Source organism: Phoenix dactylifera, unplaced genomic scaffold (assembly GCF_009389715.1).
Source record: "Phoenix dactylifera cultivar Barhee BC4 unplaced genomic scaffold, palm_55x_up_171113_PBpolish2nd_filt_p 000076F, whole genome shotgun sequence".
Classification (NCBI taxonomy): Eukaryota; Viridiplantae; Streptophyta; class Magnoliopsida; order Arecales; family Arecaceae; genus Phoenix; species Phoenix dactylifera.
The window spans coordinates 1251638-1395816 of NW_024067675.1; the positions used below are offsets into that span (position 1 = coordinate 1251638).

The following is a 144179-nucleotide window of genomic DNA, read 5'->3' on the forward strand; positions in this document are numbered from 1 at the left end:
TTCGATCCTCAAGTTTTTTCCCCAGTTTCGGTGTCAATCCTGATCCTCACTAGCCCGCACTTCTAGCCACCCGAACCCCGCTGGTCCTTTCCCTCGGTTTCTTCGACCTCCTCCAGCGTACTTTGATCCCCCTGTTGCTGCTTTCCATCTTGTTACCCCGATCTTGGATGGACTCAATTCCCTCTACTGGATTCTGATGAGAGAACCAAGACTGGGTTGCTCAAACCACACAACCCCTTCTCCAACAGGTAATAGTAACCCAATATCGCCTGCATGCTGAAGACTGATCATCATCAAAAAGAGTTGAGACAGGAGAAATAGATATTCACAACAAGAAACAAACCACTCCAAGCAAAAATTTCATTCAAATCAAGCTATTCAAGCTACGCAACAACAGTGATAAGAGGGCAAATGAAAGCTCCATACACCATAATTCACTATCACCAAATACTGGCTTGAGAAGAAGATTACAGGAGGAATGATTACAGGAAGATACCCAAGCTACTTTCTCCTCCAACAGAACTCCAATGGACAAACTTGTAGGATGACATCTTCTTCTTGGCTTTGTTCTTTAAGAGAGACCACCTAAGAAATATCAGTTCCTCTCCTTTCGCTACATAAATACCCTCCCTTATGCGGACTTAGACACGAGTTATTTACAATAAGTTTGAGTCCTAGCACAATATAACTAACTACTATCTACCAAGAGGACAAAGCAGAACCATATGCACGTCCTTGCACCGCACACCCATTACATAAATAAAAGAGTTTTTTCGGCATGTATAGCCTTATAAATATTTAAAATTACATATATACCCTCACATTTTCTACTTACAAGCATGCCCTTATAAATTCTAAAAAATTCTTTTTACACTAAAAAAATTCTGTTATTGTATAATACAGACACTGTGCTACTATGGCATCGGTATGGATCTGGTACTAAAACGGCGAATCTTGCTTATAAATTATTCTTTTTACATGTCTATCTATGTAAGTATATAAAATTACATGTATACCCTTATAAATTCATTATTTTCATGTAGACCCTTACAAATTATTACTATTTATGTATATATATATCCTCATAAATTTACTTGCAAGTATATCTTTATAAATTATTTTTTTTTGCACATTTATTTTTATTGAGTTAAGGGTACACACATAAAAAGAAATAATTTATATGAACATATACAAAAATGAGATAATTTATACGGGTATACATATAGAAATAAAGTTTTATAAGAGTATACATATAAGTAGCTGAATTGTCAGGATGTACATGCAATTTTAGATTTATTATAATGATATAAATTCAAAAAGAATACATGTTCATAAGTATACACATAATTTTAAAAATTTATAAAGACATACATGTAAAAAAATTCTAAACAAAATAGTATGATAAAAGAGAGCATTGTATGGCACTAATTTTTAACTGTCTCGACTTCTCCAATCCCCTCCTTCCCCATTTGTGACTCACCGACTTTGGCTATCACCTGTCCGCTATTCTACTAACCATTAAGTATTAACACGGCCACCACCACCAATGTACAACCTCCATGACCATCTTCATCTCTTTAAACTACAATCACCTTCGTCGCTCCATCCATTCATCACCACCTTTACCACTACTTTCACCACTACCTACTACTATACTGCTGCCAAAAAACAGTCAATGACACCATCACGCTAACTCCTCCCAAATTTTGATGACATTGATTTAAAAAAACTTGCAAACATGCAACCTATTGAATAACAATTGAGAAATTCATATTGAAAATATGATTTAAATTGCTTGCACAGTTTATAGCACTGATTGCTTTATATACACATTGAACCTCCAGATATAGTAAAATACAATAATAAAATCTTATGATTTATGGAAAAGATAGAGACTGGATACAATTTAATACAATAACAAAATCTTATGATTTGGTACAAATATTAAATTTAAATATGATAATTAAATTTCATGATTTTTGGAGATTGATCTGAGCTGATATACTAAAATTATACATACAATATATAGCAATTGTGATATCCAATATTATATATATTATAATAGACGAGATTATGCATGCTTCTGAGCTGTAATAGCAATAACTCCAAAGTATTTTTTCATTGGGCATTTCCCAGGAGTATCATTCGATTACTTAAGTTAATTAATTCTTTAGTTATTCTCCATGCTGGACTTTATATTGCACAAAGATATCTTTGTTGGTCATAAAAACTGGGGACCAAGGAATTGTGCTTGACAGCCATACCAAGCTTGGTGAGCAAAGGCTTGCGCAAAGCGATGCCCGGAAAATCCTCAAATTTTTGATGAATCTAATATAAATACTGGACGATATACCTAAAATACTGAATACTGGGACAGTATGTAGAGATCATGCTACAGTGGTCACATCCCCCGTCGAAAGGCATGGCTTCCAAATGCGAGATCTTGGATATCTCGGTCATACATCGCTCCATGAAATCTTGTGAGTTTTGCCGCCTGGAAAATTGAACTGCCGTTATGTCTTATCTAGTCACACTTTTTCGTTTCTAAACCCTGTTTAGCACCACTTTTTTTTTTTTTAATTTTTAAAAATAAAAACACAAAATCTGATGCAAGTAAGATATTTGCTTCCCATATTTTTATTTTTAATTTTAAAATAACTTTCATAATTTATAAAAAAATAAGAGTGAAAATTTTATACTTTCAATATTTTTTAAAAAATAACATTTTGAGCCATGAAATCAAATTTGAATCTCAACTTGTATGATTTATTTTTACCCTCGGCGACCCCCACCAACTTCGCCGAGTAGTTCGTCTTTCCTCTTTCCCCCCCATCATTCGCCCAATCAACAATGGCTTCTCTACCAATGATGAAAATAACAATGTCATCAACAACATCATCCCACATTGCAGTGGTGAGAGACCATGACGTAAATATCAAGGGTAATGCTATCCTCACCAATGTTCATTTGGGCCTGCGGTGGCAAACCAAAATTTCCACGCTTCAGCTTGTACTGCCAAACCAAAATATATCCACACTTTGGCCCATGGTGGTAAATCAATATGTCAAGTTCCATCCATGACCGGCAATCTACAATATGGCTAGTCCAAATCCATTTACACAACCATCAAGTTATTCAATTTTATCTCTACCAAAGAAACTATAATTTTATAATATATTTTTGGCCAAATCCAAAACAACCAGCATCATATTTGAAGAAACCAAAATCATCAATATCGGATACCTGTAGAAAATAAAGAACCATATGTTTATATATTCATATCAATAATCAATCAACAATCATACTGCAAACAATGCCACACCCAAAATCATCGTATATGTTACAAAAATATGTCGATTCATATAGATGACCAAATGAAAATTCTTACCTCTACTTGTCTCAGGCTCAAGTACAAGAACACTAATCCGCGCCTCGATTTATGAACTCAGGGGTACCATGATGGCTGCTTCCCTCGACTCCGGTGAGATCTTGTGGTTGGATCAACTAAAAATCTCCAAAAAATCCTTCTCAGAAGAGCTTGATTCACTACTCTAACTAAAGGATCCTCAAAGATGGATGCTAAAGAGGAGGTAGGGAGTTGTTTTTACAGGTGCAATAGGGTTTAGAGAAGGAAAGCATGGTCCTCAGCCCGACAACATTGGAGAAGAAGATGGACTCCTACCAGAAGTCTGCTTCCCCCAGCGAGCTGCATGAAGATTTTTTTTTCTTTCTCCCCTGCCTCATATGCTCCTTCCAAAAATATTTCTATCCTCAAAATTAATGTAGCTAAAAGGGCTGAAGATATTCAATCCTTATCTCAATTCTCAAGCTCTTAAACAATCCCTTTAATTGGAAAAACCAAATCAAGCCCTCTAAGACAACTTCCAACTTAGAGCTAATATTTTTGACGAAATTCGAAATGACTTAACCTAACACATTTTTGCTACGCAACTCTGAAAAAATCTACCAAAATTATCTAAGTTCACTAAATAATTTTTGAATCAATAAGACCCCAAAATTTGTCAAACCCTATAAATTGTAACCTAAAACACAAATGGTCCATCAAATTCCGAATATTATGGATCACCTTTGGCATAATCCTTAGTGATCATAAACCTAAATTTTGATACAACTTATATTACAGTCCCTAGTGATCTTAAATTTTGAAAGAAGTATGAGAGCCTAGAGTTAAGGTCACTAAGGACTGTGACATAAGTGCTATTAAAAATCACTAAGGATTGTGGCAGAAGTTGTTGGAAATTGTATCATAAATCCAATCAATTGTTGATTGTAAATGTATTTGAATCAATTATAAATAACATGGTATTTATTCATCACCAGAACATCTTCACAAACTCCAATGTGATGAAGTCCTTAGGACTGCTTTGTGTAATGAAATATGATTTTGTCACACAGGTTCTTAAATATTCATAACCGTATAATATACTATTAATAGGACGATAGTATTATCGGGCGTAGGTCATTGTATATCATATTTGTTGGTTGTCTTCCAAACCAAAGAGTATAGAGATACTAGTATGGTATACAGGTGAATGGTAGTGTACGTTCACTGAACGTGACCAATTGACGGACTCTCTCTTGTCAAGAGTTATTCCGAGTGGATATGGGTATATGTATCCTTTAGACCTGAGATTGCAACCGGTCGCTTGCAAGCAACTCACTGTACTTTAGTGCCGGACTACCTGAATTTCTAAACCAGCGACGGAAGATTTCTAGGTCCAGTTAAGTACTTGTAGTAGCCAGTTGCAGATCAAGATGTGATTGACCTCCCTTAGAAATAAGGGTGAATGCCTTGTGTTTTCAATTAAATAGTACCATGGCCAGGGAAAGTCAAATCACTATCACTTGATTTATGGAACTGAAACATATTTCTGGATAGATAGTTTTAGAGTTGACAGACTCTTAACCCGTCTTGGGCATTTGTGGTCAAGAGGATTAATTATGCGGTAACCATAGTCCATAGGTTATAGAATGTTGCTTTGCATCTATTCGGCCTATCTGGTCGTCGGATCCCATTGCTAAATGGTTACTTCGATTAGTGCAGGAAGTGTTCTTGTACTACCGGCTTAGGTTCGAACCTGTGAGGTCACACGCTTAGAAGTTTCTGGATTGATCAAATGACTGATTGACGATTGAGAATCGTCTAGAGGTAAATAGTCAATGTGATTGACTGATTGCCCTAAGTAATTGTTGCTTGGAGAAGTTAATTAGTGATTGGATCACTGATTAGACTCAATTTGATTGAGTAATAGAGATTAGGCTTGACCAAATTCAAATATGATTTGAAATTGGTAAAACCGTAATTGACACCAAAATTGGTTTGATGAAAATGTCTAATTTGCCCCCAACCAAATCAGATTTGGCTCGAGTCAAATTGGATTAAAATCAATTATGATCCTAGTATGACTAGGACTTCTTTCTCTTTGTGGGACTCACGTCCTGCCTAGGTGGGACCCACATACTATATGTTGGACCCACGTCCTGCATTTATGGGACCCACATACTATATGTGGGATCCACATCCCGGCCACCTCACCCTTTTGCATGCGTGACACGTGGCGGAGTAGGACACCTCTTTTTCTTGCATGTGTGACATGTGGCGGGCCTGAACACCTCACACTCCTCCTGATGTCATCCATGACCTCATCTGCCTTATGAGGTCATCCATGACATCGCCCTCCAGGCCACCTCACCCCTTTACATGTGTGACATGTGTCCTGGCAGGACACCTCATTGGACACCTCATAGGGACACCTCACCTTCTTTTTGGCCTATAAATAGGCCACCCCTCTTCCTTCTTCTTTAGATGAAGAGCACTAGAGAAAGAGAGAGAGGAGAGAGAAGCTCTAAAGGTGAAAGCCCAAGGAGTTCTTGAGCTGTGAAGATCTATCTTCTTCCTTCTTCTCCCTTTCAGCCAACCTTTTGCCTCCCTACGAGCTAGCACTCCCCAAAAAGCTGATCATTCCGGAGCTTCGCGTGGACGAGTCATCGAGGTCGGACGCTTGTGCGGCTGCGAAGCATCCTTGAAGGAACCCCCCTTCTAAAGGTAAGAGATCTGATCTCTTTTACGGTTGAAATATGATCTCAATCTTCAAATCATAAGAAGTTGTGATTTATGTATATTTATTTGAATCACACAATCCTCGAAATCTGAGGGCTTTGTGATTTTTGGTGTCAAAGCAAAGGATTAGTGGAGACTATCCGATTTTCGGGAACTCTTACGCGTGATCGTGTGACGAAGCATGGCTCTCCACCCGAGGGCTCATATGATGAGTGCTTTGATAGGCACGCACAGGTGTCACCCTATGTATTGGGACTGAGCCCGCGCCACATGTGATGTGCAGTTGAAGACTGTATTGACTGGTACCAGAGTCAAAATATCTAAAATATCAAGCATGTTTTGGGTTAAAATGTTTAACCCGTTCTTTCCGCATAAAATTTTCTGAAATTCATGCTTAGCCCTCTGCACGCACACCATCAGTGGTATCAATATTGGATTACCCCGCAGCGGCATGACGATCGTGGCGGAATCCGCATGCCGGGCCCGGTGCATCGCATACGCCGGAACAAGATCGGGTGGATTTCAAAAATTTTCTGAATCAGTGATTCAGAACCTTTTTGAAATTTAGATGGGGACTAAACTAAGATCTAACAATTAATTATGAATTGTTAAACTTCCACCAAATCAGAAATCTAAAAATTCAAATGAAGATCTCATCTTCACCTTTGTGCAGGTAGAAGAACACCGCAACTGATGATCGTGGTTTGGTTCCTTGTAGCTGCACAAACGTCCGGCCTCTACAAGTATCCACACGAGGTTGCTGAAGATCAGAGATGGGGCTTCACCGGGGTGCTAACTCCTTGCAAAAGCCTCTCTTAGATGTCGAAGAAGAAGGAAAAAGAAATCATAAGGATTCCACCTTGTGCAGCCTTCAAAGGAAGAAGAAAACCCTTCACTGTTTTTATTCTTTTCTCCCCTTTTCTTTGCTGATTTAAAATCCCCAAAAATTAGCCTTGCTGCCCCACGCCTGGGAGAAGAATTCTCTCGAACGCTTGGGGTGTGGGGCTTCATTAATAGGGCTCCCCAAAAAACTAGGCGCCAGGATTCCTAGTCTTTTTAGGTTTCCTGGTGCCCTTCACTTTATGGCGGGCCCCTTGATTCTTGGAAAGAATCAAGGGGCGCTGGCTCATCGCAAAGAAGGAGAGGGGGCCACGCCCCTCCTTGCCCTCTTGGCTGCCCCCTCTTTCCTATTTTGACCTCTCAGGCATCAAGAGGGAGGTTCTATTTAGGAAAAATGGCTGAATTTAGGTAGGATTTTGGGGACTCGATCTAGCCAACCCTTGACTAGGATTTGAGTCAAATTTCTTTGGGTCAGACCCAACATAATTTGACTCAATTAATCAGCAATAAAAGACTTAATTATAATCTAATTATAATAATTTAATTCTTCCATTTAACTCACTAACTCTTAGTGGGTTATTTCGAACATCAATCTTATTGACAATTGATATTGTGATTCCAAATCACAATTGACATTGTGATTCCAAATCACAATTCGACAATCTTAATAATCAGAACCTCTAATGTGTGTGACCTCATAGGTTCTAATTTGACTGGTAATGAGACATATTGAGATCTCCATCTCAATATCACTGAAACACCTTTCAGTGGACTGAAACACTTTCAGTTCTACTCGTCAGGGTTTACCGATCATCAGGTAAATGCCCGTGAGTTCCGACATCCACAAGTGACACCTAGCAGTATGTAGTGGCAACCCAGTAGAATAGAATAATGAACCTCTAGGTGCAGTTATCGTATGATACAGTCATTCTATCGTGGATCCCTACAGGACGGAGGTCATGGACAACTCGTCGAACCCCATCGTCTGTCATATGTCAAGATTTATTCGACTTAAGTTCGAGAGTGGAAAACTCTTTCTCCACTATTTTTACTGCCCCGGCCGAGGTCTTACAAACTCAGTCTTATAAATCACATAGGATCTCTCCTTATCTACCAAGGTCGATAGATTCCATATAGATGCATACCCTACTCCTACAGTAAACCTACTGCAGCCAATCTACACTGTATGGACAGAGACCATGTATATGTGCAGTCAAACTACAATAACCTCACTGTGAGTAGCCGAAGCACCGCAGGTCAAAGGACCAGTCATACTACTGCAACATCAAGTAAGTCACTGACGAGTGGATAGACATCCAAGTGACTTCTTGTCTTGGTCACGCTCAGTACCCTTGTTCTCTAACAAGCACCTGCACTATCACTTCCGTGTCCCTACACTGTGGACTCGAGTCTCGTCCATCCATAAGGAAAGCGATCTGTGCACTGATCTCATCGGATTGATCACCGTCCTCGTGATGATCCATTATTCAGGAGCATTTAGAAATCAATCACTAATGACACATGACTCAAATTTTCAACTCTTGAGAATATGTGTCATCATCTTATTAATTCCTTGGACGATTCATAGACACATAAGAACATGAATGAAAAGAATGCCCAACTTAATAAATTTATAATAAGGTCAAGTACAAATTTATGTCCCAGAATAAAATAATGCATCAGCCAAATTGGCTTCTAGGGCATACTTCTAACAATCAAAGCCCGTCCAGGTTCTTTGTGATATCAAATATCTATGCAAGATGTGATCTTTTACATATGATGTAAACTGATTATATTATTTCATTATGTTATTCATATGATGAATGAACATGTTTGTTTGCATGATTAACTTGAATCTTAAAAGTGTTTTAAGGATTTAAAGTTATGAAGCATGCAAAACAAAGATAAGACATGAATAATGCAATATACTTAATTATGAATTGAGTAATGATATAGATCCTAGACTTTAAATGTGATTTGAATGTCTAAGACATTGCATAATTCATGGGGTAATGGGTTAGCTAAATCAAACTTCGTAGAGTACTTGATCTAATCTAATTAAAGTTGTTTCTTAGATTGGATCAAGATTACTCTTGATCTTTGCAATAGTTGTAGTTGATCAAGTCCATGTCTTTGATTAGACCAAATGGATGTTGATTTAGGCTTCGTGGTTGAGCTTGAGTTATGAGGATGATAGTGTTATTTTGATGATTAACAAGCAATTATCTAGAGTATGTTATAAGTTAAATTGATACTTCATTTATAAGACTATTACTCTCAGGATATTTGTATAAATTGATATAGATACATTTCATTGTTTATTTGAATGAATCTAACTTTGAGATGCAGCAAAGTGTGGATTGAGTCGACCCAAAGGATGATTGGGTCGACCCCGGCACATCAAGAAATCATTTGGCACACTTCTGCAAAAATGGCACAGATGAACAGTGAGTTGGGTCGACCCAAGGAAAGCATGAGTCGACCCAAACATCAAGATCCTCAAAACAAGACAGAACAATGGTTCTCTGGATTCACTGAGAGGGTCGACCCAAGAAGTAGTTGAGTCGACCCAAGCTTGAGTCGATTCAAACCCTGAGAGGGTCGACCCAAAGGCAAGACAGAAAAGAAGACAGAAAATGGTTCTCTGGAATTACTGAGAGGGTCGACCCAAGAAGAAGTTGAGTCGACCCAAGTGAACTTTGAGTCGACCCAAAGAATGGTTGGGTCGACCCAAGGGAAGGAAGGCTGAATTTCAAGTTTCTGTGTTTTCTGAGAGAGTCGACCCAAGGAATGTTTGAGTCGACCCAAGTGAAAGTTGGGTCGACCCAAGGACAGGTTGAGCCAACCCAAACACGGGCTGAAGCATAACGGCTAGTTCTGCAGATGTACTTTTTGTCCTTCCCAAAGTCAGTAACGGCTAGTTTTTGAATTCTAACCATTGGGGCTTGTTCAATGGATGTAGGAGACTATTTAAAGTGGCACTATTCATCAGATAGAACAATCTTTTGAAAGCAATATCAAAGAGTACACAAGAAAACAAAAGTGCCCTAATCTTCTTCATCCAAGTGCTTCATTCAAGAATCAAAGAAAGGGGTTGAGCAGATTCAAAGAGTCATCAAGAGCTCCATCCTCCCTTGTAGAGTGAAGCATCCTTGACAAAGAAGAGAGAAGCCACTTCAAAGCGATAAATATTTTCTATACTCTTCTTTGTAGTTTATATTGTTTCATTTGCTCATTTAGGAGTTTAAATCCTCTTTCTTTATTTGTTAAACAAAGTGTAAAGGTTGGTTGGTGAGCCCGGAAAACCAACGGAGTAGGTTGATTGGTGAACCCGGAAAACCAATTGTAAAGGTTCGTTGGTGAGCCCGTAAAACCAACAAAGGTTTTTGGTGAACCCGGAAAACCAAAGTGTAAAGGTTCGTTGGTGAGCCCGTAAAACCAACAAAGGTTTTTGGATTGTGAGCCCGGAAAACAATCCAACTGTAATCCGCGAGATTATAGTGAATTCCCAAGGGGTCGCTTGGGGAGTGGACGTAGGTGCTAAGGAGAGCACCGAACCACTATACTTTGTGTTGTTTGTGTTGTGATTTGCTTTAGCTTACTAACCATCCATTTGACTTGAGTAAGATAGTTTAAATTTAAAAGAAACCAATTCACCTTACTTGGCTTGTCACCTTGGGCAACAAGTGGTATCAGAGCGAGGTGCTCTAATAGTACTCATTGATCTCACAATCAAGAGTTAAAGATCATGACAATCCAAGTGGGATGTTCTATGAGTGAAGGGCAATCCACAAATAGACCACCTCTATTTAATGGCACAAACTACACATATTGGAAAGCTAGAATGAGGATATTCATTCAAGCTTCAGACTATGAACTATGGCAAATCATCACTAGAGGACCTCACACACCCACACTTAACATAGAGGGCACTATCATACCCAAACCAGAAATGGATTGGAATGAAAGTGATAGAAGATTAGCACAGTTAAATGCAAAAGCCATAAATATACTTTACTGCTCATTAGATGTAAATGAATTTAATAGAATATCTACTTGCACTACTGCCAAAGAAATTTGGGACAGACTTGAGGTCACACATGAAGGGACCAATCAAGTTAAGGAGTCAAAGATAAACATATTAGTACACAAGTATGAATTGTTTAAAATGAAATCTACTGAGTCCATAACTGATATGTTTACTCGTTTTACTGATATTATAAATGGGCTTAAGAGTTTAGGAAAGTCTTACTCTAACTCTGATTTGGTGCGAAAAATTCTCAGGTCTCTACCAAGGAATTGGGAGGCCAAGGTAACCGCTATTCAAGAAGCAAAGGACCTCAACACACTGCAGTTAGAGGAGCTTCTAGGATCACTCATAACCCATGAGTTGACAATGAGGCAAAATTCAGAAGATGAGGTCAAGAGAAGAAAGCCCATTGCCCTAAAGACTACCACCCCTAAACAACTAACTGAATCAGAAGATTCAGATGATGATGAAGAAATCGATGAAGAAGGAATGGCTGTGCTTGGGAGAAAATTCAGAAAATTTATGAGAGGTAAGAATAGGTTCCATAAAAAGAAACCCTTCCTTAAAGGTAACTCAAGCAAAGAAAAGGGTAAGGACAAAAAAAAGAAAAAAGAAACTCCCATTTGCTATGAGTGTAACAAACCCGGGCATTATAAGATAGATTGCCCAGATTTGAAGTGGATGGCAAGAAAGTTGAAAAAGAAGAATTTCATGGCTGAATGGAGTGAAAGTGAGGAATCAAGTTCGGAGGAGGAAGATCATCAAGAGACGGCCCAAATGTGTCATATGGCCAATGACGATAAGGTAGATTCTGAACTTGACTGTGATTTTACTGTTGATGAATTACATGATGCATTCTTAGAACTCATGGAAGAACATAAGAAACTAATTAATAGAAATAAAGTTCTAAAAGAAGAAAATCAATCTCTTATTAAGGACAAGTTAAAACTGTCTCATACCTGTGAAACTTTGAGTAGGAAACTTACAAATGAAGCCAAGGATCTAATTGCTGAAAATATCAAGCTAAAAGAAGATGCTGAAAAATATAAATTCTTGGTAGATAAATTTACACTTAGTTCTACCAAATTAAATATGATTCTTGATAGCCAAAAAGCTGTATATGATAAGGCTGGTTTAGGATATAGAACAAATAGGAAACAAAAATTCTTAAAGAACATTTTTGTAAAAGCTAAAAGTAAAAATATTACTTATTATTGCTGCAATAAGTTAGGACATAGAGCATATGAATGTAACTTTAGAAAGTCCAGTCAAAACAAATCAAGTTATAATCAAAAGATTAACTTCAAGAAAGTTTGGGTTCCAAAAGGAACATGGAGTACTAACCCTAAAGGACCCAACTTAGTTTGGGTACCTAAAGTTTCTTCTTGATCTTGATTGCAGGTGTGTCTTACAGCTGATAAAGTGGAAAAACGATGGTATCTAGATAGCGGCTGTTCAAGACACATGACCGGTGACGTAGATCAATTTGTCACCTTGGAATCAAAGAAAGGTGGAGTAGTAACCTATGGAGACAATGGTAAAGGGCATATCATTGTAAAGGGTAAAATTTTCATTGCTCCATCTATTTTTATAGAAAATGTCTTATTAGTTAAGGGTTTGAAACATAACCTTCTTAGTATAAGTCAATTTTGTGATAAAGGGTTTAAAGTTACATTTGAAGCATCTGTATGCATAATCACTAATCCTAAAGATAATAGCATTGTACTTGTAGGACAAAGGCAAAGAAATATTTACTTAGTAGATCTTCATGAGTTAGGCAGGAAAAATGGTTTATGCTTAATTACTAATGAAGAAAAGAAAAATGAAACTAGTTGGCTTTGGCATCGAAGATTAGGACATGCTAGTATGGAATTAATATCAAAACTAGTTAAGAAGGAATTAATAAAAGATGTGCCAAAATTGATCTTTGAAAAGGACAAAATATGTGGACCATGTTCATTGGGAAAACAAACTAAATCATCTTTCAAATCGAAGAATGTAGTATCAACAACTAGACCATTTGAACTCATACACATGGATTTATTTGGACCTACTAGAACTGCAAGTCTAGGAGGGAAGAAATATGGACTAGTTATTGTTGATGATTTTTCAAGGTATACATGGGTTTCATTTTTGGCACATAAGAATGAAGCATTTTCAGAATTTTTGAAACTATATAATAATATCATAAATGAAAAGAAACTCACCTTAGTAGCAATTCAAAGTGATCATGGTACGGAATTTGAAAATCAACACTTTGAAGAATTTTGCACTAAAAATAGAATATCACATCAATTTTCAGCACCTAGAACGCCTCAACAAAATGGGGTTGTTGAAAGGAAAAATAGGACATTGGCAGAAATGGCACGCACAATGTTGTGTGAGTCAAATCTTCCAAAGTACTTTTGGGCTGAAGCTATAAACACTGCTTGCCATATTCTAAATCGAGTTTTAATACGACCTATAACCAAGAAAACTCCTTATGAACTCTGGAAGAATAAGAAACCAACTGCTAAATATCTTAAAGTTTTTGGATGTAGATGTTTCATCTTAAACAATGGCAAGGAGGATCTAAGTAAATTTGATGCCAAGTCAGATGAAGGTATCTTCTTAGGATACTCCACATCTAGCAGGGCATACAGAGTATTCAATAAAAGAACCTTAGTAGTGGAATAGTCAGTCAATATTATATTTGATGAGTCTGATAGTGAGTCTACTAGGAAAGAAAATATTGTTGATGATGATACAGGAATTATCGACTTTGAAAAGTTGAATATTGATGACGTGCCAAATCAAGATAAGGGAGATGATAGCGTGCCACCACAATCCCAAAACTTGCCAAAGGAATGGAGGTATGCATATGGACATCCTAAAGACTTAATCATTGGTGATCCATCTCAAGGGGTAAGAACTCGATCATCTCTTAGAAATTTAAATGATTATCTTGCTTTCGTTTCACAATTAGAACCTAAGACTTATGAAGAAGCTGAAAAAGATACTAACTGGATAAATGCCATGCAAGAAGAATTAAATCAATTCAAAAGAAGTAATGTATGGACATTAACTGAAAGACCAAAGCATAATTCAGTAATTAGAACAAAATGGATATTTAGAAATAAATTAGATGAAAATGGATTAGTTATAAGAAATAAGGCTAGACTTGTAGCTAAGGGATACAATCAAGAAGAAGGAATAGATTTTGATGAGACATTTGCTCCTGTAGCTAGATTAGAGGCTATTAGATTACTTCTAGCATTTGCATGTTTCATGGATTTCAAATTATATCAAATGGATGTGAAGAGTGCATTCTTAAATAGTTTTATTGAGGAGGAGGTATATGTAGAACAACCTCCAGGTTTGAGAATCATGAATTGCCAAATCATGTCTTTAAACTACATAAGGCATTATATGGATTAAAGCAAGCACCTAGGGCTTGGTATGATCGACTAAGCAAATTTCTGCTTAATAATGACTTTAGTAGAGGAAATGTAGATAAAACTCTATTTCTCAAAAGAAAGGACAAAAATCTATTAGTGGTACAAATATATGTAGATGACATAATCTTTGGTGCCACAAATGATACTCTTTGCAAAGAATTTGCTGATTTAATGCATGGAGAATTTGAAATGAATTTGATGGGAGAACTAAGCTTCTTTCTAGGATTACAAATCAAACAAACTAAAGTGAGAATGATAGTGTTATTTTGATGATTAACAAGCATTTAACAAGAGTATGTTATAAGTTAAATCGATACTTCATTTATAAGTTCATTACTCTCAGTATATTTGTATAAATTGATATAGATACATTTCATTGTTTATATGAATGAATCTAACCTTGAGATGCAGCAAAGTGTGGATTGAGTCGACCCAAAGGATGATTAGGTCGACCCCGGCACATCAAGAAATCATTCGGCACACTTCTGCAAAAATGGCACAGATGAACAGTGAGTTGGGTCGACCCAAGGAAAGCATGAGTCGACCCAAACATCAAGATCCTCAAACAACTCAGAAAATGGTTCTCTGGATTTACTGAGAGGGTCGACCCAAGAAGAAGTTGAGTCGACCCAAGTAAACCTTGAGTCGACCCAAAGAAAGGTTGAGTCGACCCAAGTGAAGAAAGGCTGAAATTCAAGATTCTGAATTTTCTGAAAGTTGGGTCGACCCAAGAAAAGTTTGAGCTGACCCAAGGTTGAGTCGACCCAAGAAAAGTTTGAGCTGACCCAAGGTTGAGTCGACCCAAAGAAAGGTTGGGTCGACCCAAGGAAAGGAAGGCTGAATTTCAAGTTTCTGTGTTTTCTGAGAGGGTCGACCCAAGAAATGTTTGAGTCGACCCAAGTGAAGGTTGGGTCGACCCAAGGACAGGTTGAGCCGACCCAAACACGGGCTGAACATAACGGCTAGTTGTGCAGAAATGCTTTTTGGACTCCCAACGGCTATAAACGGCTAGTTTCTTCAATCCAACGGTCAGAAAGGACTATTTAGAGGTTGGAGAAGTATTTAAGAGGGAGTATTCATCAGAGGAAGCAAGCTTTGGGAAAATACATCAAGTGCATTCAAGAGAGAACCCTAGCAAGGCAAGCTTCATCCAAGTGCTTCATTCAAGAATCAAAAGAAAGTGGTTGAGCAGATTCAAAGAGTCATCAAGAGCTCCATCCACCCTTGAAGAGTGAAGCATCCTTGACAAAGAAGAGAGAAGTCACATCAAGCGATACATATTCTCTAAACTCTTCTTTGTAGATTATATTGTTATATTTGCTCATCTAGGAGTTTAAATCTTCTTCCTTTGTTTATTAAACTACTTGTAAAGGTGGGTTGGTTAGCCCGCAAAACCAACGGAATAGGTTGATTGGTGAACCCGGAAAACCAATTGTAAAGGTTCGTTGGTAAGCCCGTAAAACCAACATAGGTTGTTGGTAAGCCCGTAAAACCAACGTAGGTTGTTGGTGAACCCGTAAAACCAATTGTATAGGTTCGTTGGTGAGCCCGTAAAACCAACATAGGTTTTTGGTGAACCCGGAAAACCAAAGTGTATAGGTTCGTTGGTGAGCCCGTAAAACCAACATAGGTTTTTGGATTGTGAGCCCAGAAAACAATCCAACTGTAATCCGCGGGATTATAGTGAATTCCCAAGGGGACGCTTGGGGAGTGGACGTAGGTGCTAAGGAGAGCACCGAACCACTATATATTGTTGTGTTTGTGTTGTGCTTGTGCTTACGTTTATTCTTGCATCATCTTCTATCTTTGCACTAGTTTAAATCATTCAAATAGTTTAAGGAAGCATCCACCGCACTTAATTAAGAAAACGTTTAAAGCACCAAAATTTAGAAGAAACCAATTCACCCCCCCTCTTGGCTTGTCACCTTGGGCAACAAGTGGTATCAGAGCTAGGTGCTCTAATAGTACTTATTGATCTCACAATCAAGAGTTAAAGATCATGACAACCCAAGTGGGATGTTCTATGAGTGAGGGACAATTAATTGATAGACCTCCACTATTTGATGGTATAAACTACATATATTGGAAAGCACGCATGCGCATTTTCATTCAAGCACATGACTACGATTTATGGAGTATCATAGTCAATGGGCTACATACAAGTACTAATCATGATAAGGAAATGGCTCAACAAAATTCAAAAGCCATGAAGCTGTTATATTGTGCATTAGATGAGAATGAGTTTAATTGCATATCCTCTTGCATAACTGCTAAAGACATATGGAATATGCTAGAGGCTAAATATGAAAGTACTAACATTTTTAGTGAATCTGAAATTAGCTCTGAAGAAGATGAGAGGCAAGCTGAAATTGAGAACCTAAGTCTTGTGGCACACAAGGACGAGGTATGTATTGAAACACAAAGTGTCTCCTCTTCTGAATATGAAGTATATGATAAAATTGAAAATGATTTTATACGTGATAAGTTACATGATGCATTTCTTGATCTAATGAAAGAACATAAGAAACTCATTTGTAAAAATAAGAACCTGACGAATGAAAAAAAAATCCTAGTAAATGAAAAACTGAAATTGTCTAATTATTATGAAACATTAATTAAGAAACATACTAATGAAACTAAAATCTTAATTGAGAAAAATAAAGAACTAAATCAGAAAAACCAACTTCTCACTGAAAGCTATGATAAACTTAAGAAAAATAATGAATTGCTTTCAGAAGATAATAGAAGATTAACTAAAGAAGTTGACAAATTGAAACCTGTTGTTGAAAGATTTACTTTCAGCTCTGAAAAATTAAACCTAATGATAAATAATCAAATAGCTGAATTTGATAAAGTTGGATTGGGATATCAACCTTGGTACACCCAAAAATCTTTCAAGAATATATTTGTTAAAACAGTTTCTAATTATTTTAAAACAGATTCTTATAATGTTGATAAACAGGAACAAAAGCTAAGCAAAATCTCTTCTGTTGTTTCTAAATCTATACATTACAAATTTGATGAACCTAATAGGCAAAAACAGAAAATTGTAAGTTTATCTACTACTGATGTTAAATTTAACAAGAGTATGCAGAAATACATTCCTTATAATCCTAAAATCTGCAAGTCTATGGACAAAATAGCCATTAAGAAAATATGGGTTCCAAAAGGAACAATAATAGCTAACCTACAAGGACCCAAAAGAGCTTGGGTTCCTAAGTTGAAAATCTGAATATTTTCTGTAGGTGTGTCTAGCACTCAAGGCTCCAACAAAAGATGCTAATTTAGAAATTGGGTGTTCTAGACACGTGTTAAAGAATAGAACTTAAAATATAATTAAGAAGAGTGACCAAAATGGAAGAAATAATGAAATTAGTAATCCTTGCATCCTCTCATATTGAAATTGTAGCTAGTATTAATCATTTCTGTGATATAGGTGATACTTTTGGTATGAAATGAAAATATATCCAAATCACTCCATCTTCCTATATTATGCTTCAGTTATTGATGGATAATTTGCTTAATCAATACTCTTAGAATAACTCTTTGAATTATCTATATGCTTGATTGAGAGTTCTTATCCATGGCATTATCCTTTATTGATCATAAACATAAGAATGTCTACTTGGTATATCTTTTTTTTAAATATATGTATTAAGAATACCAAGATTAAAGAGTCTAGTTTTGGCATATAAAATCAACTCATACTAGTATGGACTTAATCTCAAAAGACCTTGTCATTGGTTCACTTAGATTAATTTTTGCAAGGTCAAAGTTTGCTATGTATGTCATCTAGAAAAATAAACTAGAATCATTTCTAAATTTGAAAACATTGTTTCCACCTTTTAGCCGTTGGAAATTCTCCATAAGAACTTATTTGGATCTCTAGGATTGTGAACCTAGGAGATAAGCTCTCTAATTTTGTAATTATGGATGATTTCTCAAAGCTAATGTTGGTTTTATTCTTGGCACTTAAATTGAAATATTTTCTGCTTTGGCACAAACTTACAAAAGGTTTCAAATGAAAAAGGTTTGCAAACTGTGAAAATTCATGGCACAGCTTTGAAAACCAATTTGTTGATAAGTTTTGTACAGAAAATGGTATTGAATACAATTGTGCTTGCACCAAGAACACTATTGCATATAGGGGTTATAAAAATATAAAAATAGAACCTTTGTTGTGTAAGGACAATGCTTTGTAATTGCAGTTGATTAATACTATCATCACAGCTTGTCATATTATAAGGTTTCTATTAAATCTATTTTTAAAGAAAACCCCATGTGAACTCATGAAAAACAGAAAATCAAATGTTGCATACCTTCATGTTTTTCAGTTATACATATTATGTTCTCAAGAATGAAATATATGCCAAATCTGATAAAACAAGTATTTCTTTGGATATTACTCTTTAAGCAATGCATATAGAATATTCAATGAAAAGATACTAGTTGTAGAAAGATCAATTTATATTATTCTTATTAAAACTAGATCTTTTATTGAGAATATAGTTTATCACTTTGATTCTATGTAAAAAAATCTGAATTTTGATAGAAACAATTGTTTAAGATAATTTGATTAAAACTCAACTTGTATATCTTATTGATAATTATCTTAAGCAAATAGAATCTAAGCTAAATTAATTCTGAAAATAAAAAAATTTTTTGACCTTGATGAATCCTTCTATTGCCTCACATGCTTGTCCTTGAACCATTTTACTTAATGAAGTTATCTCTTTAGTTCAAGTGACTTGTGCTTGCTTATATTTAGACAATCTCTTGAGTAAAGTGACTTAATATTCAATTATTGTCATATCTTATGTTGAGTCATCTAGCTAAGAAATATATTGTATGAATGTTTTGTATCTTGAAGAAACTAATGACTTTCCTTCAAGAAAGAAAAAGATTTTATTAATGATACAGGATTTATGAGCAAGAAATTTCAACTTGAAGGCACCTCGATGAAAGATACAATAAACATTCCCTTGCAAACAAAAAAAAAGAAAGATTTTCTTCAGCCAAGGGTATAAAGAATCTAAAAGGTATTTGGCTTGAAGAATGCTAAATGCACTGGTAATCTAAACTCTTCTCTTGTAAGTTAGTTGAGCAAAATCAATAGTTTGAAATTATATGGTAGCATGATTAAACCTTTAATTGCTGATCATCTTGATATCATGCTTCATTCTCATGCTAGTGATGATTGTTTCATGGTGTGATTAAATTGAAGTTTATTTTTTTATATAATGCATAACCATGAAATACACAAGTTTATGCCTCAAATCTCTAATTCAAAATAACTTGTGATAAGCTATGAATCATTGGGCATAATGAAAATGATGTTTGCATGATATTCATTTATATGCAGCATATAAGATTATTTCTTTATTCTGCTCTTTCATGTAAATTACTTGAGAATAACAAAAAGAGAGAGAGATAAAGAAAAGAAAATGGATATTATTCAAGAGAAGTAAAATCTAAGTAAAGGCAAATACTTCAATCTTAAGGAAAAGCAAAACAAGCATAATAAATTCGGCACATTTGTGAAACTAGTGAAAGAGATAAAATCCGTAATTAATTACACTTAACCAAGGAGAGTTTGAAGTGAACATTTTAACATTTCTATATTGCTCATCATAGGGATGGTGCCAATGGGGAGGCTAGTGGTAGTACCCAGCACTATTTGACCCAACTATTCGGTGTAGGGTATATTAGGGACGGCACAAGAGGGAGGCTAGTGGTAGTACCTCGTGCCCCTTCCAACTCCACCGGATAGGGAGCAAATAGAGTATAGAGCATAAGAAGGTAAAAATGGAAGTATATAAGAAGAATCAAGTCAAATTTTTAATCACTTGAAAACACACTTTAAGGATGAAATCAGTGCAAGATTATATTTAAATAGGAGGAGTTTATTTGAAAAGAATTGATTTTGATCATTGACATGCTTGCTCTTAATATTTTAATGCATAACTTAACACATAATATATTTTGCATATGGCATGATGTCTTGAATTATGGGTTCTCAATATTTTGTAATGCTCCAATCATCTTTAAAATCTGAAAGTTGAATAAACTTGTAAAAAGGAGAAGAGAAGGATATCTCTATTTAGGCAAAATGAATTGATTTTGTTTTATCCTTCAACTTGCCTAACTTTGGTATATAATTCATACCAAAACTCAACATAAATACAAATATTCTGAATATGCTCTTATATGTTTGAAATATGTGTTTTCAATCTTAATAGTTTAAGATGAGCAACAAATGAGAAGATACATATCTCAAATTACAACCTTGAAAGTCTCCTTGAGAATCTTTATAAAATTCAGAATCTAATTTTGTATAAAAGCTTAAACTCAATATGAATTTCTAGATAAAACTACAGCTTAAGAAAAATAGAATAATTCTGATGCGTTGATTGCTTGCCCCGATACGCATCTGAAACATATCATTTCTTATCTTCAAAGTGTACTAATATTGGTCTGAATGATGTGTCTTTCGATGATCTTGATTGCAAACAAATATTTTTTTTTTTGATATTGAAAAGATTTATTGTGCTTCATATATATATTATTAAAAGAGTGAATGATCTTAAGTCTAGAAATATTTCAGCTCACTCAAACGATTCTTAAAAGAAAGAAAATGTAAATGCTTTTGAAAGAATTTGAGCTTTAAATGAATCATTTTCTGATTAATATTTCAGTACATTTTCTCAAAGATTAAGAGAAAGAAAATTTCAGAGGGAGAGATCATATAGAACTTAATCGTATAAATTCGCATCTAAAGATGAGACAAAGAATACTAAATGTAAAGTGGTATTAAACTTTGTGCTTCATTGAATATCTTTTGAAAGTTGGATTTCCATCTGTATTCATCGGTAAATCATTTATTTCTGAAAATTAATTGACAAGGATTCCGTCTGTCTTAGTATCGAAAATTTATCTTGCAATCTACTTATGAGTTCTTATTGGCTTGCACCTTAGTGTTTCAATCCTGAGCCAATTCATTTTAATTGATTTTGATGTTATGATCTTTAAAGGAGTAAAAGAAAGTCCTTAAGAGAGCTCTAAAAGAACTTTCAAAGCCTTGAATTTTATGTATCCTACACTGCATAGATTCATGTTTTGGTATCTATGCCCCAATACTTTTTTATCATGAAAGAACTTTAAAGTCATTAAGAATTAAGGATTCAACATAATCTTATGTTTTTCAAGTATATAAGGTTTGATCTTTATTTGATCTTATACTATACTCTGAAAATTAATTAGATTGCTCTCATCTTGTTATATACTTAATATATATATATATATATAGAGATGTTGAGTTTTCATTCGTGCCTTCTTTGAATATTATTCTTGATACTCCTTGAAATAACTTGAAAAAGATTCCATCTACACTTGATTTGAAAAATATCTTTGGAATTTACATTTAGAGATCACTTCTGGCTTACATCCTTAATATCTCATTCCTAAAGCCAAACACATAGAAATAAGATATCATTTTATTAGGGATCGTGTGCAAAATGGAAACATATGTATTGCGCATATATGTACTGAAAAACAATTAGCCGACATATTCACAAAACCCTTGAGTGAAGATAGATTCTGCACGCTAAGGAGAGAATTAGGTATATGTGATCCTTTTTATTGAAGAAATATAAAAGGGAGCCAGTAGTCTCATGATACATTCCTCCAATTTTTAAAAATCCATGAAACATGAGTCAAACTTGTTATCTATAGATTCCTTACTCATGTATCATTGTCCCAGAAAGAATTTATAAGGATTGGAAGCAAGGAAAATTTTTAGAAGCAAAAAGGAAGAGAAAAGAAAAATACTGCACTTGGGTCAACCCAACCTAGAATAGGGTCGACCCAACGTTGAGTCGACCCAAGAAAAATCTTGAGTCGACCCAACGTCGGGACCCCACTGTTAAAAGGGGACCTGAGAGCATATCTAGGGCACTGTTTACCCTTTGTCCTCTTCCGAAAACCCTATTCCCCACTCTCAAATCTTCTCCAATCATCTCCAAATAGTAGAATACTTCAAGATCTTGGAGAAATGGGACCCAAGAGAGCCGTAGTCAAGCTATCCAGGAGAGTCTCACGATCTTTCTTTAAAGCCTAGGATATGTATCTAGTTCTCATATTTATTTTGTGTTTATCATGTATCTTAAACTTTGATTAAGGAACATTGTGCTTTTGTTTTTGGCATGAATGTACTAAAATGTTCCTATTTTGATCAATGAAGTTTGAAGTTTGTTATTTTTTTTTGCATCTTTTCCCATGTATCTTTTTGATGATAACAAAAAGGGGGAGAAGTAAGGAAAGAGTATTAGGGGAGAAGTAAAGATATCTTTAGGGGAGAAGTAAAGATATCTTTAGAGTAAATAAATTAGAGTAAATAAAGTAACAAAAAGGGAAGAAGTAAAGAAAGGAGAAGTAAAGAAAGAGAAATAAGGGGAGAAGTAAAGAAAGAGTAATAGGGGGAGAAGTAAAGGGAGAAGTAAAGATATCTTTAGAGTAAATAGAATAACAAAAAGGGGGAGAAGTAAAGAAAGAGTAATAAGAGGAGAAGTAAAGAAAGAAAGAGAAATAATTTGTAAAACAAATTGAAAATCATATAGGAAAGCATATACATCCAAGGGGGAGCAATTTGCAACAATGAAAATGATCAACTCAAAAATTTATATCAAATTTCAGAATTTGGCACACATAATTTCAGAATTTGGCACGCACCTTTCACACCTCGATACATAATCTGAAACTCATGTTTTATCTCAAATTTTTGGAGTTTCATCTTTAATGAATTATAAATGAAAGGGGGAGTAACTCAAAAAGTCAAATTGGCAACATTTAAATGATATAGGGGGAGACTTCACTCTTATATATGAAAAGCTGAAATTCAGCAAGTTAAGCCCTTTTCAAAAACTGATTTTAAGATAAGTATCAATAGGCTCATACTCTTTATTTTGTAATCATCAAAAAGGGAGAGATTGAGAATGATAGTGTTATTTTGATGATTAACAAGCATTTAACAAGAGTATGTTATAAGTTAAATCGATACTTCATTTATAAGTTCATTACTCTCAGTATATTTGTATAAATTGATATAGATACATTTCATTGTTTATATGAATGAATCTAACCTTGAGATGCAGCAAAGTGTGGATTGAGTCGACCCAAAGGATGATTAGGTCGACCCCGGCACATCAAGAAATCATTTGGCACACTTCTGCAAAAATGGCACAGATGAACAGTGAGTTGGGTCGACCCAAGGAAAGCATGAGTCGACCCAAACATCAAGATCCTCAAACAACTCAGAAAATGGTTCTCTGGATTTACTGAGAGGGTCGACCCAAGAAGAAGTTGAGTCGACCCAAGTAAACCTTGAGTCGACCCAAAGAAAGGTTGAGTCGACCCAAGTGAAGAAAGGCTGAAATTCAAGATTCTGAATTTTCTGAAAGTTGGGTCGACCCAAGAAAAGTTTGAGCTGACCCAAGGTTGAGTCGACCCAAGAAAAGTTTGAGCTGACCCAAGGTTGAGTCGACCCAAAGAAAGGTTGGGTCGACCCAAGGAAAGGAAGGCTGAATTTCAAGTTTCTGTGTTTTCTGAGAGGGTCGACCCAAGAAATGTTTGAGTCGACCCAAGTGAAGGTTGGGTCGACCCAAGGACAGGTTGAGCCGACCCAAACACGGGCTGAACATAACGGCTAGTTGTGCAGAAATGCTTTTTGGACTCCCAACGGCTATAAACGGCTAGTTTCTTCAATCCAACGGTCAGAAAGGACTATTTGGAGGTTGGAGAAGTATTTAAGAGGGAGTATTCATCAGAGGAAGCAAGCTTTGGGAAAATACATCAAGTGCATTCAAGAGAGAACCCTAGCAAGGCAAGCTTCATCCAAGTGCTTCATTCAAGAATCAAAAGAAAGTGGTTGAGCAGATTCAAAGAGTCATCAAGAGCTCCATCCACCCTTGAAGAGTGAAGCATCCTTGATAAAGAAGAGAGAAGTCACATCAAGCGATAAATATTCTCTAAACTCTTCTTTGTAGATTATATTGTTATATTTGCTCATCTAGGAGTTTAAATCTTCTTCCTTTGTTTATTAAACTACTTGTAAAGGTTGGTTGGTTAGCCCGCAAAACCAACGGAATAGGTTGATTGGTGAACCCGGAAAACCAATTGTAAAGGTTCGTTGGTAAGCCCGTAAAACCAACATAGGTTGTTGGTAAGCCCGTAAAACCAACGTAGGTTGTTGGTGAACCCGTAAAACCAATTGTATAGGTTCGTTGGTGAGCCCGTAAAACCAACATAGGTTTTTGGTGAACCCGGAAAACCAAAGTGTATAGGTTCGTTGGTGAGCCCGTAAAACCAACATAGGTTTTTGGATTGTGAGCCCGGAAAACAATCCAACTGTAATCCGCGGGATTATAGTGAATTCCCAAGGGGACGCTTGGGGAGTGGACGTAGGTGCTAAGGAGAGCACCGAACCACTATATATTGTTGTGTTTGTGTTGTGCTTGTGCTTACGTTTATTCTTGCATCATCTTCTATCTTTGCACTAGTTTAAATCATTCAAATAGTTTAAGGAAGCATCCACCGCACTTAATTAAGAAAACGTTTAAAGCACCAAAATTTAGAAGAAACTAATTCACCCCCCCTCTTGGCTTGTCACCTTGGGCAACATAAAGAAGGCATTTTCATTCATCAAACTAAGTATACAAAGGAAATACTAAAGAAGTTTGGGAATGAAAATCATAAGGGAGTAGGCACTCCAATGAATCCCACTAGCAAGCTAGACAAGGATGAAAAAGGGAAGAGTATTGATATCAAGCTCTATAGAGGACTAATTGGATCCTTGCTCTATCTTACTGCTAGTAGACCCGACATCGTATTTAGTGTAGGAATATGTGCTAGATACCAATCGGATCCTAAGGAGTCACATTTAAGTGCTGTTAAGAGAATCCTTAGATATTTAAGAGGAACTACCAATATAGGGCTATGGTACTCAAGGGACTCCTGTCTAAATTTGCTTGCGTATTCAGATGCTGATTTTGCCGGATGCAAATTAGATAGGAAGAGCATAAGTGGCACATGTCAATTCTTAGGAAATAACTTAGTATCATGGTTTAGCAAAAAGCAGAATTCAGTGGCACTGTCCACAGCTGAAGCTGAATATATAGCTGCTGGTAGTTGTTGTGCTCAAGTATTATGGCTTAAGCAACAACTAGAGGACTATGGAGTTAAACTAGATAATATTCCTATTAAGTGTGATAATACTAGTGCCATCAATCTTACTAAAAATCCAGTTCAGCACTCTAAAGCCAAACACATAGAAATAAGGTACCATTTTATTAGGAATCATGTGCAAAATGGAAATATATATATTGAGCATATATGCACTGAAAAACAATTAGCCGACATATTTACGAAACCATTGAGTGAAGATAGATTCTGCATGCTAAGGAGGGAATTAGGCATATGTGATCCTTTTTATTGAAGAAATATAAAAGGGAGCTAGTAGTCTCATGATACATTCTTCCAATTTCTAAAATCCCATGAAACATGAGTCAAATTTGTTATCTAGAGATTCTTTACTCATGTATCATTATCCCATAAAGAGTTTATAAGGATTGGAAGCAAGGAAAATTCTTAGAAGCAAAAAGGAAGAGAAAAGAAAAAATTCTGCACTTGGGTCGACCCAACCCTGAATAGGGTCAACCCAAGAAAAATCTTGAGTCGACCCAACGTCGGGACCCCACTGTTAAAAGGGGACCCGAGAGCATTGTTAGGGCACTGTTTGCCCTTGTCCTCTTCTGAATACTCTAATCCCCACTCTCCAAACTCCTCCAAACTCCTCCAAACAGTAGATTACCTTGAGATCTTAGAGAAATGGGACCCAAAAGAGCCGTAGCCAAGAGATCCGGAAGAGTCACACGGATCCAACGGGAGGAAAGACAACCTACGGAGCCATCTACCGTGTCTCCACGACGTGAGGCACGTGCGGAGGCCCCTCCTCCTCCTTCCCCCTCAGTGATACTTGCAAGATTTGCGGGGAGACCGGTTACAACGGGGAGAAGGATCCATTCCGAGTTCTTTGATCAAGAAGGGTTTCGGTTGAGGGAATGGATCCAAAGGCAAGGTTGGGAGTATCTTTGCTCCCTAGACGTGATGATCTACCCCGGATTGGTTCAGGAGTTCTATGCCTTCCTCAAAACTGGTATGGGAGGGCTTGTTTCGGTAGTTCGAGGGGTTCGAGTTCGAGTTTCCGAGGAGAGCTTGAGTGAGCTACTTCATCTACCCTGCGTAGGAGCCACTCCGGAAAAGCCTGAAAACAAAATGAGAGCTCTACAGTTGATCATGAAAAATAAGAACTTTGACTTTTCCGCGAAGGTAATAGCTAGTTCTCTTACTGCTGAAATAAGATTACTGCTCAGTATAATAAATAGAATCTTATTTCCAAAGACCGGGAGATTCGATCTCATCACAGAGCGAGATCTAGCAGTGATGGAGTGTATGATTCAGGGGATTCCCCTAAATCTTCCGGCCATGATACTGAGACAGATGAGGAAGGTGATGTGCAACTCCAGGGTATCACTACCTTATGGTATGATACTCACCTTGATTTTTCGACAGCACGGTTTAGCTCTCGAGGAGGAGGCATCCAAGAGTCTGCATCATACTGACACATACACTGCACGGACACTTATACGCATGGGATATGAGAAAGTGAACGGGCAGTGGATTCACACTGGAGCAGGCATTCAGGGTGAGGCACCAGAGGGAGATGCACCAGAGGATGAGGATGAGGAGCATATGGATCATCCTACTGCACCTTCAGAGGCTGGACCATCATCATCCGTTCCTCCGAGAGATACGGATGAGTTCTGGAGCAGGATGACTGAGCTCATGTCAGCTCAGGCGAGGACTATCACTGACGGGCTGACGAGCCGATTGGACGCCCGATTGGACGTCATGTCTGCTGAGATCAGTGATCTGAGGCAGCAGATAGGAGCATTCCGGAGAGAGAGAGACCCATGGACCATCTGTGCCACAGGCTGCTGAGTCAGAGATTTCGGCACAGAGTCATCCAGCTCGTCGTGCTCCACGCCAGACACAGTCTCACCAGGCTCGACCTCCCCTCGCCACGTACACTAGGAGGATGAGGACTAGATCCCAGCCGTTAGAGTCTCCCTAGGCTGATCTTAGCATCTATGTTTAGAGCCTAGGCTAGATATCTAGTTCTCGTATGTATTTTGCTTTTATCATGTATCTTTAAACTTTGATTCAGGAACATTGTATCTGTTTTTGTTTTTGGCATGAATGTATGAAAATGTTCCCATTTTGATCAATGAAATTTGAAGTTTGGTATTTATTGCATCTTTCCCATGTATCTTTTTGATGATAACAAAAAGGGGGAGAAGTAAAGAAAGAGTATTTATTTTAGAAGAAGTAAAGATCTTAGGGGAGAAGTAAAGATATTGTTTAGAGTAAATAAAGTAACAAAAAGGGGAGAACTAAAGATATCTTTAGAGTAAGTAAAGAAAGATTAATAAGAGCAAAAGTAAAGAAAGTTAAAGAAAGGAGATGTAAAGAAAGAGAAATAAGAACTTATGCAAGAAAAGAGAAATAATTGGGCAAACAAATTGAAAATCATATAAGAAAGCTTATACATCCAAGGGGGAGCAATTTGTAACAATGAAAATCATCAAATCAAAAATTTCTATCAAATTTCAGAATTTGGCACATATAATTTCAGAATTTGGCACGCACCTCTCGCACCCCGATACATAACCTGAAACTCATATTTTATTTTTTAAAGTTTCATCGTTAATGAATTATAAATGAAAGGGGGAGCAATTCAAAAAGTCAAATTGGCAACATTTAAATGAAATAGGGGGAGATTTCACTCTTATATATGAAAAGCTGAAATTCAGCAAGTTAAGCCCTTTTAAAAACTGATCTTAAAGACAAGTATCAATAGGCTCATACTCTTTATTTTGTAATCATCAAAAAGGGGGAGACTGAGGATGATAGTGTTATTTTGATGATTAACAAGCAATTATCTAGAGTATGTTATAAGTTAAATTGATACTTCATTTATAAGACTATTACTCTCAGGATATTTGTATAAATTGATATAGATACATTTCATTGTTTATTTGAATGAATCTAACCTTAAGATGCAGCAAAGTGTGGATTGAGTCGACCCAAAGGATGATTGGGTCGACCCCGGCACATCAAAAAATCATTTGGCACACTTCTGCAAAAATGGCACAGATGAACAGTGAGTTGGGTCGACCCAAGGAAAGCATGAATCGACCCAAACATCAAGATCCTCAAAACAAGACAGAACAATGGTTCTCTGGATTCACTGAGAGGGTCGACCCAAGAAGTAGTTGAGTCGACCCAAGCTTGAGTCGACCCAAACCCTGAGAGGGTCGACCCAAAGGCAAGACAGAAAAGAAGACAGAAAATGGTTCTCTGGAATTACTGAGAGGGTCGACCCAAGAAGAAGTTGAGTCGACCCAAGTGAACTTTGAGTCGACCCAAAGAATGGTTGGGTCGACCCAAGGGAAGGAAGGCTGAATTTCAAGTTTCTGTGTTTTCTGAGAGAGTCGACCCAAGGAATGTTTGAGTCGACCCAAGTGAAAGTTGGGTCGACCCAAGGACAGGTTGAGCCGACCCAAACACGGGCTGAAGCATAACGGCTAGTTCTGCAGATGTACTTTTTGTCCTTCCCAAAGTCAGTAACGGCTAGTTTTTGAATTCTAACCATTGGGGCTTGTTCAATGGATGTAGGAGACTATTTAAAGTGGCACTATTCATCAGATAGAACAATTTTTTGAAAGCAATATCAAAGAGTACACAAGAAAACAAAAGTGCCCTAATCTTCTTCATCCAAGTGCTTTATTCAAGAATCAAAGAAAGGGGTTGAGCAGATTCAAAGAGTCATCAAGAGCTCCATCCTCCCTTGTAGAGTGAAGCATCCTTGACAAAGAAGAGAGAAGCCACTTCAAAGCGATAAATATTTTCTATACTCTTCTTTGTAGTTTATATTGTTTCATTTGTTCATTTAGGAGTTTAAATCTTCTTTCTTTATTTGTTAAACAAAGTGTAAAGGTTGGTTGGTGAGCCCGGAAAACCAACGGAGTAGGTTGATTGGTGAACCCGAAAAACCAATTGTAAAGGTTCGTTGGTGAGCCCGTAAAACCAACAAAGGTTTTTGGTGAACCCGGAAAACCAAAGTGTAAAGGTTCGTTGGTGAGCCCGTAAAACCAACAAAGATTTTTGGATTGTGAGCCCGGAAAACAATCCAACTGTAATCCGCGAGATTATAGTGAATTCCCAAGGGGTCGCTTGGGGAGTGGACGTAGGTGCTAAGGAGAGCACCGAACCACTATACTTTGTGTTGTTTGTGTTGTGATTTGCTTTAGCTTACTAACCATCCATTTGACTTGAGTAAGATAGTTTAAATTTAAAAGAAACTAATTCACCCCCCCCTCTTGGCTTGTCACCTTGGGCAACAAGTTATGATATTGATCGAATTGAAATTGATAAACCAGTTGGTGCCAAAGGCAACTATAATCAGTAGGTTTTTAATTGAGAGCTACTTGCTGGGTTTCGGTCCAGTCAAGTTAATGGCATACCCTTCCGCTGATCTCACTTACCTGGCCATCCTGATGAATCTCTTTTGATCAGATCTCTGATTGACTCTAATTAACCCATGCCTGTAAGAAAATCAGTTGGACTGATTTAGGTGCACTAACTTGAATCTATTTCCTATGATACTTGACTTATGAAGTCAGTGGGAGGATTTGGATTGAGTCAGCTTTTTTATTATAAAAATCCTTTAAATTATTAGGTCCATAAAATGATATGGTTAATGGAGATGACCACGTCATAGCCTCCCATTAGTTGTGTGATAATGAGTCCAATGCGTCTATATACATTGGAGGCGCATGCGCGCACTAGTGCGTTTCAGCCATTGGAATTGTCATACAATAATGATGAGTCAGTTGTAACTATTGGAATGGGTGGTTCGGTTGGATACCGGCCAAAGTCGGGCTTGACCATCTATTAGATAGTTTGCATTGATTGCTACATGTTAATGGTTGGACCTAACCGGGACTTTCAGTAGTGTCGATATACGCCTGCTGAAGTAATTCATGGGGCAAAATGATCACTAGAAGTTGTTTAGTTGAAACAATTTGTTTTGAACCTATCTTTAGGTGTATTTGGGTTGATACCGACCAAAGCCGGGCCCAGGTATAGCCCATTGGATTCTAGTGCCCACTAAAGAATTAAGACTAATTCTTCGAATTAGAGGTAGAGGCTCCTGATTCGTATAAAATAGCGGAAGAATCTTTAGACTAAAATCCATGTCTTTAGATTAATTGATTCATTTACTAATAAGACCTTGGTTTTGTCCTTTATGTAGAAATGTCCTCTTATAAGTTTTTCCTATCACTATTGGATAGTGATGAGCCGACTAGACCTTTGATTAAGAATCAGGCTAACTCGAGTGCTAATGAGAGAAGTCAACAAAGAGTTGCTGGTCAAGGTGGTTATATGATAACACCTTATAATTTCTCTATATGTGATATTATGACTTGGGTATTGGATATCGGGAGTCCTTTTAATATCTGTAATACGTTGAAAGGATTGCAAGTCATTGAGAATTTCGGTAATAATGAGAAATTCCTAAATATTGGAGATGGAAGAACTGTTCCAGTTCTAGCATTAGGTAATATTCAAATTATTTCAAATTCTCACATAATTGCCCTTGGTGAATGTCACTATTGTCCTAGTTTCTTAATGAATGTCATTTCCGTTGGTCATTTGGCCTTAAACGGTTATGAAATTTGTATAAAGAAGGATTATTGTGATATCATTATGAATGGTGTTACAGTAATCAATGGACGATTAAACAATGACATTTATGTATTGTCACAACCTGTTAGTATAATGTACACTACAAGTAAACGCCCTAGATCTGATGATGTCTCTGATATCTACCTTTGGCATTTTAGGCTAGGTCATATTAATAAGAATAGGATCAACAGGTTGGCCTCACTGGATATTTTAAATATTAATGATTGTGAATCATTACCTACCTGTGAGTCTTGTCTTCTTGAAAAGATGACCAAGTCGCCTTTTACTAAAAAAGGTATACGAGCCGGTGCTGTATTAGGTCTTGTACATTCGGATGTATGTGGACCTATGAGCACTAGTGCAAGAGGTGGATACAGCTATTTCATTACATTTACCGACGACCTATCTCGGTATGGGTATGTGTTTCTTATGAAACACAAGTATGAATCATTTGAAATGTTCAAATTATACCGTAATGAAGTAGAGAAACAAACTGGACAGTGAATTAAGATACTTCGATCTGATCGAGGTGGTGAATACCTCTGTAGTGATTTCTTGACATATCTGGAGAAGAATGGGATTCTCTCTCAGTGGACCCCTCCCGGAACACCGCAGCATAATGGCGTGTCTGAAAGGAGGAATCGGACTCTGTTGGACATGGTCCGGTCCATGATGGGGTTCACAGTTTTGCCCTTATCATTTTGGGGTTATGCACTTGAGACCGCTTGTTATATTCTTAATAGAGTTCCCAGTAAATCTATGACTAAAACTCCATATGAGATATGAACCAGTCAAAAGCCTATGCTCTCTCACCTTAAAGTTTGGGGGTCTCCAGCCTACGTCCGTCGTTTGAAAGCAGACAAACTGGAAGCTAGGTCGGAAGAATGTCTTTTTGTCGGCTACCCAAAAGAAACCAAAGGGTATTATTTCTACCAGGCTAATGAACAAAGGTTGTTCATCAGCAATAGAGCCGTCTTCTTGGAGAAGAAATTCCTTGATGAAGGAACGAACAGCTCTAAGGCTGAGCTTGATGAAGTTCAATAGGTAGAGGATCAGACAACTAGAACTGAACCGTTAGAGTCTGATTTGATTGGATCAAACTCAGAACCCATTGAGGTTGCACCCGTTAGGCGATCCGGTAGAGTACCGCATCGACCGGATAGATACTACAGTTTTCTGGTTCGGAATGATGATCCCATTGGGCTTGATCAGAACGATGAGGATCCCGTCACCTATATGGATGCTATACAAAGGTCTGACTCTGATAAATGGCTTAGAGCCATGGAATCTGAAATGGAGTCCATGAAGGTCAATGATGTATGGACATTGGTTGACCCACCCGAAGGATTTAAACCCATAGGGTGTAAGTGGATTTTCAAACGGAAAAGAGGCGCAGACGGAAAGGTGGAAACCTATAAAGCCCGTCTGGTTGCCCAGGGATTTCGTCAGCGTTATGGTATTGACTATGACGAAACGTTTTCGCCTATGGCAATGCTGAAATCCATTCGGATCATGCTTGCGATTGCGGCCCATCTGGACTTTGAGATCTGGCAGATGGATGTTAAAACCGCTTTTCTAAATGGAGATTTAAAGGAACAGATGTATATGATACAGCCTGAAAGTTTTATTTCTGCAGATGAGTCTAAGATGTGTAGGCTGCAAAAGTACATATATGGACTAAAGCAGGCATCTTGGAGTTGGAACATTCGTTTTGATAGGGTTATCAAAACTTATGGCTTCGTTAAGAACGAAGAGGAACCTTGCATATACAAATGGGCTAATGGTACGGTAGTTTTATTTCTTGTACTGTATGTGGATGATATTCTCCTAATAGGGAATGACAATGCTGCACTACAGGAAGTAAAAATATGGCTTTCATCACAATTCTCCATGAAGAATTTGGGAGAAGCATCCTACATCCTTGGGATGAAGATCTATAGAGATAGATCTAGGAGGTTGCTCGGTCTGTCCCAATCCATGTACATTGAAACCGTGCTCAAAAGGTTCAGCATGACAAATTTCAAGAAGGGTTATCTTTCGATAGCTTTTGGAATTTTCCTCTCTAAAAGAGATTGTCCGACAACTCCGCTAGAGAGAGACTATATGCATCGGATTCCCTATGCTTCGGCTGTGGGGTCCATCATGTATACCATGATATGTACACGACCGGACGTGGCACACTCGCTAGGAGTAGTGAGTAGGTACCAGTCTGACCTAGGAGAGAACCACTGGACCGTTGTAAAATCTATCCTCAAGTATTTGAGAAATACTAAGGATAAGTGGCTGGTCTATGGAGATTCTGACTTGAAACTTGTGGGATATACTGATTCCAGTTTTCAATCAGATCGTGATGACAGCAAGAGTGTGTCTGGATTTATTTTTACCCTGTATGGTGGGGCTGTCTGTTGGAAGAGTTCCAAGCAGACTACTATAGCGGACTCTGTGTGTGAGGCGGAGTACATTGCGGCATCGGATGCGGCAAAGGAAGCTGTGTGGCTGCGGAAGTTCATTGTTGAGCTCGGAGTTGCACCGTCCCTTAGTGGACCAGTCTTTGTCTATTCGGATAGTACTGGGGCCATCGCTCAAGCTAAGGAACTAAAGGCACACCAGCGCACCAAGCACATTCTGCGCCGGTATCACCTTGTTCGTGAGATAGTAGAACGAGATGACGTTGATCTTCAAAAGATTGACGGGAAGGATAACTTAGCCGACCCCTTCACTAAGGCCCCCAGTGTAAAGGAGTTTGACCATCATTACTTGAAGATGGGTATACGATACTATACTGATTGGCTTTAGGTTAAGTGGAAGTTGTTGGAAATTATATCCTAAATCCAATCAATTGTTGATTGTAAATATATTTGAATCAATTATAAATAACATGGTATTTATTCATCATCAGAATATCTTCACAAACTCCGATGTGATGAAGTCCTTAGGACTGCTTTGTGTAATGAAATATGATTTTGTTACACAAGTCCTTAAATGTTCATGACCGTATGATATACTATTAGTAGGACGATAGTATTATCGGGCGTAGGTCATTGTATATCATATTTGTTGGTTGTCTTCCAAACCAAAGAGTATAGAGATACTAGTATGGTATACAGGTGAATGGTAGTGTACGTTCATTGAACGTGACCAATTGACGGACTCTCTCTTGTCAAGAGTTGTTCCGAGTGGATATGGGTATATGTATTCTTTAGACTTGAGATTGCAACCGGTGCCTTGCAATCAACTCACTGTACTTTGGTGCCGGACTACCTGAATTTCTAATCCAGCGACGGAAGGTTTCTGGGTCCAGTCAAGTACTTGTGGTAGTCAGTTGCAAATCAAGATGGGATTGACCTCCCTTAGAAATAAGGGTGAATGCTTTGTGTTTTCAATTAAGTAGTACCCTGGCTAGAAAAAGTCAAATCACTATCAGTTGACTTATTGAATTGAAACATATTTCTAGATGGATAGTTTTAGAGTTGACAGACTTTTAACCCGTCTTGGGCATTTGTGGTCAAGAGGATGAATTATGCGGTAACCATAGTCCATAGGTACTAGAATGTTGCTTTATATCTATTCGGCCTATCCAGTCGTCGGGTCCCATTGCTAGATGGTTATTTCGATTAGTGCAGGAAGTGTTCTTGTACTACCGGCTTAGGTTCGAACCTATGAGGTCACACACTTAGAAGTTTCTGAATTGATCAAATGGCTGATTGACGATTGAGAATCGTCTAGAGGTAAATAGTGAATGTGATTGATTGATTGCCCTAAGCAATTGTTGCTTGAAGAAGTTACTTGATGATTGGATCACTGATTAGACTCAATTTGATTGAGTAATAGAGATTGAGCTTGACCAAATTCAAATATGATTTGAAATTGGTAAAACCGTAATTGACACCAAAATTGATTTGGTAAAAATGTCTAATTTGCCCCCAACCAAATCAGATTTGGCTTGAGTCAAATTGGATTAAAATCAATTATGATCCTAGTATGACTAGGACTCCCTTCTCTTTGTGGGATCCACGTCCTGCCTAGGTGGGACCCACATACTATATGTGGGACCTGCGTCCTGCATTTATAGGACCCACATACTGTATGTGGGACCCACATCCCGGCCACCTCATCCTTTTGCATGCGTGACACGTGGCGGAGCAGGACACCTCTTTTGCTTGCATGTGTGACATGTGGTGGGCCTGGACACCTCACACTCCTCTTGATGTCATCCATGACGAGGTCATCCATGACATCGCCCTCCAGGCCACCTCACCCCTTTGCATGTGTGACATGTGCTCTGGCAGGATACCTCATAGGGATACCTCACCTTCTTCTTGGCCTATAAATAGGCCACCCCTCTTCCTTCTTCTTTAGATGAAGAGTACTAGCGAAAGAGAGTGAGAGGAGAGAGAAGCTCTAAAGGTGAAAGCCCAAGAATGAGTTCTTGAGCTGTGAAGGTCCATCTTCTTCCTTCTTCTCCCTTTCAGCCAACCTTCTGTCTCCCTGCGAGCTAGCACTCCCCGAAAAGTTGATCATTCCGGAGCTCCGCGTGGACGAGTCATCGAGGCCGGACGCTTGTGCGGCTGTGAAGCATCCTTGAAGGAACCCCCTTCTAAAGGTAAAAGATCTGGTCTCTTTTACGGTTAGGTTATGATCTCAATCTTCAAATCACAAGAAGTTATGATTTATGCATATTTATTTGAATCACACAATCCTCGAAATCTGAGGGCTTTGTGATTTTTGGTGTCAAAGCAAAGGATTAGTGGAGACTATCCGATTTCTGGAAACTCTCACGCGTGATCGTGTGATGAAGCGTGGCTCTCCACCCGGGAGCTCATTTGATGAGTGCTTTGATAGGCACGCACGGGTGTCACCCTATGTATTGGGACTGAGCCCGCGCCACATGTGATGTACAGTTGAAGACTGTCTTCGACTGGTACCAGAGTCAAAATATCTAAAATATCAAGCATATTTTGGGTTAAAATGTTTAACCCGTTCTTTCCGCATAAAATTTTCTGAAATTCATGCTTAGCCCTCTGCATGCACACCATCAGAAGTGATCCATGGGATTTAGCTTCTGATTGACAATTTGTCTCTCAAGTTATAATCAGTGGGGTTTGACAAATTTTGAGCCTTATCAAATCTAGTATAGAATAAAGATTTTTGAGTGGAACTTATATAAAGAACTCAATGTATTTTGGTGCGTTTAAATTAGAGTGCAGAACGAAAGAGTTGTTGTTTAAGTCATTTTGAATTGGTTGAAAATATTAGTTCTAATTCGAAAGGTATGATAGAGGACTTGAATTTCTTTTCCCAGGAGGCTATTTAGGAGCTCGAGGATAAGATAAGAATTAAGTATCCTCACCCTTTGAAATTTTAGATACGTTATTTTCGAGAACAAAATTATTTTAAGAGGGAGAGAATGTAATGACCCAACCTGAAATAGGTGGACCCGCACATGCCTTGCATGTGAGGTGAGAGAGAAAGGATAAAAAAATTCTCATGTAGTTCGCTTGGGAAAGTAGACTCAAGATAGAAGTCCATCTTTCCAAATCGTGTTGGATGAAGGACTCTAGGGCCATGCTTTTCTTCTCTAAACTCTCTCTCTTTTGTCTATAAAAGTAGCTCCCTAACTCCTCTCTAGCATCCATCTTCAAGGATCCTTTAATTTGAGTGGTGTATTGAGCCCTTGGGGAGGATTTTTTAGAGATTTTTTAGAGAGAGTTTAGAGATTTTTAGAGATTTTTTAGAGATTTTTTAGAGATTTTTAGGACTCTAGGGCCATGCTTTTCTTCTCTAAACTCTCTCTCTCTTTTGTCTATAAAAGTAGCTCCCTAACTCCTCTCTAGCATCCATCTTCAAGGATCCTTTAATTTGAGTGGTGTATTGAGCCCTTCGGGGAGGATTTTACTGGTCTCACTAGAGTTGAGGGGAGTAACCATCTTGGCGAGGTATTGAATAAGACACCCTACCGCTGAGTTCATAAATCAAAGAGTGGATCAATGTTCCTGTACTTGAGTTCGGGATCAGTAAAGATAAAAATTTCTATACACAATCACCTAAATAGATAATATATATTTTGTAACACGTATCGATGATTTTGGGTTTTGCATCATATGCGCATGATTGCTAATATATGATTTTGATTGCTTGGATTATGATTTTGGCTATTTGGAATATCATGCTAGTTATGTTGAAACTTGGCAAGAAATATAATATGAAATTATATTTTTCTCTGGCATGGATCAGATTGAATAATTTGATTGATGAACAAAAAAATTTGGACTAGATATGTTATGAATTGCCAATCATGGGCCAAATTGTGACAAATTGATTTTCCTCCATAGGCTGAAGCACAGATGTTTTGATTTACTACTACGAGCTGAAACGTGGATATTTTTGTTTTGTCACCGCGGGCTAAAGTACAATTATTTTGATTTGCTACCGTAGGCCGAAGCATGAAAATTAGGGTTTGCCAGTCATAGGCCGAAGCATGACCTTAGATAGTCCAAATTAAAAAAAAAAAAAAAATATTGATCAAAAATCTGAATAATAATGAAAAGTAAGACATGAAATCACTATTGAACAAAAGCTTTAAATTGATGATATATCTGGTATATTTTCTTAAATGAGATATATATTTGATGATGTGCATTTATATATATAAATTTATATGAATTTATTTAAGCTATATTGAATAATCAAATTTTATTTTACCTGCATTTTAATATGTTTATGGTTAATTTTTATTTTAAATTTATTTATCTATATTGATGTACATATGAAAATTCTCATTAGGCTGTAAAACTCGCACTATTATTTTTCCTTTTAGAGAGACGCTTAGTCTTAAATGGGTTGGTTGTAGAATTATAGCATCAGAGTTACTAATTAATTTATTTTCTAATACTGATAAACATTTAAAATTTTAAAATCGAACAAATTGGTTATTTGATTATAGTAGATTTATTTAGTTGAATTAATTGGTTACAAACTGTTGATTTAATTTCTAAAATTATTTAAAAATTATTTATTTTAGGCTTTACATGATCTCTAAAGAATCATCCAGATTCATAGTTGTATCATGTGTTCGACCCAGATGATGAGTTCTAGTAATTTTAAATCTATACAAATAACCATGAAATAGACGACATGGATGAAAGGATCCCTTTTGCATGCATTTATTTTCAAAAATTACAGCGGAAGTATTTTAAAATTAAACTATTTAATTTTCATGCATGCTAGATATCAGATCTTAACAACAAAAATAAGAACCATGATTTAAATACTTAAGTAATGCATGAAACAATGATTGTATGTCTAACATACAATTCTGAAATTTCAGCAACCCTGAAATTTCAGCAACCATGTTTAAGATCTAATCTTAACTTTAATGAGATCAAATCTCATACCTGATTCCTTGGAGGTCTTGGATGACTCCTTGATCACACTTTGCAGCCGCACACGTGTCCGGCCTCTATAGATTGTCCACGCGAAGCCCTAAGTAGATCGTTTTCCGCAGGAGTGTTAGCTCGCGCAGGAACACTGCAGTGGCTCAAGCTTTCTCCTTCTAAACACTCAACCTTTGATTGTTCTTCAAGGAGATGGAGGATGGACGTGAGGAAGAAGGAGAAGAAGGGATGGAGGTCCTCAGAAATTTTTTCAGAATTTTTTGAAACCTCTAAATGTTGTATATTCTGAACCCTAGGCGTGAGGGTCTTTTATAGCCAAAAGACCACCCCCCCCCCCCCCGCCTCACACCTAATTTAGCCAATTAATTTGGCTGATAAAATCCCCAAAAAATTATGGTGATTTGGCAGCTAAGAGGAGATAAACATATCCAAATTTCGTGCATTTTGGATCCCTAAAAGATAGAAATTCATGCGTCCAAAGTTCAGCCGCAGACCACCCTATTTCATGCGCCATGCAATCCCTATAAATTAGGAAATTCATTTAAATCTTTTTAGGAAGATTTGAGGCACCATTTTTATAGAAAATATAGCACCACGCCTCCTCTCTTCTCATGCCAATTTTTTGGCCAAAAATAAAGAGGATAGGCATGAAAAATTTTGGGGATAAATCAATGTGTCATTTTTCTCCAAGAAGGATAAGGATGGGTTCCTAAAATTTAGAGATTCTTCTCCTTATCCAATTCTGATTATTTGGACTCATAATCCTCATCAAATAAGATTTTCTAATTGATTTGGATCAAGCCCAATCCAATTGGGTCAAGTCCCATCAATTGGGTCAAGCTCAATCTACTTGGGTTGAACCCAATCCAATTAGGTCAAACCCTGATGCAGCCCAAATTGAATCCTATTCAATTTGGCTCAACCTAAGCCCAATTACTCAATCAAATTGAGTTCATTAGCAATCTAATTGCTAATTAATCCTCCAATAATTCAATAATTATTTTAATGCAACTTTTGCTTAGGATAATTTGTCAATCAAATTGACCAAATTATCCCTGGATGATTCTTAATCATCAATCAGCCATTTGATCAACCTAGAAACTTCTATTCATGTGACCCCATAGGTTCGAACCTAAGCCGGTAGCACAAGAACAACTTCTTGTACTAATCGAAATGACCATCTAGCAATGGTACCCGACGTCCGGATAGGCCGAATGATTGCAAAGCAACATTCAAGAACCCTTAAACTATGGTTACTGTATAATTCATCCCTATGACTCCAAATGCTCAGGACGACTTCAGAGTTCACTGTCAACTTTGTAATAAGTACATTCTCTATGGGATCAACTTTAGAAATCCTGTGACTCTTCACAAGGATTACCTTGACCAAAGTTTTGCTAAATTGAACACAAAGCATTATCTCCTATTTCCGAAAGGGGTCAATTCCATCTTGACTCACACACTGATTTTGCAAGTACTTGACTGCACTCAGTAATCTTCTATTCCAGAATTAGAAATTCTGCTAGTCCGGTACCAAAGTACAGTGAGTTGCTTGCTAATCACTATGATGATCTCAGATCTGAAGAATACTTATATCCATATCCACTCGGAACATATCTTGACAGTAGAGCATTCCGAAATTGGTCACGTTCAGTAAAATATACCCCTACACTTCATCTGTGTAACATATCAATGTCTCCACTCCTTGGTTAAGAGGACAACCAACGTATATGTCACACAACGACCTAATCTCGATTATGTTGTCATCCTAAGTAACAACATATCATTTGGTCGCGAACATGTTTAAGGACTTGAAGATAAATCCTCCTTTAACATAAAATAAGTCCTAAGGACTTCATCATAGAAGAGATCATTTGAAGATGTACAATGAAATGATGAATAATGCCAAATAACACTTTATTAATTTATCAATTCATTTACAAAATTCAATCATCAACATACTCACGATTGATCCTTAGGATACAATTCCTAACAATGGAATCAATACTGCAATTTATACTACCTCACATATCCTCCACTTGATAATCACAGGCAACTACATGCCCAGCATCCACTGTGAGAAAACACTACAATTGGATATTCTATTTTGACTTACCAAATATGTTTTTCTATTTTTGTCGTAAAAGACAAAATTAATAGTGAATACGAAAAAGATTTTTATTATAAAAAATTTAGAAAATTTGAAATATACTTCATCCTCTTAATTATCTTTTTAAAAAAATGATAACAATGCCAAATGCTGCCTCTACTTATCAATTATTAGATATCTCTTATACATGTCACATAATTAAAATGGCAAATTGATATTTTCACTTTTTTATTTTGCATCCTCCCTTGGTGAACGTTTCCTCTATCTAGAACTCAAGTAGAAAGAGATTATCACCACAGACAGAATCCCTTGAGGAGTTCCTCTAGACTTCTATAGGAGATATTTTCTATCCCTTGTACTTTTTACTTTCTGTTAACCTGACAGGTAGTACTCACATTAGAGCTATATAAACTACCGTTTTTACCAAAAAAAAAAAAAAAGAAAAGAAAAAAAAGAGATTATCACAGAATCCTTTCCACGGGCAGGGTTGTTAATTTTTTAAAACTATTCTGCATTATTAATGGTTCAATGAAACGTGAGAAAGTCTCTAAAATAATCTAGAACCAATCAAAAGAATGAGTTCTCGAGATGAGAGCATTGCAGGCTGTTGACATGGAATCACAGCCCGTCCATACTGAAATATCAACACTAATTTTACATTTAAAACTTCATCAACAATTAAAGCAGGAAGTCTTGTTAAGGAAAAAAAAACAGATAATCAGATGCTAATAATTTTATAACTGCATTTTTACATTTTTTCTGAAAACACATGAAAAGATCAGACAGCAGCAGAAGAGACCTAGCCATGACCACATATGCTAATAAGCCCCTGTGCACATATTGCCGCACACATGAACCTGCAAAATCATACGGTTGCAATTGTATGTGACGTGCATACAAGTAGTTGCAACTCCAGAGGTCAGAAACTTCGATGTCTATTTATCTAACCAGGCCTCAAAAATAGATAAATTAGAATGCAAAAACGAATCCTGCATTTACAACTGACATATTCAGAACCAGCAAGGCCAGCAAGGTATGAAAAGTGATCAAATTTTTCTAGCTCAGATAGGGTAGAATATATTCTGGAAGAACAAAAAGTATTATGAAGGGGTTGAAGCATGAAAGGGATAACATCTGATGAGGCCCTTACCAACTTCTGGAAGAATTAATCATTTAGTGGATAGAATGGCAAAAAAGATTGATACGAAAAGGAGGACCACCATCACCTGCATCATTGTGACAAGAAAAATTAGATGCAGTTCTAGATTTGAAGCAACAGCGCATTGAAACAAGTGTCTGGAACAAGAATTTACCAGCACCGAATTGTACGACTTGCTCTCATACATGTGACGTCCCCTGAAGAAGCGCATATGTGATCATTTTGCAATAAACAAAAATCAACACCGAAAAGGAATAATAGTGACAAACCTTTTATTTAGCAATCCTGAGGATATGCACGCCTTATGTATTGCTTCCACACGATGACGAGTAAGACTGGCATTTGGATCATTATCATCAATCTGCATGGCCATTTTACATGTTCCATCAATTTTTTAATAGTACAATTTCTTTCATATAAAATCCATAGGAGTTGGAACAATAATGTCAAAGCTGGATTGGAATTTATTTGGAAAGAGCAAAAAATGTGGAGAGCGAAATCCAATATATATATATATATATATATAACATCTGGGTTAATAAATTCAAAACAAATCAATATACTTAATGAATCTAGACAAATTAAAATTTTTGGGTCGATTTGTTTACAAGAGTTCTTGAATATGGATAGGCAGCCAATAGGCTTTTATTATTGGTCATTGGTTATATTGGAGGTACGCCACATCTGCTTTGTATAGGGGTCCTTTTGGTTGCTGGTCAGTGAGTGTTGGAGAAGTCGAGTACAAGTAAAATTGGGCACTTCTAGCACGTGGGTTTGGAGAGACCTGAAAAATTGTTTACTGAGCCCCAAGTGTTAAAGTTTTTGACTTTCACTTGACTGGCATGGAAGTGGCACTTCCAAGTACTTTCACCTCACTAATAATTTAATACCACATAACATACACCAAAAGAAATGTTGAAAGCATGGTCTGTTGTGCTGGTACCAAGCACCGGACCGGTTGTCCAGCGGCATAGGTTAGTACGGGCCCACATCGTACCATACCGGGCTTGTACCGACATAGTAGAGAAGGCGGAAGAGAGGGCAAACGAGAGAGAAAAAAAGAGAGAGAAGGGGGAGACGAGGGCCGTCGGAGGCCGGCGGAGGCTGGAGGCTGGCGCCCGGGCAAGAGGCGGAGGCTGCAGCTAAGTCCCCCATTTCATTTGAAATAGAGGTCCGACTGCTTTTTAATTTCGAAATTTTTAAGTGATCGCGAAATTAAAAAGCGGCCGGATCCCTATTTCGAACGAAATAGGGAACCCGACCGTGGCCTCCACCTCCTGCCCGGGCGTCAGCCTTCGCCACCCTCCTTTCTCCTCCTCCCTCCCTCCCCAGTTCACTCTCTTTTTCTCTTTTTCCTTCTCCTTCTTCGGCACTGCGTTTCGTTTCCGTTGCCAGAACCGCCTCAGTCCGCCGCTGGAATGGCTTGGTACGACTGGAACCGCTCGGATTGGGACGGTTCCACCAACCCTGGTTGAAAGTCTAAATAAGTAGAGTTCTATTCACACAAACAAACAGTTGAAGTGGTCTCCAGTTCCCTGATAAGCCACTTCTCTGTACTGCACCTTTAAACTGGTTTTCACTTACCTCTAATCAAACAGGCCTTACATGAAACATATTTACACCCAAATGAAGAGTCTCTTTTCATAAGCCCAACATGGCGTATGGGACAATTCATATCAAGTGAGACATGCTACATTTGAATAAACTATTAGTTTTGTTTTTCCTTTTTCCTTTGGTCATGTAATGTAATCTTCACACGCAGTTACACATTGTATTGATAGGACCGGTAGTAAAAGAAATCTGAAAAACCTGAATCTTTTCTCCATAACTTTGAAGATTTTGATATTATTATTTATTACTCAAATGGATTTCTCATACTAAAGTTTGACTGCAACCCAATATCAGACCCCCAACACAAGAAAACTGTTCATCATTTCGAGATTGCCAATGCAATGCTACAAGGCTGTTTGGTTGCCTATGAATACGTTTGCATGCAGGAGGATCTGCATTTTGAAATAGAAATGCTATTTCATTTGCAGTTGCAAAAGCCTTTTTTGTTTTGTTGAACTGAGAATTGCAAATGTATTTGCTGCTATTTTGTTACACAATGTTGAAAGGTATAATAACCTAATAGCCAATTTTAGCTGCATAAGTATATCATATAATTTTTAATACGATAAAATAAATTATAAGAGGATTTTCCTCCGGTCAAGAGGCGAGTGCATCTACTCTTCTCGACTTCAAAATCAATAATAGGACATCCAAATCAAAGATCCACACTGTTAATTAAGATCTACACCACTAAAAATGTCTAGAAACCTTCTCTAAAAATGAAGGGGCCTAGAAACTAAAAAATACATGTTGTCTTCATCTCTAACCTATGCATCATGTGAACACAAAAATAAATGGTTAAAATGACATAAGATCATGTTTTCCTATAATCTAAGCATTACAATCTACTGATTTCAATTTATATTTTTTAATATATGTAGATCATAATCAATAAGGTAGATTCTCATTTTAAATGCTTTAGCATATATTTTAGCATGCTAGTGCAATGCAAACCATCTATTTATGTTCACATGATGCAAATGTTAGAGATAGTAAACAAATGTGATTTTATTTTATTTTTAGATATTTTTAGTAGCATAAATCATGATCAAAAATGTGGATATTCTATTCGAATGCCCATTATTGATTTTGGAGTCGAGAGAAATAGATACTTTCTCTCTCCAGAGGAGCAAAGGTCATGTCATAATATCATATATTTTAACATATGAAATATTATATATTATATATATTATAAATAGTATGATATATTTTTAATCATGTACTTCATAGAATCGTTTTTTTAGAAAGAGAGAAACCTAACCCACTTTTTTTTAAAAAAAGACTCAAACAGTAATATATTAATAACATATATATAACTATTTTATGTGATATACATTATTCTAATAATTATCTAATATATCATTAGATTGTAAGTATGTTATATATTTTATGATATATATTACTACAGTAATTAACTGATATGTAATATATTAGTATTATATAATATCAATATTTACACAACAAAAAATAGATACAATATTATATTATTTTCATACAATGAATATTATATATTCTAATAATCTATTTTAATATTATGCTATAAGATTTTAAGTAGGTAGGCACCTCTTCAACAGCCCATAGACTGGAGGCGAGGAGATTTGATGGGCTGGGTTGCTTACCTACAGCATAAGTGGCAAACTCATTTTCAGTTAATTTTAGTTGCGATGAGTTTTGCAACTTTTTGGGTACTTTTTTGCCAAACCAATTGCAGCTTGCAAATAAGTTGCAGTTAACCAAACAGTTGCAAATAGCCATCAGCAACTCATTTTCTGCATTTAGTTTTGCAGCCTATCTCTTTGCAAAAGAGCCCCTAAACAATTTGGTTTTACAATAAGGCAATTTCAAGTAAAAGATACTCTTCGAGGCTCTAATCAGATGATATTTTCTTTTTTTCCATACATTATGGGCGTCACATTTAAGTGATTGATGTGGGTATAACATACTTAATATGCGTAGGAATTGTGTATAAATCCCAGTTGCTAGGGCAATCAAGGGGGAACCAAGATACCAATTTCTTATTTCATCAAGCAATTACAACTAGGTATATGTTTTGGTGGCTCTCTAACAACTGTACATAATGACAACAAGATAGTTGCAACCTTTCACAATTGAGTGTTGAATCCATATCAATATTGGATTTGTCATTATATACTGCTGGACCTGAGCATGTCTAGTTGAAAGCACACTTCTAAGATAGACTATGTGCACACTATGAAATCTCTACATTTACCTTACCTTAGGAACCCATGTCTACTACAATTGATAACATCATTTTGATGATCAGATACATAAAACAAGCCAAGGATTTATCTTCAGAGATCTATTGGATTTAGTTGGTTGTAGCCAAGGATGCATGACAAGTAGCTAATTTGGGTAGGCAGAACTGATGAGACTATTCTTAAACACTAGAAAGTTGTGAAACGTTTATATTATGTAATGTGTTTGCTTGGAGGAAAGTCTTCCTCCAATGTTTTAGCAAATCTTTTTAGAGATCTACTGGTAGTTAATTGTGGCCAAGGATGCTTGAGAAGTAACTAGTTGGGTAGGTAGAATTGATGAGACTAAGATAAACACTAGTAATTTTTGTGAAATTTATATTCTGTAATGTGTATTCTTGGAGAAAAAAAAGTGTTCCTCCAATGTTTCAGCAAATCCTAAAATCCAATGGTGAATATACATGATCAGTCAAACAGTGAAACAATATTTATTTTGAAAACCAATATGACTTTGTATTTTAGCAGAGAGACCTAAAGGCACATAAGTGCATTCCCATGAGGGATTCATCTCAAGACAATCTAATTGCTAAATTTCCCCAAATAATTTACAAACTTAGGTTCTAGGAAGATCTGTGATTAATTAAGTTTTTAGTAATTATGCATTCACCAATGCTTAAATTGGAATCCCATCTTAGCTTGCTTGCATGATTTCATGAGCTTATAAATTGGATAGGCTTATTTCAGAAGTGGGATACTCAATCGTATGCATAATCTTGGATCAGCTACATTACCCCTATAGAGTGTGATAGAGTAGTGGAGTAGCCTTACTACATCTCCAGGGTGCCAGCCACTTGGCAAGAAGGGGCAAGGAATTAAAAGGACTAGCATAGATTTAAGTGTCAATCAACATGGCATGATAAATCCTTTGTGCACTATGAATTGAGCTAATTCTAGGGCAACATGCCACCGGCATATGATATTCCAATCCTTGAGGGTTGGCCCCCCCTGGGTCTGGGAAGGCCAACATAGACTCTTCTCCAAGCTCCCCCTCCCCCACTTCCCTTCTACTTGGTAGGGTTATCAAGGAACTTCAAGGTGTACTTGTATATGCATGGTGTTGGTTCAAGTAGATATGTAGTATGATTTACATGATTTAACAGTTAAGAGGTTTTGCCTCACCATTGGGGATGATAATTGACTATGCATTTGCACAAGATGCACAAATAATTGTCCTAATCCATAACAAAAGTACGAAAAACAAGTATATGTCACATAAAGAGAGATGTGCGATTGAGTGGATAGCAACTCAATCTTAAACCTGTCCAAACAGTAATATTAAGAAAATCTACGCTTAATAGCAAACACTACCTTGGACTTGAGTAAAGATGAAAATTCGAAGAAAGCACCATAGACATCTGACATTGATCTTGTTTGGTCAATAACCCTAGCAGTAAGTCCTGGAAAGGAGCACCGGTTAAAAGGTACATTCCAACACTAACTACTGCAATAAGCATATTTTACTTTCATGACATAAAATACTTCATGATATTGATCTGGGGTCAAAACATATACAAATTTAAATTAACCATTATAATCCTGAAATTTAAAAAGTAAATAGATCAACAAAATCATAGTATTGATGAAGATTCATTCCATATTTTATTATAGTAACATGATAATCACTGCACCCCTTCTGTATAAAATGTATCTGCTAATGTTGTTTCGTAGGAAAGCAAGTTGGGTCATTGGGTCATTGCTAATGCCTTCTTTTCACATTTTGGGGTTTGTCATGAACCTGAACTAGTCAAAACTAATTAGTCAATAATACAGATATGGATACAAGTCAAGTACAGAGAACACTTTTATCTACGAGACTTCTGAGCATATCCTATGCCTAGTTTCATCCTCCACAGGTGCAAGGAATATCTTGGAAAATATCATGAACAAGACAGATGCTCCAGATCAAGAGTTACCTTAGTTTGCCAATCACTGGTTGATTGGCCTCGTATGATAAAAGTTCAGCTAATAATTCAAAAGTCGACATTCATATCAAACTTGCATATATTCTGAAGCAATTATCTAATTATTGCAAACGAATAGAGAACAAAAAAAGAAAAAAAAAACTTCTATCCATTGATGTTGAGTTGCAGGTAAGATTCATTTATATGTTGTATCCTTTAGCTACTCAGGCTATGTTAACTAGCTATAGCTTGCTTGCTAAATTACATTTAAGACACTAGATATGTTTGGAGGGGCTAGCATATAAATATTCACAAGCTGTTCCATTTGCCAGTTCAAAGCAATTAAAGATGTTTCCAAGGAGAAATTAAATTAGTTTCCCATCATATATCAGCATACCTTCTTCCTATTCGCGAGCAATATCCCATATCCTTTTGTGTTAATGCATGCTAATACTCAGCAAGTAATGGTAAAAATATACCATATCAAGTTCAGATGCGAACAATATAGGATCAACTGTTAGGGATGCCAATAGACCAGCTCTGTGTTGAGCATAATCAAAATTTTGAGGGGACTGAAGCCAATGACATGGGCCCAAACAATATAATGGCAGTCTTGCATGTCAGTCTGTTGACTTATCAACTGGTAAACATTAGCTTACCTGTTTAACTTTGACTATGGATCAATTTATGATTCATCAAGCTCCGAAGCTTTTTGCCATAACTCTTTGACATCAACCATTGGTGAATTGGTGTTAAAATCACGGACACAAGTTTAAGCAACAGTGGACCTCCTATTAGTCAAAAACTTCTACCTGGGGTGCTGCACTCGCTCCAGATTTTTTTCCAAAAACTCACTCCAAAACCTTCATGTTAAGCATATCAATATTCTAATTTTATTTTATTTTATTTTTAAGAGAAGCATCCCTTTCAAATCAAAAAAGGATAAGCATTTGTAGACATGTAACCAAATTGGCTCTTGACTTCAGGTAAATGACCTGGGGCTTACTTTAACAACTGGAAGGCCCATTGGTTGAAGAAATCTATCTATGGAAGGGGTACAACAAAAGAACTTTCCATTGTATTATCTACCCTAGTATTAATCTCATTTAAATACTCTAAAATATGGATTTTTACCGGATCTGATGCTTAGGTAATGGTATGATAACACAAGGGGAAGGGCCACAAACAAGCAAAGCAAGACTGAGCTTGCTGTAAGATCAATGGGGTGGTCAGGCTGAGCTTGAGCAGAGATTATCAATGCTCAAGCTTAGCTATGGAGCCACTTAAATGAATGGATTCTCAATCTGAGCCTGAACCTATACTTCCATTGCAAGCCAACAAATGCTTGTGCTCAGGTTTATTATTAGCTGAGCATAGGCTCACTTAAAACACAGATTGCTATTGGCTTGTTCCAGAAGAACATGCCCAAATTCAGCCACCTGAGCTAAGCTCAACTGCTGCTGTTTAGGAAGAGCATGGTTCATTTGCAGCTCTAAAGATTAGCTCATATTGTGTGGGTATTTGCTCGAGGTTGTAGATATATATATATATATGATGCTAACTTGTGAAAAAGATGAAGCCTTACAATGATGTGATGTCGTTAATATCTCATACTTGTCACGTATCTATCATAAGCAAAGTTCGCCGTTTCAGTACTAGACCTCGTACCAATACCATCCTATTACAGTGTTGGTACATGGTATGCTACAAGATAGAGAGGCATACCAAGTATCAGAATGGTACAAGACTGTGTACTGGTTCGGTATCTATATGATACTGTATGTTCGGTATGGTATGGTACTGATCAGTACGTCAAACCTTGATCATAAGAATACTAGTATCTAATTAAACTTGAGATGGACAAGAATTCATATTAACATATGATAAGTCTTCCCTAGTTTGAAAAGACTCAAAGTCTCAATGAAATCAATGACACTGAGTTTGTGACATAGATTTCAGAACATAAAAGGTAATGCGAATACATGTTGAGAGGGAGAGCAAATCCCATTTAAAGGAGCTATGAGGAAACAAATCATTCATGTAATCGACATATCCATCCATAGCCCATATCTTCTAATTGAACAATCTATATTATAGAAAGAGAACAAGGGCTGATGTTAAACTGAAATGAGTGGAGAAACACAAGTTACCAAAAAAGAAAAAGAGAAGAAACCACCATGGAAATGAAAAATAATATTATGATCAACTTTAAATTGAATAAACATGAAACAATCATGATTATAGTAAATAAAAATGGCACAAAATTTTCTTACCACGTCGCATCTTCACAACTCCTCTAAAAACCTCCACATTGTTATAGCATAGAGCAAGGGTTCCAATTGCCATGATCTGATGCAACTGACAATTGTCAACTAACAGGCGTTTTTGAAATTGAGATAAATGTTCAAACTAGACAATAAAGTTACTGGAATGGAAATATGAGATATAAAAAGCAGAATTATGAATAGCAAGGAAAAATGGAAGATTGAGGAGCACAACAAGATTTTCATACAACATTTTATTTATTATGTACACAGGACAAAATGCTGAATTTTAAATAAGAATTATTGTAACACTTGTCTTAGACAATGACAGGACGAGCTTGCACTTCTTGCCATGAACTGCTGACATCAAGGATGAACAGAAAACAAAATAGATATCAGGCTGGATGAAAATGATAAGGACATCAGACTCTGGTCAAATAAGATGCATTGACACCTGTATCAACTAAGCCAGTAGGCCAAAATTAGCCTGTATTGTTTGTTAAAAACTCATAAGAGCCAATACACGACTTTCTTTTACTTGATAGGTTACTTCTATGACCATGATGACCATTAGCCTTGCACAGAATTTTGATTTTATTAACTTATAAAGAATATGTCTGGTACTACTGAGGCTGATCAAATATCAAAATGCATACTACTCAACACCGAATGATCATGTGTACTGCATATCTTTCTTGCTTCAACATTCTGTAGAGGTCCCTATATTGCTAATATAAAAATGCCAACATGCAAGTACATGCACAGGCAATGGTACTATAGCCATATGAGCCTATAAGGTACTTTCTTGTATTTTATGTCAGACCATGGCATAACTTTAAGCAGTTGAGAGTAAGGCCTACCGAACCGAGTTGAACTGGCACAAGACCAGGTCGGTTCGGCTGTGGTATACTGAACCCATCCGGAACCGGTCGGAACCTATCCGAACCGGTCGGAACTTGTATGAACCGGTTCCCCCTTCCTTCACCCTTATAAGTAGTGGGAAGGCCTGAGAAAGCTTCCTAAGTTTTCTCAATTCTTCCTTCACGATTTTCTCGATCCCCTGGGCCAAAAAAATGCGCTGATTTCAACGATTTAAACACAATACAACCCAAAACAAAGAATATTTTCCCTCCCCTACCTCATTTATTTTTTTTTCAATGTCAAGAAATTTTCAAAATAAGGGGAGGCCATGCCAAAACTTTCGATTTTGGCATGATTCATGATATGTTGTAATCTATAGCTAATCTACACAATCCTATTAAATTTTTAATTTTTTGAATTATATATAATTTTTTAAATTAAAAAATATATATTTGGTTTAAAACTTAAATAAATAAATAAATTCTCAAAAATAACTGTAAAATTAGAAGCTTATTTAGGGGCATGCAAACTATAAATTTAGTGCCTATTTATTCAAATTTTGAAGCGATCATTTGCACAATGGCCTAGACCTAAATTTTAAAATAATAAATAAATAAATAGTCTTTGATGCATGCCCACGGGCTTAAAAAAATATAAAATATATGTAGCATCTATGGTACGGTTCTACAAGAATCTGAGCTTAAATTAATTTTTTGAAATATTTGTATTTAAAAATTATTTTTAATTTAAAAAATAATTAAAAATATATAATTAATACAAAATTATGAAAAATTAGTACTATGAATTACATAATTCAAAAATATTTTTTGAAGCAGAAAACATATTTTTCTAAATTTATGATATTTGAACATATTTTTAAATTTAAAATTTTTTAAAAATATATAAATAATCCAAAAACATCAAAAATTAGCACTATGTATTAGACAAGTCAAAAATATTTTTTGAAGTAGAAAATATCCTTTTCATCGTAACAAAATTTTACTATTTTTAAATAATTAATAAACTGATGTGCTTGATCAATCTGTAGAAATGAAACCATCGAGGAAAAAGAACCTAAAGCATGATATTAGTTGAAAACATGGGCAATTGCTCTCAGGTTGGCATCATTAAAGGTGCAACTGATGCAACACAGTTCAAGAAAGGAGGTGTAATTAGGTTGAAGCAACACCTAGCTCGTAGTTATTCCGATGTATCTATGTGCCGGAAATGCCCACAAAAAGTCCAACAGCCGATGAAGTAGTACTTTACTGATTTCAGAGCTGTGAAAGAAAGGGTTGCCAAGAAGGTAGAGGTGGATCACTGGGCAGTAGAGCTACCTTCATATCACTTCAGAAAGTCAGAGAAGGCGTCCGCTTCAAATGGCGAGGCACAGATCCAGGCTGACATTCAGACAAGTCTGGATGATCAGTAGCAGTAGGATGAGGTGGCCAGGCATAGAACTCGATTTGGACCCTCACACTACGAGTCGAACTCTAGTTCCATGACCAGCAGGACAAATCTAGAGTTCAGAAGAACCTCAACTAGGGAGGTTGTCACTAGAGGTGGTGGTTGTATTGCTTTTATGCTGGAAGCTTTTGGTAGCAGAAAAAGTCCTCTAGAGAGATTTCACTAGGAGCCACCATCCATGATTTAGATCCACTTGCCTTTTCTAGCAAGAATTCGAAGCAACAGAAGGATGACACCATACTAAAGAAGAATAAGGATGCAGCAAGCTATCGGATCCTATTTCACTTCAACCACATCCCAGTGAATGCGACAAACAACATATACTATAGGTCTGTCATTTTCTCCATATATATTGCTGGTTCCGGTGTCGATCCTCCTAGACTGAAGGACATCTATGGTGAGCTTTTTGACAACAATGAGCTAGAGAAGTTGATTGCTTCATACTAGAGCAAGTGGCCCACATATGGACTGACGGTGATGTCTGATGGTTGGACCGGTCCAACCATGTGATATGAAGACTTTCTTCCAAAAGTCAATTGATGCTTCTGATCAGGTGCACAACGCCATGTACATCCTCAGATTGGAGGTGATTGATTAGGTAGGAGAGAAGAATATTGTACAGGTCATCACTGAGACCGGTCCCACCAGGCGAAGCATTAACTTTTTGACATGTGATATGAAGACTTTCTTTCAAAAGTCAGTTGATGCTTCTGATCAGGTGCACAACGCCATGTATATCCTCAGATTGATGGAGGTGATTGATTAGGTAGGAGAGAAGAATGTTGGATAAGTCATCACTGAAAATGAGCCACAATATAAGACTGCCGGAAAAATCTTGATGGAGCATCAGCCACATTTTATAGACCCCATGTGGTGCACTTTGTATCAACCTTATGTTGATGGACATTATGAAGATTCATAGGGTGTAGCAGACAGTGGAGACAGCCCAAACCATCACCAGATATATTTATAACCATACATGGGTTCTATCACTGATAAGAAGATATGCAGAGGGAGAGATCTTGAGACCAGGTGTGACACGCTTTGCTACTAATTATGTTATCCTTGATAGCCTCCTTGAGAGGAAAGTAGTCGTGTCAAATATTTATTAGTGTCGAGTGGTAGAAAAGTAGATTTGCGAGGGCCGATACTAAGGGAAGCATTGTGGAGGACTTAGTGACGAGGCAGACATTCTGACAGAGGGTCGAGAAAATAGTGAAGGCTATCAAACCATTGTACGAAGAGCTTCAAGCGGTGGATAGCGAAACGTACCCCTAGATGGGCTTCTCGTATCATATGATAGAGAGGGCAAAGAATTAGATCAAGAAGACAGATTCAATGTACGCCCAAGAGTAAATCGACATTATTGAGTAGCGATAGGACTACCAGATGGATGGAGACTTGCATCTAGCAGGTAAGTAAAAACATTGACAATTAGCACTTGTATAATTCTACTAAATAATTACGAACTGTATCTATAGGCTTGCTACCTGAAATCAAGGTTCCAGTACACCATACGTGAATACGGACGTGAACTCCTGGCCACTCTACGTAACGTGATTTACAAGATGGAGCCTGATCCAAAAGTCGGGCCCTGTCAAGAAAAAGTAAATTAACTTAAGTGACATTCATAAGTTAACTCCTAACAGTGATTAATATATTACAAGACGACTCTTTTTCACAAATGAAAATATTTATAATGGGCACAGACAACTTTGGAGTCTTGACGCCTGTCTTAAGTAAAAAAAGTATGAATCCAGGTATATTACATATCAACGATAACTATTACCTAATGTTAGATGCATACTAATATGATACAATTTTATATGTAATTTTTTTCAATATTTTTGTAATTGAATAGTGGATTCATTTTGGTTTGTCCGCGAAAAATCTTAAGCGGCTAGCTATCCAGATTCTCCCAGACAGTCTCCTCGAGTGACTGTGAGCACAACTATTTCACCTTCATCCTCATCCACAACAAGCAAAAGAATCGTCTGACATAAAAGTGCCTCAACGATCTTATATATGTTCACTACAATCTAACGTTGTGGCTAAAGTGTATTCTGGAGAAAGTGGAGCTAAAATACATAGATCTGATCCACAATGCTTGACGATGAGGATGATCCTATGATCGAATAGCTTGTGGGGCAACAGCAGGAGCTAGAGCTTGAGCCAGGATCACCTCCACGACTGGCCAGTTTCGTAGCCAACGAGCCTATAATGGATGCAAAGCAATGGGTAGATTGCAACACTCCAGGCATCCTTCCAGCTAATTAGCTACAGCCACAGGGGTCACTAGGAGCTAGTCATCATATGACTTCTTGTCCGAAACATTCTTTCAAAAATATGATCGAGAGTTGCTTAGACAAGGCCACCACGCTACTCGATACTCAGTTGGGAGGGCGACATCCATCCTCCCAACATAGCCAGATAGAGGAGCACGAAAGAAAAGCCGGCACAACGCAGCAAAAAAAAAAGTTATAGCCCCAATGGAGAGTGTGGAGTTGGTTCACTCAGATTTAGAGACCAAGATGAGTAGCGATAGTTCTGATAGTCATGGATCTGCTGGCTAGAGAGTGGAAGGCATAAGATCACTGTTTATGAGACAACCATAGGTGATTTTTGATTAATTGGTGAGTTTCAATTTATGCATGCCACACAGAATAAGGACCACAGTGCACGATCTGGTAGAGCCCGTGAGGATACGATTGCATATAGAACATGAGCTCCTAGAGGTCCATAGATATATTAGGTTCCGAGTCGTATGTTGAATCTTATTATTCACAACCACAAGCAGCCTATGAACCCATACGGATATGGAAATGGATATAGTACGTCTAAGGCATCGTCTTCCGGTAGCTACTACCTTACGTAGCCCGAAGTATCTTACGAATCGAATTTTGCTGCCGGCATATTTAGATGAACCCCTCTACAACCGTATTATCTACCAAAGGATACCTCTCAAAGCCAGATCTTTAGTAAGAGACCTGAGAGTGGTTGTAACTCAGAGAGCATTCCTTAGGGAATGAGCGTATGGAACTACAACACCGCTTTGTTAGAGTGGGCTAATGTGCCTTCTGATTATCTCATAATCCGAATATCTATGAGAGATATCTCCACTCGACAAGATTTTAGATATCGGTATGTATGTTGTACTTTAAATATAGGTAATTGATATCATTTTATATTTTATATCTCACTAATTGATTTTAGGATATTTTGTGTTGTTTCTTCTAGCATGCAACATCTCACTAATCATTTTATATTTTGCATCACTCTAAAATATCAAGAGGCATCATTTAGGATGTATGGAATCATAGAAACATCAATAAATTTAAAATATACTTAAAATTATTGAAAAATTAAAATAAATTGATTACCATTAATTCAAACTTAAAAACATTGAGAAAAAAATTGGCATGCCGGTTCCAAATGGGCACACCATTATGGACCATGTGTCGGTACGGTATCGAATCGATACCATACCAAACCGGCCACCGACCAGTACAGGTCCCGATACCGGTTCGGCGGACCTTGCTTGAGAGTTTCATGACAATCTTCAAGCCATCTAAGCCAATAAAAATTGACCTGCTCACATTTTGTTTAAAAAGGCAAAGTAAATATCCTGATAAAAAATGTTGCAAAAGGTTTCATCGGACAAGAAATTTTAGTATAGGCACAAAAACCAATACACTATGGGTAAGTAACATGAAGGTTTCATAGATTTCGTAATTGAAAGTTACAAATTCATACATGTGAATATGCCATGATGTCAAGCATTTTAATTGACATTGTAATATTAGGTAGAGATTGGACATACAGTTCCCTCTATGCATTTTAGACTATAGATAGTGTTTGCCATACGCACAGTGGATCATGGACAAGTTTGAGAAGCACCAAGACAAAAGAAGCTGACAGCATCTAGAAAGATGACTGCCTAATGCAAAGCAACTAGAAAGGTGACTGCCTAATGCAAACTATGGTTTGAAGAAAAAAACACTAGAACTTGGTCTCGATATGACTATTATATCATTGAATAACTAATGACACACGCATTATCAAGATGCCTGAGTCTAGCTGAATTTCACTAAAAGCATGCACTAAAGAGTGGCCAAGTTTTTCCAAAGTTTGGACTTTTTATTTTACTTTGGGTTTAAGGGTGACTATATACTGTTGAAAGTCCTTTGCTAGCTCATCCAGTGACAGCTTGCAAGTTTGCGTAGGTTTTAAAACTTCTAATAGTTTTGACTCATTTGCTATTACAAATTTACAGAAAAGTTCAGGATTTTGACTGTGAATCATTGTAAGTACAGAATTTCAAACTTGTATTCATTGTTTTGAAAGGAATTTAGTAAAATCTTACAATTTATAACTCAGAATTTCAGATCTTACAATTAGCCAAAAGAAGAAAAGAAAAGAAAAGAAAACCTTACGTTTTTGTGACATTTTCTATCATACATCACTAAAAGCCAAGAAATGAACTGAGATGCAAAGAATTCATGTTGATTACCTGGAAGTGGCTAGAGTATAGTTTTACTGTGGCAAAGAGCTTTAAAGATTATTTTCTTGTTCAGCATGTTAGTTTCTGGATATCATTTTTATACTCAATAAAAAGACATCAAGAACTTTTTTTTTGGTACTCTAGAAATTAAAGTGAGAGGAAAAATAGCAAATGATTTATTAACCTTGTTTTCTGATATTAAAAAATGGAACTATTTTTTCGTGAAAAAATGTGAAGAAGTTATAACTGCTCTGGAACATTTTCTTCCCTTTTTTTTCTCAGAGAGAGGGGGGGGGGGAGGATACCCAAGGAGAGAAGAGTTACAACTGGGGCATTGCCTAGTTCATAACTACTCTGGAATATCTCAAACTATATTGTTTTTGCAAGACTATCTCATCATCCTCCTCCAACACAAGGAATGATCCAATTTAGGACAATAGCGAAAACCTTTTCTTTTTTGCAGTCAAGAGTTATTGTAAGATTTATGCTCTACTAACAGTGATCTTCTTGCTATTTCCAATTCTCCATTAGTTGCAATGTCAGTTCTGCAGATTCCACTTTAACTTAGAAGTAACTGAATGATGCTTAAAGTTTGTGAAATCATGTTGAATGTCAAACATGAGTATCTGCAGCTTGCAGACAAGAGATTATTTGATTAGGAAAAAGAGATCAACAGAATTGGAGTATGAAATACCAATGTTGATGAGAATTCTTATAGGACATATCAGTTGTTTAACTATCAAGGAGATATTGATTGTAGAGCCTTAAACACTTGGAAGTCCACACCTCACTGAAGTAGATTCCTGGAACATAAAAAGGAGAAAGGGTTATTATATGGGAAGAGTCATCGTTTCCCCTATGCTTCTAGATACTCTTTTATATGTGAAGAGTCATGGTTTCCCCTATGCTTCTAGATACTCTTAAACTGAATAAACGTGATGGTTTCCAAGCAATGCTATTGTGCTTGAAATGGCCAACATTTAGAGTTTACAAAGAGGAGGGGATAGGGGAATTTATCCTCAGGACTGTAAGAAGCCAATTAGTCTGTAGGTTGCAAAAAGATTGACTTTCTTAAAGCTTGTATTTTTGCTTGTTACTGTTGATACCATAAAGATACCTCAGATATTTCCTTAGGGTTGGAGTTTCTTTACTTTCTTCCCATTATCACCTTTATTGCCATAAATCTCCTTCTCTTCAGAGAGAGAAAAAGATATAGAGACAGAGAACAGAGGCATTAAAAAAAGGGTAAAATAAGATAAATAGCAACGTGAAGGCATACAGTAAAGCATATCTTCTTTTTCAACTCCAATAAACATTACCGCTTGGCCATGATATCCACCCAACTATTCTTACTTCCAATTAAAGCAAATATTTTCTAATGTACCTGAGGAATAACACAAAATCGAAAGATGGCAAGATCCTTCAATGCAGACATGTACTGAAGGCAATCTTCAGCATGCACTAAAGCATTGGTTACCATGTCATTTAAGCATTGAACAGCTTTTGTGGAATTTTCCTCATATTGCAAATCCTGAAAACATTGCATCAACAGAAACGAGGAATTAGCTCCTAGAGTATGAAAACCAACAAAAAAATAAATTGTGTAAAAAAAAAAAGATGAGCCCACTGCATTTATTTTGATCTTGATAATAAAGACAGTGGTACACAAACAAAGAAAAAAAGCAAAGTAGCTCGCTTTTCAGAGTAACGGTAGAAACAGGAAGAGTATAATATAAAAGACTAGTTAACCATCAAAGTAATGGTTTTAGAAATTAATAACAAAAAGAAAAGGTCAAATGCTGAAAAATAAAAAAAAATAAAAATACACCTCAAGTTTACTGGCATATTTACTCCATATTTCTCGAGGCCAGAACATGCGTGACTTTGGTATCTCATTTATATCTTCCAAATAATCCCGAATTATATTTGTTTTCTGTGTGTTAAAATAAGGAAAATGTGGAGATATTAATTAGTGAACAATCAGCAGATAAATAGCACCATAAAGCAAATAAAAAATTACCAATAGACTTACAATACCTGAAGAAATAAGCCCATTGAATTGGAAAGGGAGTCTGGAGCTAGTTCTTCCAATCCAGATGCATGAAAGAGCTTTGACAGCCCTAACCCAACTAGTCCTGCTACATAGTGACAATATTCATCGTAGTCATCGACTGTTTCTACCTGCATACAAGGAAAAGAAAATTGGTCTAAACCTTAATGTAATAGTACAGCAATTTAATATGAAATGAGTTCTATTCTCTTGCAGAATTACTCTTTTATGCTTTTTTTTGAGAACAGGGACAGAGTAAGCCTGGCCAAAATTTTTGTGAGGGTGGGACTGAAACACAGGTCATTGATACCCAATGGTCCCAACCCCCATTGACTTTACCAACTGAACTAGTTGATGCCTTCAGCATTGCAGATATCCTAATATCTCATAAAACAAAGTATTAAAATCCTAATCTTATTTTGCAAAAAATAAGTTTTCACTAATTGGTGTTAATATTAATCTAAAAAGAAGTAATCAGTTATACACAAAACATAAGCATCAAGACAAATTTCAAACAGAAGTTAAAGTAAAATATTGTCTCCTGGCCAGTAAATTAAGTGGACTATACATCATTTGCAAAACTTTTTCCCTTCAGAGGACATGGATATTGAAAATATGACATGGATATTGAAAATATGAATTGACACCTTGAGGAAGGAATATGAGAAGCCAATTGTATGCCACAAAAAGGAGACTACAAAAACTTACAACTTTTTTATTTCTAAGAGAACACTAACTAAAATTTCCTTTCTTTTTGCAGGCCAGCATTACGAAGGTAATATGAGATCTCCATGTCTAAGAGGAGTCAAAATTTGTAAACCATCACTCAGTTGTAATTATACATTTAATAGGTAGAGTAAATGAAACATTTTAAGAAGCCACTGGCCTGTCACTAAAGGCCTGTTTGAGAAGAACCTGCTGAATTTAACATGATCTGGTAGGACAGACCGAAGAGAGTGAAGATGGGAGAATGCAGGAGAGGGAGAGGGAGAGCGCAGGTGGATCGGCAGGCCCTGATCCAAGCGGGATGAAAAGAAAGACATCTTTAGGTCTTTATTTCTCGCCTAGTGATGTTGGGGCTCCGCAACCCCACAGAGCTCTCCCTCCCCCTCTTTAATCTCTCATTTCTTTCACTCCCTCTGGCCCGTCCTGCCAGATCTCATGGGATCCGGCAATTTCTTCCCCAACAGGCCCTAAAAGGATGGATATACAAAGTGACCATGAATGCCTAAGGCCCTAAGCTAAAACTATGCCATACTATATAATCAATTACAAGTTTACTGAAGATGCATGATGAGCAAGTTCAAAAGTATAAACTCTTCTTTTATGTTAGTGACTAGAAGCCACTAGATTACAATATGCCTAAGAAAGTTTTATTTGCAACAGGTGTTCAAGCAGACTTATATAACACATCTTCATAAATAGTCTTGGCTCTATCCTTTGGCAACACTCCACTCAGCATGATGACAAAAACATTTGTTTTTTTTTCTATTGGTAACAACAAAAACAGATGCAGAAATGTAATCATGTTAAAGATTGCATTCCGCTGACAGGGCAATATCCAAGAAACTGTCTAACTATGATGAGTCCTATAAGGCCAAATGGTCACTAAAGAACATACAAATATAAATTTAATGCAAGTGTGCTTCTTAATGGTGTGTACTGTGCAAGATCATGTAAATTTGGTGATATAGTAGTGTTGAAATTACAGACCTCCTTGCATATAAATTTTGCCATTCCTGCACCCATTCTCTTGGTGATATCTTCAATTGCCTGTTGATAACTGAAATCCCACAAAAGCAGCGCTAATTTAACGAATCCAAAATAAGGTCTATTGACTTTAAAGGAGGCACCAGGTGTTGAAAGAAATGTTGAATGCTAAGGTTTACATCTAGAATAATGCATGGCAATTGAAATTCTATCTAGAAGCTAGAGCTTAAAGTTCTTTGTCAAAATCATGAGGTCAGCTGTTATGTGAAAGGACTATACTGAACTCAGCTAAGACATTACATTTACTAAAGAAATGTCTACAACTGATTTGGACAGATTCCTAGTCAGTCACAAAGACGCCATTGAGGACTGTATCACGCAAGGGTTGAAGTACCAGTATTGGTACCAATATCAATTGGAGACCGATAGAACAATATAGTATTGGTATGCATCATCCAAACACAGTATGATAGTTAGCACTGGTAAAATAAAGGTGAGACCAACTACCATGTGTAAGTATGGTATAGTGCCAAGGGGAATAATAAGTAGTCCCTCCTTTATGGTACAATACACCTGGTACAAAATGGTAAAAACTGGCACTTGAACCCTTCCACTAAACGGAAAAAAAAATGGAATGCAAATCAAAATGGAATGCGAGCAGAATGCAATGAATTAGAACCACAATTCCCATTCCCTTGTTCGGATGTGAAACAAAGGAATGCATGTAAAAGAAACAAAAGTGAAATTCCAATAGTTAATTTAACTAGTTACATATTAGAATATATTTAATTTTATATCAATTATATATACCATTAACATTATTTTCTATTTTCTATATTTTTATTAACTTTCTATTTTTATTTATATTTAATATCCTAAATCAAATATCTTATTTTTAGTTTTAATATTAATTATTTATATTCTTTATATTTATATTTCTGCGTTATTCGCATTTTCTATTGTATTTATTATTTTTTAATTAATCATTTTATTTAATTATTTTATCTAATATATTTTTATATTTTCTATTCATAATAATAACAATTTATTTTTTTTACTTTTCTTTAACATGATATCCTTAATATTATTTCCTCTTTTATATTTTATTGATCAAATTGTTGTTTAGTTAATATTTTATATCTTGAATAAAAATTTTATTTTCAATTTTAATCTTAGTTATATTTAATAATTTGAATTTTATTTTCAATCATATTTTATAGTTTTTATTGATAATTTTATTATAATTTTTTTATTTACTTTAGTCACTTTTTAATATTTGTCTAAGTTATTTCTATCTTTTCTATTTAAAAAATAACAATTTATATTTAACAATTTATATTTCTATGTTTATTTTTTCTTTAACAAGCGTTGCACAATGCCCATTTGCTAGTACATAATACATGGTAAACCCTTAAGTAATAGTTGATACAATATTACAATGCACGATACTTGATATTTCACTATTTTCTAATTAAATAACATTTTAAAATATATGTATTAAATTATTTTCTATTATAGATCATAATCATCATTAATTGATTGTAAAAATATATCATTTTTTACTATTTTATACCATAAAAATTTTTAATTAGTTCATTACGAAAAATATCATTCATCCTCATTTTCTTGGAAATGACCATTCCTTCCACATATGAGTGGAATTGCCATTCATTCAAATGAAAAGGAATTGTAATTCCATCCTTTGTTATCATACCAAACAATGGAATGAGGCCAGAGTTGGTTACATGCTTGGGTGAGCCTAGGCCCTCCTCTTGTCCTCAAAAAAAAAAAAAAAAAAAAAAAAAAAAAAAAAAAAATATATATATATATATATATATATATATATATATATATATATATCTTGGTGCCATGGATGCCTACACTCTAAACATGCAGCTTGTTATACTGACAAAATTGTTGAGCCACTTATGATGTTTCCAACCAACACCTTTTTCATTTAGTAACATGAGAAATTAATTAGAGATAAGATTAACATAGTATACAAAGGAAGGAAAGCCTGAAAATGATAATATTGAATACAAATTCATGGGATTGCATTAAAGATATACAAACAGTTGTCCCACCTTCTCAAAGAAAGGAATAGAACCAAGGTTTGCCGAACTGATACCAGAACCTATACCGATCGACAGGAGGTACAAAATGGTACGGGTCTGTACCATGCTATTTCAGGATGTAACTTTTTTTTGCCAATTTTGAACTGAAGTCGGCAAATGGTTTGCCTACTTCACTTAAGAAGTTGGGAAACCATTTGCCATTTTTTTTGCCAACTTAAACCGAAGTCAACAAATAGTTTGACGACTTCACTTAAAAAGGATCCTTGTTTCAATTAGGGTTTCTGAGCCCGGAGAGCTCTCGCTCGGCCTCTCTCTCCCTTCTCCCTCTCCCTCCCTCACTCCCTTCCTCCCTTTCCCTCTCCCTCTCCCTTCTTCCCTCTCTTTTCCTCTATATCCTTCTCCCTCTCCCTCCATTTCGAACCGAAGCCACAAACCATGCCGGTCTAGTTCAATATGCCCCGAACAGGAAGGTTCAGCATGGTTCAGTGAACCTTGAACTGAACCAACACATTCATGTTGTTCTCCAGATTTGAAATAGAGACCGCATGATATTAGGCTTATCAAAGACAAAACTAGTGCCAAAGCAATAGCATTTGAAGAAAGCCTTTTCATAATCGTATTAATTCAAACATTTCACAATAGTATAACTTCCTTAAAAGCATGCTATTTGACTACACTGCTTGATTTTTCATCAATGAGATTGGCATAGAAAGAGGATTCTTGCTATGGTAATATACTCGCACACAAAAATCCACAAAATTTTGATCTTAGTTGAAGATATGATTGAGGTTGGAATTTAGAGTTTCATGGTTAGGGTCCAACACGAGATGACAAATAATCTTCCAATAGAGCTTTTAAGCAAAACATTCTTCAAGTAAAATCAGACAGCAAATAAATCCAATCCTGCCAATGTTTCAACATAAATTATTTTCTGATGGATCTCCCCAGTGCTAGAGCATTATGTCACAGCCTAGCCTAGCCTAGTTTTCTTGGGCTTGTGGGCCGTCCCGAAGAGGCCAAGCCCAAGCCTAACCATGCCCTGTGGGACGATTCAGGAGGAGGGGAGACTCCGATGGGAGTCTTCTTCCTCCCCTGATTTTCCGGCAAAAATCAAAGTTATCTAAACAATCCGAGTTCGACTAGAACTCTAGGATTTCGCCTATTTACCTCCTCTTCCTCCATTGAAAGCCGTCCACAATGAGTCCAAGAATCCTTGCCGATCTTGATGATCCTTCTCCGAGTCTCCTTGATTCGTCGTCGGAAATGCCATCGGAACTTCATCGGATTGAGGTAATAGGTCAAGCTTGTTCTTCCTCTTGGTTTTTTGGCTTCATGGTCGTCGCCACTACTTGATCCGGGGCCGACGAACCGCCAAAACACATGAAATAGGGCAGTCCCTGTTTCACCTTCTTCATCTGAGCTTAACCACCGCCAGCTGCCGACGAGTGAGGGTCGAGCCACCGTGGCTGCCCCCTGGACCTGTGGAGGAAAGGGGGAAACGAAAGGAGAAGGGGAGGATGAGCCTCCCCATTCGTGAAGAGAGGAGAGAGTCTCTCTTTTCTACCCTCTTTTCTCTCTTTCTCTCTCCTCTCTCTACTTTCTCTCTCTAAAAGATCTATAGACCCAGTGTAGGATCCTGTCGACCCGATGTACGAACTTGAATTGACATCTGAAATGAGTTCCTAAACTGCCTTGGTACCCGAACCGTCAATTGGACCGATCACCCCGGCCTTATTAAGTGTCTCAGAAACCCACTGATGATGAACTCTGTCGAACGACCTTGGCTCTGATCGAGTCCAAACTCCATGATTCATTGATCGAGTTGCTTAGACCTGATCTGTCCAGAGCCGCTAAAACTGTCACCTGACGAACTATCTTTTTTTCTTATTATTTTAATTCGAATAAAAATTAATCTCGCTTTTAATATTTTTAAATAGGTTTAGCATATTTGTTTAGTGAAGTCTGACAATCTAAGACAAAAAAGGTAAGTAGATCTTGCACTCCTTATTGTTTTTCAAATTATCATATTTTTTTTGCATAAGATTCGCTTGTGGAAATATCATATTTTTTTCTTAAAATTATAAATCAGCATATGTATTATAAAAATCATACTTTATTATGAAAAATAATATTATAAATGTTTTGATGAAAATAGCTTTGTTATGAAATATGAATCTGATCATATCATTTAGTATTTTTTATCTATTTATATGTATATTTTAAGAAAGAGATAAGTTTTCTAAAGGCTCTCATCAGATAGCTATGTACGATCCCTACTATTGAAAAAATCGATACCTTGGAGCTAGCATCCAACAAAAATGGCCCTCTGCCAACGAATTACAGTTGGTAACGAATACGAACTATGATATCTTGTCGATTACGAAGATGGCCCTGTTAGGGGTTATAGCGACCATGGCATGAATATGTGTAAGCAATATTTTAATCCATGATAGGATTAAATGACGTTAAGAATGATTTACGAATTTATTTGCAATATAAATGGAACTATATTTATTAAGGATGGATGATTTATTAATGCATGATTTGCTTTATGACTTGACATATTGTACTATGAGATGCTTATTTTAGAATATCTATTATTTTTCATAAATGACACATTGACATGAAAAAACCTATGCTTGATCCGATAAGATAATGTAAGATTTACTTACTGAGCTGTGTGACTGTCGCTCATATATCTCTATTTTTATTTTTTCTCTCCGAGCGAATAAGGTCAATAGAGATAAAGGATGGACCAAGTTTGGCGTTCGTGCTAGCAAGATTGGTGATTTTGTAGAAGAATTTTTAATATTTTTAAATTAACTATGAATTTGTAGTTAACAATTTTCTGAATATTGAGGATTATGGGTTTGGTATTTATGTTTGAATTTAGATGCTCTAAATCAATATTGATTGTATTTAATGGATAATGAAATTGGATTCCTATTTATTCTATTATATTTGAGATGGATTCGAAAGCTAAGTGCAATGTTGGCTTCGTGTTATCATAGGTTGTACCAATCGGTAGTACGGCCATGTCATGCTCCGGATCTGGAGCGTGACAATTATTTACAAAACTTATATCTTTTTCTTAAAACATACATATAAATAGATGAAAAATACTAAGTAACATGATCAGATTCATATTTAATAACAAAGCTACTTTCATCAAAATATTTATAAAACTATTTTTCATAATAAAGCATGATTTTCATAATGCATATGCTAATCCATAATTTTAAGAAAAAACATCAATATTTCCACAAGCGCATCTTATGCAGGAAAATATGATAATTTGAAAAACTCAATCAATGAATCATGGGGTATAGACTCGATTAGGACCAAGGTCGTTCGACAAGGTTCATCATCAATGGGTTCTAAGGATACCTAACAGGCTAGGATGATCGGTCCAATTGACGGTCTGGGCACCAAGACAATTTAGGAACTCATTCCAAAAGTCAACTCGGGTTCGTAAATCGAATCGACAAGACCCAATATTGGGATCCAGATCCAAAGATCTTCTAGAGAGAAAGTAGTGGAGAGAGAGGGGAGAAAAGAGAGAAACCCTCTCTCCTCTCTTCACAAACGGGGAGGCTCGTAGTCCCCTTATTTCCTTTCCCCCTTTTCCCGGCAGGTCCAACAGGGCAGCCATGGCGGCCCACTCGTTGGCAGCCACAGGCGGCAGGAAACCCGATCAAACTTGCGGCCGACGGTAGTTAAGCTCGGAGGAAGAGGAAGGTGAAATAGGGACTACCCTATTTCATGTGTTTCGGCAGTTTGCCAGCCCCAGATCAAGCAGTGGTTGTAATAACCCAGGACCTCACCCAAAATGGCTAGCCGAAAGGTATTATTTGGGTTTCTTGATCCTATATAAATACCCAAGATCTATCCAGCGAATAACTGATGTGGGACTAAACACACGACCGCACGGGCCCTGACATCCTCATCAGGCTAAGGGTTCAAATCTATTCAAATCTAATCACAAATACCACGATTGGTCTGTGGTCAACCCCAATGGATCTGTGCTGCAGTGTCCCCTAGTCCACATAGGTTATGGGCCGGATCCGCTCTGATACCATTTGTAACAACCCAGGACCTCACCCAAAATGGCTAACCGAAAGGTATTATTTGAGTTCCTTAATTTTGTATAAGTACCCAAGATCTACCCAGCAAATAACCGATGTAGGACTAAACACACGCCCGCACGGGTCCTCATAGTGGCGACCATGAAATCGAAAAACCAAGAGGAAGAAGCTTGACCCAGTATCTCAGTCCGACGAAGTTCCAACGACATTTCCGGCGACGAATCGAGGAGAATCAGAGAAGGATCATCAAGATCGATGAATATTCTTGGACTCATCATGGATGGCTTTCAATGGAGGATGAGTTAAATAGGAGAAATCCTAGAGTTCTCGTCGAACTCGGATTGCCTAGATAACTTTGATTTTTGTCGGACGTCAGAGGAAGAAGAAGAGTCCCACCGGAGTCTCGCCTCTGCCCGAATCATGCCACATGGCACGCTTAGGCTTGGGCCTAGCCTCTTCGGGCCGGCCCACAAGCCCAAGAAAACTAGGTTGGGGTAGGCTGCTACATTAAAATAGAGATATATAAACGACACAACTCAATAAGTAAATCTTACATTACTTTATTGGAACAAGCATAAATTTTTTTCATGTCAATGTGTCATTTAAAAAAAATAATAGAGATTCTAAAATAAGCATTTCATATTACAATATATCAAGTCATAAAGTAAATCATACATGAACAAATCATCCATCCTTCATAAGCTTAGTTCCATTTATATTGCAAATAAATTCGTAAATTATTCTTCACGTCATTTAATCCTATCATGGATCAAAACATTGCTCACAGATATTTGTACTATGGTCACTATAATCCGTGACAGAGCCATCTTCGTAATTGACAAGATATCATAGTTTGTATTTATTATCAACTTTTAACTCATTGGCAGAAAGTTATTTTCGCTGGATGCTAGCTCCAGGATATCGATTTTTCCAATATTGAAAATTATATGTATCTATCTTAGAGCCTTTAGAAAACTTATAGCCTTTTCTTAAAACATACATATAAATAGATGAAAAATACTAAATGACATGATCAGATTCACATTTCATAACAAAGCTATTTTCATCAAAATATTCATAAAACAGCTCTAGGCAGGTCAGGTCTAAGCAACTCAATCAATGAATCATGAGATATGAACTCAATCAAGGCCAAAATCGTTCGACAGGATTCATCAGTGGGTTCTAAGGACACTTAATAGAGTCAGGGTAATCGGTCCAATTGATGGTCCGGACACCAAGGCAGTTTAGGAACTCATTCTAGAGGTCAACTTGGATTCGTAAATCGGGTCGACGGAACCTATATTGGGATCCATAGATCTTCTAGAGAGAAAGTAGAGAGGAGAGAGAAACACAGAAGAGGGAAGAAGAGAGAGAAACCCTCTCTCTTCTCTCTTCACAAATAGGAAGGCTCGTCGTCCCCTTCTCCTTTCCTTCCCTCCTTTCCCCTTGCATGTCCAAGGGGGCAGCCATGGTGGCCTAGCCCCCACTCGTTGGCAGCCACAAGCGGCAGCAGCCCTAGTCAAACTGGCGAACGGCAGCGGTTAAGTTCGAAGGAAGAGGAAGGCGAAATAGGGACTGCCCTATTTCATATGTTCCGGCAGCTCGTCGGCCCTAGATCAAGCAGTGACGACGGCCATAAAATCGGAAAACCAAGAGGAAGAACCTTGATACATTACCTCAGTTCGACGAAGTTTCGACGGCATTTCCGACGGCGAAACGAGGAGACTCAGAGAAAGATCATTAAGATCGGCGAAGATTCTTGGACTCATTGTGGATGGTTTTCAATAGAAGAGGATGAGTTAAATAGGCGAAATCCTAGAGTTCTAGTCGAACTCGGATTGCCTAGATAACTTTAATTTTTGCCAAACGTCAAGGGAGGAAGAAGACTCCCACCGGAGTCTCCCCTCCATCCGAATCGTGGCATAGGGCACAGTTAGGCTTGGGCCTGGCCTCTTTGAGTCGGCCCACAAGCCCAAGAAAACTGGGCTGGGCTAGGCTGCTACACATTATCCTTAAAAGTCCAATCTTGCCATTGTTTCAACTCAAATCCCTAAATCCAGTTACAATTTTCATTTAACAATTAAAAAGGAAGGCCAAATGAGCCTTAAACAAATTTGGGAATGGACCAAACAAGTATGGCATATGCCTAACAAAGAATCTATCCATCTGGAATTTTCTAAACTTAGAGAGCAAAATGGCCAATGTCCAGGTAAATATTACATTATTGTTATACATATAACACATATTGGAAATTATTTTTTTTTAATGAAAGAGAGATGTTAAAAACTGACAGGAGGTCAAAAAGGGAACACATTTTATTTTGAAATGCATTGCATAATTAGAATATGATAATAAAGTCAGGTAATTTATTTTAAGATGTTAAAGTTATCAAATAAATCTAAATCTATTTAATTTGTAGGACCAGCCTAGTGTATTAGCCTAGTTTTCTGGAAGACTCCTCCCATATCAAACCAACAGAAATATATATATATATATATTCAAGTGTTTCATATCCAAAAATACCACTGCTTCAGAAAATTCCAGGCATTCCGACATTCCATACATATATTTATGAACAAATCTGCACAGGTTTGTGCAAACAAAGCAATGGAATAACACCACATGCATGATGCTATAAATAATTTCATATCATTCTATTGACTGCAACAATTATAATTATGAGAATTTTCCAGAAGTACCAAAGGTATGGTAAGATGTAACTCCATGATGAAGATAAAATACAGTGCACATTCCTAAAGATATTGAAAATATAAAACAGACTTGACACTTAAGCATGCACATTCATTTAATTGATTTTGAAAGACTTGACTATTTGCATAATTTTTCACAGCCTAATTTGTTATATGCGATAAGAATAGAAACATTAGATTCTGAACCAAGTCATTGATCACGGTGGAATGAGAAGCTCCAAATATCCAAGAGGGTCATTCCTTTTGCTGATACAGTTAGACTTATGCTAGTTATAAATTGATATATTTTGAATACAGAAAGAAGTTTAAATAGCCTGAAAGTCTTGTGAAGTAAGTTAGCAGAATCAATCTGAGTAATCAGTAACATAGCCAATGAACAGCTACAAAATATTTTCACAGGCCCTGCATTGACATATATCAAGTGATGCACCGCATCAAAGAATACAATGGAAATGTGAAAATACAACAGTTACTGGATCCAGATTTGTGCAACCCATGTGTAGCCCAACTACAGAATATTTAAGGGATGGACATGATCCTATTAACCAATAATACAATTTAAATTTTATTTATAATTTGTTTATGTGGGAATGTTAATACACTAATGTTTAGTTGATTTATCCCTTCTTGTTTCTCTCTTTGGAGAAAGGGAAAGGATCAAATGAGGGGGTACATAAATAAGAAAAAGGAGTGTATATGACCCAATTCACTGTCCCAACCTGACAAATAGAGACAAGAACTGGAGATTAATATAGATATATATATGCTGATGATTAACCCATATTTACATATGGATAATAAATAAATAAGTATTACTTAATACATTAATGTTTAGTTGATTTATCCCTTCTTGTTTCTGACTTTGGACAAAGGGAAAGGATCAAATGAGGGGGTACATAAATAAGAAAAAGGAGTGTATATGACCCATTTCACTGTCCCAACCTGACAAATAGAGATAACAACTGGGGATTAATATAGAAATACATATGCTGATGATTAACCCATATTTACGTATGAATAATAAATAAATAAGTATTACTTTAATTGATCAAGAAATTCAATATATGTAGCTCCATAGCCTTAATAGCAACATTTGGAAGCAAGGTTTTAGGCCCCAATCAGTACTCACCCATAGCAGGTGCTCCAGATTCAACCCATGAGAGGCCAGATCCTGGGACAGTCCAATACCAGCTAGTTCTGAGACTAGAAGGGATATGGTCAAAAGACCCGGGAATGCCAAAATAAACTTATGGATATCTTTTTCTGATGTAGCTTGGTTAAAACTAAAGCACCATACAAAAAAAAAAGCTTTAAAAAAAGAGCAATTCCCACTTGGTGCTGGGATCAACACCAGTACAATAAACCCAATCATGCACTTGAAACCTCATGTGGTCCTAAACAAACATATAAAAAGCCCTAAACAACATTAACAGGCATCAAAGAAATGAAAAATATAGGTAAAAAAATAAGGCCATACCAAGATGAAAGAGCATATCCTTTGTCAGTAGACAAGCATCCTGAAACCATACTGACTTTATGCCCAACCGATACAGGCACAGGACTGGGAAATAAATCCTTATTGAGAAAAAAGCACCTAGTGACATTGCATGGCTGGTATAATGAGAAATAAGCTGTTGTAAATTTCGTAACTGGATATCCTTCCATATACTAAAGTGGATGAACATATTACATGCACACAAGCATATTGAAATACATTTATTTCAGCACAATTGCAAGCTTTTGTTGGTTGGCTTCATCTAACTCAAAATGACATGGAAGTAAGGGTTCGAGTTTCCAATCCAATAGCATTGTCCTTTCTAAGAAGGATGAAGGGACAGCAAAAAATTTACAGATTTGTTTTGCTTTCTACCCTAAATTTCACAATGATAGCCAGTGGTTTTTACCAGAAGTTGTAGTAAAATAGTATACCTTTTCCAGTGTATGGTATAGAGATTTGCATGGACAGGTTCCTACGCCACTGGGTGAGGTGTTTGGCTGGAAGGAAATTAATGCAATTCGAAGGAGAAGCAAAGGTCGATATGCAGCGTATAGAAGAAATGTGTATAGATGCACCACCATTAGCCTGTACTCCTTACATATATCGATGCTCACATATGCAAGGAGACTTATTTCAGTGGACAGGAAATGTACTTAATTCAATTCCTTATTTTTTATTTAGTTTCTCTATGTGGGTATGGGGGTGGGGTGGAAAAATTGTTGCTTTATATAAGGAGATTTCCCCTACTCTTACTCTTGTAGAGAGATTATGTACTTATTATTCTACCCTTGACCTAACAACTTCATCATTGCATAACTAGCTAAAACAAAGAAAAAAGGGTTAAACAACCGTGCTTCTGGTGCTTAAACAATTAGGCCTTTTCATTCTTAAAACAATTATGAAAGGCATGTCATTACATTGTTGCTCAACCAGTGGAAGGAACCAAATTTTCTAGCTGTCTGTATTTTACATCCAACAGATCCAGTCCGAAACTGAAAGGGCAGTAAAATAGTAATATATATATCCACGTAATAGAAAAGACTAGTATCGATGATAAAACATCTGTGACTTTTGGAAAATAGTTGCATAAAACAAGTATCTGAAAAAGAAAAGACCTTGCACCAAGCTCTAAGAAAGCAGTTGAAACATAATGAAATTTATCCATCAGAACTCTGTAGTCTTTCGTTCCACCTAGGAAAGAAAAGAACAAAAAAGAATTACAATTAGCAAGTCTTTCACAATATACATTCAAAGAAATCAATACCATATATTTAAGAATCAAGAGAACAAAGACTTCAATACCTTATATTCATGATCTTAGCGACAAATCCTTAACCAGAAAATGACTAGATCTAAGCAAGGATCCACCATGCAAGAACAAAGGAAAAAAACAGAAAGTAAACATAACTTTTATCCAACATTCTTCAATGTCTTGAGATGGCTATATAGGCCTATTTGACTTGAACCATTCAAAACCTAGATTTAATGTAAACTATTGATTTGACTGGACTTACCATAGCACCTAACCGACGCTTACCAATAGATAAAGCAACTATATAACTGTTACCTCCCTTCATTCCAATAGAAAACATTAAGCTACAATAATTGTAATCAAACAAGCTCACATGGTACATCTAACCTGTCCAAAAGAAGGGGCTCATCCCCATGTAAGTTACATATGTTATAAAATACAAACATATATTAATTAAAACTAAATTTTAACCAAAATGACTTATCCAACCACAGATTTGCTTCGGTTGCATGGGTCCTAGCTAATTATCTGGAAGATTTTTTAAGTCCATGTTCTACCATAGGATCAACATGATTTATTAAAGTTCCAAATTTGCACATTCCTAAGTAGTTGTCAACCTGCTTGATGGATGCCCGAACAACCCTCAATCATCAATCTTAAGGTAGTTGATCACCTTCCAAATGAGTTCAATCATGCATCTCGGGGGATGTTATCAGATGGCTCATAGAATTTGTATTGCAATTGTTGATTCTGCATCGTCAGATTGGATCTTCCATGTTCTGGGCTTAGGATGAATTTTCAACTAATGAAGCATTGGACATAGGATTTTTGAATCATTAATCTTTGACCACCAGTTATTTGGATTGTTGATCCCACTTTTATAAGCTCAAAAACAAATTAGTCACTCATCTTCAAAGCCTCAGCCATCCGCACCACATCAGATGCTTGAGTAACTTGTTCAACCAAAATTTTATGGATATTGTTACTTATGTCCACTATAATCCTATTGATACAATCATACTTCGCACTGGTTTCTTGCAACACCTTATGAGCCCCAAGATGCGCCTCAAGATCATTTGTCTTTGGTCCATGAGGGTACTCATGCATGCTGCTCTTTGTAACTTCTAGCTCCAGCTTACACCATTATTCATATGTGGAGGAACTGCATTAATTCTGGTCTACAATAAAGAACAGAAAACCCATCCTTCCTTTAAAATCCAAAAAACTTAAGAATTTTCTTTTAAAAAATGCAAGCAGCCAAGCAAATTTAACTCTCCTAAATTCTGCAATCTATGTGAAGTTGGCCACCAAATCTAAGACCACCAAGTTATTTCTCTGTTATTTCTCTTTTTTGTTACAATAGTTCTAATATATTGTTGCGCAGAACTTATTGTCTGCCAATTTTACTTTCAGTTTTGATCTGAAAATTGATCTTATTTGAACCTTTTGGGTCATAACAATTAAACTTTCTTTCTTAGCAAGCAAAAGTCAAACCTACCTGAGGAAAAACAAGTATTCTTGTTTTGGTTGTTTGATTAAATCCATGAAAAATACATGCAATGTATACTTGAAATAAAGTCAAAGTAAGTTCAGTACCTAAGTTATATATTTTTGGTCTTGAACGATATCATTCTACAGAAATAAAAGGCACATTGAATAAGAACTTAATTACCAAAACCAAGCAGTTTAAAGCAACAATGAGACAGAAGATTATGTTGACTTTCCAGAATTCTACTAGAAAGATTATTCTACAAGGAAGAAACCAATGTTTACCTTAGGCATCTGATCCATTAGCAAAGAACGACACAAAATTACAAATTTTTCCAACCCAAAATTTTCTTATTTTTGGAATAACAATAAATTTGCATCTAGTCTAAATGTAAAGTGCCCATTTTGTTAATGTCTATCTTATTCATTTCAAAGATAATGTTATTGTCCATAATTTCAGCTCCAGCATAAAAATTCAAATATCTTACTGTCCCAAAACTAATGGTTTTTCATGTTTCTCCAAAACATTTGCTTTTATATCAGAGGCGCAACAGCTCAAAAACAAACATAGGCATAAGCCATTCATTTATTCTGTTATGACTCTGCATACAGTATTATCAGGTACATTCCATTAATAATTACTAGAGTAGGATTAATTTATGTTCTAACTAGTCAGTGCTAGAGAACAGTCAAAGTATACAATTTGTATGTTCTCTAATTGAACTACATGTGAAAGATGAAATATGAAGAATATGGTGCTTATGTGTGCACACAATTGTGACAAAAACGATTATGCATGACAACCTGTTTCACAGTGATTTAGGCAGTCAAATCTAAGATCCACGCAAAAGAAAAAGGTTTCTAATATGAAAGATTACAGGTACTGAAAATTGGTCAAATAGATATAAAATAAGTTCATGAAAAAATGAGACAAAATGCATTTAAAAGACTACATCCCTTACATGAGAAATGCCAGTCACGGTCATATATGTGACAATGAAAGGACTCCAGAATTGGCACTTTGATGTCACAAGGTATGCTGGTATCATCCTCTGCCATTTGTTTAGGAATAGCAGGATTAGAGGAGAAGCTCAATCTTCATAAATTTCCACAGGAAATATAGCAATCTGAAACATGTAATGATTGTGCAAGAGATTGTCAGAATGAAGAATATCTTTTGCTTCTCCCTTTTTCCTTGACTGTACTTATTGCTGTGTTTACAGCAGCTTGAAGATTTTATGTTCTTTAAGATCAGGGCACCTTTTAGGAGAAGGCTTCTCCTTGATATCATCTTAAACAAGAAGTTGATGATGAAGTTGAGACATCAGGGAAATCTTGAGGCTGTCCTTCCATGAAGTTGACCAGTAAATCTCCAACATTTGGCCGTGAAGCAGGTGTTGACAATGTAACTACATTGATATTAATGGGGCTATTTCCCCAGCTACTCCTAAGTAGCTATTTAGCGCATTCATAATACTATTTGATCGTACAATATTAATTTATGAGGACTGACCAATCAAGGGCTCATAGTGTGCCGCTTGTTCTCATACTCAACAAAGTTTACCAAGATTTTGTGACGCTAGTCTAGTTTTTCACAGTAATATCAACCAAATTCTTCAAATAGCTACTTAGGGAGCTAAGATATCTAGTTCTGGATTTGCAAAACCAATCACAAAAATGAGCCCCTAAATGATTATATAGAAATCTTTATCTTGATTTTTAACTAATTTAAAGAAAAAATTATATTACCTTCAAAGAAAGGCTTTGAGTTCTCAATCTAAATGAGAACATAGAAAGCACAGGTCTAGTTCACTGTATCAGTTGGGAAATAACTGATCTATTGAAACATTATATCTTGTTGTTAATAACCGAGTGATGATACTAAAACATATAGATGCATGTTTTTCGCAGCATACTTGTTTTGTGCTTCAGCTTGTTATGTTGCAAGAAGAAATTTATATATCCCCAGGAAACATTTCAATATACATAACCTGATGCAATGATCTAAAAAACTGTGAGGACCAAAAATTAATTGTGGTTAATACTTGGTTTGAGAAAATAGACTCGACCATAAAAACATAAGAGTCAAGATGATGGAAACAGACCAACAGTATCGAGGGCTCTGAGAACCAGATAGAAAACGCAAACCTACACAAACAATAGAGCCAAATTAGGGTTGTTATTCTCATAGTTATTTATGCTTTCTATATCTAACTCATGGGAATGATGACAGAAATTGGAAGCAATATAATAAAAGAATGTAACAACATCACTTTAAAAGAAAAATGTGGTAACATTACTTTAAAAGAAACATCAATTTTGCAGATGCCAAAGTTAGGGACTATATCAATTCATTTACAAAGTCATAAGTCTCAGCATTCCTCCTTTTTGTTTAATGAAAAAGCTAAAAAGAGAGCATATAAGGTAAGAAGTAGTGATACAAGAAGTAAGCAAAGATAAAAATGAAATTTTTTTGTGGCATATCCACTAAAAACCACTAGTAAATGCTATTGCATTTAAATGTAAACCCCTGAAAAAATGCTAATTGCAAGCAAAGATAAAAATGAAAGTTTTTTTTTTTTTTGGTGGCGTGACCACTAGTAAATGCTACTGTATTTAAATGTAAACCCCTGAAAAAAATGTAATTTGCATGTGAACAAGCTGACCTCAAGTAAGCCAGCTCTAGCTCAATCTTAATTCATTATGCATCGTGCCAAACCTGAGACAGCTAACTTACTTTCTAGTCAAATATAAGCACTGTCATGAACAGCAGATTTAATAAGCCTGAAGAGAATCTAACATTTCTCAAACACTTTTACAAATACTTGGAGTTAGTTACCATGAATTTATCTCAATTATATTGATGAAGTACATTTTTATGTAAATCATGTCTTTTCAATAAATAAAAATTAAAACGTCCTTCAAACTAAAACAAGAGATTTTAAAGGTTAATAATTTATTTGTTCTTATCTTGAGAATAATCAAGCCAAAATTGAGTGAGCAAAATCTAACTGTAGCTCAGCTTGTTTCTAATGAAGGGATCCAAATTCGAGCCAAATTTTGATCCTAGCATGACCACCTCACTTGTTTGACTATCAGTTGGTTGCCACTATGTAAACAAAAAAGCAAATATTCAGGAGTTGAATAAAGGGCAAATCTAATATTCACACAAAGATACAAAGAATGTGATCGAGAAAAAATTGGCTACGGGCATCTCCATAAACAAGAAAGAAAATCTTGTCATCTTGGATGATGAACTAATTATTGTTCCCACAACAAACCACACAAAAAATACTCCCAAAATTCAAATTGCCTTGAGGAAATATAAAAGACCTGTCACCGTGAAAAAAGAAAACAATCTTTTGCACATCAAAGAGTCCTTTGGAAGCCAAAGTTGAATCAAGAAAGAACTTTCATTACCAATCCAAAACTATAGCAAAAAAGGAGAAGAAAACGAGAAAGAAGAGAACGTTTTAAACATACATAGACAATATAAACGTATTCAGAGAACGTGATTGAACGAGATAACTTCAGCCTCCATAAACAAGAAGAGGATCTAATTATCATCGCTAATAGTTTAAGCGTTCTTACCACACCGAAGCTCATAGAGACCACTACCAGAAACCAAATTAACTCAAAAAAAAACATAAAACCCATCATTAAAAAATAAAACAAAATCAAATCTTTTGCACGTTACAAAGTCCTCCGATGTCAGGATCACATAAAGAAACAATACTGACTACCAACCCAACACTATAACGAACGGAAACATGAAGACCAAGAAGAAATCCAAGAAATTAACGGAGCAACAAGGATCAGAGATGGAGAGAGAGGTTACGGCATTGCGGAGCATCATTAAAAAAAATAAAACAGAACCAAATCTTTTGCACGTTACAGAGTCCTCCGATGCCAAGATCACATAAAGAAACAACAATGACTACCAATCCAACACTATAATGAACAGAAACACGAAAACCAACAAGAAATCCAAGAAGTTAATGGTAAAACAAGGATCAGAGATGGAGAAAGAAGTTCCGGCATTGCGGAGCATCATTAAAAAAATTTAAAAAAAATAATACAAACCAAACTTTTGCACGTTACAGAGTCCTCTGATGCCAAGATCACATAAAGAAACAACAATGACTACCAATCCAACACTATAATGAACAAAAACACGAAAACCAACAAGAAATCCAAGAAGCTAACAGGGCAACAAGGATCAGAGATAGAGGGAGAGGTTACGGCATTGCGGAGCTCGGGGCCGAGCTGCTGGATGACCAGAGCGAAGCTCCGAGAGACCTTCTGAAGCATGGTGTAGGAGAAAGCCCAGTGGGGCTCCCCCGGGATCTGCTTCTTGATCCGAGCCGCCGCCATCTTCAGCTTCACCAGCGGGTACAATTCCTCCGGGTGCTCCACGATCGCCCCTAACATCCTCATCTCGCCTTCTCCTCTCTCGCTCGCCTTCTCCTCTCTCGCCCTCCGCCCTCCCTCTCTTCTCCCAAACGCCGGCTCTCGCCTGGTTTTATTTCTTTCGGAAAGGAAATCTCGGCCCACGGTTTTTATCTTGGTTTATATTTTTTATATGCTCGGCCCGGTTCAGATCGAGTTGGATCCAGCGACCCGAGTTTGGGGAACCGATCAGAGTCCACATCTGGTAGGACCGGGTCCCGATGTCCGCATGTAAACCGGACCGGGTCCGGTTATCCGAATTCGCGGGATGGAGATTGGGATAAGCAATCCCAATTCCCCGGCGGTCGATTTGGCGGTTTATGGGGCGCCCGTCAAGTACACGTGGCTGGCTTAGGGTACCACTTCCCGTGTAATGCATCCAAGTTGTGCCATCTACCAGTGCGACCAGAAATTTGTTTTATTAAACTGCAATAAATGCTTCAACTGTCGCTGACTTGTTTTGGATATTTTTATCGAAGCAGACAGGGCATGCATTATCTCGAACGTTTCCATTCTTTGGGCAGTACGGTTTCTCTCACGTTCGCGGCATGAGAGCCCGCCAACGGGGCTTTCCATACCTTGCGCCGAGTGCTCGTTTGGTTCGAATAAATAAATATATAAATAAATAAATATATAAATAAATAAATAAATAGATAAAAAATAATAAAAAATTTTGTTTTATTAGAGTTTTAAAATAAAATTGAGAAATTAGTATTTTTATTAAAAAATTAAAAAAAATTATGACAGGTATGAAAAAGTTATTTTAGCACCTATTGAGAATTGGAGTATTTTTTTCAAAAATAGTCATAAGCCATCGAAATTCACAGATAGCATTTTTTTTTACTAAAAATATAATACGTATCTCAGGCAATTTTTTTAGAAAATTAAATACTTAACAAAATATAGATCACTCTGCAATATACTACTTTTTCATAACCAACCTAACATTCCAAAAAAAAATTTTATGTATTATATTTTTAAAAATTATATTTAAAAAATATTTTAGTAAAAAATATTTTTGTGAACTAATTAAATTCAAAAAAAATCGCTAAGCGAAAATTGTCGGATTGAGGTAGAACAAGGGGATGTGATATAAAAATTTGCAAATATAGGGCTTAACGTAAGTCAGAGATGTAATCCCAAGGATTCATACTATACTGGCTATGGCAACGGGTATGCAAATATGAAAATTTTTTAATCAAAAATGCTAAAAATCACCAATCCCCGAGCTGGGTAGGCGACTGCAAAAGGTTTTTTTTTTTTTATGTAGAAGGCAAAATATAGATAAGGTGCAATTAATGTGTGATGTGTTCAAGTCATTGGGGATGGTTTCGGATTTATTATTTGCAAGTTATGGTCGATAATTTGACGGGATATAACGCATCTTATTGCAAACCTGCCGAAGTATCCATCATTCGGTGACACACTGATAGCGAGTGATGTGAACCGCATGCTTTTAGTTCTTCTTCTATGAAGGTAAAACTGGATCTTATTATTTTTAGCAGATCAGATTGAACTCATTTGTCGCTGACATAATTGATAAGGACGACGCGTTCCCCATTTAGCAGATTGAGCAAGATAAGATTTTATTGAGAGCCCTGTCAATATCAGAGAATTGGATATCAATTTATTTATATTCATATTTATTTTTGTTTAATGTATAAATATATATTATATTTATTACAGTCAGCTTGCTTCGGCTACATTTTCACTCCACTATTTATTAAAATTTTTGACATACAAAATTGTATATCTTTAATAAAAATTGATCTCGGTAAAAAAGCCATAAATTAGAAAATAAACAAATCATAAATTATATAGTAGATGGTGGTACTCTTATGATTTAGAAAATAAAATTAGATAAATAAAAAATATTTGCAAGTTAAAACTCACATGTTTCTCCAACTTGTTAACATATTGAGTCCCAGCATAGCACAAGAAAAAAGAGAGATTCTAAGGGTTGGGCGGCATACTTTTATTTCTATTTTTATTTAAAAATAAGGCTGTTGAAATTATAAAAAAAATATTTGGTACTATTATTTTAATTTTTTGTTTTTTGTTTTTTAAAGATCATTTTCACCATTATTAGAGAAGATGAAAGTATGGATACTCTCAATATTTTAAAAAATTAAAAACTCATATCTTTACCACTTCCATCGACACTGCCTCCATCATAACTGCCGCAGCACGCTATCGCTACTATCATTATCCGTGTTGCCATTGCCACATCTATCATGCCCTAAACCTATCTCCCAAGTCAGCCATATGATACAACCGCACATTTTCTAGGGTAAGGCTTCAGAGAATATACAAGGCCTGAAAATTCATTGCAATCTCAATATCCATGAACAATAACAATCTCAATTCATAACAAGTAACAAAATATGTATAATTATAAAATTTAATTTTCCAACTTATACCAATATTGCTCTATCTATTCATCTTTTCACCCGTGATCCCAATCATAGTTCTGTACTAAGCATCCTGCAACATTGGAAAGAAAAGAAAAAAAATATGATGTGAGCTTTAAAACCCGGTAAGAATCTCTGCACATCCATACTAATATAATAATATAATTTGAAAATAACAATAAGCAATATCAAAATGAAAACAAAAATTATGAAACCTCTTTTCAAACATCCAATATAACTCAAGTAACCGACAAATATTTGCATAAACATACACCAAATATCTGGCTTATCAAAAGAGATATAACAAAAATATTGTTGACCCCCTAATGGATTTTGATGAATACAAAACACTAGAGTATAATTCCCTTTATCTTAACAATTTATTTGAGAATTTCAGGTGTTTAATTAAGAATATTGTTAAGAAATGTCTAGGCAAGTTCCCATATTTTTCAAGGATTTATTGAAGAATTTTTGAGATGAAGAAAACAGATCAGGGACAGCCGAGACGTCTCCGGTTTGTCCCAGAGACGTCTCTGGCACGAACAGGAAGAATTGGCACGTCTGGAGACGTCCCCGGCACCTGGCGAGGCGTCTCGCAGGGTCGGAGTCGACTCCCGACTTTGCGGAGTCGACTCTCTCAGAGGCGGCAGAAAGACCAATTTCAAGGGATGCGCGCAAGTCGTCTCCGAAGGACGCGGAGTCGTCCCCACGCATAAAAAGCAAACTTCGCAAGACGTCCCCAGAAAGCGCGGAGTCGACTCTCTCAGGGGATTCCAGAGGACTTGTTTTTCGGTGATAAAACTACGGAGTCGTCCCCAACGTCGCGGAGTCGTCCCCACGCATAAAAAGCAAACTTCCCGAAGACGTCCCCAGAAAGCGCGGAGTCGACTCTCTCAGGAGATTCCAGAGGACTTGTTTTTCGGTGATAAAACTACGGAGTCGTCCCCGACGTCGCGGAGTCGTCCCCATGCAAAAAGCGCAAACATCCCGAGACGTTCCCGTAAAGTACCGAGCCGACTCTCTCTCAGAAAAACAGAAAAACAAGCATTCAAGCTGCTCTTCTTCAGAGACGTCCCCGTAAAGCGCCGAGTCGACTCCAAACAACGTCAAAAGAAATTTTATACAGCCGAGACGTCTCGCATTCAAGCGGAGACGTCTCCGGAGCGCCTGGGACGCGACTGACACACTTTTGCAGGTTTGTTTGAATTTCAAACGTTCATATTTTTGTGTCTAACGGATCTATTGCTTTTTGGGCTATAAAAGGGAGCTTTTAAGTGCCTTCCAACAACTTCTCACCAACCTAACACAAGATCATTCAAGAGAGAAGAAAGAGAAAGAGGTTCAAGGGAGTTAGTGCTTTCAAGAGGAGAAATCAAGTGCATTCAAGCTTTTCCATCTGATTTCGTGCTCAACTACTCACTCCCACTCGGCATTCAAAGCTCACATTCAATCCAACGCGATCCACATCGGAAGAACCACCATTACCCATGCTTCCAACGGCAAAAAGGGTTCTTCCGGATTTTGTTATTTCTCATTGATATATTTGCCTTCTTAAGAGCTTTCAAATCTTTGTGAAACACTCGTTTATTGTGCTTATTCCAGTCAAGAAACTTGGAACAAGGGATAGGCGTCCCAAGCCTAGGTTAAATTGGGGGATTGTAGGGTTCGTTATTAGCCCGGTGTAAAATAACGAGTTGGGTAGTGCACTCGCAAAACTACCGGACTGTAATCGCGGATTATAGTGAAATTCCCAAAGGTATTTGGGGAGTGGATGTAGGAGCAGTGGAAGCTCCGAACCACTATAAATCTTCGTGTTTGCAATTGACTGTGCTTATAGCTTTATCTTTACTTTAGCGCATACACTTGTGTGTTTTGTTTTTAATTAGACAAAAAGTTTAAAACACCCAATTCACCCCCCTCTTGGGTGACCATCTTTGGGCAACAAGTGGTATCAGAGCAGGTGCTCTGTGTATTTCTTGAAGACCTAACCGTCTTTGCCAAAGATCTAGATGGCAACACCCTTCAACAATGTTCCTGCTGAGGGGCAGGCTACCAATAGACCTCCACTCTTCAATGGGACAAATTATTCCTATTGGAAGACTAGAATGAGGATCTTTATTCAAGCACAAGATTATGCCTTGTGGAGGGTTATAATCAAGGGACCACACGAACCATCTTACATAGTTAATGGCATTCAAGTTCCCAAACCTGAGGAGGATTGGGATGAGAATGATAGTAGGATGGTTCAACTCAATGCTAGAGCCATGAACTCATTGTTTTGTGCTCTAGATGTGAATGAGTTTAATAGAGTCTCCACTTGTAGTTCCGCCAAGGAAATATGGGATAAGCTTGAAGTTACCCATAAGGGTACCAATCAAGTCAAAGAATCTAAAGTGAACATTCTAGTTCACAAATATGAGTTATTTAAGATGGAACCCAACAAAACCATTTCATGCATGTTCACACGCTTCACTAATATAATAAATGGTCTAAAGAATTTGGATAAATCTTACACTAATCCAGAACTTGTGAGTAAAATTCTCAGGTCCTTGCCAAAAGCTTGGGAAGCGAAGGTCACGGCGATCGTAGAAGTTAAAGACCTCAACACATTGGCACTTGAACAACTATTGGGCTCATTGATGACGCATGAGCTCACAATGAAGCAACATGAAGAAGATGTGCCAAAGAAGAAGACAATCGCACTCAAGGCTACTTCAAGTGTTTGTGAAGAAGAAAGCAGTGAGAGTGAAGAAGAAAGCGAAGATGAGGACATGGGCTTAATAGTAAGGAAGTTCAAGAAATTTATGAGAAGAAAGAAACCCTTTCCAAGAAAGAAGTTTGGAGGGAGAAATGATTGGGAAAAGAAAAAAGAAAAGGAAAGAGACCCAATCATATGTTATGATTGCAAGAGACCGGGACACATCCGTTCCGAATGCCCTCAACAGAAGAAGCACTACGGAAAGAAGAAGAAGAAGGCGTTGAAAGCAACTTGGGATGATAGTGACATATCCTCCTCCGAGGAAGAGAAGGAAGAGACCGCCAACTTATGTTTCATGGCATTCAACGACAATGAGGTATGTCAAAGCTCAACTATAGATTTTACTTTAGAAGAATTATATAAAGCCTTCCAAGAGCTCATGAGTGATTGTAGTATGTTAGGAGCAAAAAATAAAGAATTAAAGGCCTCCAATCAAAAACTAAAACTTACTGATTGAGAAGGAGAGCTTTGAAAATGTTAACACCATTGACCTAGAAAATAAAAATTCAAAACTTAGCATTGAAAATGAAACGGCAAAAACACTCATTAAGGAATTAAATCTAAAAGTTAAATTCCTACTCAATAGTAATACCTCACTTGCACAAAATGTTGAATCCCTTAAAAATGATAAGGAAGAATTGGCTAAAGAAAATTTAGATCTTAAAAATGAGGTACATAAGTACAAACCAATTGTGGAGAAATTTACACATAGCTCTGAAAAATTAAATCTTATTCTATCCAATCAAAGAGCTGTTTTTAATAAAGCCGGATTGGGATACAAAATTAGCAAACAACAAAAATATCTAAAGAATTTTTTTGTGAAAGCAAAAGATATCAAAACTGAAAAACCTACATGCTTTCATTGTGGGAAAAGTGGACATAAAGCCTATTCTTGCATTCAAAGAAAGATTCAAACTAACAAGAATACATTTGTAAAGGGTAAAAACACAACTAAAGTGTGGGTGCCTAAGGGAACCAACTACACTAACCAAGAAGGACCCAAGAAAACTTGGGTACCTAAGGGCTTCATATGATTATTTTGCAGGTATGCCTTGCAGCCGGGAGTAAAAAGAGAATGTGGTATCTTGATAGTGGTTGCTCAAGGCATATGACCGGTGACAAGAGCCTTTTCGTCACCTTAAAATCGAAAGAAGGAGGAGTAGTCACATTTGGAGACAATGCTAAAGGTCAAATCATTGGCGTTGGTAAAATCTCCATATCACCCTCCTCATTTATTGACAATGTATTGTTAGTTAATGGATTAAAACATAATTTATTAAGTATAAGTCAATTTTGTGACAAGGGCTTTAAAGTGTCTTTTGAATCTTCACTATGCATAATTAGTAGTCCAGTTGACAATGAAATCATACTTACGGGACATAGGCGTGGAAATGTTTACATGGTAGATCTTGATGATCTCACCATGAAGGATGGCCAATGTCTTGTAGCCATGGATGCCAAAGTCAATGAGACTAGCTGGTTATGGCATCGTAGGTTAGGGCATGCTAGCATGGATTTAATTTCTAAATTGATTACAAAAGACCTAGTCAAAGGACTACCAAAAATAGACTTTGAAAAGAACAAAATCTGTGTTGCATGTCAACTAGGAAAACAAACAAGAAGTTCCTTCAAGTCTAAGAACATAGTCTCAACATCAAAACCCCTAGAACTAATTCACATGAATTTATTTGGACCTACTAGAACTGCTAGTCTAGGGGGTAAGAAGTTTGGTCTTGTAATTGTTGATGATTTTTCACGTTTTACATGGGTTTCATTTCTTGCACACAAAGATGAGTCCTTTCCCGCTTTTATCAAGTTTCATAATAGGGTTTCGAATGACTCAATCTTAAACTAAAAGCAATTAGGAGTGATCATGGTACCGAGTTTGAAAATCAGCATTTTGAAAAATTTTGTGAAGAAAACGGTATCAATCACAATTTCTCGGCACCTAGGACACCCCAACAAAATGGGGTAGTAGAAAGGAAGAATCGCACACTAGCAGATATGGCAGTACCATGTTGTGCGAATCGGATCTACCAAAGTACTTTTGGGCTGAAGCAATAAATACTGCTTGTCATATTTTAAACCGTGCTTTAGTTAGATCTATCTTAAAGAAAACACCTTATGAGTTAATGAAAAATAAGAAGCCCAATATAAGCTATTTTCATGTTTTTGGTTGTCGCTGCTTTATTTTAAACAATGGAAAGGACAATCTAAGTAAATTTAGTGCTAAATCAGATGAGGGGATCTTCTTAGGTTATTCCTCATCTAGTAGAGCATACAGGGTCTTCAACAAGAGAACTCTCGTTGTTGAAGAATCCATTCATGTTGTTTTTGATGAAGCTAATGGAGATTCTTCTAGAAAAGAAGAAGATGGTGATGCAGGTATACTTGAAGACAGAATGAAGGAATTCTCCATACAAGACAAACAACATGAGGACGAGATCAAAGAAGATACAATTCAGCAAGGTGAAGAAGATCAACCTCCAACGAGAAATCAAGATCTTCCTAAGGAATGGAGGTATGCACATGGTCATCCAAGGGATCTAATCCTTGGTGATCCTTCACAAGGGATAAGGACAAGATCCTCTTTAAGAAACACTAGTAATTATCTTGCATTTGTTTCACAGATAGAGCCTAAATCACTAGAAGAAGCCGAAAAAGATGAAAATTGGATAAATGCTATGCAAGAGGAATTAAACCAATTTGAAAGAAATCAAGTTTGGACTCTAATGAAAAGACCCCCTAATGTTTCAATTATAGGCACCAAGTGGGTATATAGGAATAAACTAGATGAAGATGGAATAGTAATAAGAAACAAAGCTAGGCTAGTAGCCAAAGGATATAATCAGGAGGAAGGGATAGATTTTGATGAAACTTTTGCTCCTGTTGCTAGGTTAGAGGCTATTAGACTACTTTTGGCATATGCATGCTTCATAGATTTCAAACTCTATCAAATGGATGTAAAAAGTGCCTTTTTAAATGGTTATATAATGGAGGAAGTTTATGTAGGACAACCTCCAGGTTTTGAGAACCACTTACATCCAGATTATGTTTTTAAATTGCATAAAGCATTGTATGGACTTAAGCAAGCCCCTAGGGCATGGTATGAAAGATTAAGTAATTTTCTAATTGAAAATAAGTTTAAGAGAGGAAATGTAGACAAAACCCTTCATTAAAAGAAAAGGGAATGACTTATTACTTGTGCAAATTTATGTGGATGATATAATTTTTGGTGCTACTAATGATAGTCTTTGTCAAGAGTTTGCTAAGCTAATGCAGGGAGAATTTGAAATGAGTATGATGGGTGAGCTCAACTTCTTCCTTGGGCTACAAATAAAACAATCAGAGGAAGGCATCTTCATCAGTCAGTCCAAATACATCAAGGAAATGTTGGAAAAGTTCAAGATGAAGGATGCAAAGGAAATCAGCACACCTATGGGCTCAAGTTGCAAGCTTGACAAAGATGAAAAAGGTAAAAGTATAGACTGCAAATTGTACAGAGGTATGATAGGTTCTTTACTTTACCTTACTGCTAGTAGACCAGACATATTATTCAGTGTTTGCATGTGTGCTAGATACCAAGCATGTCCTAAGGAATCACACTTGCAAGCTGTTAAAAGAATATTCAGATATCTAGTAGGGACATCTAATGCAGGCTTATGGTATTCTAAACAATCTGATATAAATTTAATTGCTTATTCCGATGCTGATTTTGCCGGGTGCAAACTCGACAGAAAAAGCACAAGTGGCACATGTCAATTCTTGGGTGCCAATTTGGTTTCTTGGTTTAGCAAGAAACAGAATTCAGTTGCCTTGTCCACAGCTGAGGCTGAGTACATTGCAGCTGGAAGCTGTTGTGCCCAAGTTCTTTGGATTAAGCAACAACTTGAAGATTTCGGTATCAAAATGGACAACATACCAATTAGATGTGATAATACAAGTGCAATTAATTTAACAAAAAATCCTGTTCAACACTCTAAATCAAAACACATAGAGATTAGGCATCACTTTATAAGGGATCATGTGCTGAAAAATGATGTGATGATTGAGTATGTATGTACTGAAAATCAATTGGCCGATATCTTTACAAAGCCCCTTTGTAAAGATAGGTTCAACTTTTTAAGGAATGCTTTATGTTTGTATGATCCTAGCAAATAGATTGAATTTGTAATGCAATGTTTTGTAAGCTCTAGAGATACATGTGAATGCTACTCAAACTAATAATACACTTCAAGGTCACAAATAGCAAACCTAATAACTAATAAGTGAAAACATGAATCTATCAAAGTTAGATGACGAATTATTTGACTTTCCGGAGGATGGTTACCCTCCCTTGGACTCTTCATGGAGATATTTTCAGAGCCTGTTTCATAGGCATTCGAAATTTGGTCAAACATTTCTCATTTCAATATTGATAATTCAAAAATCATTATCAAACTTTTATAGGATGTATTATTGAAGGGAAGGATCACAGGGAAACTCACTCTATATTCACCAAAAGAAATCACGCTGATTATTGTGGCTGAATAAAATAAACTGAGAAAAGATAGAAATCTTTCTGAAATTTTTCAGTGCCGGAGACGTCTCTGGCAAATCACAGAGACGTCCCCCCGGCGAGACGTCTCGCATTAGTCGCGGAGACGTCTCGGGGACCGAATGAAAGTTTTTAAATTAGGTCGAAACAGCTCGAGCCGACCCGAGCTATCTTCTTTCGTCCCCAACAAAAACACAAACCCTAGCCTCCATTTGCTCTCCACCACAAACCGAACCAAAATCTCTCCACATTTTCCTAGATTTCTAATCCATGGCACCTAAGAGAGCTAGACGAACGGGTGGGAGGCGTCCTAGAGTAGCGAACGACGACGAGGAACGGAGGGAAGAGCCTTCCGCGCCGTCTCCTCCGGTTGCTCCGCCAACCATGACCCTCTCCTGTGCAAATCGCACAGTAACCACAGGTAGGTACATTGATTTCTAATTTTTAGCTAGTGAGGGGTTCTCTATTGGAGAGAGACTCCGAGCCCAAGGTTGGGCTCGGAGTCGAGGTATACCGGATATGTCCGAGGGACATTGATAGAAATCAATGAGGATATCCTATCTAGCTTATTACAAATCCCTAAATACGGTGAGGCTCCGACCTCACATCCCCAAAGGGAGATTGCCCTAAACCTACTTTTAGGAAGAGAGGACTGCGGCCCTCTTGACATAGTTAACTCCCAAGACCTCAATGCCGAAATGAGATTGCTTTTGAGCATAGTTAACCGGGTCTTGTTTCCAAAAACAGGTCGCTTCGATTTCGTTTCGGAGCGAGACTTAGCTATTATGCACCATATCTTGCTAGGGATTCCCCTAAACCTACCTAGGCTCATGTTGAACTACATCTCCATATGTCATAGGTATTCCAGATTTAGCATACCATATGGGATGATTTTTACCCTACTGTTCAAATATTTTAAGGTTCCAATTCCAAAAAATGAGCCGGCAAAACCTTTAAGAAACACTGACTACTACAATGAGAGCACATTACATAGGATGGAGTTTCACAAGAAAAACGGGTCTTGGGTTAAGGCCCCTAAAAGAAAATTCCAAACCATAGAGCCTGAGATCCCACATCAGGAGCCTGACCACCTCTCACCTCCACATAGTCCCATGGCTTTTCCTGATGTACCTTCCAGCTCGGCTGGACCATCCACCTTAGTGCCTCCTCCTCCAGTCAGTGGGCCATTCACTCTATCAGATGAGCAGATGCACACCCTAGCATCTGTGATATGCCAGCAGATGAGGGAAGAGATGAGATCAATAGTCTCTGCTGAGTTGGCTCCCATCCGTACCTCACATGAAGCACTTCTACAAGAATTGAAGGAAATCAAAGTTCAGATAGAAGCTACAGCATCAGAATTGGTTCATGTGGGAACAAGTCAAACTTTAAGATCAATTGAGATACAGGCTGACTTGAAGAACATATCAGATGGTCTTCAAGAGTTGACGAGCCCTGGAGGCAATGTGGGCACTGTGGTTGCCTAACTTAGAGGAAAAATTGAAAGGGCAAGTCTTGAGTTTGAAGCACTAGTGGCAGCCTTCCATCAATCTCAGGGAGATCAGTTTAGAACTCTTCTGGATTCAATAAATGGATTTATAGAGGCAGCTGCTAGGGCTATTGAGCAACGTCGCCGGTGAAGGACATTTTGTAGACATCTAGGGTTCATCTTTTTGTAAAATCCTAGGCTTATTTGAAACTTCTTTTGTATTAGCAATCAATACTTGTAATGGTTTCCTTTTTAAACTTGTAATGACTTCAAATGATTGCAATGATATATGAATTTCATACACTTCCTTTTGAAACTTTGTGTATATTTCTAATTCTGTAGTATCAAACTTTGTGTATGCTGCTAATTCTGTGATGTGCCATAAAAATATCATAACATACTTTAAGTGTTCAAATTTGACACTATCCTGCCAACTTATCAATGCATATGAAACAGGGGGAGCACAACTTGTGATAACTGCTTTCAAAAAGTCTGAAATGAATTCCAAACCAAAGGGGGAGTAAAATGAATGCTGAATTCATGGATGGCAATAACTTGGAAATCATTGATTGCTTTATCATAATATGAATGCTGAATTCTAATAGGAATTGCGTTTTAGGTACTTAAGAAAAATTTGTCCCCTTCATTGTTGATGACAAAAAGGGGGAGTAGAACCTAGAACCAATATATGGAAACCAATATATGGAATGCAAAATACAAAATTTACACTCATACTTAAAAGTTGAATTAGAAAAGATAAAATTGAAGAATATTGGCTTTAAGATAATTGCCCTTCTGGAAAAGAAAGGGGGAGTCAAAAAGTATTTAGCTTTCAATTGTCTTTAGCATCAATATTTCATTAATTTACATTTTAACTTGATTCAAATTCAGTTGATATGTTAAAATTGCTCAAGAGCTACTAAGATCAATACTTATGCATAAGGATAGAACTGAAAGTTGACTATTTTGAATTATGCATACTGTATCTAGCTCTAACCAAAACACAATACTTGTACATCTGATCAAATACTGTGTATATGTTTAAATTTCGAATTTTGCATATACTCAGTGTTTTGTCATCATCAAAAAGGGGGAGATTGTTGACCCCCTAATGAATTTTGATGAATACAAAACACTAGAGTATAATTTCCTTTATCTTAACAATTTATTTGAGGATTTCAGGTGTTTAATTAAGAATATTGTTAAGAAATGTCTAGGCAAGTTCCCATATTTTTCAAGGATTTATTGAAGAATTTTTGAGATGAAGAAAACAGATCAGGGACAGCCGAGACGTCTCCGGTTTGTCCCAGAGACGTCTCTGGCACGAACAGGAAGAATTGGCACGTCTGGAGACGTCCCCGGCACCTGGCGAGGCATCTCGCAGGGTCGGAGTCGACTCCCGACTTTGCGGAGTCGACTCTCTCAGAGGCGGCAGAAAGACCAATTTCAAGGGATGCGCGCGAGTCGTCTCCGAAGCACGCGGAGTCGTCCCCACGCATAAAAAGCAAACTTCGCGAGACGTCCCTAGAAAGCGCGGAGTCGACTCTCTCAGGGGATTCTAGAGGACTTGTTTTTCGGTGATAAAACTACGGAGTCGTCCCCGACGTCGCGGAGTCGTCCCCACGCATAAAAAGCAAACTTCTCGAAGACGTCCCCAGAAAGCGCGGAGTCGACTCTCTCAGGGGATTCTAGAGGACTTGTTTTTCGGTGATAAAACTACGGAGTCGTCCCCGACGTCGCGGAGTCGTCCCCATGCAAAAAGCGCAAACATCCCGAGACGTCCCCGTAAAGTACCGAGCCGACTCTCTCAGAAAAATAGAAAAGCAAGCATTCAAGCTGCTCTTCTTCAGAGACGTCCCCGTAAAGCGCCGAGTCGACTCCAAACAACGTCAAAAGAAATTTTATACAGTCGAGACGTCTCGCGTTCAAGCGGAGACATCTCCGGAGCGCCTGGGACGCGACTGACACACTTTTGCAGGTTTGTTTGAATTTCAAACGTTCATATTTTTGTGTCTAACGGATCTATTGCTTTTTGGGCTATAAAAGGGAGCTTTTAAGTGCCTTCCAACAACTTCTCACCAACCTAACACAAGATCATTCAAGAGAGAAGAAAGAGAAAGAGGTTCAAGGGAGTTAGTGCCTTCAAGAGGAGAAATCAAGTGCATTTAAGCTTTTCCATCTGATTTCGTGCTCAACTACTCACTCCCACTCGGCATTCAAAGCTCACATTCAATCCAACGCGATCCACATCGGAAGAACCACCATTACCCATGCTTCCAACGGCAAAAAGAGTTCTTCCGGGTTTTGTTATTTCTCATTGATATATTTGCCTTCTTAAGAGCTTTCAAATCTTTGTGAAACACTCGTTTATTGTGCTTGTTCCAGTCAAGGGACTTGGAACAAGGGATAGGCGTCCCAAGCCTAGGTTAAATTGGGGGATTGTAGGGTTCGTTGTTAGCCCGGTGTAAAACAACGAGTTGGGTAGTGCACTCGCAAAACTACCGGACTGTAATCGCGGATTATAGTGAAATTCCCAAAGGTATTTGGGGAGTGGATGTAGGAGCAGTGGAAGCTCCGAACCACTATAAATCTTCGTGTTTGCGATTGACTGTGCTTATAGCTTTATCTTTACTTTAGCGCATACACTTGTGTGTTTTGTTTTTAATTAGACAAAAAGTTTAAAGCACCCAATTCACCCCCCTCTTGGGTGACCATCTCTGGGCAACAAATATCAATAAGTAAACCTTTTATTTAGCTTTGGTTTCTTGTGTCTTATCATCATTTTCTCATTATCTTAATTCTAGGTTCCATAGCAATTATCTTTCTGGCTTTAGACTAATCAAGATCATGTCCTAGTCTAAGACTGATAAGCAAAGTTTCCATGTATAAGCCCATAGAGGATATCCACGCATAAGTCCGTGGAGGTTGTCCCACGCATAAGCTCGTAAAGGCAATCTCATGATGAGGTTAGCTCAAATCACTTCTTATTCATCTAATTATACTTGTTATTCTTGTCAATCAATTCTAATTACACAGTTTATTCCTCACAATTTCAAAATAATTAGGGTCATACTTCATATAGTCATGTCCTCAGTAGTTGATATCCACATATGATAAACATATACATATGTTCATATGGGAAATCATATAAAATATATCATCTTATGCAAAAACAAATCCTTCAATATAAATCTCATGATGCAAAATCAGCGATACAAATCAAGAAATATATATATATATATATATATATATATATATATATATATATATATAATAGTGATCTAGTGCAAGGATTCTTACTTTTACCGCAACCAACTCAATTACAATGCCATCAATCCACGCCTAACATGTCTATAGTTAATTTAACATTAATATAAAACCAACTTATCCATTATCGATCATTCACAATATTTATTAATCAATTATTCACTAATTACCTAATTTTAGAGTTCTAATAATTGAATTATCCATAATTTCTCAATCTTTGCAATCTTTGCCTCAACTAAAAATTAAAATACATAAAAGGTTAGGAACTTACCTTGACTCGTGCATAAATTCTCTTGTAGATTTCTTCTTACTTAAATGACTATACCTTCGCACAAAATCAAGGATGCCTATGAAAAAAGATTCGCATAGGAAGAAGCATGAGGTTGGCTAGATGACACATGCCCTTGGTGTCTTGAAACAGAGTTTGCCGGCCGAAAATAAGAGGCAGCTAGGGTTGCAAAATATGAGGTTTGGCTTTAATGGGGGGAGGCTGCCGGTGAAGTGGTGCTGCAAGCTAATATCCTATGGGCAAACAAGTTCCATGCAACTGGATTGACTTTACTCCCAAATAGGGTTTCTGTCACGCCCCCAGCCCGAGATCGCGAGCCGGGGGTCCACGTCAACCGCCGCACACCCGTAGAAAATTCTCCCCACAAGCATGCAAGGCATTTTAACCAAATCTCAAAAGTGTAACTAAAATAATTCAACTGAAATAAATGCAATCTTATTCCATTGACTGACACAAATTATAAAGTCTCACAGTTCTAAATACGCAGCGGAACAATAAAGATAAAACATCAATTTAAATAAAACCTAATCTAAAATAACTTGTGCCATAATTCTTTTATTCGCTCTTCCATATTGTAAAACTCCGGATCGAGCTAATTCTTTGGATCTGTAAAAATAGTAAGAAATCGTATAATGAGCTAGACAGCCCAGTAAGTAATAAATACTTTAACTAGACAATTCATATAATAACATAAAATATAAATACAAATTACGATGAATCAGCATAAAGACATAATCAATTTCTTTTCAAACACAAATCCATTGAAATCCGTATCTTTCAAATATCCATATACATAATCATAAATCTGATTCGAAACAAATTACATTCATCTCAACAACCTTTAACTATGACCACACTTATACCCTGTGGCTAGGCCAGAAACAGAACCGCACTTATACCCTGCGGAGTGGGCCAGAATACCGCACTTATACCCTGCAGAGTGGGCCAGAATACCACACTTATACCCTATGGTGGGGCCAGAATTGCCAATGCATAACCCCCAATTGGCAGGGTCCAGAACATAGTCAGGCTGAGAGTTTCAAATCTGATGCACATCAAAATTCTTTTGTAACATAATAAATATATCATAATCTGATGTAAATATGCATATACGACGCAAGAACAGTAAATATATCCGAAAAATATTGTTCCAATTCATCTATCTATCTTTCATTCAAGAATCAGTTTTACATCGGATTATGATATATTTATTATGGTCAAGTTGGTGGTCCTTCTCAGGTATCATCGTCCCGTGTGTCCGAAAGGTCGCTAAGAGACTCATGGATGAGGTTCAAGAATCAGTTTTCTTTTTATAAGGGCTAAAAACAAATCACTTATTTTGGCTTTTTGACCCCATATTGTAGGGTTCAAGAATTGGGTTCATTGATATTCCTGGTATAGTAGATGCTATCACACATACAGTCATACTCAATTCGATGGAATTGTTTGATCTTAAAGGAGATCTTCTATAATTTCGCACGTAAGGGGTTATTTCTTGGTCATTTAATTATGAAAGTTGGCTAGGTAGCTGACCCTGTTAGTCCGTTCTTTCAAGAATAGGAGTATAACCTTTTTGCTTCTTATAATACCATTTCCTCCGCTTAATGGATAACCATTTGCCCCAAAGATTCTTCTTTGGCCAATAACACATCATGAATAAAAAGTTCATTGTACCTTACCTAATGTTTGTTGCCATATAAGAGAGCCTCAGCCTCTATATTACCGTGGGCACGATAACTGGTACACCAGAGGTGCGTCCTTCCCGGTCCTCTCGTACTAGGGAAAGGTCCTCTCAATGCTCTAACGCCCGCACCGGATATGGACCGAACTGTCTCACGACGTTTTGAACCCAGCTCACGTACCGCTTTAATGGGCGAACAGCCCAACCCTTGGAACATACTTCAATATAGATTGATCCGAAATCTGATTCAAATCCAATATAGCACCTATGGGTACATAAGAAATGTATCGAATCGATTCTTTTTAATGAATAGATCCGATCACAACTTCGAATATGGAATTCAAAGGGATCGAATAGGAAATGATACTCTGAATCATATAACTATAATGAAATATACGATCAACCAACATTTATCGAATTTGAAAAATTTTCTCGTAAAATTCATAAATCACATATAAACTCATTAACAATTTATTCGATGCAAAAATAATATTATATAAATGAAGAGTCTAGAAAAGGCAGTTCATTACTTACATTGAACGCGATCCACAACAAATCCAATTAATCTCACAAATTCCTCGCAGAACCTAATATCCAAAAATCATATTTTTCTTTTAAAATTCATCATAATATATATAAAACTTAAATTTTAACATTCTCGCAGGGCCGACCCTGCAGAGGTGTCTAGCACCCCGGGTTCAGGTTCGGATTCGGGTTCATACATGTAAACCACCATCTTCCCTTTATTTTATTATTATTATTATTATTTTCTTTCTTTCTTTCTTTCTTTTTCTTTTCTTTTCTTTTCTTTTCTTTTTCTTTTCTTTTCTTTTCTTTTCTTCTCTTTTTTTTTCTTTTATTTTTCTTTTCTTCTCTTCTCTTCTTCTGCAGAAGCTTCTCCCGACTTCTTTTTTTTCCTTTTCCCCCTTTCTTTCTTCTTTCTTTTCCTTACTCCTCCTCCTCTTCTCCCGACTTCTTCTCCCCCCCCCCTTTCTTCCTTCTTCTTTCTTCTCCCGCGAAGGGAGATCGGCGAGCTCCGGAGAGGCCAAGTCGAGGCTGGCGGCGCCCGCGATGGCCGACCCTCTCCTTCTTCCCGCGGAGGAGGCATGTGGACGGAAGAAGAAGAAGAGCCCACGACAGTCAGCATTCTCCTTCTTCCGTCTCTTCTTCTTTCTTTCTTTCTTTCTTTCTTTTCAAATGGTATAACAAAGAAATGAAGGGTAGAAACCCTTACCTCAGCCCTAGCGAAGATCCGACGGCTTCTTTCCGGTGGCAATGGAGAAAGAAGAAGACCCATGCCATAGCTTCTCAGCTCTCTCTCTCTCTCCCTCTTGGGAGGTTGCACGAGGAAGAAGATCGCCCAAGAAGGAGGTCTGGCGGCTCCTCTTCCGGTGGTCTCAAAGAGAGGAGGAGAAGCCCTAAAAAAACCAGGGGGCCGGCTTCTTCGGATCTCCCCTTCTTCATGCCCCCTCACGTGCAACGCACATCAGGCCAAGAGCTTAGGTCTAGGCCGGTCAAGTGGACCGGGCCCAGGCCAAGAGCTTGGGGCTAGGCCGGTCAAGTGGACCGGGCCCAGTTCCAGGGTCTCACATCCTTCCTTCCTAAAAAGAAATTTCGTCTACGAAATTTTCATACATACAGTTCAAGATTAGAGAATACTTTTCCAAACTAAGTCATAACACTCTTCAAATCAAAGTCATCTTGTCTGACTAATGTCAAATAATTTCATTCACCACACTAACGTCCCAATGTCCATAGTGTCTACCCACCTACTCTCATGTCATATCAGATTTTTTTATCTTAGAATTTATCTATTCAGGCTCTGATACCACTTAAGTTGTCAAGCCCCCAGCCCAAGATCGCGAGTCGGGGGACCACGCCAACCGCCGCACACCCGTAGGAAACTCTCCCCACGAGCATACAATGCATCTTAACCAAATCTCAAAAATGGAACTAAAATAATTCAACTGAAATAAATGCAATCTTATTCCATTGATTGACACAAATTCTAAAGTCTCACAGTTCTAAATACGCAACGGAACAATAAAGATAAAACATCAATTTAAATAAAACCTAATCTAAGATAACTTGTGCCATAATTCTTTTATTCGCTCTCCCATATTGTAAAACCCTGGATCGAGCTAATTCTTCGGATCTGTAAAAACAGTAAAAAATCATATAATGAGCTAGACAGCCCAATAAGTAATAAATACTTTAACTAGAAAATTCATATAATAACATAAAATATAAATATAAATTACGATGAATCAGTATAAAGACATAATCAATTTCTTTTCAAACACAAATCCATTGAAATGCATATCATTCAAATATCCATATGCATTATCATAAATCTGATTCGAAACAAATTACATTTATCTCATAAATCTGATTCGAAACAAATCACATTCATCTCAACAACATTTAACTATGACCACACTTATACCTTGTGGCTAGGCCAGAAACAGAACCGCACTTATACCCTACGGAGTGGGCCAGAATACCGTACTTATATCCTGGGGAGTGGGCCAGAATACCGTACTTATATCCTGCGGAGTGGGCTAGAATACCACACTTATACCCTGTGGTGGGGTCCAAATTGCCAATGCAGAACCCCTAATTAGCAGGGTCCAGAACATAGTCAGGCTGAGAGTTTCAAATCTGATGCACATCAAAATTCTTTTGTAACATAATAAATATATTATAATCCGATCTAAATATGCATATACGACACAAGAACAGTAAATATATCCGAAAAATATTGTTCTAATTCATCTATCTATCTTTCATTCAAATCATCATCTCGTAAAATTTATAAATCACATATAAATTCATTAACAATTTATTCGATGCAAAAATAATATTATATAAATGAAGAGTCTAGAAAAGGCAGTTCATTACTTATATTGAACGCGATCCACAATAAATCCAATTAATCTCATAAATTTCTTGTAGAACCTAATATCCAAAAATCATATTTTTCTTTTAAAATTCATCATAATATATATATATATATATATATATATATATATAACACTTAAATTTTAACATTCTCGTAGGGCCGACCCTGCAGAGGTGTCTAGCACCCCGGGTTCGGATTCGGATTCGGGTTCATACCCGTAAACCACCATCTTTCCTTTATTTTATTATTATTATTATTATTTTCTTTCTTTCTTTCTTTTCTTTTCTTTTCTTTTTCTTTTCTTTTCTTTTCCTTTTCTTTTCTTTTCTTTTTGTCCCTTCCCCCCTTTCTTTCTTCTTTCTTTTTCTTTCTCCTCCTCCTCTTCTTCCGGCTTCTTCTCCTTCCCCCCCCTTCTTTCTTCTTCTTTCTTCTCCCGTGAAGGGAGGTCGGCGAGCTCGGGAGAGGCCAAGTCGAGGCCGGCGGCGCTCGCGACAGCCGGCCCTCTCCTTCTTCCCACGGAGGAGGCATGCAGACGGAAGAAGAAGAAGAGCCCACGACGGTCGGCATTCTCCTTCTTCCCTCTCTTCTTCTTTCTTTCTTTCTTACTTACTTTCTTTCTTTTCAAATGGTATAACAAAGAAATGAAGGGTAGAAATCCTTACCTCAGCCCCGACGAAGATCCGACGGCTTCTTTCCGGCGGCAATGGAGAAAGAGGAAGACCCGTGCTGTAGCTTCTCGGCTCTCTCTCTCTCCCCCCCTCTTGGGAGGCTGCACGAGGAAGAAGATCGCCCAAGAAGGAGGTCTGGCAGCTCCTCTTCCGGTGGTCTCAAAGGGAGGAGGAGAAGCCCTAAAAAAACTAGGGGGCCAGCTTCTTCGGATCTCCCCTTCTTCATGCTCCCTCACGTGCAACGCACGTGAGGCCAAGAGCTTGGGGCTGGGCCGGTCAAGTGGACCGGGCCCAGTTCCAGGGTCTCACATCCTTCCTCCCTTAAAAGAAATTTCGTCTACGAAATTTCATACATGCAGTTCAAGAGTAGAGAATACTTTTCCAAACTAAGTCATAACACTCTTCAAATCAAAGTCATCTTGTCTGACCAATGTCAAATAATTCTATTCATCACACTAACGTCCCAATGTCCGTAGTGTCTACCCACCTACTCTCATGTCATGTCAGATTTTCTTATCTTAGAATTTATCCATTCAGGCTCTGATACCACTTAAGTTGTCACGCCCCCAGCCCGAGATCGCGAGCCGAGGGTTCGCACCAACCGCCGCACACCCGTAGGAAACTCTCCTCACGAACATGCAAAGCATCTTAATCAAATCTCAAAAATGTAACTAAAATAATTCAACTGAAATAAATACAATCTTATTCCATTGACTGACACAAATTATAAAGTCTCACAATTTTAAATACGCAGCGGAGCAATAAAGATAAAACATCAATTTAAATAAAACCTAATCTAAGATAACTTGTGTCATAATTCTTTTATTCGCTCTTCCATATTGTAAAATCCCGGATCGAGCTAATTCTTCGGATCTGTAAAAACAGTAAGAAATCGTATAATAAGCTAGATAGCCCAGTAAGTCATAAATACTTTAACTAGATAATTCATATAATAACATAAAATATAAATACAAATTACGATGAATCAGCATAAAGACATAATCAATTTCTTTTCAAACACAAATCCATTGAAATCCGTATCTTTCAAATATCCATATACATAATCATAAATCTGATTCGAAACAAATCACATTCATCTCAACAGCCTTTAACTATGACCACACTTATACCCTGTGGCTAGGCCAGAAACAGAACCGCACTTATACCCGGCGGAGTGGGCCAGAATACCGCACTTATACCCTGCAGAGTGGACCAGAATACCACACTTATATCCTGTGGTGGGGCCAGAATTGTCAATGCATAACCCCCAATTTGCAGGGTTCAGAACATAGTCAGGCTGAGAGTTTCAAATCTGATGCACATCAAAATTCTTTTGTAACATAATAAATATATCATAATCCGATGTAAATATGCATATACGACGCAAGAACAGTAAATATATCCAAAAAATATTGTTCCAATTCATCTATCTATCTTTCATTCAAATCATCATCTCGTAAAATTCATAAATCATATATAAATTTATTAACAATTTATTCGATGCAAAAATAGTATTATATAAATGAAGAGTCTAGAAAAGGCAGTTCATTACTTACATTGAACGCGATCCACAATAAATCCAATTAAACTCACAAATTCCTCGCAGAACCTAATATCCAAAAATTATATTTTTCTTTTAAAATTCATCATAATATATATAAAACTTAAATTTTAACATTTTTACAGGGCCGACCCTGCAGAGGTATCTAGCACCCCGGGTTCGGATTCGGGTTCATACCCGTAAACCACCATCTTCCCTTTATTTTATTATTATTATTATTATATTCTTTCTTTCTTTCTTTTCTTTTCTTTTCTTTTCTTTTTCTTTTCTTTTCTTTTCTTTCCTTCTCTTTTCTTTTTCTTTTCTTTTTCTTTTCTTCTCTTCTCTTCTTCTCCAGAAGCTTCTCCCGACTTCTTCTTCTTTTTCTTCCTTCTCCCCTTTCTTTCTTCTTTTTTTTCTTTCTCCTCCTCCTCCTCTCCCGACTTCTTCTCCTTCCCCCCCCTTCTTTCTTCTCCCACGAAGGGAGATCGGCGAGCTCGGGAGAGGCCAAGTCGAGGCCGGCGGCGCCCGCAATGGCCGGCCCTCTACTTCTTCCCGCGGAGGAGGCATGCGGACGGAAGAAGAAGAAGAGCCCACGACACTCGGCATTCTCCTTCTACCCTCTCTTCTTTCTTTCTTTCTTTCTTTCTTTCTTTCTTTATTTTCAAATGGTATAACAAAGTAATGAAGGGTAGAAACCCTTACCTCAGCCCCGGCGAAGATCCGACGGCTTCTTTCCGGTGGCAATAGAGAAAGAGGAAGACCCATGCCGTGGCTTCTCCGCTCTCTCTCTCTCTCCCCCTCTTGGATAGCTGCACGAGGAAGAAGATCGCCCAAGAAGGAGGTCTGGCGGCTCCTCTTCCGGTGGTCTCAAAGGGAGGAAGAGAAACCCTAAAAAAACCAAGGGGCCGGCTTCTTTGGATTTTCCATTCTTCATGCCCCCTCACGTGGTTGCACGTGAGGCCAAGAGCTTGGGGCTGGGCCGGTCAAGTGGACCGGGCCCAGTTCTAGGGTCTCACAGTTTCTTTAGACATTTGGCCAGCGAGCTAAATTCACTGGAAGATAGATTATTAAGAATCAATTTAGATGATCTGTAAGTAATGGATTACAAGGGAGTGTTTTTAATCATCCTTGGCTGTTTAGCAATTCTCTGCTTTGTTCTTCGTTAACTTTGAACATGGAGGCTACTAATTTGGAAATGCGAGTTGCTGATCTTCTTTTTTTTATTATTATTTTTGAAGTGAAAAGAGAGGGAGTGAAACGCTTCCCCAAAACTTTTTATTAGGAAAAGTATAAAAAATCTGTACAAGAGGTAAAAGAGTAGAAGTTTCAAAGTAACGCAATGAGTGAGAGGACAAGGGACTAGGGCACTCATAAGTTGATCTCGACTCCCTTTTCCTTTGCCCTTACGAAGATTCCTTCAATATTATATCAGATAATCGATGCCTCCATGTTCTCATTTCGACAAGATTCCCTCGATGTTGAGAAGCAAGAATTGACTTATGGAGGGCCGCAGAAGCAGAAGATTATTTTAGATTTTTTTTTTATGCAGTCCTTCGTGGTTGGCTCAAGTGGTCAGGGGTTGAGACTTAACACCATGCCAATCTTTTTAATGAAACCCGTGAATGGGACATTGACAAAAGCAAACAATATTTTAATAGTCCTAACGTAACAATGCAGAATCTCATCCAAAAAAATAAGAAGATCATTTTTGAGTTTCTTAATTTTTTATAACTACTCAAGATTTCTTCGGCGAATAACCGATGTATGACTAAACACACGCTCTTATAAGTTCTCGCACCCAATCCCAAGAGGAAATTGGCCCGATAGACTTTTAGTGAGTCTTCATACAAGGGGAGTGTATAGAATGCAAATGCGTTATGAGGATTGGAAGATGGATTATAGAATTTTGGGTGGGTTTGGAAAGCTGACATTGCTCAAAGTAGAAGAAGCTTCAAACCAAAGTGTTTATGTACGATAAAGGCTTCATGAATTTGGGTTCCATGAATAGTGATCTCTGCCAAACAACTATGGAGAACTTGGATCATGCCCTTATCTCCTGTTCCTTTGCTCATAAGCTGTGGACCATTCGTGACCAAAAAAACTGAACCTGAATCTACCTATTCAATCTGTTGATGATCTCTGTTGTTACCTTCAATTCCAGTTCATGGGATGGCTAGTCTTTTTGGGTGAGGCCTTGCCACCTATTAACATAAAAAATATATATATATATCTAAATAGGCTTTAAAAGTTGAGTAGACCTGCGCTTAATTTAGAGAACATCCGTGGTTTCTTTACTTCCATTTAATTGGGATTCCTTGAAAAATGCCACGGTAGCTCAAAAAGGTCACTTGCCTGCCTTGCACCATTGGCCCATTTCCTGGAGTTATACTTTTGGGTCACTAAACCATTTTTTAGTAAATAATATCTTTTTTCTTTTTGAAGTCCAGCTATAGTCTATAGAACATCTCAGCAGCAAAGCCAATAATAATACACAATCTTTCTAGCATTAAAATAGTAAATGCAGAGATATTTATTTTAATAAAATATGAATATAAATTGGATATTGATAGATATAAATATAATTCAGATATTTACATTTTATCAGTCACCAAATTAAAAATATCAATGTAGAAGAAATGGGAACAGATCTATACATCAGATCCATTTTTAATCCTATATAGATTTGGGCATAGACCCTTGCCGGTTGATGTATCATCTTTTTTTTTTTTTTTGGTGTACCAGCATCTCACTACATACGGCTGTGAGTATGCCCGGAATAATCACAATACAAAATGCACTCTAGTGCCATTGGCACATGCTCCAATGCCCCCATGAGACTGCTCCAGTATGATATGCTGCAAAGGAGGTGATCCAGTCTGCCGCACTATTCGCCTCCCGAAATACGTGCCTGACACTGAAGGAATCGGACTCCTCTAGAAGAAGACAAATATCGCAGACTAGAGGATGCATATCTGTCCTAGCTCCGCCGCTCTGAATCCAGTCGATCACTGTAGCCGAATCGCCCTCAAGAGCAATCTGTCGCGCACCCAAATGCACTTTAGCATGAACAAGGCCCTCCCATGCTGCACACAACTCCACCACTAGGATTGACACATCAAAAATACGCCGACTTCCGGCGGTAATCATCCTGGAGTCCTGATCTCAATTATAAAACCCACACCACATCTGCTGCCGCCCTCTGAGCTGCTTCCATCAAAATTCACTTTGAGAAAACCAGGGGATGGGGACTCCCAGGATACCAACGATATCATTGCGTACCTGGGCACTACAAGAGCCAAAAGGAAGCCCCAGATGTCCCTGTCACCTCCGGGTGAACGCTGAGCTACTGCGCTAACCAACTCAGCTACATGAGCGGATGCTCTAGCCGCCACTGATCTCGGGTAGAACCCTTTGCCATCGAAATTTTTTGCATTCCTATCCAACCATATATGATATGCAACTTATGCCCAAACCACTCCCCTCTCCACTATGCCAAGTCGCCAAGCTGAATCTCTCACATGGCTCAGAAACATCTCTGAGAAAGTGAAGCTCTGCCGATGGCCCAAGGCGAAGCTCTAAATCTGAGTCGCTCACGGGTAGGTCAACACATGGTTGATGGTCTCCTCCTCCCCTGGACATCCCTCACAATCGACCGATATGCAAATCCCCCTCCGAGCTAGGGCTCCTCTAGTGGGTAGAATGCCTCATGCCACCCTCCACAAGAAGAGGGTTACCCGTGGATGGACTTGTAACCGCCAAATCCAACGGCCCTCCAGCTAACGAGTGGGCCCCGAGTCCAATACAATCTGAAGATCACCAACTGTAACTCCCGCCCTTCCTGTCGGGCTCCATATCCTCATATCCACCATCCCCTCTAAAGGTAGAGGGGTCGCCAGTATCCTCTCCGCTAAGGTGTCTCCGAAACGATGGTGGATCTGATCAATATCCCATCTGCTCTCTTCTGAAACTAAGAGGTCACATACTCTGCTGCCAACTATCACTGTTGGGTCAAACATGGTGGGCCATCTGGATAGTGGCAAACCGGCCATCCATCTGTCCTCAACATCACCAATACTGCGACCGTCCCCTACCGCCCATGCAATGTATCATTCTCAATGGCACTACTTAGGTGGTTCCGGCTCCTAATTCATCTAAACTAAAGTACCTCAATGCCATATATTAGTATTTAATGACCCCACAGGACCATCCTCTACAGATTCAAATACAAGATCTTCGCTTTAGAAAGCCCGTGCAAAATTAATGGAGGGTCTAATATCCTGGTGAAAAATATATGGCAAAATAATGATGATGATTGTGACAAAATAGACAAGACTTGTAAATATTTGCTACGTCTAATTGGGCAAAGCTCCCACTGAAGCCTTGGTATCTGATTCAAGGACACAAATTAATGTCACTTGTGAATTGCACATAATAACGCTGCGTTTGGTTGGGTAACAAGATGAATGAAAAGCTTGCAAGCTCGGCGTGATTTGACTCACCATACAAATATGTAAATAATTTTATACATTCTATATTATTTTAATTAATATGACTTCTATACAAATTGTTTCTATACTATATATCATGTAGATAATAATTAAATTACAATTAAAATTAATAGTTTAAACTATATTATCACGCCCTAAATTTCAAACATAATGAGGATGTACTATTGCAGGGTACCGTCTATGATAACATAAAGCCACCGATCATATTCTATATGCAAATCTATCACAAATAAAATATAATAAGAAGGTCCAATTCTATCATCCATTAAGTAATTAAACAAATACTAGTTTCAAGCATCTAAATCCATATTTAAGTACCAAAATTCAAAATAATCTAAATTAATAAGTCACCAACTATAAGTTCATAAGCAACTAATAAACTAAAATTCTGCTACTAAAACCTCCAAACATGCTAGCACGAGCCCTCGAAGCTTGTATCAATTCTTGCTCCTAGCAATCTTACTTGTTTGAAAAAAAGTTGAAAAAAAAGTTAAAAAAAGAAATATGAGCTACACCGTTCGGTAAGTAAAGCTTACATTTTTTTACCAGATCAAGTATAAATTTTTATATAAACAATGCACCATTAAAGAAAATACTAATTATTTAAAAATAAAATATTTCATAGAATGATAAAGCAAGTTATAAAGTAAATCATACATGCACTAATCATTTATATTTTATAAATATAGTTCCAACTTTATTTTACAAATAAAATTATAAATTATTTTTTCTATTTAGTCACATCATAGTTCAAAGCATTGCTCATAAACATTCGCGATAAGGTCACTTTATATACATGACAAGGCTATATTTTGTAATCGACAAAGTATCATTTTTATAATCGACAAAGTATTATATTTCATATGCCAACTTTATACCCACTGGTAGAGTTATATTTTATATGAAACTAGTTCCATATATCGATCTTTCCTAATTCTAGTGTGTCATACATAGCTATTTGAGAGCCTTTTAAATATTAATTTTTCTAATAATATATACATAAGTAAGTAGAGAAATACTAAATAGCATGATAAGATTTATACTTCATAAACATGATATTTTTATCAAAAAAAGTTTATGAAAATTCTTTTCATAATAAAGCATGATTTTCATAATATATATGCCGATCTTCTATTTTTTTTAAATAGAATATTATCAATAACAAACCATATGCACGATAGTTTGAATTAATAAGGAGTGTAAGGTCTATGGGACTTTTCCCTTTTGAACCTTTAAAATTTACCATGTGAAGTTAAACCTATTTAAATATATTAAATACACAATTAATTCCTATTTGTGGAGTGATTGATTAAAACCCCATTTGATTTTGATGAGTTCAAAGCATTTGAGTATATCTTTTGATTACTAATGAATTCAATTGAGTGTTTCAGTGAAAATCCTGTCTAAGTGTCCCAAGACTTGGTTCATAATTTTTGGATAAGTTAAGGAGTCTGTTTGAACCAATGTCTGAGACTCGAGTCGACTCCCGAGTATCACGAGTCGACTCCAAGCGTATCAAGTTCACTGGCACGAGCTCGAGTTGACTCCAGATAAGTACGAGTCGACTCCGACTGAGAACAGACAGAAGGACAGAAAGCTTCAACTCAGAATCTGTCAGCGAGTCGACTCCCGAAGTGCGCGAGTCGACTCCGATGTTCACCGAGTCGACTCCAAGGAAGTAAGAGTCGACTCCAAGCAGTCACAGGCAGAAAAGTCAGAGAACAGTTTTCGGGTCTGAGATTCGAGTCGACTCCAGTGGAACGCGAGTCGACTCCGATAGGTGGCAAGTCGACTCCAGAGAAAGCAAGAGTCGACTCTCAGCGGTACACAAAGAAAAAGTCAGAGAGCATTTTATGGACTCTGAGATTCGAGTCGACTCCCGCAATACGCGAGTCGACTCCAAGACACCGCGACCCCAAGACAGACAGAAAACCAAGTTACTGCCTCTGAGATTCGAGTCGACTCCCAGACAGCTCGAGTCGACTCCAAGACAGCTTCACGTCAAAAGGCAGAAGACCATCTTTCGGAAACTGAGAGCCGAGTCGACTCCAAGGAAGTTCGAGTCGACTCCAAGACTGGACGAGCCAAAAGACAGAGGATCGGGAGTTCGGGCTCTGAGATTCGAGTCGACTCCCAGGACAGTCGAGTCGACTCGAGTGGACAAAATTCAAAATTGGATCCACGGACTTCAGTGGATGAGCTGACTCCAAAATTGCCAAGTCAGCTCCAGAAGTTGACGAGTCGACTCCAGGTCAAGACGAGTCGACTCCCAGTCGTGAAGGCAACTTTAATTCAAATTTGGAACAGTTGCCGAGTCGACTCCGGAAAAGCTTGAGTCGACTCCCGCTACAGCCGAGTCGACTCCTGATCGCGCGAGTCGACTCCAACCCACCAACGGTCATATTGTCAGGCTGCGCAGAGTATTCAGAACGGGCAGAAAAAGCACTCTAACGGCTAGTTTCCGTGGGGGTTGGCTTAAATAGCCACAGAGGACTGTAGCAAGGCAGAGAACAACCATTCCACTCCAACTAATCAAGCATTCAAGCTCTGCAACGTGCTCTTCAACGAAAAAGAGGAAGATCTGCATTTACTGCTTCCAACTACATCTTCCCAGCAATTAAAGCCTCCTTCTCCTGCATTCAAGTCGACTACTCTTTCAAGAGGAGACCAGAAGTTTAAGAAGCCATTCCTCATCTCCAATCTAAAAGCGTTTGAGGCTTCTTAACTTCATTTATTGTTCATATTGTTTTCATCTGCTTTTTGAGAAGCTCATTTTCTGTTTTCTTTCTACAACTTGTATTTACTTAGTTCAATCGGGGATTGAATCAAGGGGATTGAGGTTGGTTGGTGAGCCGAGTTAAAACCAACGTGTGTAAGGGTTTGATTGTGATTCCGGAAAAACAATCGGGGCGGTTCTAGTCGGTGAGCCTGGGAAAACCGACCGAGTTCGTTGTGAGCTCGTAAAACAACAAGTTTGGTTGTGAGCTTGGAAAACAACCGGCTGTAATCCAAGGGGGTTATAGTGAATTTCCAAGTGAGACTTGGGGAGTGGACGTAGGAGCAAGGGTTAGCTCCGAACCACTATAAAACCTTGTGTTTGTGTTGGATTGTCTCTCTTCTTCTTCCCCTCACATCACTCACAGCACTTAGCATTAATTAAATAACCTGCAATAGTTTTTAATTAGTCAACCACATCGTTTTAATTATTCAAATTATTTTAAAACCCAATTCACCCCCCCCCTCTTGGGTTGTCTATCTGGGCAACAAGTGGTATCAGAGCCTAAACTCTTCCACCCAAGAGTTAAAAGATCAAAATGACAACCCCATTTGGATCTTCCCACATTGAGGGTCAGTCCACCCAAAGACCCCCTTTCTTTAATGGATCCGACTACTCATACTGGAAGGCTAGGATGAGAATATTCATCCAAGCCCAAGACTATGAGATGTGGACCATTGTAGTAAATGGCCCATACATCCCATCCATATATGTAGAGGGTATCAAGGTACCCAAACTAGAAAAGAATTGGGATGAACATGACATGAGGAAGGCACAACTAAACTCTAAAGCTATGAATGTGTTTTATTGTGCCTTGGATAGAAATGAATTCAATAGGGTCTCTACTTGCAACTCTGCAAAAGAGATTTGGGATAGACTTGAAGTGACCCATGAGGGCACGAATCAAGTTAAAGAATCCAAAATTAATATATTGGTTCATAAGTATGAACTATTTAAAATGGATTCTAATGAGACAATTACTAGCATGTTCACTAGGTTTACTGACATTGTCAATGGCCTAAAAAGCCTTGGCAAGAGCTATACTAACAGTGATCTTGTCAGGAAAATACTTCGCTGCCTACCAAGGTCATGGGAAGCCAAGGTGACGGCAATCCAAGAAGCTAAAGACTTGAACAAGCTTCCACTTGAAGAGCTCCTTGGATCCCTAATGACTCACGAGCTAACTATGAAGCAACACAGCGAAGAGGAGTCCTCCCACAAGAAAAAGGTAATAGCTCTTAAGTCTACTTCATCTAACAAGGACTTGTCTTACAGTAGCAGCAGTGACGAAGAAGAGAATGAGGAAGATGATGGTGAGGCTCTTCTTGTGCGCAAGTTCAAGAAATTCATCAACCACAAGAAGTCCTATCATCAAAGGAGAGGCCCCTCAAATTCCTACCGCAAGGACAAAGGTAAGGAAAGGGAAAATGAGGGGATTGGGTGTTACGAGTGCAAGAAGCCGGGTCACATAAGAGCTGAGTGCCCCTTACTGAAGAAGGGGAGTAAGTACAAGAAGAAGAAGGCTCTTGTCACAACACTATCCGACTCCGACTCATCATCCTCCTCATCAGATGATGAACAAGAAGAGAAGGCCAATTTCTGCTTCATGGCCAATGAAAATGAGGTAACTTCCGATACGCATCCTGATTTTTCTTTTGATGAACTTTATGATGCATTTAATGAATTAATGGTAGAATATAAGGCCATAAATCTTAAGAATAAAGAACTAAAAATAGCTAATCAATCATACCTACATAAATACGATAAATTAGTTAAGGATAAGGATTTAATCATCAAAGAAAATATAGAACTTAAGACAAGCAACCAACTTTTAACTCAAAAGACTAGTACCTTAACTAAAGATAATGAAAAACTAACTAAGGAACTTTCAGAACTTAAAAATCATAAACAAATCTTAAATAAGGATCTCACAAAAGAACTTAATGACCTAAAAGCAGAAAATCAAACTCTAACTAAAGAACTTAACAAATACAAACCCTTAGTTGAAAAATTTACATATAGTTCTGAAAAATTAAACATGATACTTAATAGTCAACGAGCCGTATTTAATAAAGCGGGTTTAGGGTATAAACCAAGAAATAAACAAAAACTTCTTAGTAACTTCTTTGTTAAAGCTGGGGAAACTAAAACTAAGAAAATAACTTGCTTTTGCTGTGGTACTATAGGTCATAAAGCGAATGTGTGTAATTTTAGGAAAAATAAAACAAAAAGAAAAATTAAAAGGGTATGGGTTCCAAAAGGAACCAACTTGACTAACCATGAAGGACCCAAGAAAACTTGGGTACCTAAGATGACATGATTTGCTTGTGTAGGAGTGTCTTGCAGCCAAGGTCAACAAAAACTGCTGGTACTTGGATAGTGGCTGCTCAAGGCACATGACAGGTGACAAAGATCAATTTTTCACCCTTGAAGCTAAGAAGGGAGGTGCTGTGACTTTTGGAGACAACAACCAAGGTCACATCATTGGTATTGGTAAAGTTCAAATCACCCCTTCTACTTTTATTGATAATGTTAGATATGTTGATGGTCTTAAGCATAACTTATTAAGCATTAGTCAATTATGTGATAAAGGGTATGATGTTATGTTTAAGCCATCACTATGCATTATAACAAACCCTAATGATAATAGTTTAGTTTTTAAAGGGATTAGACGTGGAAATGTATATGTTGTAGACCTAGAAGATCTTGCAAAATATAACCAATGTTTAGTTGTAAATGAAACTAAAGATAATGATGCTAGTTGGTTATGGCACCGTAAGTTAGGTCATGCAAGCATGGACACAATAACTAAACTAGTTAAAAGAGACTCCGTGATAGGTTTGCCAAAATTAAAATTTGAAAAGAACAAAATATGTGAAGCATGTCAATTTGGCAAACAATCTAGGAACTCTTTTAAATCCATAAAATGTGTCTCTACCTCTAGGCCTCTAGAATTATTACACATGGACCTATTTGGTCCAACTAGAACAACAAGCCTAGGTGGAAATAAATATGGTCTAGTTATAGTAGATGATTACTCTAGGTACACATGGGTCATGTTCCTAGTGCATAAGGATCAAGCATTTTCTATGTTTAAGAAGTTCCATAAGGAAGTAACAAATGCTAGAGAGTCTTCAGTCATAGCCATTAGAAGTGACCATGGTACCGAATTCGAAAATCAGTCATTTAATGAATTTTGTAGTAAGAAGGGGATAACCCATAATTTCTCAGCACCTAGGACACCACAACAAAATGGAGTGGTGGAAAGGAAGAATAGAACACTAGAGGAAATGGCTAGAACTATGTTATGTGAAAGTAACCTCCCTAAGTACTTTTGGGGAGAAGCCATTAATACCTCTTGTCACATACTAAATAGAGTTCTATTGAGACCCATTATAAAGAAAACACCTTATGAACTGTGGAAAAACAGAAAACCAAAGGTTAATTATTTTCATGTTTTTGGATGTAGGTGTTTTGTGCATAATAATGGAAAAGATAATCTAGGGAAATTTGACCCTAAATCTGATGAAGGAATATTCTTAGGTTATTCTACAACTAGTAAAGCCTATAGAGTCTTTAATAAAAGAACCTTAGTTATAGAAGAATCTATACATGTTGTTTTTGATGACTCTAGTGACATCTCGTCTAGTAAGAAGGTTAATTTTGATGATGATATGGAAATACTTGAAGAAAAAATAGATGAGATGGGATTACAAGATGATAATCAAAAGTTGATTGAAGGAGAATCATCAAGCCAGGAGGCTATTATGGATCATGGGCTAACTAAAGCTTGGAGGTATGCTCATGGGCATCCTAAGGAACTAATTCTAGATGATCCATCTCAACCCGTTAGGACTAGAGCATCCCTTAGGAATTTGAATAACCATCTAGCTTTTGTTTCACACTTTGAGCCCAAACATATAGAAGAAGCCGAAAATGATGTAAATTGGATAAATGCAATGCAAGAAGAACTAAACCAATTTACTAGAAACAAAGTGTGGAATCTAGTAGAGAGACCTTCTGAATATCTAATTATTGGTACTAAATGGATTTATAAAAATAAACTTGATGAAAATGGAATTGTTATAAGGAATAAGGCTAGACTAGTAGCAAAGGGGTATAATCAAGAAGAAGGTATAGATTTTGATGAAACCTTTGCTCCCGTAGCTAGACTTGAGGCGATTAGACTACTATTAGCATATGCATGCTCTAAGGACTTCAAACTATTTCAAATGGATGTAAAAAGTGCATTTTTAAATGGGTATATTAATGAGGAGGTATATGTAGAACAACCTCCTGGTTTGAAAATCATCAATACCCCAATCATGTATATAAGCTAAATAAAGCACTTTATGGTTTAAAACAAGCACCTAGAGCATGGTATGAGAGGCTTAGCAAATTTCTATTAGAACATGAATTCTCTAGGGGAAATGTAGATACAACACTATTTCTGAAAAAGCAAAATAAGGATATGTTATTAGTACAGATTTATGTTGATGATATCATTTTCGGTGCTACTAACAATCGCCTCTGCGAGGAATTTGCTGATTTGATGCAGAGTGAGTTTGAGATGAGCATGATGGGAGAGCTGAACTACTTTCTCGGGCTTCAAATCAAACAGTCTGAAGGAGGCATCTTCATCAATCAAGCCAAATATATCAAGGAGATGCTCAAGAAGTTTGACATGGAGGGAAACAAGTCAATCAGCACCCCCATGAGCTCATCATGCAAGTTAGACCAAGATGAATCAGGTAAATCTGTAGATCAAAAACTTTATAGAGGTATGATAGGATCTTTACTGTATCTTACTGCAAGTAGACCTGATATTATGTTTAGTGTGTGCATGTGTGCTAGATATCAGGCTAATCCTAAAGAATCACATCTAGTTGCAGTTAAGAGAATTTTTAAATACTTAATAGGAACTAAGAACATAGGGCTATGGTACTCTAAAGAATCTAGCCTAAACTTAATAGGGTACACAGATTCAGACTTCGCTGGATGTAAGCTTGATAGAAAAAGTACCAGCGGGTCGTGTCAATTTCTAGGAGAAAACCTTATCTCATGGTTTAGCAAGAAACAAAACTCGGTTGCATTATCCACTGCAGAAGCTGAATATGTTGCAGCCGGGAGTTGTTGTGCTCAAATCTTATGGATTAAACAACAATTAGAAGATTATGGCATTAAACAAGATAAAATTTCCATTAATTGTGATAATACAAGTGCCATAAACCTAACTAAAAATCCAATTCAACATTCAAGAACTAAATACATTGAGATAAGACATCACTTCATAAGAGATCATGTATTGAATGGTGATGTGACACTCCAATTTGTTTGTACTGATAATCAATTAGCAGATATTTTTACAAAACCCCTAAGTGAAGAGAGGTTTAGTGTGCTTAGGAGGGGATTAGGAGTGATTGATCCATCCTAGTGGTTCCACTAGATACATTGATTTTGATGATTACAATGTGGTTAAAAATAGAGTTTCTTTCCAATGATCATCAAATCAGATCTTAATTAAGTAATTTTCCGTCATTCGGCACGATTATAGCATGAGTTTTAGGTGCGTGCCAAAGTTAGAGACGACTCGAGTAAGTTTCAGAGCCGGCTCCTAAGGGGGAGTCGACTCGCGCATTGGCGGGAGTCGACTCGCAAAGATGGCAGCAGAGGGGGAGTCGACTCGCATACTGTCGGGAGTCGACTCGAGGTCCACAGGCGCATAAGGAGAGTCGACTCGCGCATATTCTGGAGTCGACTCGAGGTCGAGTCGACTCGCGACTCAGTGGAGTCGACTCGCAGTCGGGATCCGACTTTTTAACCCTAGATTTGTCGTTTCGAAAACACTTTTCTTTCAAGCCGCCACTGTTCAAAAAGCCCTAGAGCCGACTCCTAGGTCGTCCCCGATCGTCTCCAAGCCATTTTCCCGTCGATTCTTCGCCGGACATTGAGTTCTCCTCCCTTCCTAGGTCATTCCCGGTCGGTTCCGAGTCTTTTCCGTCGGTCCTTCACCGTCCTCTAGGTTTTTCCTCTCAGTTTAGGTCAAAATGCCGCGTAAGACCGTAGTTAGGAAGAGGTCCCGACCCGAGGCCGGTCCCGAGCGGCGCTCCAAGGCGCGGCACGATCCCGCGAGGCAACCACCTCCGGCTCGTTCCCCGCCTAGGGCGGTTCCCGCGAGGCCATTGGCCGGGAAGGTCGTCTCCACCGGGAGGTATGTCGATTTCGACTTCCTCTCCCGGGAAGGGTTCACCATAGGTGATAGACTTAGGGCCCAGGGCCTAGAGTACTTCCTTACACTGGACCTCCCCACATACCCGGGCCTTATTAGAGAGTTCTATGGTACCGTCCATCGGGGAGATGGAGGTATCGAGGGCACAGTAGCCGGTGTCCCTTTGCGTGTCACGGAGGATCTTATTGCCCACATCCTCCACCTTCCATTAGCAGGGGTGGCTCCCGCACACCCTGAGGATAGGGTTGAGGCCCTTACGGCCGTTCTAGGACATCCACCCCAGTCACCTCTAGACGAGGTATCCGCGAGCTCACTACCGATTGAGGTGCGGATCCTCTTGAGTATTTTGTCTAGATCCATCTTCCCTAAGACAGGGAGATTTGATTTTGTAAATGAGAGAGACCTAGCTCTTATGTTCTATATCCTTCAGGACACCCCAATCAACTTCCCTAAGCTCATCTATAGGTATATGTGTGAGCCCCTAGATAGACCTAGGCTCACCCTCCCATACGGCATGATTTTCACCCTTCTTTTTAGGGAGTACGAGGTTCCCATTCCTGAGGGGGAGCCCTTTCGCGCTTTGCGATGGACTGATCGCACGCGTGCGAGGACCCTACACAGGATGGGGTTTCGGAAGAGAGAGGGGGTATGGGTTAGGAAGTCTACCATCACCGCTCAGACCACCAGACCTTCACCCAGTCCTGAGCCCGATTCAGACTACCCAGACCTTCCAGACCATCCAGACCTTCCATCCACTCCTCCTGCTCCTACCACCTCCGCCGGACCTTCCTCCTCGGCTCCACCATCCATGGAGGTCCGGATTGATCCTGAGCAGCTCCGGGAGCTGCGACAGGAGATAGTCAGAGATGTGAGGGATGAGCTGCTTCGGAAGCTCCGAGGTGCGGTGCCTGCTCCCACTCCTGCACCCGTATCTTCTCAGTTGGTCCCTTCCTTGACAGCCGTGACTGACATGACGGCTCATGTACGGGAAGAGATCTACAATGTCCGGAGTTTGGTCCAGGCCCAGTTCCACAGCATGAGTGAGGTCACGAGCACCACTCGACAGATGCGAGAGGACATAGGTCGTGACATGCACACCACCACCGAGGGGGCCGAGCGCTTGTCGAATGTACTCATCGACAAGCTGGACGCACTTCAGACGTCGGTGACTGGGCTTCAGACGTCGGTGACTGAGCTCTCCACTACATATAGCAGAGCCACTACGTCTATTATCACGCAGCTTGGCCATGTTACAGATGCAGTCACCCTCCTCATGGAGCAGAGCCGATTGAGAGGAGGAGCCACATCCACGAGAGGAGGACCCACATCCTCGAGAGGAGGTGCCTCATCCTCGAGGAGGCCATAGATGTTTTTGTGTTTTGTCTTGTTTTACTTTACTTATTGTATTCTCACATGTATTCACATTCATATCAATACAATGAGTAGACATTTTATCTTCAATTATGTGCCATTTGATGATTGGTTGTGCCATTGATTGTGTGTGATTGCCTCCTTTTTGATATGATGACAAAAAGGGGGAGAAATAAAATATGTAAAAAAAAAGGGGAGAAATATGTATAAAGTATGTAAAAGGGGCGAAATATGTAAAAGAAATCAATGGAAATCAATAAAAACATAAAACTCTTAAAAACACACAAATTTGTTCTAAGTGGATTCGGTACCTCGAGGCTCATTATCTCTCTTTTGGGGCTCCTAATGGAGTAATCTCCAGAATCTATTCAAGGGATATTCGGAGATTAGCTGAATCCTACACAAGAACAAATTGACAGATTTTTCCTCTAAATACAAAAAATTCAGTTCAAAAACTTCAAAGCATTAAAAGGAAATTCAGAGAATCAAAACATAGTTGAATGCATATGTTGAGGGGGAGAATCTGAATTTTAATCAAACTAAATCATTAATGACATATAAGCCAAACAATTGATTGCATAATATGAAGGCTTATATAATTCCAAATGAAAGGGGGAGCTTTAACTCCGAAATTTATTGTTTCACTCCTTTCAAGCTTGGATAAATTGAATTACCAGACATTTGAATTTATTTATGGATTTTATTTCATTATTTATTGAGCAATTCATTTTACATATACTCAAAGTTTTGTCATCATCAAAAAGGGGGAGATTGTGGAGTGATTGATTAAAACCCCATTTGATTTTGATGAGCTCAAAGCATTTGAGTATATCTTTTGATTACTAATGAATTCAATTGAGTGTTTCAGTGAAAATCCTGTCTAAGTGTCCCAAGACTTGATTCATAATTTTTGGATAAGTTAAGGAGTCTGTTTGAACCAATGTCTGAGACTCGAGTCGACTCTCGAGTATCACGAGTCGACTCCAAGCGTATCAAGTTCACTGGCACGAGCTCGAGTCGACTCCAGATAAGTACGAGTCGACTCCGACTGAGAACAGACAAAAGGACAGAAAGCTTCAACTCAGAACCTGTCAGCGAGTCGACTCCCGAAGTGCGCGAGTCGACTCCGATGTTCACCGAGTCGACTCCAAGGAAGTAAGAGTCGACTCCAAGCAGTCAGAGGCAGAAAAGTCAGAGAACAGTTTTCGGGTCTGAGATTCGAGTCGACTCCAGTGGAACGCGAGTCGACTCCGATAGGTGGCAAGTCGACTCCAGAGAAAGCAAGAGTCGACTCTCAGCGGTACACAAAGAAAAAGTCAGAGAGCATTTTATGGACTCTGAGATTCGAGTCGACTCCCGCAATACGCGAGTCGACTCCAAGACACCGCGACCCCAAGACAGACAGAAAACCAAGTTACTGCCTCTGAGATTCGAGTCGACTCCCAAACAGCTCGAGTCGACTCCAAGACAGCTTCACGTCAAAAGGCAGAAGACCATCTTTCGGAAACTGAGAGCCGAGTCGACTCCAAGGAAGTTCGAGTCGACTCCAAGACTGGACGAGCCAAAAGACAGAGGATCGGGAGTTCGGGCTCTGAGATTCGAGTCGACTCCCAGGACAGTCGAGTCGACTCGAGTGGACAAAATTCAAAATTGGATCCACGGACTTCAGTGGATGAGCCGACTCCAAAATTGCCAAGTCAGCTCCAGAAGTTGACGAGTCGACTCCAGGTCAAGACGAGTCGACTCCCAGTCGTGAAGGCAACTTTAATTCAAATTTGGAACAGTTGCCGAGTCGACTCCGGAAAAGCTTGAGTCGACTCCCGCTACAGCCGAGTCGACTCCTGATCGCGCGAGTCGACTCCAACCCACCAACGGTCATATTGTCAGGCTGCGCAGAGTGTTCAGAACGGGCAGAAAAAGCACTCTAACGGCTAGTTTCCGTGGGGGTTGGCTTAAATAGCCACAGAGGACTGTAGCAAGGCAGAGAACAACCATTCCACTCCAACTAATCAAGCATTCAAGCTCTGCAACGTGCTCTTCAACGAAAAAGAGGAAGATCTGCATTTACTGCTTCCAACTACATCTTCCCAGCAATTAAAGCCTCCTTCTCCTGCATTCAAGTCGACTACTCTTTCAAGAGGAGACCAGAAGTTTAAGAAGCCATTCCTCATCTCCAATCTAAAAGCGTTTGAGGCTTCTTAACTTCATTTATTGTTCATATTGTTTTCATCTGCTTTTTGAGAAGCTTATTTTCTGTTTTCTTTCTACAACTTGTATTTACTTAGTTCAATCGGGGATTGAATCAAGGGGATTGAGGTTGGTTGGTGAGCCGAGTTAAAACCAACGTGTGTAAGGGTTTGATTGTGATCCCGGGAAAACAATCGGGGCGGTTCTAGTCGGTGAGCCTGGGAAAGCCGACCGAGTTCGTTGTGAGCTCGTAAAACAACAAGTTTGGTTGTGAGCTTGGAAAACAACCGGCTGTAATCCAAGGGGGTTATAGTGAATTCCCAAGTGAGACTTGGGGAGTGGACGTAGGAGCAAGGGTTAGCTCCGAACCACTATAAAACCTTGTGTTTGTGTTGGATTGTCTCTCTTCTTCTTCCCCTCACATCACTCACAGCACTTAGCATTAATTAAATAACTTGCAATAGTTTTTAATTAGTCAACCACATCGTTTTAATTATTCAAATTATTTTAAAACCCAATTCACCCCCCCTCTTGGGTTGTCTATCTGAGCAACACTATTCGATAACTTTAATAGTATTAGAATAACAAGAAAAGAGGATGCTTAGTCAAATGACAATGTTTGATGGCTTTGGATAAGAGATTCATCAATGAATCATAAAGTAGGGACTCGATTAAGACCAAGATTTTTTAATAAGAATCATTAATAATGGGTTTCAAAGATATCCTACAAAAGTCGAGATGATCGGTCCAATAAGCTACTTGGGCACCATGATAATTCATGGCCTCTTTACTAGGGTTAACTTGGATCTATAGGAAAATGAGACAAGACTCTAAACTGGGATTCATAGGCCTTTTTAGAGAGAAAGAGGGAGAAGAGAGAAGAATAGAGAAATAAGTGGGAGAAAGAGGGAAGCTTCATCTCTTCTAAAAGAGAAAGGGGAGGTCGGGATCGCTGGAGACCGTGCCAGGTGGCATAGTCGGTTGCCGGATATTGTGAACAGCCTATGGCAGTGACCGACCAGCAAGAAATCAATAGAAAAAGGGTCAGAAAATAGCGATAGAAAGACTTTCTTCATTTTTGTCTAGTGGCCGATCACTAGCGGCCATGTCTGCTATGGAGGTTGTAGGGAGGTCGAGAAGTCCATCTAGGGGTTCAGTGTCAAGAGGTGGCGGTGCCAGTGATTAGAAAAAAAGAGAGAAATTCGGCCAAAAATCGGGGATAGTCTGATGGATTTCTTGGCTAGAAGCTATGATTCAAAGCTTAAGGATGGGAAAGCAAAGAGAAGGGAGATCAGGAATTACCTTGGCTTTGGTTATCTCTTTGAACCCGGTATGCAGAGAGAGCACAAAGCTAGGAATTGGTGGACTCAATGGGAAAAAATAGGGAGAACGAAATGGAACTCTCGACGGTGGAGGGTCATGGAGGAGAGAAGAGGTGTTCTTATAGAGGACTTCCCAGGGTTCTGCCCGAGTCTAACGTCCCTAAGAGTCCGTTTTCATCCTAGAGTCGTCAAAGAAGAAGACTCCCATCAGGAGTCTTCTGCATCCCTAGTATGTGCAACATGCATGCCGCATGATGGGCCCTGGCTTCTATGATCCAAGCCGGTCCAATGCAAGGTTGCATATATATATATATATATATATATATATATATATATATATATATATATATATATATATATATATATATATATATATATATATATGAAAGCCTTGTAATATCTTAATCCCTTATTAGGGCATTTGGCATAAAGTGATCATCCCAAGATCAAGAGTAATATGAGTGGAGGTAATAAGATCACCGTATTTGATTACACCCCGGTGACCATACATGGTAGTGATTCCAGATTACACCCACTTCTCAAATCACCTCCCAACCCAGTGATGGGATACCCATCCTTGAGATCGAGAACCCGAGATCACCCCTGAGCAATAATTTTGAGCTAAAAGTTGAGAACAAAAATAACCCTTAGTCCTGTAGAAAAATTGATATATCAATATATCGTTAATATATTATGTCAATACTATATATGTATTATATTATTTTGATATTATATATTATATTTATGATATATATTATATTATAATATATTGTTAATCATATTATTATTCAATAATAAATTTAAATTATAACAAGAATGTATTATTGCATTTTATATTTATATAATGAAAGTATTTAATATATTACTTCTATTTGTCTTATTTTTAATCAAAATAATTATTAGTATTAAAAAATAATATATTATAAGTATAAATAAATATATTAATTGTATAATAATAATTATTATATCTTTATTAATTATTTTTTTGGAATATATTAATAATTAATATAATGATAAATTTATTAATATTTTATTATAATATATTTTATATGATTAATAAATATATTTTATGGAATATATCAGAGACAGTTTTGGTATGATATGATGAGTGATCTTGAATTCTCATAAAATACCAAACATGTTACTTGTGGACATTTGGAAATCTTTATTCACTGGATCATAGCATACCAAACGTGATGATCTTAAGTCATCGGAGATCAAATTATCCCGAGATAAGGATCACTGGTGAGCTGCTAGTGAAAAGCTTGAGTTATTTACCAAAAGAAAAGAAAGCTTGAGTTTAACTCGAAACTAAATAAGCCTGTTCAAGTCTTCAGCTTGGTTATAAAACGAGTCAAGCTGAAGGCTTAGGTTGCTCATGTTCAGCTCATTTACACGCAGAGAACATATGATTGCATTATTCCCCAGGACAAATGAGTTCTATTCCATGACCAATATGGCATGTTTTTTTATAAGAACCAATATGGCATGCCTGATTGCACCCACAAGGTAAACCATTTTTCATTGGGGCAACTTTCCTGTTGGAAGGGTGTAATAAGATTTAAAGATAACAGGAAGGATTTAAACTGGAGAAGATCAACTCGGTGGAAACCTGCAAGAGAATCTCCGCAGTTGATGATGGCATTCAAGCCGATGCTTCACCATATTACCTGGGGGAAACTTGTGTGCAACTTTGCTAGTTCCGAGTTCAACATATACTAGCTGTTTGGCATATGTTTTTTCGGTGATATCTAAAAATAATTCCTCTATCGAAGTCATCTTACCTGCTGTAGACCATTTAATACAAGACAGCAGTAGAAATGTCGCCTTCATCCAAGGGCAAATATATCCACTGCCGTCAGATTTCCAACGGAAACGGTCTAATACAACCATAATATACATAACCAAACCATTTCAGAAATTAAAGAGACCGTCAGACTCAATCACGGGAAGTTTCACTAAAGCTTTTGAAGCATTAAATATATAGGTTCAAGGGAAAGCTAATAGTCCGGTTCTCGGTCATCTTAAGTTCTCAACCGCTGGATATGGAATTTGGCAATTCAGTGTGCACAAAGATCGTAGCATAAACTAATTAACACGGGCAAAGACCTAAACGCAATTTGATCAAAATACTCCAAGATAGCTGCGTTTAAGCACCATGAATGGTATGTTTCAAGGTTAAATGACGATTAAAACAAAAAAAAAAAGCACCTACAAATCCAATTGCAGCTTAGAAATGATGTTTCTTACTATGTATATCTATCTAATCCACAACAAGGTTTTTCTGGCTATAAATCTCCAGATTAGCAGAATAGTACAAGTTCCTTGGACTTGAGAAAGATACCATACAATGCCTCAGACATACCAAATACGAAGGAGTGATCTCTAGATTTATTTATTTCGCGACCAGCATACTTGGCTTTCTCACGAGATCTGGGAGCTGCATAATTGGCATGTCACGGACCAAGTCAGAGATCAGTATGTTGCATGATAACTAGGAGATAAAAATATTCAACACTTGTACAACCATTGACTGAAATCAGCCAGAAAAATTCAGACAGCTGATCATACAGCATCTGCTAGTATCATATATTAACTCTTGCAGAAAAAAATTAAAAATGGTCTGAGTCTATCTTCATGGTTTCGGATCATGATGCATGGGACTGAGATATGGTAGAAGCAGTCACACTTGTCTTTACTTTTTAAATCTGGAAGAATATCATAGAAACAAAACAAGGGAAAACAGAGGGTACATTTAAATACAGGAAAAACCATTACAACCTTCATATCCATCTTTGCTTTCTAAAACCTGATCTAAACCCTAATTATTCATATGCTTACTTAAAGAACCAAATACCATCAACAACAACAAGAAAAAACCGCTAGAATCTTCATATTCATCTGTACTTTCTGACCTGATCTAAACATTAATTATTCTTATGATACTTAAACGAAAGAAGTTCTATGAAGATTAACCAACAAAATTCTAGCTCATCAGCATCACTTTTCCCTTCCCAAGTGGTTTACTGAACCCTTAATAGAGAAGGTTCTCTCATGGACAATGTCCCTGCTAAGTTAGAATAAAACCTCTTAAAAGAGAAGCAAGTTCTTCCATGCAAAAGACGTGATATAGCTAAAGTTACATGGTCTCAATAAAGCAAGTTTAGCTATGCTAAGACTGAAAACACATATAAGGTATATTAGTACAGCCGATAGCACAAATAGATGATAATCTACAGTACCATGCAACGTCCCATTCCTAGGAAAATAGTAAGTTAGTTTTGTAATTGGCTTTTCTTTTTAAACCTTATTTTTTTGCAGGCAGGATCTGGCAATGCCTCATCAATCTGAAGTTATGCAGCAAAGATGACACATGCACAAGTGCAAATCACAGATGATACAGTTGAAATAGATATTCCAAACATCTAAATGCAAATTTGAATTATTGGAAGTTTATCTTTTGCAAAAGTAGAAATTTGAACCAGATATTAAATGGCCAAAGGCTCCATTTAAAAGAGAGCTCTGGTTGTGTGGAAGAATTGTTTCCAGCTAGGAGAAACCTACATAATCTGGATATAAGTCGTCAGGTGAGATTGGAAAGAAGGCTGCTTGTGATGAATAAATAAACCATATAAAACTGAATACATGTCAGAAAGCCAACCAGGCAAATGAATGTAGTATGCATTGCAACCTCTTTATTGGGCACGACTTTTAAATCTCCCAAGGTCTAATTGAATTAATCCTATTGGCTGAAACTGACTATTTTCTAGGACTAAATATCCCTCTATAGCCTTGCTGACAAAGAAAACCTAGTTCTAGAGTAACTCTTCTACCATTTGTTGTCAAAGGAGTTTGGTCCTTTGGAAGAAAATGACAGTATTGAAACTAACATTGAAACCATATTGAACCTAGATTGCAAGAAGTGATAAGAAAATATTGACTAAAAATAAAGCAGCATCATAGTACTGTGAAGTTACCTTTTCACATGCCACTTGCTGGTGCATATGGTCTACATCACTTTTCCACTAAAGTTAAGGAATGAGGATGCTCTGAGATGAAGAAAAAGCATTTGTAATGTTTAAATTAACTTTGACATGCATTCACTCAGCATAACACAAGACAGATAGTTTCAGACGAAAGATGGAAAACAAAAATGATATTGCTCTTAAAGCACCCAGATGGAAACAAGCACAGTTCTTATAACAGAGACACAGTTCTCATAACAGATGCAGTTTTACTTTAACTTCAGAGAAGAAACCTCATATAATCATGTGCCAGATGCGTAACTCGAACAATCAGAGATGGTTTGTAGGGACAATTGCAACTTTGAGGTTATCAGATGGAACCAAGTTTCCATGTGGCAATAATAGAAAAGAAAGAAAAAGAACTGACTAAAATATCAGGTACACATGCATTAACAGAACTGGGTTTACCCCTGAAAACATAGTAAAACGGCTAAAGGTTAAGGCAAACCAGAAGAACCAGTATAAATATAGTCAACAAGCCTTGGACCTTCTCTCTAACCTTTCAACTTATATAGTTCCTGCAATGCAGTCATCTGTAGGGTGTGATGCACCTTTCCAACCCACCCCAAATAGCTTTTGACATCATATCTTTCACCATTCCATTGATAACCTTTCTTACATGTACATATGTCTAAGCCTATCATGCTCATCGTTACCATGTATCCTTATGTTGGCTATATTCTCCTCTAGACATGAGCTCCCATTGATGCCCAACATTCTGAGTAATACAACTCGGTCATAATTATCTCTAAAATTTTCATTTGAATCTCAAAGATGTTTGATAATTGAGCAACAATTAACAGTTTCATCATCACTTCATTCACCTGAATTTGTCTTGGCCAGACATTTTTATTTATTTCTTCACCCTTTGAAGGAGAGATCCTCAAGTAATGCATTCGGGAAATCTCTTGCTCTAAATGGTAACTAAATATTGTATTCTATGTACTTAATTTTGGCCAATTTTATTGTTTAATTTTAAATGTCAAAAGAAGTCAATAAACTCTGCTTGATGTACACCCTGTCCATGGCCTTCTCAACCAACACAACATTCCACCTGCAATATAAGCACTAGAGACCTCCTCTAGAACTTTAATTGTTAGCATTTAACAGAAGTGTAGAAATGTAAAGGTCACAAAGGAGAACCCAACAGAGGCCAACTACTACAAAGTACTCCCTGATCTTAATGCACATTCAGAACTCCCAATCACAATCGCATTTAAGGAAACAGATTTACAAAACAGATTTGCAAAAAAATGGGGTCATTAGATATTATTGGTGTCCATATATATGGATTTGCAACATATTTTGTTTCAATATTTCCATTTATATGCTACAATATATAGCAATTCCAACAAATATGAGGTCAATACAAATTTTTTTTCGTACAAAAGGTCAATACATGTTAGTGCTTGGCATTTGACTATAAAAAAGCATTTTTTTTTTTTTTGTATGACTAAGGTCACAATTCAATCTAAAATGTTCAACACAATGTGCTTACTTTCTATATGTATAAAGAAAGATATCAAGGGCTTTTACCATGTTATAGTCCACATTTCAATTCGCACATCAAGTTCAAGAGGGAATAAAAGTTTCAATGAATATACTCAACATGTTCTGGTAACTACCTTCTCATGTAAGTTCTCTCTTCAATCTTATATGAACTCCTAGCTTTCCATTTTCTAAACCAATCTCATTGCTTGAATTGGCCAAGATATGCAGTTTATGATTAACAGGTTTTTTTTTATTATTATTATTCTAACAGTCTTAATATTGAGCAAGGCACTCAACCCCTATGTTCAAATCTTTGAACCTAAACAATATGTCTTAATACTACAAGCACAATGTCACAAGCTATGTCCTCAATGCTTAACAATCAACATAGATAAAAATTTATTTCATCCTAATGTTCTCATGGTTTCTCAATATCTGTAGCCCCAACCTTTTTTAGGAAGGGGAGATGTCCACAATGCTTCAGTATATGTAGCATGTTGAAGCCTACCCAACAAGATGTTATGGCTGAAAATATAGAGCACAAATATGATATAACTACCACATTGTTGCTACTCTCAAGAAGACTACATCAAATATTCCTCCATGTGTTATCAATCTGCAATATTTTCTATGAAAAGAGGTGTAAATTTTGGAAAGAAGAAAGTTGTCAAAATGTAGTTAAAATACATACTTTAATACGTTATTTTAATCCGTGTGAAGATCCTTTTTTTTTTACTTGGTTTGCAAAGAAAAGACACTGTATAGTTGCTTCCATAAGTCCTGATTAATTTGAGATCATGATTTTATGAACTCCAATCTAGAACATGACCTCATGTCTTGTGCCCATGATCATTCAGGTGACAACCTTCAATCTGAGTACTAAAAAACATTACATGAGAGAAAAGAACACATCAACATAATTACAGACACGTATTTTACCTTAACACTTCCTAGATTTTGCTTTCCCATCTTCGTCTCAAAATTATTCACCTCAAGCTAGTAACAACTGGCCTTTAAAACCTTCCTTATCCTTGCTTCCAAACCCTAAAACTAACACCAAACCTCATCCTTACAACCTTAACTATCTTAGCATTACTGGTTACCTTCTCTTTCCCAATACTACATTCAGTTCAACGCCTGACCAGTTAATAGATAACAGCAGAAAAAATAAAAAAAAATGTCCCTTCAGTCACCTTCTTTCACCTTCAAAACTCTGTTTCCTTCAGCTTCCATGAGTCTTAAACATTAAAACCCCCGAGTATCTTCCCCTACCCACTTTTAGTCCTCTTCGTTCAGATTTATCCTGCAAGAACCTATGAAAAGCAATTAACCGTACATTTTAAACCTTTATTTTTCCGACCATTTCTCCTAATGTCAAATCTAGCTCAAGTTCACACTAGCTTGCTTAGTGTTTTCCCCTCTCCTTCCAAGATCAGCAGTCCAGCATTTACTTTTGGAGTCATAACAAATGTAAAGTGCCCTTCCTTAGCAATGGGCGTCGCATACTGCCCCATCCCCTCAATAGCATAAGCAGAGCAGATGTCTATATAACTATCAAGAGTTAATTAAAACATAGAAATGCACTATATTCCATGAAAATAAAAATAAGAATAATTCGTTCAAGCAATTATATTGTCATACACTGAAAAATTTAATTTCCCCCAAAAAAAGGAAACAGAAAGAATAGCTAAAAATTTCTCTCCCTTGCAGAAGGGTATCAAATAACATTCTACACTCCTCAATCTAGGCTCAAGCTAGTAAACCAAATCCGAACAGCCGTTGCGCACACTAAGCGAAAAATCCATCAAGAAGGCATCAATACCCTATCAAGAATCCCCTTTCTCGGATCCAAAACCTCAGAATCCAGCATTATCAAATCAAAAAAAACTTTCCAGCGATTTTTTCTTCTCCCTTCTAAAACCAAGCCACGTAGAGAAGGCAAAAAAAAAAAAAAAACCCTATACCTGAAGTAAACTATCGGCGGCCCTCCTCACCCGGCCGGCCAGCCCGTTGTCCTGGCAAGAATGGACAGTCTCGAACTGGCCGACTGGGAGCTGCTTGGTGATCCAGCCGACCTCGAAGTAGATGAAGTCGGAGGGCGGGAGGTCGACCTTGATGGCGTCAACGTCGAACCAGAGGAAAAAGCGGCGGACCTGGATTCCGCGGAGCTCATCGATGCTGCCGTACTTGACGACGCCGGTGATCCGGGGCTCGTAGTAGACCAGGTACTCGAACTGCACGTAGCAGGGGCCCTCCAGCTCCACCACGAAGATTCCGTCGTTGCCGAGCTGGAAGGACTTCACCGTGTCCGGAAGGAGTCCCGACGGGAGGCCGTACTCCGGCAGCAGCTCGTAAATCGTCGTCCCGTTCGACGGCGACGTTGGCGACGTCGGCGCCGCCTCCATGGTGGCAGCGGTTCCGCCGGCGAGGAGGAGGAATATGAGGGATGAGAGGGAGAAAAGGAAAGGGAGATCAGGGTTAGAGGAGGAGGCCATGGCTGGGGGTTTTGGGAGGTCTAGAGTTCCGAGCGGCATATACATACAGAGGAGGCGAGGGAGAGAATGGTGGAGTGTTATATCGTTTCAGATGTTCCGCTGGCTCACTTTTGTGTACATACATCCGAGCCCGTTAATTGGACTCGATCAGACGAAGGGGTGCATCCAATTTTTGTCTTATTCGAGAGTGTAGTTGACGTTGATAGCATGATGAGGTTACATCGTACATGCGGCGTTTGCGAGGAAATGGAGTGGATAATAGTGTTTAGACAGCTATTTGGGTGTATGATCATTTTCCGGGAATTTTCCCTGTGTGGTGTTCTTAACAGAATACAGCATTTTATTGATTTGGGATGGAGGCCATATATTGGATTTATTTATCTTTTAGGCTTGTCAGCTTCTTTGTTTGGTGCAAATGGCTGTTTGGTGCATCCGAAGATACAGCAGGTAGTTAGTTAAGGATTTAACGCGAAGGGAAAAAGCTAGAGTGGTTAGCTTGTATTTACTATTTGGTTATTTTTGTATTTATCCTGAAAGGTTAAAAAAAGAGAAGGGTAGGTAATTTGCGCGGTAAAGAAGGTAGGTGGCGGCCCGGGTTTGGGGTCACCGGTCCGGTACGGGGCACCAGATTCTTTCGTCTAGGAGATAACACTCTTTTTGGCTGCTACCGCAAAAGTTGGGGCCATCGTTTACCACGCTATCCAAATCCAATGCGTCTTGCTTGCGGCTTGTGTGGTTAATGGGAAGATTTGTTTTTATTAACTTTTTTTTAAAAAATTGGTGACTAAACATATAATATTTAAAAAATAATTTTTTTATATTTGATAGATCATGGGCATATTTCCGAATAGCATATATTTGATTGAAAATCTACTTTTATGAAAAATTGGATAAAATATCTGTTATTTCTTTAATTAAAAAAATATTATATTGTTCTATCTAAAAGCCTTAGGATATTTTTTACTAAAAAAATTAATTTCCATCTTGTGGGACTTGGGCCCTGTTTGGGAGAGTTTTTGGAGGGCCAAAAAGCACTTTCTGGCCCTCAAAAAGTACTTTTAGCTAAAAAAGAGTGTTTGGTAAATTTTCCGAAAAGCTGTTTCAGCTTTTGCGGGAAGCTGAAAACAGCTTTTGGGGAGAAGCTCCAAATTTTGGGGGGAAGCTCCAATTTGGAGCTTTCCAAAAATGCTGTTTTCAGCTTTTCCGGAAAGCTGTATTTTTGACCAAAATACCCCCATTTTAAAAAAAAATTCCTCCCAAAAACCTCTCTCTCACCGTCTCTTCCTCTCCCACCCAACCCCACTCCCTCTCCCCCGCCGCCGCACCCTGTCCCTCTGCCCCGCCATCGCACCCCCTCCCTCTCCCCCGCCCCCATGGTGGGGAGATGCCGAAGAAGAGGAAGACAGGTCGTCTTCTCCTTCCCGCGGCCGCCGCCGGCGACGACCCGTCACAGAAAGGGGCGGTGCCGAAGAACAGGAAGAAGAAGGGGCCGAAGAAGAAGGAGGTCCCACGGTGGGGAGGGCCGAAGAATAGAGGTGGGCAACGGGCTGTGCCGGGCCGGCCCGGCCCAGGCCCCCCGGGCCCAAAAACTAAACGGGCCGTGCCCGGCCCAGGCCCCCCGGGCCCAAAAACTAAACGGGCCGTGCCTGGCACGGCCCGTCCAGCACGGAAGGCCAGCCCGGCCCGGCCCCAGGCCCCTCTATTGATGGGCCGGGCCGGGCACGGCACGCCACGGGCCGTGCCAGGCACGGCCCGTAACGGGCGCAAACGGGCCGTGCCAGGCACGGCCCGCAACGTCTCTAAACGGGCCGTGCCTGGCACGGCCCGTAACGGCTCCAGACGGGCCGTGCCAGGCACGGCCCGTCTGGAGAGGGGGGAGGAAAATAGCCGTTTCCAACGGCTATTTTCGTGAAAATGACCCTTTTACCCCTCCCAACAGTCCAATAACGGCTGAATTGAGGGGTATTTTGGGAAAAAAAAATTTTGGGCTTCTATAAATAGCCCATTCCTTCCTCATTCTCACCACACCAAACCTCTCATTCTCTCCTTCTCTACTGCTATTATTTCTCTCTTCTAAAGTGCTCTTCTAGCAATTTAATTTTTAGTTTGTTCAAGTGCTACACAAGAGGAGGTTCCTGTTGAGAAGAGAAGGTCGCTTCTGTTGAGAGCACAAGAGGAAGCTCGGAATCTCGGCTCTGCCTCTGCCCTCCGACCCTCTACTCAATTCCTCCTTGCGGTTAGTTTTTATTTTTTGAATTAATCATAGATATGTCATCTTTTGAGGAAAGTCAGTTTGGCATTCCTGTTTCTGAGGGAGAAGAAACTAATCCCCAACCCCCTGTTCCTAGTTCCTCTAGAACTGGTGAACCGAGTGAAGGTCAAACCTCTTCTCGTAAGAGGACTAGTACTGTATGGAATGAATTTGATAGAGTTATGGTCGAGGGAGTCTGGAAAGCTAAATGTAAAAAATGTGCCAAACTTTATAGTTGTAGTAGTAGTGGGGGAACAGGGCATTTAAAAAGACATCAAGAGAGTCATAGGATGCATGATTCTCATGCTCAAACTCAAAGTACCCTTAATATACAAGGGGGATTACTTGTAGGTAATTTTGCATATAATCATGAAAATCAAAGAAAAGCACTTGTAAAATGGATAGTTAAGGATGAATTACCTTTTAGTTTATGTGAATCTTTTAATTTTGAAGAATATGTTCAATTAAACCTACAACCTGCTTACAAAAGAACTAGTAGGCGTACATTTAGAAGAGTAGCTATGACCAATTTTTTAGCAATGAAACAAAATTTAATTGAAACACTTTCTACTTTAAATGTAAAAATTTCATTAACTTCTGATATTTGGTCAGCATCTGTAGGTAGTAATTGTTTTATTGCCATTACTGCTCATTATATTGATAATGATTGGCAATTAAATAAACGTATTCTTGCTTTTCGTGCTTTTGATTTTCCACATTCTGGGCAACAAATTTCAAATATAATTTATCAAACTGCATGTTCATATAATATTAATGATAAAATTATGTCTATTACTTTTGATAATGCATCTAATAATAATTCTGCTGTTGTATTATTAAAAGACTCATTGCATCCCATATTAGATGGAAATTTACTGCATATTAGATGTGCATGTCATATCTTAAATCTTTCTGTTCAAGCTGGCATGGGCATGATTCAAGATGTGATTTCAAAAATTAGAAATGCAGTTTCTTTTATTCATGCTTCTAGATCAAGACTTCAAGAATTTAAGGAATTATGCATAAATCATGGTAAACGTTTTAAAAAATTTAAACTTGATGTAATTACTCGTTGGAACTCCACATATAGCATGATACATGATGCATACCCATATAAAAATTTATTAAGTGCATATATTAATGATCGTGGATTAGGATTTACATTGACTGAAACTGATTGGAATAAAGGAAAAATTTTGGAAGATTTTTTGCTTGGTTTTTATAATGCTACCAATGTTCTTTCTGGTATTTATTACCCTACTTCATGTTCATTTTTACAACAAGCATATATAATTAGTCAAAAATTTGCAGAACATAGATATGATGATGTTTTAATGCCTATTATTGACCTAATGGAATCTAAATGGAATGAGTATTGGGACAGGATATGTCCTATGCATAACTTAGCTGCTGTATTTGATCCTAGAGTTAAATTAAATGGCGTGCTAATTTTACTTGATGCATACTCTGAAAATATGAATCAAGATGCTGAATCTGCTAAAGATGAGGTAAAAAAACTTCTTTATGATATTTATGCTATATATGATGAAAAAATTCGTGGATCTAGAACACAAATACAAACCTCTATTTCTCCTTTTAGTAGTTCTCGTTCGTCATCTATTTTTTCGTTCATTGCACAGAGAAGACACACACATGCTTCAAGTTCCTCTTCATCTTCTTCATCTTTAAGTAGTGAACTAGAATTTTATTTACGAAATGATCTTCATTCTGCCTATGATGAAAATCAAATAGAGAATCTAGATGTATTATCTTGGTGGAAGAGTGTTAGAAATCAATATCCTGTTATGTCTGCAATTGCACGTGATATTTTAGCTGTGCCGATGTCCACGGTAGCATCGGAATCCGCTTTTAGTGCAGGTCGGCGTGTTCTTGACGAAAAGAGAAGTAGGATGACGGGCGAAACGGTGGAGATGCTTCTCTGCTTCAAGGATTGGCTGGATGCTGAGGCAAGACTTCAAGATAAAGGTGGACATAATACAACATCCTCTGATGATGATGATACAAACACTACTGAAGACTGAAGACTGAAGACTGAAGAGTGAATACTGATTCACTGAATCACTGATGATTAGTAAGATTTCTTAATTTTTTATAATTGTACATTTTTATTGTATTCTGGAGGTCAGACCAAGGTCCAAACCTCGGTCCTTTCTTAGTTTCTTATTGTATTCTAGAGGTCAGACCAAGGTCCAAACCTCCCTTCATGTACCATTTTGATTTAAATTAATAAATTGGTAGGGGTCTATGCCAAACCCCCCACCATTAAGGTGGCTTTATATTCATAAATCATAAATTCTTAGTGTTCAATATTTATTAATTTATTAAAAAAATTTATGAAGCATTAATTTTTATCGGGCCGAGCCGGGCCCATGCCCGGACCGTGCCAGGCCCGCGTGCCAGCCCGGCCCAGGCCCTTATGGGCCGTGCCGTGCTGGCCCGCGGGCCGTGCCGTGCTTGGCCCGCGGGCCTAGACCGGGCCGTGCCGGCCCAGGCCCGAAGCGGGCCGTGCCAGGCACGGCCCGCTGGCCAGGACCCTCTAGCCCAGCACGGCCCTCTCAAAGGGGCCGTGCCAGGCACGGCCCGGCACTGTAGCTGGCGGGCCGTGCCAGGCACGGCCCGCTTCGTGCCGTGCCGTGCCGGGCCGTGGGCGGCCCGGCCCAGTGCCCATCTCTACCGAAGAACAGGAAGAAGAAGGGGGCGCCCTCCCCCTTCCTGCGACCGCCGACGGTCACGACCCGCCCCCCCTCCCGCATCAGCCACGGCCCGGCCCGGCGCTGACGGCCTCGCGGGAGGAAAGCACTTCCCACAGGGCCAGCCGCGACCACCGAGACTGCCGCGGGCGCCGCCGGCCACAGCCCGGCCCCCTCCCGCGGCCGCCGCCGGCCCCGGCCCGGCCCCCTCCCGCGGCCGTGGCGACCTGGCCCCCTTCCGGCGCTGCCGGCCGTGCGGGAGGAGAAGAAAGGAGAACGGGGGAGAGGAAGGAAGGAGAAGAAGAGAAGAAAAAAAGAAAAGAAAAAGAAAAGGAAAAAAAGAAGAAAAAGAAAGAAAAAAAAAGAGAAGAAAAGAAAATTTAAAAAATAATAAATAAATAAATATTTATATAAATGAATGAATGAATGAATAAATAAGATAATAAATAAATATATTTCAACATTATTAGTTATTTACACTAATAATTATAATATTTTATACCTTTATTATTGTATTATACTATAAATATTATATTATATTACATTACATTATAATACATTAATATGTTATTTTAAATAATTTAATATTATGTTAGATTATGAAAAATTAATTTATACTAATAATTATAATATTTTATACCTTTATTATTGTATTACACTATAAATATAATATATATTACATTATATCATAATACATTAATATGTTATGTTAAATAATTTAATATTATGTTATATTACCAAATATTAATTTTTACTCTAATAATTATATTACTATTATGCTATATTATAATAATATTATTTTATATTACAATAATATTGTACTATATCGTATATTTATGTACTAATATATCTTATGTTTTATTATGTTCTGTTGTATAATACTATGCAATATCCTTTATGGTAATTTTGTCATACAAAAGTACTTTCTCAGTTTGTTTACCAACTACAAAACAAAGTATCACAGTACTTTACGAATGTAATTACCAAACAACAAACAGCTTTTTATAACAGCTCTACTTCAGACAGCTCTACTTCCAACAGCTCTACTGCCAACAGCTCCTCCAAATAGGGCCTTTGACTTTTTCGTATCCCATATGAATTTTTCTTTCCCACAAAATATACGAATCTTATTCTAATAGGCAAGCTACTATTCTATCCCTGCTCTTTGAAAACTTTAATCAAATATAAGTATTTTTCTATTTTCTTGTTGACCATATTTTTCCTTCTTTTCTTTCTGCAAACCAAATGAGTTCTTAATATCTCCTCCCCCTCAAATCATTTTCAAAAAATTTTCATTTTCTTTTTTTATATATGGTGTTAGAAGTCCGAATTTACATCTTTTTTGAAGAGATTCTTGCAAAATATAGTGGAATCTAATAAAATAAAAAATATATTATTTAATATGGCAACAAAAATAGGTAAAGATTATATTATTAATCCTAAAGGATTGATTTTGATGATGCAAAATAGTTGAGTCAAAAGTTGACTAATCTATTGCTTTGAGTTTAATTAATTAATTTCAGAAAGTAAAAAAGAAAGCCTTTAGTTACTCTCAAATGAAGATCATCTATTTGAAGCTCCACATTAAAAAGCTGAACTCCAAAAGGCCATAAAAGCAATTTCTAGAAGCTCACTTGCAAAGACAGAAAAATTCATTCTGAGCTATCTCAAGAGTCGGCCCTAAGATTGCAATGAGTCAACTCGGCACACTATTGTTGACTGATAAGCCTTCACGAGCCGACTCCAGCAGATCATAAGTTAACCCTGCAACAGTCTCAGAAGATTGATAGAAAGGCAAGAAATTCAACGTAATTATGGGTCGACTCATAAAGTACATGAGCCGACTTTAGCTTAGTAAGAGTTGACCCCAAACAAAAGTGAATCAATCCTTGAATGGCCATAGAGAAGAAATCAAAGAGATAAAGAAATTATTGCTTTGGTGAGTCGACTCGTAGGAATCATGAGCCAACTCTAGACAAACAAGAGTCGACCCTAGAAACAGATGAGTCGATCCCAAAACGGCCAAAGTGGAAAGGTAGAAAGTAGTAAAACTTAATCCGTTAAAGAGTCAAGCCCTAAAAGCAATAAGTTAACTCTAGTCATCAGATGAGTCGGCCCCTGAATTGAGAGAGCCGATTCCACAAGTGCCACAAAAAGAGTCGAGCCCTAAAAGCAAAAAGACTCACTCTACAAGTGCCATACACAAAAAACAGAGCACCGCAAGAACAAAAGCAAGTTTAAGACAACTTATGAAGATCACGACTTGACTCCTGAAATTCTCGAGTTGATCCCAAAAAATGACGAGTCGACCCCTATATGCCTGACAACAGTAATAACTAGTTTTTCTATGAATCACAATTGTTGTTGAATAAATGCTACACTATTAATCGATACTGATATTTAAAGAACACTATGTCCTACTAATCAAATAATGATTGTTGCCGGAGATTTTACGATTAATTTAAAGCTGCTGTGTTGCGATAATGGTTGTTATATTAAAAATGTAGGTATTTAGATGAGAAAAGCCTTTCTACTCCATGCACTAACCACCAGCAAATCAAGGGGAAGCACGAATTATCCAAAGCCATGTTGGATGGCGAGTTAGGCCCAAATTCTAGCTTTCGAACTGCATAAATAATAAAAAAATCTATAAAGATGTTTATTTTTTTTCATATAATTTGGGATATATGGTGTTTAGTTGATACAGAATCATGCTTAAATGGATGATCTAATTTAAGTCCTATAAAATTTTCAGTTCTACAACCGAATTGTTGCCGAAGGTGACAACCCAAGAGGGGGGGTGAATTGGGTTTTCTAAAAATTATGTTCCCTAATTTTTACTTTGAATAGAATGCAGCGGAATGATAAGATGTTATTTACTTAAGCTCTAGGCAATTACAAGTAAAGCAATAGAAAATTAAGCTAGAGCAATTATACTATGGCTTTAGGGTGCAATTGATCTAAAATTAACTTATAGTTGTATGATCAATTTTAATCTATGTGTATGGTAAGAATGGAGTGGAAGCTAAGCAAATTCTAAACAATCACTTATAACTCTATAGAAAACAAAGCTAGAGATATTACACAATCAAGCATGAATGTAAGGCATGAAATACAAGAGATAAGGCATCACAAACACAAAGATGTATAGTGGTTCGGTGCACCCCAGCACCTACATCCACTCCCCAAGATCTCTTGGGAATTTCACTATAATCTCTTAAATTACAGTCGGTTGTTTTACAAGCTCACAACCCAACTTGTTATTTTGCGAGATCACAACGAACTCGGTCGGTTTTCACAGGCTCACCAACTAGAACCAATCGATTGTTTTCACGAGCTCACAATCCAACCCAGTTGGTTTTTCCAAAAGCTCACCAACCACAACCTTACAACGTTGGTTTTCCTTTTGGCTCACCAACAAACCTTAACCCCCTGATTCAATCCCTTGATTGAATCAAGTTACAAGATATTAGAACAAGAATTTAAAACAAATACAAGCTTCTTAAACAAGCAAATATAGCAATGTAAACAAGTACAGTAAAGAGAAGAAGCCCTCAAACAAATTTGTAGATGAAGGAACTCGGCTTCTTCTTTACTTGACCCTCTTCTGATTTGGCACGCGGTAGAAGATCACTGAGGCAGCACACAGTTGAAGAGGAAGCTTTGGGATTCACTTGGATGCTCTTCTTCTCTCTATTTTGCTTTGAATGGCCCTTTTGTGCTTTTGGGAGGTTTCTCTTGGAATCTCTTTGAAATCTCTTCCCTAAATGTTCTCTCTTACTTCCATAACTTCTTCCCTAGCTCTCCCCTTGATTTTATAGCTTTGGATGGCGTGGAAACAAAAATCTAGCCGTTAGAGACAAAAATAAAGCCATTGGAGTCAAGAAAAAACTAGCCGTTACGCCTCCCAGCGTGCTGGAGTCGACTCGGTTGAAGCAGGAGTCGACTCGAGCACTGTAGCACTGAAAATCAACTCTCTGTTTTTTGTCTGTTTGCAGTCCTGGAGTCAACCTGCAGTCTCGGAGTCGATCTCGGAGTCGACTCGAGCACTGTAGCACTGAAAATCAACTCTCTGTTTTTTGTCTGTTTGCAGTCCTAGAGTCGGACTGCAGTCTCGGAGTCGACTCGAGCACTGTAGCACTGAAAATCAATTCTCTGTTTTTTTTGTCTGTTCTCAGTCGGAGTCGACTCGTAAAGTTCGGAGTCGACTCGAGCACTATTCCTTGAAACTCCAGAGTGCCAGAATCGACTCTGAACTTCCAGGAGTCGACTCGAGGACTATTCTTTTGAATCTTTCTTTGAATTTGCTCCTCCAACTTGAATCCTTTGAACTTGAAACTTGGGCCAATAAAGTGTAGCTTTCTTCCAACTTTTCTTGAGAGCTTTTGAGGCCTTCTTGTATTTTTCCAACTTGCTATGTTCCTTGCAAAACAAATTATCTTTCTTCTTGCAACACAAACATTAGTATTTATACTTCAAGGTTTTGTGATCATCAAAATCAATCTTTAAATCAATCTTTGGGTCATCACGAATAATTAATATGGGATTAAATATATATCTGCAGGGGTCATCACATACTTTATTCATTTAAGTCCAGACGTCCTCGTTAGACTAAGAATCCAAATCCATACAAATCTAATCAGAACCATTACAATTAGTCCGTGATCAGCCTCAATAAGCTCATACTATAGTGTCTCATAGTCTAAATAAGGCATAGTTCGAATTCACTCTAATACCATCTGTAATAATTATCTAAAAAAATTAGATATTTTTAAAGTTATTTAGTTATATATAAAATATCTAAGATCTTTCAGAGAATAATTGATGCGGACCAAACAAACACATGTCCGTAAATAATAAATAGTGTCATAGGTTTTTGCAAATCATCACTCGATTCAGGATTTGGTGCGATCAACATAAGCATACGGTGGTAACGAACATTTGTACAGGACTGGTCATAAATGGTGATCAGAGCAGTCATAACGTTTTTATTAGATCACATCCATGGAATCCCAAATACCTCTTAGGGCTCGTTTGGTTCGCGGGAAGCATTTTCTTTCTTAAGAATATGTTTTCTAGAAAGCAGATTTATAGAAAGAGGATGTCTGAGAAAGTACTTTTGGCATGTTTGGTACCATAAGAAAGTGACAGATTTTCAGAGTACTTATATTTGGTTGACCATCCACTTTCATGAAAAAGTTATGTATAATTTCTATTATATTGTTAATAAAAATTAGGTTTTTAATGCCTCTTTAATTCTGAAGAATCTTTTTAGAAAAAATAAAAATGGAGTAATTTTCGGCTCATAGGAAAGTCTTTTTTCATGAAATATGTAAATCATATTTTCATGAAAATACAATTTTTTCATCTTTTTTCTAGATATATATATTTTTTTTGACTATATTTTTTTTTTTTTTTCCTGCGGATCAAACGAATCCTATCGTTCGGGACCTACTCTGGCGGACAGGTCACTATAAAAAGGACACAATGACGGCCAGCGAATGGGCCATCGCGTTAGGGCCGATGAAAGCTGCAACGCTGCCGTTCACGTGAGGAATCAGCGACGTTTATCAGGAGGTTGTCGCAAAACGGATAATTTTTTTTGGACTTTGTGCATGATAAATGGGAGGGGTGGTTCCGAGCGGGCCAGCAAATATAACGGGAAGTTGAGCGGAAGCATCCGTACCATCTTTTTTCTTTTTTTTCCCAACCAAGTTCTTGTTCTCCCTCTCTGTCCCCTTCAGTATGGGTTCGAAGTAGATGACAAGTGTGGATCGTGAATATCTGGGACAAGGGGGATGACTGCGTAAAATGCATACCTCCATAAGAAAAAACATCAATTAATCCTCTACCGGCATCATCCAAGTCGCTTGGTTTTAAATTAAAAAGGGAATAAATATGTCCATCAACAAATCATAGAGCTTATACCGTTATTGGAAAGAAGAGAGGAAAACTTGAGGAAAAAATTATATTATATTATATATATATATATATATATATATCACACAAATAATGCCATTTTCAACTAATACAAATCATCATATAGGCTATGCTCAATGTGGTCTAATCGCATGATCTGACATTAATTAATATCAACACAAGTAGGAGAAAAAAGAAATTATATAGAACAAAGAAACAATTGATATGCGAATAAAGAAACAATTAATAATAGAAACGAGAATACCGTTTGATGGATGCAAAATGTCCATGGCAGGGTACAATGAAGTGCCTTTTCTATCCCTAAAATCCTTCCTCTTCCTCTCTTGGCTTCTTTGGTTGGCAGTCTAGCACATGTGGTTAATGGTGGAACAGAGTTATAACATAGAATATACAAAATTTATTTTCTTTAATTACTTTTTCACCTTTATCCACTTTTCAATATAACTAAAAGATGGTTTGATAATCTTTGTCTTTAGATGCATCATTAAATTTAATTTTACTCTATTCCCTCATTTATCTCCTGCACTTAATGCTTCGATTGAATGCCAAATAAACCCTTATTCCTTGGTATAAATCCTATCCCTCTATGGCATAATACAAAAGATATTAAGCCTTCAAAAGTTATTCCACTTATCATATGCTAGCGGAGATGGAAATTAAACCTAAGCCTTTTGTACTAGCACAAGAGATACCTTATTCATCCTAGCATCCATTAAGGGCCGGCCACCCTGGTATTTTGGATTGAGCAGGAACAAGTCAGGGACCAACATTGCAGCAACAACTCATAGCAAACAGAGCATTTATTGAATGCTGATGATCACATGCATTCTACTATGGATCATCAGGAGTCTCCATTAAAAGAGACACAGGTGCTTGGCATTAAAACTTGCAAACAGATAGCACCCCGGAAATCACTTCACTCTTTCCAGAGTTCTCAAGGCTGTCTTCCGAATCCACCAAGTTTTCTTTTCTTTTATTTTTTTCCTTTTCCTTCTAAAATTTGTTACACTGTTCATGAGATTTTCTTAGGAAAGTGTTGTTTGGATCTTCTTTTCTCTCTATAAAGGTCGTGCACATTGGAGGTAGTCGAATCTACCAAGGGTAATTATCTTGGGAGCTTCCTCACCATAACAAGGAGCATTCTTGCTCTAAGGATAGCAACCATGCCACTTATGTCCCTTATCATGCCTAGGGCTGACTTTTTTCCCATATGGAATTGTCTACTTCAAGGTATTCTTTGCATACAAAAAACAAGTTAATAGGTTTTGAAAAAAACCCCATATTTTATAATTCTTTCGCGTAGCGACAATACTAATCGGTGCATAATGAGAGTTCATTCTGGCAAATCATTCTCAAGAGAAAATACGAGTTGGGGAATATAATTAGATTGTCCTTGCAGCTATTTAATGGAACTTTTTTATTTGATTGTCCTTGCAGCTATTTAAAGCACATTAAGTAAATTCTTTGGATTAGATAAAACCCCTCCATCTCAATGCTAGTTTTGGTTGTGTCCTGTATGTGTTTATATTTACCACCATAGGCCTGCTATAAGTGATCAACATATTTTCTAATGTAATATATATATATATTTTCACTTCAAAAGAAAGACATATTTTCCAATGAAACATATAGAATGTCACACCCCGAGCCCGGAGCGCGACAGACACCGCACGCCCGCATGGCGGGCCGTACAGACGTGCAAGACAGCAGATCATATCAAAGTAATTACAAATGCTTAAAAATTAGCATAAATATTTAGGTTATTCAAAAGCAGTCTTACAAAATTTCAAAATAGCATATGCCAACATAATTCAAATGTCTAAGTTAATCTAACTAAAGAAATCATCGACAAATCTAACGCACTCTGCAATCCTGTGCAATCAAGCTTCTGGATCTGAAAAACAGAGAAAATAAGATAATGAGCTACACTAGTCTAATAAGCAACAACATACCCCAGAGTGGAGCCAAAACATATAAGATATTTAATCAAAGTACAAAATAATGACTGAAAAATAAATCACAAGTGATATATTTTTTTTTCTTTGAAATTTGCTAAGTATTTTCATAAAAACTCTGATATATGAATCCCAACACAAATAGATTATGGCCACGAAACCTAGTGGCATGGGTTGCACAAAGTGCCAAACACCACTATTATTAACCACCGGTGGTACGATATCCAAATACCACTATTCTAATCACCGGTGGTATAGTGTCCAAACACCACTATTTTAATCACCAGTGGTATGGTGTCGAAACCAGTTTCTCACAGATACAAGTTGAGAGGGCCAACGAATAATTTTCATTGGCGGGGCCATAACAGATCATAGCCATGCTGAGAGTACATACATATAAAACTAGATTTAATAAGTTGCCCAGTCATATTTTACGGATTTCAGAGCATATAACAAAATTTTCAAATAAAATTTAACATGCCCGACCCATTTTACTAAGTACAAAATATATCTCAAAATTTAAACCACTAATAATTATTTTACCAAATAATTTATAAAATGCACTTGAAGCATTAGGTTACTTACCTCTTCGTGCTTAACTCCTACTTTATATAGGTAGATCATATTCATCTGTTTAAATTCAAATAATTTCTTTGTTAATTTTAGAGCTAAGCAAAATCAAAAATAATACTATTAGACACGGCCCAATAGGGCCCAGAGTTGGCCTATAATGGGCATGGTCTGATAGGGCCAACATCGGACACGGCTTAATGGGCCTGCATAGACCCGACCCAATAGGGAGGAGAGGGAGGAGAGGAAGAGAGGAAAAGAGGGCTCGGATAATCTCAGGAGGAGGAAAGGGAGGTTTTTATAGAATTTTTTCAACAACTCTTAGCTGTGGGAATCGTGGCGGTGGGGCGAGATCAGCTGCCGCTCGTGCGGCCGCAGGGTGGACACAGAATAACCGTGGTGCAACTGCGGAAGGCCGCGACACCTCTACGCCCAGAGAAGCCGAAGGGGACTGCGATTGCGATCCCCTGCTCCGGCCCCTTCCAAAAGGGGCACAGGGCTGAGGTTGGCTGGGGCTGCCGACTTCACCCCGTATCTCACATTCTCCCCCTCTTAAAAGAAAATTCTGTCCTCAAAATTTAACATACCTTATCTTTCAAAAAAGTGTGGATGTTTTTCCTTCATATTGTCCTCTAGTTCCTATGTAGCCTCACGTTCTGAGTGATTGCTCGATTGTGTCACGACCCCCGCCCCGTTCCCGGCGGGCCGCCGCGACGGTCCTAGGGTGCGGGTAGGCATAAGGCCACCAGCCACCGCGTAGAACCCTACTACCTATCAATCATCAATAAATCTTGAAAAATTTGGCATGATGCATGCACAAAATGATCACTTTTCCTATAGTGACCTGTCAGGATTATCTCAATACATATAACACACTACCTGTCAGAGCAGCAATCACATAATCCGTCACATAATGAACCTGGACAATATATATCAATACATTATCTCAGGCATATAACTCATATGTATAAAAATCTGGTTCCCATTCCATCCATGGTCAAACCCATATCCACAACAGGATCTATGACTGTAACTATATACTATATACTATATACAACAGAAGGTTTATAATACACCAAAAGGGTATAAACCTCTATCTACATTATACTATACTATACTATGGAGCGGCACAGCTAGCAGGCAATCTCTAACCCTGCTCTTCTCTATACAATACCTGCCCTGCAATCAAAAACACCAAACTGGGGAGTGAGTATATAAATACTCAGTGAGTGGAGTAGAGAGTACTATGCACATGAGACATAATATAATCATGGCTCGAGATGAAATCTCAAGATCAATAACAACATGAACATGAACTCAACATAGAGAATATAGAGTAAATCATCAATATCACCATAATCAATATCAACTCATCTGAAGCATATATGGAATAATCAAGTAAACATATATGCTACTCATGAATATGCTCAACAGATCATAATGCTGGAACATACAAATCAGGTGTCAATATGCTGAAATCATCACTAGACAGCTGTCGGGAGGTGGGTTTTACGCCCCAGGCGAACCAGCAACAACTCCCTACTGTCACATGCATATGCAGGATAAGACACCATATCGATAATGTAAATGCTAGACAGCTGTCGGAAGGTGGGTTTTACGCCCCAGGCGAACCAGCAACAACTCCCTACTGTCACATGCATATGCAGGATAAGACACCATACTGATGATGTAAATGCTGGCCAGTATCCAGAACAGAAATCCATCTCACATCTATATACTAAACGGCACCTCGCGGGAATTCTACATCCGCGGAAAGCCATACTGCACCTCGCGGGGTCTTACTATGCCCGGCAGCAAGCAGAATATAAGTCGTAGGACCGGCCGATCCTACGCCTAGGGCCGTGTCCCCCCTAGGAAGGGACTGGGCTCCGCCCACCCAGAAGGCTACTATGTGCACAAAGGCCGATGTTCAACCCCCATCGACTATAGGTGACCTGCAGATACTGCCAAGCCATGCATAAATGCCATAATGCACCCTCCCAATACTCTACTAAAAATGAGTATAATCAAGACTACCACTCACTTGATCATGACCCAATCATAAACTAACATCAGGGTTAGGAGTGAGGGTCAAGGAAGTGCAATACAACTCAATATACCACTAAAAAGGCTCTACAAATCTTTGAAATAGAGAAAATGAAATCAATTTATAAAAGAAGTTATTTCACAATTTGGAACCAATTTAATTACTCATAAAAGAGTATAATCAAGCTACGACTCACAAGTCTTTAAAATAGAGGAAATGAAATCAATTTACAAAAAAAATCATTTCACAATTCGGAATCAATTTGATTACTCATCAACCCCTCGTAATTCCTCTCAATGTTCCCTCAAATGCATGTACAGAATAATCAAGCATGAAGAATCAAAATATAGAGGAATATACAACAACAATTAATCAATAGGCTCAGGTGGAATCAATTCACACCTGGCGACATTCATGAAAATGAATTAAGGATGCTCATGGTGCAAAGTACATGACTCCCACTCACCTGTCAATCTGGCACAGCCCTGATACGCCTCCAAAAATCTACAGCTGGCAGTGGGGAACTTCTTCCTCTTGTTCCCTAGCTTCTTGCCCAACTGATACATGCATTTACAATATATTTAGTTTTGTATCAAGGGCTATAATCTACGTGCCAATTATAATATAGGGAACTTTAATTGATTCAACTCCCCTGTTCCCTAAATCTTTTCTTTCTTCTTTTTCTTTTTAATTAATTAACTCACCATTTATGTATATTAGGGACTCCCTTGCATGAGTACAAGGTCCCTTTTAGCTTGATCTAGGCTTAATACCCTATTATAGCATGAAATCCCCTATTTTCCACCCGGATGAACAGTAACCCGGACCGACAGCCGGTTACTTCATCCCGGGTTTGATCCACTTTTCAGACTCCAAATTTGATAAAATTTTTACCTAACATTCTACACTCATAGAGGATTCCAAAGAGATAACATGCATCATCATCAGAGGCCGTTTGACCCCTAAATAATTCGCCGAAGTTGGAACTTCGGCACAATTTTTCCGTAGTGCCGGAAAAATTTGTCAAAATCCAATTCTTCCTCTTTTAACCGCCTCTACAACCCTTATCCGACCCCTCTAGACTATATCCACCCTTTGTATAGCCTAATGTCATCAAAAGACTAGATAGGGATGGATATTTACCTTTTTCTTTTTGGAAATCGAGTTCCTTGCGTAGAGGGGAAGGAGATCTACGTTTTTCCCTTCAGCTAGAAGTGCAACCGGGATCTCCTTTCCTCTTCCTTTCTTCCTTTCCTTTCCTCTTCCTTTCTTCCTTTCCTTTCCTCTCCTTCTTTTTCTTCCTCTCTGTCCGTCTGAGACTCCCCTGTGACTCTCTCTCGGTTTCCATCCAAAAGCCACACAAACCTCCTAATTAAATCACATCAAAACACTATTCACCCTTTGTTTAATATTATTAAATTCCCATTTTGCCCCTAACACTTCAACATATCTACCGTTATGCCATTAACTTTTGATTCCTTCCAATTTTATCCTTACCACTTCAATGCATCTACAACTATGCCATTATCTTTTGATTCTTTCCTATTTTACCCCTTATATAATTGAAAAGGACTATTCTATCCCTTTTTATATAAAAAAAAATATTTTGGGGTTATTACATCCTCCCCCCCTTATATAAAATTCGTCCTCGAATTTAAAAGAGTAAATTACCTGATTACTCAAAGGGATGAGTATATCTACTCTTCATATTCTGCTCGGTGTGGTATTGGGAATCAAATAAATTGGAAGTGTTTTACGTTCTATTTCTACCACACAGGTAGGATACACATACTTCGCTTTTATACTATCCCCTACAGGTGTACTAATAGCTAAGGGAATATGCATTAATATCTTATCCTAAGCTAACTTTTTAGCAAAATAAGGGGATACAAATGAATGGGTAGCTCCAGAATCAAATAACACTCTAGCTTTAATCTTATCAATGAGGAGCATATCTGTCACAGCTGCATTTGATGCCCGTGCCTCCTGTGGATTTACCGTGAACACCCTTCCTTGCCCTCTGCCTACTGGAGCTGATGGCTGAGATGGTCCAGCACTCTGCTGTGATGTTTGTGCTTGACCTCTACCTCTGCCTACAGGCTCCCTACTACTAGGCCTGTCCATCTGCACAGAGGATAGGATGCCAAAGACACAAACTGCTGGGTGGCACCCTGCGGGCATTCTCTGACAAAATGACCCGGCTGTCCACATCTGTAGCACACTCCCTGACCCATTCTGCATCTGCCAGGGTGCTGCTTCCCACATATGCCACATACTGGCCATGATTGGAACTTGGATTCCGTTCTGGCCATAGTGACCGGAGGACGAGGTACTGATGGCAGAAAAGTATCTTGTGATTGACCTCTTTCCCTCCATTTCCTCTTACGTGGGGCAGGTGGAGCTGAGCGTACAGACTGCTCCGTCGGGCCCTCCGAGAGATCTACTCCCTCAGATCTATTTCTACTGCTTTGCCCTTTCCCCATACTCATTTTTCTCTGTTCTCTTTCAGCTCTTTCCTCTTTGTTTCTGGTCTCCCACTGTTTTGCTTTATCAATTAGCCTAGACAAGGTGGGGACCTCTACTGCCAGTACTGCATTATAAAGCGGGGAAATCAGACCCCGCCTGAATCTTTCTATCCTGGC

General features: G+C 37.8%; 2 protein-coding genes and 1 long non-coding RNA gene across 4 annotated transcripts; all 3 read right to left on the reverse strand.

Annotated features, from left to right (window-relative positions):
* Positions 1-2565: 2565 nt before the first annotated feature.
* Positions 2566-78179, reverse strand: LOC103711437 (squalene synthase 13-like). Of its 2 annotated transcripts, none has more exons than XM_039116237.1 (14): positions 77908-78179; positions 75771-75813; positions 74628-74717; positions 72041-72116; positions 60560-60629; positions 58834-58977; positions 58625-58729; positions 58181-58327; positions 49977-50052; positions 47111-47199; positions 42185-42276; positions 42070-42112; positions 41907-41982; positions 2566-3243 (listed from the first exon to the last, which is right to left on the reverse strand). In XM_039116237.1, exons 1-13 carry the CDS (start codon positions 78100-78102, stop codon positions 41926-41928), a joined length of 1227 nt encoding a protein of 408 aa, XP_038972165.1. In that variant the 5' UTR covers positions 78103-78179; the 3' UTR covers positions 2566-3243; positions 41907-41925. The 2 variants fall into 2 exon arrangements, with proteins under 2 accessions (XP_038972165.1, XP_008795796.1); XM_008797574.4 differs by lacking the exon at positions 2566-3243 and adding an exon at positions 41337-41613.
* A 20617-nt stretch (positions 78180-98796) lies between these two features.
* LOC103711436 lies at positions 98797-100877 on the reverse strand. Its single transcript, XR_604766.3, has 3 exons — positions 100362-100877; positions 99673-99725; positions 98797-98989 (listed from the first exon to the last, which is right to left on the reverse strand). It is a non-coding gene; the product is annotated as an uncharacterized LOC103711436 (long non-coding RNA).
* Positions 100878-120249: 19372 nt separating this feature from the next.
* On the reverse strand, positions 120250-126110 carry LOC103711435. The gene is made up of 3 exons (XM_008797573.3): positions 125533-126110; positions 122030-122101; positions 120250-120492 (listed from the first exon to the last, which is right to left on the reverse strand). Exons 1-2 carry the CDS (start codon positions 126106-126108, stop codon positions 122084-122086), a joined length of 594 nt encoding a protein of 197 aa, XP_008795795.3. The 5' UTR covers positions 126109-126110; the 3' UTR covers positions 120250-120492; positions 122030-122083.
* Positions 126111-144179: the final 18069 nt, after the last annotated feature.

Coding starts and splice junctions, on each gene's coding strand:
- LOC103711437 (XM_039116237.1), bottom strand. CDS start 78,102: ATGAGGATGTTAGGGGCGATCGTGGAGCACCCGGAGGAATTGTACCCG. Junction 58,978..60,559: donor CAAAATTTATATGCAAGGAG/GTCTGTAATTTC, acceptor CCTTGTATGCAG/GTAGAAACAGTCGATGACTA. Junction 50,053..58,180: donor GATTTTGTGTTATTCCTCAG/GTACATTAGAAA, acceptor CAGTTGCATCAG/ATCATGGCAATTGGAACCCT.
- LOC103711435 (XM_008797573.3), bottom strand. CDS start 126,108: ATGTATATGCCGCTCGGAACTCTAGACCTCCCAAAACCCCCAGCCATG.